Source organism: Alosa sapidissima, chromosome 14, assembly GCF_018492685.1.
Source record: "Alosa sapidissima isolate fAloSap1 chromosome 14, fAloSap1.pri, whole genome shotgun sequence".
Classification (NCBI taxonomy): domain Eukaryota; kingdom Metazoa; phylum Chordata; class Actinopteri; order Clupeiformes; family Clupeidae; genus Alosa; species Alosa sapidissima.
The window spans coordinates 21,957,025-22,101,203 of record NC_055970.1 but is presented as its reverse complement, the minus strand read 5'-3'; the positions used below and the strand labels follow the sequence as shown (position 1 = coordinate 22,101,203).

General features: G+C 41.5%; 8 protein-coding genes and 2 long non-coding RNA genes across 18 annotated transcripts in view; 7 read left to right on the top strand and 3 right to left on the bottom strand.

Annotated features, from left to right (window-relative positions):
- Window positions 1-18,405, top strand: part of LOC121681704 (lymphocyte cytosolic protein 2) — a 43,545-nt gene extending 25,140 nt beyond the window's left edge. For all 4 annotated transcript variants that reach the window (XM_042061605.1, XM_042061601.1, XM_042061602.1 and 1 more), the window contains 15 exons: window positions 338-384; window positions 552-597; window positions 764-817; window positions 1,230-1,276; window positions 1,393-1,412; window positions 2,892-3,011; window positions 4,896-5,024; window positions 5,315-5,324; window positions 5,427-5,457; window positions 8,856-8,934; window positions 9,036-9,064; window positions 9,182-9,276; window positions 14,111-14,179; window positions 15,688-15,843; window positions 17,951-18,405. In XM_042061605.1, coding sequence (XP_041917539.1) covers window positions 338-384; window positions 552-597; window positions 764-817; window positions 1,230-1,276; window positions 1,393-1,412; window positions 2,892-3,011; window positions 4,896-5,024; window positions 5,315-5,324; window positions 5,427-5,457; window positions 8,856-8,934; window positions 9,036-9,064; window positions 9,182-9,276; window positions 14,111-14,179; window positions 15,688-15,843; window positions 17,951-18,109 — 1,091 coding nt within the window. In that variant the 3' untranslated portion in view covers window positions 18,110-18,405. The remainder of the gene's footprint in view (window positions 1-337; window positions 385-551; window positions 598-763; window positions 818-1,229; window positions 1,277-1,392; window positions 1,413-2,891; window positions 3,012-4,895; window positions 5,025-5,314; window positions 5,325-5,426; window positions 5,458-8,855; window positions 8,935-9,035; window positions 9,065-9,181; window positions 9,277-14,110; window positions 14,180-15,687; window positions 15,844-17,950) is intronic.
- A 415-nt stretch (window positions 18,406-18,820) lies between these two features.
- Window positions 18,821-33,280, bottom strand: LOC121681703. Its single transcript, XM_042061600.1, has 2 exons — window positions 33,124-33,280; window positions 18,821-23,507 (listed from the first exon to the last, which is right to left on the bottom strand). Exon 2 carries the CDS (start codon window positions 23,355-23,357, stop codon window positions 19,866-19,868), a length of 3,492 nt encoding a protein of 1,163 aa, XP_041917534.1. The 5' UTR covers window positions 23,358-23,507; window positions 33,124-33,280; the 3' UTR covers window positions 18,821-19,865.
- Window positions 33,281-62,455: 29,175 nt separating this feature from the next.
- On the top strand, window positions 62,456-74,260 carry LOC121682347. Its single transcript, XR_006022529.1, has 3 exons — window positions 62,456-62,537; window positions 64,226-64,230; window positions 74,249-74,260. It is a non-coding gene; the product is annotated as an uncharacterized LOC121682347 (long non-coding RNA).
- Window positions 71,084-75,988, bottom strand: smtnl1 (smoothelin-like 1). 3 transcript variants are annotated; one of them, XM_042062456.1, is made up of 6 exons: window positions 75,782-75,988; window positions 75,051-75,351; window positions 73,254-74,149; window positions 72,687-72,801; window positions 72,446-72,597; window positions 71,084-71,696 (listed from the first exon to the last, which is right to left on the bottom strand). In XM_042062456.1, exons 2-6 carry the CDS (start codon window positions 75,141-75,143, stop codon window positions 71,378-71,380), a joined length of 1,575 nt encoding a protein of 524 aa, XP_041918390.1. In that variant the 5' UTR covers window positions 75,144-75,351; window positions 75,782-75,988; the 3' UTR covers window positions 71,084-71,377. The 3 variants fall into 3 exon arrangements, with proteins under 3 accessions (XP_041918390.1, XP_041918391.1, XP_041918389.1); XM_042062457.1 differs by having other exon boundaries at window positions 75,051-75,334; XM_042062455.1 differs by lacking the exon at window positions 75,782-75,988 and having other exon boundaries at window positions 75,051-75,417.
- Window positions 75,989-81,156: 5,168 nt separating this feature from the next.
- Window positions 81,157-103,517, bottom strand: LOC121681170. Its single transcript, XR_006022012.1, has 3 exons — window positions 103,507-103,517; window positions 94,724-94,861; window positions 81,157-81,167 (listed from the first exon to the last, which is right to left on the bottom strand). It is a non-coding gene; the product is annotated as an uncharacterized LOC121681170 (long non-coding RNA).
- LOC121681164 (solute carrier family 43 member 3-like) lies at window positions 81,256-101,134 on the top strand. 3 transcript variants are annotated; one of them, XM_042060744.1, is made up of 13 exons: window positions 81,256-81,628; window positions 84,754-85,186; window positions 85,599-85,728; window positions 89,199-89,245; window positions 90,235-90,311; window positions 90,506-90,598; window positions 92,896-93,035; window positions 93,278-93,408; window positions 94,267-94,422; window positions 98,854-98,961; window positions 99,370-99,556; window positions 99,820-99,943; window positions 100,077-101,134. In XM_042060744.1, exons 2-13 carry the CDS (start codon window positions 84,997-84,999, stop codon window positions 100,182-100,184), a joined length of 1,491 nt encoding a protein of 496 aa, XP_041916678.1. In that variant the 5' UTR covers window positions 81,256-81,628; window positions 84,754-84,996; the 3' UTR covers window positions 100,185-101,134. The 3 variants fall into 3 exon arrangements, with proteins under 3 accessions (XP_041916678.1, XP_041916676.1, XP_041916677.1); XM_042060742.1 differs by having other exon boundaries at window positions 81,256-81,642; XM_042060743.1 differs by lacking the exon at window positions 81,256-81,628 and adding an exon at window positions 81,665-84,587.
- A 3,708-nt stretch (window positions 103,518-107,225) lies between the features above and the next one.
- Window positions 107,226-110,750, top strand: gar1 (GAR1 homolog, ribonucleoprotein). Of its 2 annotated transcripts, XM_042060748.1 has the most exons (8): window positions 107,226-107,375; window positions 107,920-108,095; window positions 108,266-108,420; window positions 108,815-108,874; window positions 108,987-109,098; window positions 109,614-109,657; window positions 109,733-109,790; window positions 110,110-110,750. In XM_042060748.1, the coding sequence occupies exons 2-8, from the start codon at window positions 107,927-107,929 to the stop codon at window positions 110,121-110,123; spliced, it is 612 nt and encodes a 203-aa protein (XP_041916682.1). In that variant the 5' UTR covers window positions 107,226-107,375; window positions 107,920-107,926; the 3' UTR covers window positions 110,124-110,750. The 2 variants fall into 2 exon arrangements, with proteins under 2 accessions (XP_041916682.1, XP_041916681.1); XM_042060747.1 differs by having other exon boundaries at window positions 109,614-109,790.
- An 867-nt stretch (window positions 110,751-111,617) lies between these two features.
- LOC121681166 (alcohol dehydrogenase class-3-like) lies at window positions 111,618-120,097 on the top strand. Its single transcript, XM_042060745.1, has 9 exons — window positions 111,618-111,743; window positions 112,506-112,607; window positions 114,049-114,190; window positions 114,433-114,520; window positions 115,261-115,480; window positions 118,434-118,694; window positions 119,022-119,157; window positions 119,517-119,655; window positions 119,880-120,097. The coding sequence occupies exons 1-9, from the start codon at window positions 111,726-111,728 to the stop codon at window positions 119,902-119,904; spliced, it is 1,131 nt and encodes a 376-aa protein (XP_041916679.1). The 5' UTR covers window positions 111,618-111,725; the 3' UTR covers window positions 119,905-120,097.
- A 911-nt stretch (window positions 120,098-121,008) lies between these two features.
- Window positions 121,009-125,273, top strand: LOC121681167 (alcohol dehydrogenase class-3). Its single transcript, XM_042060746.1, has 9 exons — window positions 121,009-121,102; window positions 121,757-121,858; window positions 122,233-122,374; window positions 122,967-123,054; window positions 123,272-123,491; window positions 123,752-124,012; window positions 124,295-124,430; window positions 124,855-124,993; window positions 125,147-125,273. Exons 1-9 carry the CDS (start codon window positions 121,085-121,087, stop codon window positions 125,169-125,171), a joined length of 1,131 nt encoding a protein of 376 aa, XP_041916680.1. The 5' UTR covers window positions 121,009-121,084; the 3' UTR covers window positions 125,172-125,273.
- A 247-nt stretch (window positions 125,274-125,520) lies between these two features.
- On the top strand, window positions 125,521-134,402 carry eif4ea (eukaryotic translation initiation factor 4ea). The gene is made up of 7 exons (XM_042060749.1): window positions 125,521-125,793; window positions 127,148-127,254; window positions 127,470-127,565; window positions 128,886-128,949; window positions 131,285-131,398; window positions 131,895-132,034; window positions 133,118-134,402. The coding sequence occupies exons 1-7, from the start codon at window positions 125,776-125,778 to the stop codon at window positions 133,230-133,232; spliced, it is 654 nt and encodes a 217-aa protein (XP_041916683.1). The 5' UTR covers window positions 125,521-125,775; the 3' UTR covers window positions 133,233-134,402.
- The last annotated feature ends 9,777 nt before the right edge of the window (window positions 134,403-144,179 follow it).

Sequence of the window (144,179 nt, the reverse complement as noted above, 5' to 3'; positions counted from 1 at the left end):
ATATATATATATATATATATATATATATATATAGAGAGAGAGAGAGAGAGAGAGAGAGAGAGAGTGCTAGGAACCATATGTCTTCTATATTATTATAATATAATATATATCTAAATTATTCTCATGCTGGAACACAGAGAAAACAGCAAGTCAAAATTGAATGAAAAGAAATTGCTCCCTCTAGTGGTTGGTGTGTTGAAGGAGAGTTATACCTTTATATAAAGGTTGTTGATTGAAACATATTGACAATAGTACTGGCACAGTGACAAACCATTGACTGCTGTGTACGTGTTATGACCATGTGTGTGTCTGTGTTTTTTTTCTTTTTACTTTTAAGACAGGGGTCACCACAGACCCATCCCCAGTGTTCCATCAGGAGTGGACGTAAGTGTCTGCAATCCCTCCTCATTTCTCCTGGATAAAATAAACACTGACACACATTCTAATTTTATTAAATTATTTTCTGGCAAATATTTGTCTAGGCACTAACACTTGTCTGATTACTCAGTTCCATTTTAAATAACATTCCAACTCATTTGTGTGATCTGCAGAGCAAGTCCAACACTCCTCCAAAACCTCCGAGAAGGATCATCCCAGGTAGGATGAACAACGTGTGTCTTACCCCAGATGTGATGAGAGGCTATGCTTCATCTTCCCCTAAACACTGAAATGATGAAAACTTTGGAAAACAAAATCACCTGAAACTGTGCTCCAGCTTTTACGAGAATCTGCTCAGCGTACTCTCTGGTGTGTCCACTAACAGGGCCTGCCGTTAACAGAGACCTCAAGCCAGGCAGACAGCCTAAAACTAAGACAGGTACGCTTTGAACAAAGAAAATACTGTGTATTATGGCTTCACATCTGGAAGTTCAAAGTCATATTTCTGCTTCTCTTTCTCTCTCTCTCTCTCTCTCTGTCAAACACACACACACACACACACACAATCACGCACACACGAGAGCACACACACACACAATCACGCACACACGAGAGCACACACACACACACACACACACACACACACACACACACACACACACACACACACAGACACAGACACACATTCACAGACACACACACACACACATACACACACACACACACACACACAAACACACACAGAGACACACATTTTGTTCAGATATTTGAACAGTGTTTTTCTTTTAAAGCTCCAGTGATCAAAAGATGTGTGGTGATGTCTGAAAGCTATGTTGATTTTTTATTTACAGAAGTGTTCTCTAAAACCAATGCACCTGCACCTCTAGAGAGCCATCAGGTATAATTCAAAATGCATTTGTTTTAAATGGTCTGGAAACAACATTAGAAAAATGTTACATTTGAAAAGGTTTTAATATTGAGTTTTAAAATGGTCTCTATCTGCCTATGTTCTAGAATCTAAGAAGTCCACTGAGGTAGGTGTTACTCAGCCTGGCTGGACCTCACAATCTGACAGTAATCTTCTGGATGCCTATAGACCTTTCACACAACTTCCGTATTTATAACCGGAAATACACAATCGTCATGGAAATCTTCTTGCTTACCAGCAGACTATAATGATTTAAGGTAGTCTATATCCTCTATACTATACATACATTATGTCTAAGTGGACACGCTTACTGTAACAGTTAGCCTGATCGCTCTCTACTTACCTTGATACTTATGGACAAATTCCTCGTGGAAAAATTTGTACCCTTTATTGATTTTTTTCCTTCCTTTTAGTGGGTTTTCGTCCACGAGTCTTGTAACGTTGGCAAATGTAATATTTGGCAAATCCGTTAGCGAAGTTGTGTAGACACTCTGAACGATGTTGTCTTGCCCTGGTATGTTTTTCTGATGTGTTGACGCTTGACAGGAACTCCGCTTCCACAGTGATTACGTATTTCCGGTTATTGTGTGAAAGGTCTATACCCCACCACTGCTGAGACTCTCATTCATGCTTTCATGACCTCCAGACTTGACTACTGTAATGCCCTGTTCTTTGGTGTCTCAGCGAAGAGATTAGACAGACTACAATACATACAAAATTCCGCTACAAGAGTTCTCACCCGTACCAGGCCCTGGCAACATATCACTCCCATCCTCCATCAACTACACTGGCTCCTGGTGCAATATCGTTTTCAATTCGAAATCATTACAAAGCCCAACATAATCCTGCACCCTCCTATCTTTCAAACCTCCTGACCCCTTACCAACCAACCCGCACCTTACGCTCTTCTGATGCCCACCTCCTATCTACCCCCACTGGACATCTCCGTTCCATGGGTGACAGGGCGTTTAGCATGGCTGGCCTCAAACTCTGGAACTCCCGCACTTGCACTACCTCAAAGCACTTCACTGTCCACCTTTAAAGGCACACTATGCAAGATTTTAACCTTTATGAACCTCGCGAGAATCGTGACACATTACCTTGTCAGTAAATATAGCTCTTTGGAGATTTTTTGGAGTTTTTGTCTTTTGTTAATCCTTCACCTGCACCACAAAAGCATTTGCATTGCGTACAGGGGGGATAAGTCGCGAGAATTTTGCTATTTACAATAGTAACATATAAATACATCCCAACTCTAGAGGGAGCTCTACACTCAACAAAAATACCTAAACCTGTATAGTATACCTTTAAATCCATGCTAAAAACTCACCTTTTCACTCTTACTTTTCCTTCCTACTCATAAATGTCTCTTCTCCATCCCACTCGTTCCCTGTCTATCTATTGTTGTTTTATTTTTGTTGTCAATGTTTGTCCCCTGCTGAATCTATAGTGTATTTTACTAAGTGTACAGTCTTGATATGTGTCCCTGTATGTTGCTTTTATGTCTGTGTTACTCTTGTGTCCTTTTGTTAGGTATGCATGTATGTATGTGAGAAATTACTTCTGTTTCTTGCTGTAATTTAAGACTTCCCAAGCCTGTCCCAATGCTCCCTGTGCATGACAGAACTACTGTGGGACCCAAACTCTTAGTGCATGGGCATGGAGGCTTCCCAACAGACCCATCGACACCACCAGGATTGAAGGAGTGAGTAGGACCCTCTCTCTTATGTCCCGTTTACAGCCCAAACAGATATATGTACATGACAAAAGATTGCATGTCAGATATCAGATCTGCAAGTGCTGAATTTTAGGCAGGCAAGGCAAAGTAGTTTTATCTCTAAAGCACATTTCATACACAGGGCAGCTCAATGTGCTTTACAGTGTCAAAACATGAAAATATTTTAAAAAATAGGCTAAAAGTAGGTTAAAAGTAAATAAGAAAGCAATAAGCAGCTTTGAAACAATAAAATAGAGATACAAAGAAAGAGTGCAATAAAATACAGGATTAAAGCAATATAACTTGATTTTTGCTAAGAATCAACTCAAGAAATTTAGGCAACCGTGGCCTTCTGGTTAGCACTCTGGACTTGTAACCGGAGAGTTGCTGGTTCGAGCCCCGACCAGTGGGCCACGGCTGAAGTGCCCTTGAACAAGGCACCTAACCCCTCACTGCTCCCCGAGCGCCGCTGTTGATGCAGGCAGCTCACTGCACCGGGATTAGTGTGTGCTTCACTTGACTGTGTGCTGTGTGTGTTTCACTAGTTCACGGATTGGGATAAATGCAGAGACCAAATTTCCCTCATGGGATCAAAAGAGTATATATACTTAAGAAATTACACAATGTAGCTTTAGGATGATAAAGTGCTGACTTAGTCACAGCTTTCATGTGGTTTTCAAAATTTAAGCCATTGTCAGTTATTACGCCATGATTTCTCAAAAAATTAGTGCAGATTAATCGATTCCGTATGACCTTTGACCCCGATCCGTTCTAGTCAGTAAAAATTAGACTGTAAAATGAAGGAGAGAGAAGAAAACGTGCTGCCTGGATCACTGATTGGAACATTTACTTTTAAAAAACGGCCTGATGGTGTTGATAAAAAATAAAGTGTTGATAATAAAGTCCTCTGCAATGTCTGCAGCAAGGAATTTGCATATCACCGGAGTTCATCAACTCTATAGTCGCACATCAATGCAAAGAAATAAGTGTTGACATTGAGGGGAGTGTTAATTTATTTTCATTGTGTCCCCTAGGTTATATCTGTGGCCTGAAATGCCTTGTATGTGAAAAAAAAATCATATCATAGATTATTATGGCAATTATTTGAACAGTGAAAACAATAATAAAAGAGTTTTTGAACTTTAATGTCACTAATGCTGATTAATCAATGATTCATTTTAATTTAAATATTTAAAATACTTTCACAGCAAAAATTATATATGCGATTAATTTAGATTAATTAATCACAGAGTATGTAATTAATTAGATTAATTTTTTTAATCGATTGACAGCCCTAATATTGAGGTATAGTCACCGATGGTCACGGTGAAGCTTCTCTCCTGTAAGTATGACTTCATCCAGTTGATGACTGTGCCTGAAAAACCAACCCAGTGCTCAAGTAATAAAATGTCATGATCGACAGTATGTAAAAGCTAAACTAAGGTCCAGTAACACTAAAATTGAAGTTTAGCCTTAAACTGTATTAAAACGTATGTCATTTAAAAACTTAATAAGGGCTGTTTCTGTGCTTTGCTTTTCAATTAATTTAGAACAATAAATTACGTTTTTATTATTATAGTATAGATGTTATTATCATATGTTACAATGTTATTATGTATATTATGATGTTATATGAAAGCTTAAGTAACAAGCAAGTTGAGTTAATAATTACATCATGCTGCACCCCACAGTATGTTTAGTAATGCTATGTTTAGTCATAATTTTCTGGATGCCTGTGCAGTAATCTGCTGGATTTGATAGATTAAGGGGGTGCTCTATTGCTGATAATTCATCTTCTGCATTTACACAAAATGTATGTTTTGCTACAAAATAGAGCTCTGGCAAACTGACTGTTTCTTGCTGTAATTTAAGACTTCCCAAGTCTGTCCCAGTGCTACCTGTGCATGACAAAATTACTGCGGGGCCCAAACTCTCAATGCTTGGGCATGGAGGCCTCCCAACAGACCCCCCGACACCACACATGTCACCGGCATGGAAGGAGTGAGTACCCTCTCTCTTATATAAAATTAAGTCAAATTATTAAGTCTCTTCATACTGAAAACAGTACAAACTAGATTATTTGATCTTGATATAAGATTAATAACACTTGGTTAGATTTTCTTAGATAAGCAGTTTTTGCAGTGTATTATGATGGTATGCAGTATTTGATGTTATTGTGTATGAAAGTAACAAGCAGGAAGAGTTAATAATTCACATCCTACAGTATGTTTAGTAATGCTATTTCACTCCTGTTCTCTTTTCTTTTCAAATGCAACTTAAAATGATCAAAGACAGCAAAAGGTAATTGGCAAAAAAATAAAATAAAATAATGATATATCACGGACACACACAATTGTGGCCAAAGATCTTAGTTTTTTAGCTGTACCAATATTTAAATTTCAGATTAACACCAGAGGTTCAACTTCACCCAGAGGTAAGTACAATATCAAATTGTAGATAAAATTACCTATAAATGAACAATTTAAAGAAAATCGGAAATGTTTTCTTTCACACAATATCAAATGACAAACTTAGTGGAATCCTAGTATTGCATACACAGTCTCGCATACAGATTCAAATTGCAGAGATGCGCTCACTCGTCGTCAAAATACCAAAGAAAGACAGATGTCACTCTCATTGGTTTAATGGATGTTACGCCCAAAACACACCCAAGACAAATTAAGAAACCCTTTTGAACAATGCAACTGGCATCTGATCACTTATTATATTCACATTTATTCATTTAGCAGACACTGTTGTCCAAAATTACTTATATCAACTATAACTATAACTACAACTATAACTATCAACTAAATGACATATGTCAACTATATTACAAGGGATTACATTGTCCCCAGAGCAACTTGGGGTTAAGTGCCTTGCTTAAGGGCACAACGCTGGAAGCCAGGAATTAAACCCACAACTTTCAGGCTACTGCAAACTAGCCCAGCTCCTTAACCACTACACTACCGGCCCACTTCATCACAATAGCACATTTGAACTAGACGTGCCCCTAAATGCTAACCTGACTCTCGCCAGATGAATTTCGTTCCGCCTAGCTCCACTCATCCATCTGGGATCAATCCATTGAAGTGTTGCTTCAGAAGGCTGGGCCTAATCAAAAAATGCTTGCATATGATTGGATAAGCCACTTGTCCGTCATCTATTGACATGCTACTTCAACCACTCACATCGAAGCCAACCCGTGACGCAGATAACAGTCTCACAGTCGCTTCTACGCTATGTCACATCTATGAAACTCCCGCCCTGCATCCTGATTGGCTCTACCATAAAATCTGGTGCAGAAATCAATCAATGGAAGAGGTCCCAGATGGATGTGAGTGAAGCTAGGCGGAGCTAAGCGGAACGAAATTCATCTGGCGATGCGCCATACGCTTCACACCATGTGTTTCAGACTGTCAAAGGGCCCCAGTGTCTTTAAGGTTGGGGGAAATGAGCAACAAACCATGTCGGTAGTCAGTTTGTTTTTTACTCCTGAAAGGAATGAAAAGGAAATTTCTCTTGGTTGGTACACAAGTAGGCCTTTATTCTAGGAAAGAGTAATAACAAAGCACATGTAACATACTCCAGCACAGATCTAAAGTGCATGCCTCTCCGACTCTCCATACAAGATGCAGAGCCCTCCACAGTTATTGGTATTCCTGGTGAAGATGATTAAAAAGAGATATAACAATATTTTGGTGTTGCTCTGAGAAGAAAAAAAAAATCCTATGAAGAAATAAATATTTGTAACAAACAACAAACCACATGTGCCACAATTGTAGGCACCCACAGAAAAAAACTATACAAAATATAACTGAAACTTTTTTCATTCCTATTCAACTCCTTAAAGGTAATCAGGATGCTTGTGAATTTTCAAGCAGTAATCCATGATTTACTGTTTTATTAAGGTATGAAAATAAAGTCACACAGACATATAACAACATATGGACAGTTCATGGATAAAAACCCATGACTATCATGCTGTAGTTTCCAGCAGAGAGAATAGACCACTCAAGGATTTAATTAAGCACAATGCCCCACACATCCCTCAGCCTGTTGGAGGCTGCTGCATCACATGATTTAATTATGTCAGCACTATTGTCTGCAGAAGCAAAGGCAATGCATATCACAGTCACGTGTCTGCCTCAGGGAATCCCCCCACTCAGGGGCACTGCTAGAAAAATATATAGTATTATTGGGGGGGGGGCTCTAGTCCTCACCCACCCCCCACGCCCCCACACAGTGGCGCCCCTGCCCCCACTGACCTAACAATGTATGTCACATGATCTGTATTACAGAGCGTTCATGGAGAGAGCAAGTTGGGTGTACAGTAGCAGGTCATCCAGCAGGTCTATGATCCAAAACGTATGTTCAGACCTTGATAAAACACAACAATGTTTTACTGAATAAAAAAATCTGGATTATGCCATGGTTATCTCAATTCCGTAGTCTGAACTCCAGAGAGCTTAAGGTGGGGTGAGCTTAAGGAGAATGCACAAGAGAGGACTGAGGAATGCTCTCAAATATCTTGCTTTTTATTCCCCAATTTTATTGTTGAGATGTTATATAAGATGTAAGACCTCTTTTATTGGCTAAGGCAGGCTTTACAAAGACTTTAATACAAAGGGTGCTAATAAATGTGGCATGTGTGTTTATGGTAAAATATCTATTTCTTTATGGGTGTTTTTTTCTTCTCAGAATAAATTAGCTTCCTTGCGAGGTTGGATTTTTTCCCTCACTGTTTTCATTGTGAAACTAAGATAAAAAATGTTGTTTACTTGTATATCTATTTTCAACCCATTTTTACCAGGGGTGCCATAAGTGTGGAGTGCGCTTTACCTCCTTGGCTCTAATGCAAGAGCTCTGGTGACCATTTGTTGTTCTGTATGGTAATTTGGTTGATCTTATTCATTGCCTGGGATGGTTCTCTCTCCCCATTCCCATTCTACAATGGGTGTCACTCACAGCTCAATTTACTTTCTTACGCTGGGCGTGTGCGTGATCACTGAGCACCATTTGTAAGATGTTACTTAACACAGCAGCTGTTTACCATGCATCTCATATTCTGAGCCTGACATACTCTATTTATTTACTGTAAAATCAGAAAATCAGTCTGATGGTACAATACACTGCATTTTAACAGGGAGAATGGTGTCTGAATGAATAGAGTCTGGAGCCTCACGATTGGGAAACGTTTCCAACACTAGCATTGTGAGGGGCATAGACTTTGCGTTAACTTTTAAATCATAGCCATAGCCTGCTGCAAGTTTGCTGGTTGACTGGTGTGGCCTCAGAATAAAAGAAACCTGCATCTACTTCCTGCATCACGGATGATTTGTTACAACATTCATCCGACTGCAATTTTTGATGTTTGCAGGCATTGCTACCGTTTACTACAGCCATTTTAGATTCCAAAACTACAGCGTCATTCCCTCTTATTGCCGATTGGCCTGACCTTTTTGGAGTCTGATGGAAACGTTTGTGTGAAAAGTGAATTATGGTGTTCCAGACTAGTATCTCCCTGAGAAGAGCTCTAGGTGGATGTGGCAAGGCTAGGAAACATGACCCAGACACACTGTGTACCCCTTTTATGTAATGCCAATAATATGTGACTTTAGATATGTTAGTTTGGCTTTTTGAAAAGGTACCAACACACAAAAAAGACACCTTTCCAAACAATAGACTCTGATAGTTGAATAGAAAGCTCTGCCTCCCTGAGCCCCATGAGATCATTTGGGTGAATAGGTGTTAATCACAGATCACACCTTAGCTCTGCCCTTGCTGATTGACACCTTTCATGAACAGTCCTGGCTCTTTTCTGTCACCTAGGTCCTAATGCCAGACCACCGCTATCAGCATCCCAAAGATTGTCCTTAGATCTTGAGTCCCAGGAGCTATTTGATGCAAGGTATTGTGCAAACTATTTTGGGACTCCAAAATGCCATTTATTTTCTGTTAGAACTTCAAATGTAATACTAAAATATCATTCTAATTACAACTATTCTATAGACAGATACATCGGAAAGAGGGGATGCTAGGTAATTTATTATGTCAATCTTTAAAATAATATGAAATGTAATGTGTGTGCAATATAAATGTGTATGTACAATGCCTATAACCTTGTTTTGTGTCTGTGTGTGTGTGTGTGTGTGCAGAGCTACACTCTGTGAAGAGACATCATCATGAGTGGCCTCAAGAAAAGGGTGATTTAGATCATTCCAACTTCCATCCTCAAGAGAGGCCTGCGGAGGTATACAACTGCCAATGTTTTAAAATGTTATTAACAAAATTGCCTTTGAAAGGTACTGTAAGCAATTCTAAGTAATTTCTACCTCGCCTCACAATCAGCTAGCTGTCTATTCTGTGAATACAGTGTAAACAGCCCTGGGGAGGGGGAGGTGAAGGGAAGGGGGTGGTTACTCACTACTGTTTTATTTGATGTTTGGTTCAAATACCAACATCATAGGATTTTTAATGAGAAAAGTTTAGATAGTAAAAAAAAATCATTAACAAACATTAGGCATTCTTAAGAGATAAAGAATACAAACAAAAATGGATCTCTATATTTATTTCTGAAAAGTGGTGTGATCAGTGTTTGGAATAACACCGTTAAAGAACGGCGTTAGGTAACAACGTTATTTTTTCAGCAACGAGGTAATCTAACTAATTACTTTTCCCGTCGTTACAATGGCGTTAACGTTACTGGACGTTAAATGCGGTGCGTTACTATGCATTGATTGAATAAACTGTGTAATCCGAACGCACCCCTGGCTCACAGCTAGTGAGGAGGTGGGTTAGTAACAACGTAAGCGATTATGATTGGCTAAGGCAGTGTCATGTTTCATGGTAGCCAATCAGAGCCAGTGTTTTTGCACACGCGCCACACACACACGCAACAGCTAAAATAAAGATTCGACGAAACAGCAGAGGTCTGGAGCAATCCGATGAAAAGTTGGCATTTTCAAGGTGGAGATATAAGCACTACTTCAAATTCATTGTGGTCAAAGGCAAGAATGTGCATGTAATGTGTACATTATGTCCAGGAGCAAAGAATTTGTCGACATCCGTTGTAAGCAATTTAATGAAGCATCTCACACACGCATCTAATAGTACGGTGTCTTGTGTAATCCCACTGGATTTTCTTGTACAAATTGATTTTTTTGCATATTTTGCTAGTATAGAGTCTAAGGAACAAGATTTTTTTTGTCTTCAAATTTTCACGATCCATTTTCACACTTAAATGACATCATCATTTATATAATGCATAATTAATACTGGGACTACTATCACTTGGGGGTCAAATGTGAGAAAACACTGGTAAAGAGGTTTTTGCCTAATTTTTGGGTGCTGATTCTGAATATCATATTTACTTAGATATTTTTTTTGTTTTAAACCTGCTAATTAGCATTTGCGGCCTAAAACAGGCCTCCATAGGCAACATAGAACGGGTGAATAGGGTAAAAAAATTAACTACTTGATATTCTTATGAAACTTTACTAGTTGATTATTTATGTAGAGACAATATTTTTTTGCATTACAAGTTTTATGAAAATATATGTTTATGGATGTAATTTAATTATGCACTAATTTGCATACATTTAAATTACAAAAAAAGAAACATCTGAATATTGGATAGTTAAATTGAATGTAGTCAGGTTCAGGTTTGCCTTCAGAACTTTTTCTGGATTCAGAGCCTTAAAATAACGGCTTGTTCAAGTGCCAGTCCTAGGTTATGCTGAATTCAGTCGTCCCTTTATCTTAGAGACGGATGCAAGCCATGCAGGATTGGGGGCAGTTCTGTGACAGGAGAAGGATGGGTTACGGTGACCTAAGCCTTTGCTAGCCGGGGCTTGTGGCCAAGTGAGAGGAACATGTCAATTTATAGTGCCATGAAACTCAAACTCCTTGCAGTCAAGTGGGCAATCACAGAAAAAAAAAATGCAAGTATCTCCTGGGCAACAGGTTCAGCGTGTACACTGACAACAATCCCCTCCAATACCTGCAGTCAGTGAAACTGGGTGCTCTGGAACAGTGCTGGGTTTCTCAGCTTGCCCTCTTTGATTACAACATCAAGTATCGTCCTGGGACAGCTAATCGCATTGCCAATGCCCTTTCTAAGCTTCCCACAAGCCCCACTAACACTTTGCGATCTGTGTCACACAGCCTGGACGTCCCCCTGCTGATTGCCATAGCCAACATGTCGAGTGCACCTATCCAAGACTCTTGGATAATCTTGTATGGTAGACACCATCCCTAGTCGAACCAAAAGAGACCTGAAAGTCCTGCAAGGGACTGATCCCTGTATTCCCAGATACCTGTGGTTTTGGCGACAGGGACAGCCACCTACCCGTTAAGACAAGTAGAGTGAACCAAGGGAAGTCCAGCAGCTGATAAAGCAGTGGTCCCAGATACAGGAAGTGGATGGGACCTTGTACCGAGCGATCCAGGCTCCTCCTTCCAGGGATCCAGTGCTGCAGCTTTTACTGCCCAAGGTGTTGTGAGTCGAAGTGCTCACTACCCTACACAACAACCATGTCCATCTGTGGGTGGACACCACAGATTTGATATGCCAGAGGTGCTACTGGTCCCAGATGTGGCATGAGGTGCAAAAGTGGTGTTCTGAGTGTGAGCACTGTGCTTGCTAAAGCAAGACAACCCAAGCCAGAACTTTCTTGGGAAATCTGTTAGCCACTAAGCCTTTGTAGATAATCTCCATTGACTTTACTCTCTTGGATTGGGCTAGCACAGGACAAGAGAATGTTCTGGTAGTCACAAATGTTTTCTCAAAGTTGACCCAGGCCTTTCCCACCCCTGATCAGATAGCTTCCACCATAGCTAAGATTCTAACTTAGAGATGGTTCTATGTGTATGGCATGCCAAGAAGAACGGTCAGTGTGAACATCTCAACAGGACACTTCATGACTTGCTCAGGACTTTACCCCCTGAGAAGAAGCGTAAATGGTCCCAGTTGCTCCCTCAGCTCCTGTTCGCCTATAATACCATCGTGTACCAGTCCACACAGCACTCCCCATATGAGCTGATGTTCGGTCAGAAGCCACAGTTACCAGTCGACCACCTACTTGGAAATACTGGAGGTGACCACAGGGACAGTCATGTGGTGCAACATCAAGAGTACCTGACTTCTGTCTATGCTAGTGCTAGGAGACACTTAGAAGAGGCTGCGGCATATCCTAGGCATGGTGGTTCTGACACCGTACCCATATTACCACCTGGCACTCTAATCTTTTTCTAGTGGGCGGTGGTAGTGTAGTGGTTAAGGAGCTGGGCTAGCGTGCAGTAGCCTGAAAGTTGTTGGTTCAATTCCCGGCTTCCACTGTTATGCCCTTGAGCAAGGCACTTAGCCCCAACTTGCTCCGGGGACAATGTGATCCCTTGTAATATAGCTGACATATAGTATGTAAGTGACTTTGGTCAAGAAGTGTCTGCTAAATGTAATGTACATGTACACTCTTTTGCAAGAACCATTTTCACGGTCGCCACAAAATCCAGGATACATGGGTGTCCACCAAGTATGAAATTGTGGAGTGTCTGGATGGAATTGGAAAACACTATAAGATCAGGCCATATGGGGAAGAGGGCCCCCTTAAGACCATGCATCACTCCGAGCTTAAACCTGTTCCCATCAGTCAAGATTTATCCAGCCCACCAGCACTGGCTGCTCATGGGGGTATCGGGAGGGAGCCAGGCCTCGGTAACCCTGCAGTTGTAGACCCATTGAGGGTAGCCATAGTCCACACCAGGACTAGTGCTTAGCATTACAGTGACCAAGATGGTGTTAACTTTAGCCTTGACTAACTGTCCCAGGCTCATTTGGAGGGCGTACCAGATTAAAGAGAGCAAATGCACATGGTTTAGTGTCTGACCAATGTTTTCCCTTGAGTTATTTGTTTTTTGTATTAGTTCAGGCTGTGAGAGGGCCATCCGTGGTTTGTCTGTCTGTTTGTTTGTTTGTAACTTATATCCGTGGTTTGTCTGTACCTTATATTCTTTTGTTTGTTAATTTTGCCTACTACTACTTAACTACCCATGCCTATGACACCTAGTGGTGTACTGTGTTGCCTGTACTATTATAGATTATTTCCAAGACAAATTTCTCTTAAGGTAGACAGACCTAGAATGACATGGCAGTTCAAGGAAAGCATCAAGAAAAGCAAAGATTAAGAAACCGTTTTTGACATAAGCAACAAGGGAGGAGGTGTTTTTACACTTTTCAGACACAAAGTTTGAAAACTATGGACATTGTTTTAGAACCAACAACCTTTTTACATTATCTGCGGGTTTTCTGTGCAAAAAGTGGAATTATTGTCAAAAAATTAGAAGAAAATCACTTTTCAGACTAGATATAATCGCTTATTTTAAAACATACAGATAAAAACACTAAAGATGGATTGTGAAAATTTTAAGACAAAAAATCTTGTTCCTTAGACTCTATATTAGCAAAATATGTAAAAAAATATTTTTTTACATGAAAATCTAGCGGGAGCCTATTTTCCAAACAAAGCGTACTGTACTATAAAGCTAGTGGCCAAAAACACCGACACCTCCACCACAGATGATAGCTCGCCATCCACTAGCAAAGAAGGACTCGGAGCAAAGTCCTCCAAGAGGCAAAAGCTAGATCTTTCTGCCTCACAACAAAAACCTATGACACAGGCTGAAGTCAACCGTAGGTAGCCTTAAATTTCCCCTTGGGGATCAATAAAGCATCTATCTATCTATCTAATAAATATCGAAAGTTATGTAGCCTACAAACACCTGTCTGTTCTACTCATTTCAACTGGCTGCTCAAAACTGCTCAAAAAAATCCAAATTCTTTGACATATAGCAACTTTTTTTTTTAACAGTAACGCAAATAGTTACTTTCCCTGGTAACGAGTTACTCTTATCATAGAGTAATTCAGTTACTAACTCAGTTACTTTTTGCAACAAGTAGTGAGTAACTATAACTAATTACTTTTTTTAAAGTAACGTTCCCAACACTGGGTGTGATATTTTGTTACTTACTAATATATTATTATATTGAAGGGAAAAAAAATGTAACATTGTTGCGTGTCTCTCTTCAGATGTCAGACTGGTATGTGGGTTCCTTTACCCGAGTGGAGGCCGAACATGCTCTTCATCTGGTCAACAGGGTAAATGTTACATCCTCCTAACGGTTGCATTGTTCTGAAATCAACACACACACTGTTTCTATAAGCTCCCAGAGTAGTTTATTAACACAACGTTTCGACCAGAGGTCTTCGTCAGGTATCAAGAAGATGAGCGGGTGGGTGGAGATATATATAGACAAAGTAGTGGGTAATGCCCCATGTCAACCAATCAGTCTGTCCTATCCATTAATGCATCAGACAATTGTAAGCAAATGGCCTATATGGCCTACATCAGCCCACCAAGTGTTACAGTTGCATCAATTCAGTCCTTTGTATAGGTCATTATACATCAGACTGAAAAAGACACCCAATCCACACATTACATTAGTGTCACACATTACAAGAAAAAAGAAAAAAAGGAACATAAGAAAAAAAGTGATTTTGACTTGATATTTCCAAGTCTCCAATGTCTTGTGTACTTTTCCCTTTTTTTCTTATGTTCCTTTTTTTCTTGTAATGTGTGGCACTTGTACAGATGTGAGGGATTGGGTGTGTTTTTCAGTCTGATGTATAATGACCTATACAAAGGATTGAATTGATGAAACTGTAACATTTGGTGGGCTGATGTAGGCCATATAGCCCATTTGCTTACAATTGTCTGATGCATTAAAGCAACACCAAAGAGTTTTTTGTATCTTAAAATAATGTTTCCAAAATCGTTTCAGTGGTTCATCAACTCATAACAGGGTGAACGGCACTTTCTGCATTCGCTTCGCAGCCCTCTATCGGCTATAACCGCACTATGTAAGTTTGCCGGATCGGGTAGCGGATCTGTAGTTCAATGAAATGAAACATGAGAAACTACAAATTTGACTTGCATCTGATGTCGCAATACATCATACTTTCATAAAATCATGCAACATATTCTACCTTGTCTGTGGACATTGTTATTTGCAAAGCCGGTGCTGGATAAACAAATAGTGAGTGCGACAGAGGAAAAGTTCTTTGGTGTTGCTTTAATGGATAGGACAGACTGATTGGTGGACATGGGGCATTACCCACTACTTTGTCCATATATATCTCCACCCACCCGCTCATCTTCTTGATACCTGACGAAGACCTCTGGTCGAAACGTTGTGTTAATAAACCACTCTGGGAGCTTATAGAAACAGTGTGCGGGTATCTTTTTATTTTTCAATTGTTGGCTAAGCCTTATACCCAGCACCTGTTTAAATTTTGCAGATGTGCGTGCACTCCACTCTTTGACTGAAATCAACCCACTCACCTGTCATATACCTGTGTGCAATGTCATCAGTGTAATTAAAATGTGTTTTTATTAGCCAAGTCCAGTGTGTTCAGCTAATCAGCACTTAGAAAGCCCATATACTGTAAGCATGGGGGACCTGATTGTATAAGATTGTGAATGGTTTACACTAACTGGCTTGAAGTCTAGGAAATGATCAGGGCTGGTAGCTATGCAGGGTTGAAATGATTTAGGTCAATGTCAAAGGTTGTTTGGACACGTCACAGTCTCTGTGCTCTTTCGACAGGAGGGAGCCTTCCTGGTCCGAGACTGCTCTAAGTGCACACCCCAGGAGCCCCTGGTGCTGGCAGTGTTTTATAAGCACCGAGTGTATAACATCCAGATCCGCTACAGTGAATGCTCCAGCAAGTACACTCTGGGCACAGGACTGAGGACCAATGACGTAAGTGGGCCGAAGCTGTTGACAGTCAGGTAGTTTATTCATGGGAATTCTGATACATTTGGTCATTTGTTTTTCATTTTCAATACAAAATGAAAGTGTGTGTGTGTGTGTGTGTGTGCAGTATGTGTGTGTGTGTGTGTGTGTGTGTGTGTGTGTGTGTGTGTGTGTGTGTGTGTGCAGTATGTGTGTGTGTGTGTGTGTTTGTGCAGTATGTGTGTGTGTGTGTGTGTGTGTGTGTGTGTGCAGTATGTGTGTGTGTGTGTGTGTGTGTGTGTGTGTGTGTGTGTGTGTGTGCAGTATGTGTGTGCAGTATGTGTGTTTGTGTGTGTGTGTGTGTGTGCAGTATGTGTGTTTGTGTGTGTGTGTGTGTGTGTGTGTGCAGTATGTGTGTTTGTGTGTGTATGTGTGTGTGTGTGTGTGTGTGTGTGTGTGTGTGTGTGTGTGTGTGTGTGCTGTATGTGTGTTTGTGTGTGTGTGTGTGTGTGTGTGTGTGTGTGTGTGTGTTAGCTATGAATGCTATCCCATTCAAGCCACGGAGTTCCGAGGACCAAAATCTGTTTTTACCGTTACAGTTTTTACAACTTTTTGGGCCCACATTCACAAATCGTTTGATATACTGAGTACTCCTAGTCACAGTTTTTAACTAAACGTTTTCTCTTAAAAGCTATTCAAATATTGGCTGAGACTAACTTTTAGTAAGATAAGAAAAAGGCTCCGTTGATATGGTTGATGTCAATTCTCATGCACAAGCTTGCTTGCAGTGACCACTGTGATTGGTTGATGAGCGACAGCGACAAGCTGCAAACAGGTGCCCCACCTACTAATATGTTCACAATGTTCACACGGTAGCATTGACAAGACGAGTTAGGTGGGGATCACACTGACCAGCGGCAAGCAGAAGGTTTCCTATATAGAGATTGAGAATGTCATCATGCCATTTTCCCATTAGTGAACGCAAAGCATTTTGGGGATCCTCGGCAAACGTATCCATAATCTTGGTCACGTGTCTTAGCAATCTCTATTGTTCTCTATGGTTCGGCAGCGGAATGGTGGCAGTGCTAGGCGTAAGGCTAGCGTTGAACAAGCTGAGCGTTGAACTTATTTCAACTTTCAAACCAGTTGTGTTACTTAGGAACGAGATAGAATTTATTGGTCTGAGCGTTGCGTTATGCATGCATAAGTATAGTATAAACTGTATATATACTTTTTTGATCCCGTGAGGGAAATTTGGTCTCTGCATTTAACCCAATCGGTGAATTAGTGAAACACAAACAGCACACAGTGAACACACAGTGAGGTGAAGCACACATTAATCCTGAGTGAGGTGAAGCACACTGCTACAACGGCGGCGCTCGGGAAGCAGTGAGGGGTTAGGTGCCTTGCTCAAGGGCACTTCAGCCGCGGCCCACTGGTCAGGGCTCGAACTGGCAACCGCTTCACTGTGCAGCAGTCATAATAATAGAAGTTTCTAGAGTATGACAGACTCATGCTCATGACAGAGATGATGTCATGATAGGACAGCATTGTGTCTCTGTGAATCTCACAGACAAAAGCCAGAAGAATGCGTTCAGGATATACAGTAGGGGTTTCTTTGTTTTCAGAAACAAATACCCAAGGCCAAATGTAAATATGTATGCGTCGGTTAGTTATACATTCAAGCCACAGAGCCCCTGGGAAGAACAAAACCTGTTTTACCACAGTTTAACAACCTTGCGTGCTTTTGTTGCATGCTCCATTCAACCATGTCCTTGCTGACATGAAATGTTGTATTAGTATGGTGTTAAGACATCAAATGTCTCATCAATAATAAACCTATACAATTTAGGGGTGGGGGGAGGGCGGGCTGTCCCTCAAAGTATATTATGAATACAGCCTTGAAGCATGTAGTAAATAGACCTCCCATATGTCATTACTGATTTTTGTTTTCATTGTCATGTGATTCTTTGAACAGTATATTATTTTTTACTAAGTTACTTCACTCAAAATATTCACAACTGATTATATGCTTGTGACATTGTGTATTGTATATTATCTAGGTAGGGATTCATCGTTCACACATTGTCCTCATAGCCATGGAAATCGAACTGTTATCTTTTCATTCTTTCAGGCTTTCGATAATGTAGCTGACATCATCAAATTCCATTCTATTTTTCCGATCGCTCTGATTGATGGAAGAAACCCAAATGAAGACCAGAAAAGAACATGTGTTCTTTTGTACCCCGTCACCAGAACAGACATACTTCAGCTGCTGAGAAAGGACACATAGGAAGAGGCTCGGCAGCTTCAAATGAACACTTCACCACTGAAAAACATAATTAGTAAATAATTATCAAAGATACAGTATTGACAAATATATTGTGATATTCTCAAGATGTAAAATCCCTTTGTCATGAATTTGTTAGCTCATTTTATTTTTCTACAAAGAGTCTTCTTGTGCCTTAGGCACATTTGTATTTCTCATTACTAATTTTTTTCTGCCTTGGTTATGCAGGGAAATGAGTCTGTTGTAAATGAAGGGTGGTTTGTATCATAAAATAGTAGAATAAAAAGCTGGGGGATTTACATATTCTTATTCCAGTGAATGACATGGCAAGTAAATGTGGTTTCCGTATGAAGACACTGCTCAGTCACTGCTTTTCACGGTTCAGTTATGGCTCATAGTCGTTGCCTTTACGGGTTAGTTGGTAGGGTGTGAGGTCAGGGTAAGAATGTTGTCAGACCCAATCAGAGGCAGAGTGTAGAAACTGTTCAGTTGGGTGGGACAAGAAGTGCCCCTCCCCCACCCTACAACCCCAAAATAATTTCTCCTCAGATCTCAAAAAAGTGAAATCTCATCTAAAAGGAGTTTGCAGCCCTGGTATGAAAATTGTTATTTATGTTCTGTGGATCAAAGATTGCCTCATAATCACTGCACACGCACAGCACTATACTAAGCCATTTCTAGCAACTATTAAATTATACAATGTAGCCTAACAAATACAAAAGAACCAGTTTTATTTGCATTGTAATAAAGTACATACTGACATGGACATAAATATATAAACTAAATTTGCGGTAACTTAACACATTGTGAGTCTTGGGTGCAATACAGAGTTTCATTATTTTGGTCAAGTATTTTACAATTCAGATGAAAACTGACTCTGTAATATGAGCTCTACAGAAAATAAAAAAAAATCAATGGGAAGGTGCTACAACAAGAACACACGCAACATTCCCCAACAATAATGCTCAAAAGTTTGCGTTGTGTATCATCACCAACATTTTCATAATTGTTGTATGCTTAAAATTACACCATTCTACTCATGGTCAGTATAACAAGCAGCAAAATATACTTCTTTCACTTGTTTGTCCATCCTTCTAATACTTACACTATCCACTAACAGTCATGCAAACAGAGAGGTGAGGGCAACACATTGGCTGTCTATTTGTAAGGTATACTTTATTGTGCTCAGAGGGAAAATAGTTAAGTCAAGTCAAGTCACTTTTATTTAGTGCATTTTGTATGCAAAGGGTGGAACCCAACACACTCCAAACTATGAGTGGCCTCCGGGCTCAGGGACATCCGTGACTTACGCCACTGTTACTCTTAAGCCAAAATCGATCCACGGGAGTCAGAAAACAAATACCATCAAATGAAAACATCCAATTCAAGTAATAATAGAGCTATTCAGATTGGACAGTGAAGCAAGTTGCATTGTTTATCTGGTTCAACTTCTGCATGAGCAGACAACACTCAAATTGTGCAATCCAGAAGCAACACTACGGTGAACGTTAAGTAGAGCACAACAGAGAGATTACACATCAGACTAACACGATCATCAATACAAAATGATTTAATTGTCTCATATAAAATAACACCTTAAATTTGTCTGGCATTTGCTTTATCAAAACTTTAAAAAGACTTTGTCTGACTATGTATTTTTACATACTGTATAGAGATATGTACACCTGGCTGTAATTCACAGGTTCTTAAACCTGAAGCCAAGTGTCTCCACACCTAATGTAGGTGAAAATGGTCAGACTCATAAAATCAGCTTGTCAGAAATCCCTTCAGCCAACAGCTCAGTAACTTGGTACTGGTTACCCTGAACTTTTTTAAACTTCATTTTTAATGATGGGGACCTCACAAATTCTGGTACAATTCTGTGTGTGTCTCTGGAAAACACAATGCGCAGTGGGGCGATTCCCCTGTTGTCTACTGGTGACTGTAGGCCTCTTCCCAACCTCAGAGCCAGTGGGTGTGGATGGTTGAGGACAACCACCGGCTGGTTGGGGCCTGGGCATTTCACAGGCTGATCGTCCTTTACAGGAGTCAGACAAAGTCTTTGTGAGATCACAGTGCCACTGAACTTCCGGCGTTTAGCCGACATCTTGTCTTTATGTTGCCTCTCTTCTGGAAAAATGAATGGCTCAACATTTGCCTGAGTCGGTGGTGTTACCAGTGCCTCAAATATATCGCATGAGTCATTCTCAGACTCACATTTTTTCCTTTTCAGACGAAGCTTGAGAACTTCGTGACAGGCCTGCTGGTGGACAGAGATATTCTGCTTATTGGAGGCACAGGATAGGACTGGTCTTGCTGTAAAAGTGGCATCCTCTCTGCGCTTTTCTGATTGTATCTCAGGTTGAGGTGGTGGGAGATGCTTATTTGAAATCCTTACTAAAGACACTCTTGGAACCAGTGTGAATAGCTGTTCATAAGATTTATGTTCAAAACTACTAATCTGTGCCTCACAGTTTGTTCTTCCTCTGACTTCAGTGTCAGGTGGAGATAAACATTTTTGTGGCTGTCTATGTGGTGTGTGTGCCTCTACTGATTTGCATCCATTGAAATCCAATCTGGAATTTGAGTCTGTAGGCATACTGGGTGTGTTAGTTTGATTACTCTTCACCAACTCCTGAGTTGGTAATGCCCAGGCAGGTCTCTCAATTTGTATATTCAGTTTGTGTCTGTTATTTTCATTCTCTGGCCCGTCCATAGGCCTCTTTTTGGCTGGTGGTGTTGCATAATCCCCGTCTTGCTGAAAATATTGGCTTAATGTTTCTACAGCTGATGACTGACGTGGAACCAAGAGGTTATTAACACAATCCTCAGCAGATGTGTATGTCTCATGGTTGTTTGCACCAATACCATGTGACTGCCTTCTCTCAACTACACATGGAAACTCTTCACTCTCCGGACTATATTCCAATGAATAAACAGATAAGATTACAGGCAAGCCCCCAGCTTCCACCTCACCAATACAGTCCCTATGCTTCTCCACTGAGGTTTCAGAAACCTTGCTGTCTTTGAGAAGTCCACCAGAGGTTAAACTTTTGTTGCTAGCAACAGGCGGCTTATTATGAGAAAGTAAAGAATGTGAGGAGTAAGATTGGTCCTTCTTTCTCTCTCTGAGTGAAGCAGTTGAGAGATGAGTAGTTAGGCTTAGAGAGTTAGCCTGTGATCCGCACCCTTTATTCAACTCTTGTGACACAGGTGCACAAAAACAGTCTTGTTCTAGTGGTTCTTCTTTCACTTTAATCCTAACGTCAGTGTGTCTTTTCAAAGTGGTGGTGGGTGCACTGGATGTTTTAAATAAACTAGGTTTTGAAATAGAAGGAGTCTGACCGGAGTCCGTCTTTGAACAGGTCTCCATCTTACTCAGCCTTTTGTCCCTAGACACTACTTCCTTGAAGGTTGTGCCTGCTGCTGGAGCAGCAGCTGGTGCAGGAATCGGAGCAGCAGTTGCAGCGTTCGAGGCATTCTTATTTGAACATCCCACAGATTGCTGTGGCACGATCCTAAACTGCAACTCCTGGGTGCCGTTAATAGTTTTCACTTCGACCAACTCCACCAGGCTACCTGGGGGGATGCTGACCTCCTCTGGGTAAGATACAGTCAGAGTACGGTCATGGTGAATTGGCTGGTTCAATGGTTCCAACAGCTCGACCTGGACAGGTGATACCACCTCAGGCTTATTGTTTATAAGAGGCAGACATTTTCCCTGAAGAGCTAAGGATTGCAGGAAAGACTCTGAAGTTTTACTCCCGATCTGACATTCCATTTGTCGGTTTTGGGGATTTAGTGATTGGCCTACTGTGTTGGCAGTCCTGCTTGTTAAATGACCAAATGAACCAATTGCAGAATCTAGGGGCCTATTTGAAGTCAGAGTAATCATCTTTCCTGGCAGATTAGAAACTGCACCTAGAGTTGGTCTGGTGGTCTGATTTGATGAAACAGGTGTCATGTTTGAAGTACCTAAAAGGGCCTGACTCATACTTATAGGAATTGTGTTTGATGATGAACCAACACAAGCCTGACTTACAACACCATTACTGGACACATATGATGGTCTTGGACCAATTCCTGTTGAACGCTGTTGACTTTTCCGTAGGATGTTTGGAGGTGTTCTGCAAATTGAGTGTTTCAGTGTGTTTGAAGTATTAGGTGTACCCAAATGTAGTGGCTGTCTGGGGATAGCACTAACCCCATTTGTAGTAACACTTGTTGGTCCAAACTGGTTCAAGTTTGTGAGGACTTTGCCTGCACTGGATGCTGGAAGATTTCTGTTGGTTACATTGGGAATCACGTCCACTGATCTTTGCGGAGTTTTCCGTAGGATTATTGGAGGTATTCGGTGATCTGAGTAATTTGATGTGTTTGGAGTAGCATGTGTAGCCGTATATATGGCTTGACTAGGGATAATACTAAGCACATCTGGGGCACTACTTGTGGATTGTTTCAAGCTTGTGAGGACTTTGCCTGTATAAGATTTTGGTTGACTTCCTGCTGGAACATTGCCATTAGGGTTATTTGCTGCATTAGGAATCCTAATCGGTGTTATACTGATAATTTGGTTTGGTGCACCAGCAGAATTTAGATTTGTTGACACACACTCTGTTTTTGAAGTAACACCAACATACTGACTCTGTGGGTTGAGATATCTGTTTGATGTAACTTGCTGGCTCAACATACTGCCCAAATGGCTTGTGCTGTTCCTTTGTGGCTGACTCACTGTCAAAGGCATCCAATTTGGCACAATATCAAAAGCCTGACCAGATGCTTTAGCTGTCTGTTCAGTGACATCTATGAGAGTTGGCAGTCCTACTTTGGGGACAGATGCTATAGACACATCTCCCATTATTAGTACATTCTGTGTTCCGTCCTGAAAGGAACCAACCTTCTTCTTGGCATGTACTCGTTGGACATGCTTCACTACATAGTCTCTCCTCACTGCGCCATAGCTGCAGAAGTCACACTTGAACGGGAACTTTCCGGAGTGTTGCACGGCATGCCGCTGAGACTCCACTTTAGTATACGAGATGTGGCCACACATGTTACAGGTAAAGGTGACCCCTGCATGCTGAGCCAAGTGTCGCTCAAAGAGGTCATGGTCCTTGGTGGAAAAGCGACATTTGGAGCAGAACAACTTATGGTTGCTTGTCTGGGAAGGTCCTTGGTTTGTTATGCCAACCAGTGAAATGAGAACATTTGAATGTTGACTCGGTGGAGGCTGCATGATTTGAGCAGTCATGTATGTCCCCACGTAATCCTTGTGCCCTGAGGAGTCCGCAGCCTTGAAGTCACATATTCCAAAACAATTTTAGGTCAGGAATCTTCTGGATACCCAGTAGAATACACCAGTTGGTAGAAATGGATGGTTAAGCTTCATCCTTCAATCAATCTGAAACAAAAATAAAAATAATAGCTGAGTCTAGTGAAGGAAATATAAAATTATACACAGGCATAAGAGATACAAAGTGAGAGGCGCCATTCATATTCAGCCATAATGCCAAAGAAAAGAAAAGCAGCAAGAAATGAATCGACATCTGCTCATGGTCTCAGAACCAGAACATGATTCAGTTCATAATATTCAGTACCAGCGAAAGTTTTTAAGTAGTGTACATTCAAAAAAACATTTTAAAGGAAATAATGGCATCAGTATATTTGTTTGATCAAGAAGAATGGGTTTTAATTCACAATGACCCACTGATTGGTCGACAGCTACAAGCTGACATAGCATAATAATACATTTGGCTAAATAATTAATTAAATAATACATTTATAATAAATAAATAATTTGGCTCTTTGATTGCAATGTCAACTCTGAGTATAACAGGATAATGATGTACTTTACATCTCCAGCGGCAAAATTAGAAAAGTTAAACTAAAGAATGCCTGGTCAATTGATAGTTGGATTTTGCTATGAAGTTGTGTTTAAATGGCTCCATGGCAGCAGTACATATTTGATAAATGAAGCTAGTTCTTGCAGAGAAAAACTATAACCTTTTGAATCTCTCTTTACCAGTTGTCATGCCTCACGACATTTGGTTTATTTTGGATACTATGGTCTTTCTTTTCAGAGCACCCCATAACTCTAACCATAACTCTCACTCTAATTTCTCTTAATGCAACATAAAGGTAATTACATAGAGACACCAGTTCTAATCGACACTTTGGGACAGTTTTTTCAAATCAGATTGTAGCAACCACCTGTGTAAGGTCTCCATCAGGGCCATTTTTGAAGTAGCTACTCATGAGTAGGTAATTACTGTATGTATTGCCATGAAGCATGCAGTGATGATTGACACGTATTTATTTAAGGAACACTTTGGAATGTTTCACTCCAGGCCCAATTTTGAGAAACTTTTGTGTTTAAATGTTTTAATAGGGAGAAAAGTGATCTTAATTGGTCAAATATGCTGGAAATTGCAAAGGACCATGCAATAAAATCCTATGGGACAAACCTGACAACATATAAAAGATTTCAACTACCCTTATTTGTCAATAACTAGGATAGACCGGGCTTATTTTCAATCTGTCAACTGAAATTAAAACCCCAACCACATTGTCTTTCATATAGAATAGGAGAAGTATGGAGGCATGTGTCAAGGCCACATCATGACACATGATCAAAATAAAATTCTATGCTGACAGCCCTGGCCCCTCTGTATTTGACTGATAGAAATCAGACATATTGATCTTCTTTTGTACACGACACTGTATATATCCATCCATAATCCAAACACCCTCAGCAGTGTATGCCCCAGAAGTAATTATGTTATCAGTTAAACAAACCAACCAATAGGGTCTAGGGGTGTAACAGTACACAAAAATCACGGTTCAGCTAATTTTCGTTACAGTAAGCCTGCAAATTAGCCTGGGTTTCTCCATGCTGCCTTACACGCAATTTTATTCGCGCTGCTAGGCAGGGGGGACAACAAGACTATGACGACACACCGAAGCGGTTATGAGCTACGTACAGGCGCATTTGATAGACATTCGTAGCACCCAATAAACAGCTCTGGGCATTCGTAAACCACATCTCAAATACGAGAAAATGAATGTGTAGTTCCCAGACCCCATCTCAATGAGATGAAGTCTGGCGTTAGCCAGGCTACCTGCAAGTAATGCTCACCTAACATTCACTGACAGTGTAGCTGATGCTCAACACACATAAGCTGGAATAGTATTTTCGAAAGGTGTCAAATGTTTTTTTTTTTTGCATTAATCAAGTAAACTACGATATGGTCCAATACTTAATATGTTTTGTCAATTGAGAACCAAGCCTGTGGCAATTCAGATAAGACATGGCCCATGGGCCCTAGAGACACTGCTATTAGCAGTGTCTCTAGGAAATTGATCCTGGGGAGACCATTGTCTAAATCAGTGTGCAAGGTAGGTCGTAAAGCAAGGTCTGACCTGGTTTAAGCATTCCTTAAAATCAATATCCTGTCACAATTTGACACATTAAAAAACAAGAACCAGACAAAAACAATTAAATTCACTGAATTCACCTGTTGGTGATCATGTCTTTAATGATGTGGATAAATTGAAGATAAATTTACTTTTGATGAAATATAGTGGAAAAGGCATCCATTTAATAGAATTACCGTTTTAACACTTATAATTATATAATTATGACCGCCGCTTTTTTTTAATTTAGTAATTTTGTGACTATTCCCGGGACACTGAAAGACTGGGCTGCACGAAACTTGATGGGCATGTAGCCCCACAAGGATGGCACGAAACCACGGATTTTCGTTTTGATCCATCGCCCTCCCCTGCCGCACCGGGCCCGCCAAAAGGAGGGTAGGCCGGACACAGTTTTCTGTGAATATCTCGAGAACCGTAGGGCCTAAGATGACCAACTTTTTCTCATATTTTGGTCTCAAGGGGCCATGCCAACACATCCCATATCCACTCATTTGAGGTGTAGCTCCACCTAGTTAAAAATTAAATGGCAAAAACAATGCATTGTAATCACAGGTATCTTTGGCTGATAGGTTCAAAACTTGAAGTGTAGGATCATTGACACCCTCTGAATGCCAAGTTTTGTGGAATTCGGTTCATGGGGGGCCATATCAGCTACACACACACACACACACACACACACACAAACACATGCACGCACGCACACACACAGGCACACACACACACACTCACACAGTACACATGCATAGGCACACATAAACACACACACACATAAGGACACAGGCATACACACACAGTACACATGCATAGGCACAGACGCACACGCATAAACACACACACGCATGCGTGTCGTAGTTGTAGGAAGCTATGGGGGTCCGGGGGTCAAACACACACTATGCACACACTCATTTACATACACAAAAGTTGCAGGAGTAGGGGCTGGAGTAGGAGATGTAGACAAATTGACAAGCATGATTTATTTTTGCGGAGAGAATCTAGTTTTACTAATTGACTGTCTGTGTATGGGCAGAGCAGAATCATATAAGTCTAAATGTGATTAGAGACAGGACATTCAAACTCCTCAGAGGAATGTAGGAAAGGAAGAGTTGAGGTCCAGACAATATTGGTGGTTGTTTCCTGAAAAACTGTGCAAAAGCATATTCTGACATATTCTCCCTAATATTCTGGAAGTCACTCCAACTCTGAAAAGGGTCAGTGCCTCTACCAAAGCACCTAAATGACTACCGACCAGTGGTACTCACTGCTTTTATCATGAAAGTCTTTGAGAAGGTTGCAAAAAAACAACAACATTTTGTGCTCAACTTAGGCGCAACTTAATCCATTTCAGTTAGCTGATAGGGAGGGTGGGGGTGTTGAGGATGCCACAGGCAGTCTACTGAACATGGTTCTAAACCACATGGAAGGGGCAAATAATTTCACACGGCTACTTTTTATTGATTTTTTTTTTCAGCTTGAAATTGTATCCAACCCCAGAGTTTAGCAGATAGACTTGCCAAAGCCCACAACATCAACCCAGGGATAATTTCCTAGCTGGCTGGCTGACTGACTGTGTAGCCACCAGATCTCAAAGGGTAAAATTTAAAAAGGTGTGCTTATGCTCTTGTGTTCTTCACTAACTCCCTCTAGGGGGGTCTTTTCACCTCTCCAGTTTGTTTTATTCCTGTGAGCACTTCCGGTTTGGGACAGCTCGGTGAAAACAAATGCATGGACAACTGAAGTGAATTAAAAAACAATACATAACATTCGACAATTTAGTTGGGTCCTTTTTCTGTGCGCATTTTGTAGCAGCAGCCCGTCCCCACAAAATGATTACCGCTGCTGCAGAATTAGGGCAGGTGCAGAATATTGTCCTGGTTGCATGGTAAGTGTCCTCCGCTGACTGGAGTTCACATCATCACAATTCAACAATAAACAGCAACAGTAATCAGATCTTATTAGTTCCTGTCCACTTTCATTCCATAAACATATCGTCTTCTTAGACGTTGTAATGTTTCATAGAGTGGAGTGCACTATGAGGCTACTGCTGTGTGGTATGTTTGTCAACAATATCGCTAAAACTACCTGTACAATTTTCACAAAAGTTGATGGAAAGGTGAAGCACAGGCTAAGAAAACCCATTTGCTTTTTGAGCAGATCCGACTCAAAGAGCAATTTCAAAAGTATTTTTCATATGGTAGACTATTTTCTCACAATGATAGTGACAGTGAAACTTGATAAACTTGGCATGACAATTTTTAGCTCAGGCTCTAATTTTCATGTGCATACCTAAAATACCAGCACGACATTAACAGAGTATGGTATTTGCAGACAAAATTTGCAGACAAAATGCTGCCATGTGGGCACACAAAAATATAAATCCTTAAAAACACTAAAGAGGGAAAAAAAACTAATACAGCTACTTCCAGCAATACATTACTCAAGCCTTCCTCCCACAAACCATTATGGCAGACACTTAAGTAATCTCCGACAAAAATTACAAGAAAAATGAAGTCAATATTCAGATTTCCCTACAAGATACTCTTACTACTAAACCTGAAGAGTGAAAGTGCTTGCAATGCTTATTTTGTATTTAAGCAATAAGCCCAGAGAGGCTGTAGGTTACACTGATTTTACAACAGCTAAGGGGCGTAGGCATGTCGCGCAAGCGGCTACAACATATCTGACAACGTCGAGACGCAGCTACTCCCAACTTTTCTATCAAGTTGAGGTAGTGCAGTAATATAGAACGAACTACGGTCAAGGTGTATGTTTATGCTGCATTCCACATAAGCATCAAACGCGATTCAGCCAATCACAATCAAGGACCGGAACGATCAGCTTTAGGAAGTCTGTTAAGGAACTAGCACCCAATTGTGTTACTTCCTTCTCATCCCTCACCTTTTCCCTCTATTATCTTGCCAGTTCTCATTTTCTGAGATTTCACCAGTGTTTCCCCTACAATGTATTCATCAGCGGCGCAGCGCCGCTCCTGGAATTCAAGCGCCACTGCAAAAAAAGTTGCCTAATATAAAAAAAAAATAGACGCAAGTGAACTTCAGGAACAGCTGCCGTTCGTTCAGGTTTCATGTCAACAAATAATAGTAGGCTAACGTTGAAGGTGCAGTCAGGGATTCCACAGGAGATCACACTTGTTTGTGTTGATGTTTAAGTTTATTAGCAGAAGCAATTTTGTGGAAAAAAACGTAGCATACCTTATGTTAACCAAGGAACCAAATTAAACACGCCAGCGAGGTAGCTCGCCCCTACCTTCAGTAGCCTATTCCCAGATAAATTCCACGCATTGTTTCGTTTTTGTTTGTGATACAGGCAATGCTTTCAAGCCCTGGCTGTGTAACTAAATTCTAGCTAGCCTATTGGATACGCAAGCATTTACATCTGAGATAGTTTGTAATTCCTGTAGAGCTCACCAAAATTATAGATATGATACAAGACACTTATCTGCTATAATCCAAGATAGATTTTCTTCAAATTTTTGACCATTTATTTTACCAAATGACATGGGAAACATAATTCATTTCATCCACATATTCTTATGCACCATGCACAACAACGCTACTAAATTAGCTTAAAAACGTGATAATCAAGCCAGCATCACGGGCCGTCACGGCATTAAAGTGACAGGCACTCAATTCAACTTGCACAGCACCAATACAGTGTAATGGCATGAAAGAGAAGTCTATATAGTTTATACAGTGCTGTGCAAAAGTTAAGACACCCATGCTGAAATTGGCTAAAGGGAGGAATACAAAACATATTTTGCCTTTTGTCTTAATGCCTTAATTAAAAAAAAATAGGACATCAATTATTTTTTACTGTATCATGTATCGTAAATAAATAAATGTTATTATATATAAATGTCTTAACTTATGCACAGCACTGTATATTCTAAATAGTAATAGTTTGTACAGTGGCCTACAGTGTACAGTTGCTAATACTAATTATTACTAGTGGCTAATACTAATAATGTAAATGAAAAAGGTGAAAGAAAAACATGAATAATCCTGTTCCAAGTACTGCAATAATCATGCTTTGTAAATGCTTGTGCTGATGGTTATGTCATAATTTGTAACTCAATTTTCTTTACTTTCTTTCACAAAATCCACCAGAAGTCACCATTTAAGGAGTCATTTTTTCTCTCTCTTTTTTTTTTTTGGGGGGGGGGTCTTCCTACGATCAACAGCACCGCTGCTGGAAAAAAATTCTAGGGGAAACACTGTTCACAGAACAAGCCTTCTAAAATAGAATTACTAGAAAAAGTCCTATGCCCATGACATCTATGGTTTAAACATGTGAACTTTTTGAAGACTCATGCTGACACCTTGCCTTGTACCTGTTTTTCAACATACGATCAATCTCTGTATCCGACTTCCTATTTTTCCCTCCAGCTGGGAAACTGCTCAAATTACAAGCACTTTTAAATTAGATGATGCCATATTTTCTTTGGAATTACAGGCCCTTTGCAGTCATCCTCCATAACCAGCATGACCTTCTCCGTCCATCTTCCCATCAGTCACCCTCTTCCCATCAGTCACCATCTTGATGTTAGATTTGACCCCCATCTCACCTTTGAAACCCATATCAAACACCTCTGTATGATTTCTTTCCATCATCTTCATGCCAAGCTCTGTCCAACTCTCACCTTCTCTGATGGCGAAAAGCTGGTCCATGCCTTTGTCTCCTTCAGACTGCACTACTGCAATGCACTGGATTGCAACTGCATGGATGCACTCACTCCACTGGCTTTCTGTATCCGCTAGGATAGAACATCCCTTCTCACACCACCCCACCTTAAAGAGCTCCTCACCCAACTACACTCAACACGATCCCTCCGTTAACACAAACCACCTCCACAGTTCCAAGACCAAACTAAGAACAATGGGTGATTGAGCCTTCTGTTCTGCCAGTCCTCGTCTGAAGAATGCCCTCCTAGACACTAAGGTGGGGGGGCAAACTTTGAAATTTGGCCGACGGGCAACCTCCCAAACAAATAACTGTTTTATATCATTCAACTGATAATAATGACAAAGTAATTTTATATTAATTTCTCAAGAAATACTGCTAATTTGCTCTTGTTTATAAATGGTGCACTGTCACTTTAAGGGCATTGTGTCTACACGTTCTCATTATGATCTTTTGCTAGCTCCATTCAAATATAGCCTATGGCTAGTGCTGTGCCTATGGTTGTGCCCTCTCACAGTTTATAAATGGTCAGTAGTGGGAACTACTGTTGCCTTCATGATTTCCTTTTAAATGTATCTTACATTAAAAAGGAGATATCAATTATCTGGGTCAAGCCAGCTGGGTCTATCCACGTCAATTCAACCAGGGCCCACACACTTAGGTCTCAAAAAAATCTGAAAAAATGACCAGGTGTTCCTATGTTACCCAGGGTACACACTGTAAAATTACTTTTATGTAAGATCAATACTTTCCAAGATACAGCCAGTTTTACGGGGGGGAGAGGGTGTCGATTTTGTTTGGCCTTTTTTTGTCAAAGTTCACAAGGCCATAGCGCAAAACCTTGCATGTTGGTACATAAATAGGAATAGTATGTAGTACAATAGTCACGTTTGGTCTGGATGATCCTGCATGGTCATAGCTGTCCCTCAAAGCTGATCAAAATTGTATTGGAGTTTTTGGCTGGGCTCTGTTTAGGCCTTCAGAAGACATATTTGTACTCAACATAGGCTCTTAATTTATTTTCCTTATTGAGATAAGTAGAAACACTCTCACAAAAAGCAATGAATAAAAAAAAATCCCTTCAGGGTCTGAACAGCAGACCTCACAAGTCTGAAAAATAATTTTGGTTCTCATTTTCAGAGTACACCACTTTGACTTGTGTTATGCAAATCTTTCCTTTTTATTTTCCACACTGAACATGGGCAAAATGCACTATTGAGATCAATATGTTTTGTATAGAGTTACCACAGGTTATTCTATACAACCACAGGTGGCACTGTGGTAACTCTATATATATGACCCAGCTGGAACCTGGCCCTCTCTCTGTTCCTCTCATGCATGCTCAGATACGTTCCCAACTAAATGGAGTAGCATAACGTTCAAATCAGATCTGCTGCGAGAGGACCCAAAAAGCATCATCCTTATGTAACATGCTGTTTTAAAAGGTATACTATGCAGGTTTAGGTATTTTTGTTGCCGTTTTTGGAGCCTGGGCTGTCCACAGACAGTTATAAAAACTTTTATACAGTTATAAAAATAACTGTAAATATTGTTCTATTGTATTTAAAGTTGATTTTTCAAGAAAAATCACTACTCACTACTATCTTGCTTCATGTTCCTTCATTTGTCAAAAATGTTTTTTTTTAACCTGACATACGCACTAACGTTCGTTTTCAAAACTGTGCAACTCACTGAGTGGTTAGTGGTGTTCGTTGATGTTCCAAAACAAGTAGCGTAGCGAAATACAGTTTCATGTGTGTGTTTTTACTGCATGTGTGTGTTTTTACACTCACAACAATGGTTCTGTGTTATTCTTGAGGGGCCTCTCAACAAAGGTCACATCACTGGAGCTGTTTTTTTTATTTAGGCTACTATTGCTGCAAGGAGGGCCTTTCTGTCGTGGGATCGCTGGAATTATATGAATGATATTGTTTTCAGCCCAACAGTAAAAGCATGCTATGTCTTGCATGTGTCTGTGACATGCCTACAAATGTGCTGTTATTAAGTGTCGTTATCTCGAGGTTAATCTTAAACATTTGGAGATCACAAGAAAACAGGACCTAAACTGTTAGAGCTTCCATACAAAGGTTATACCTAGCCCACATTTCGTTATGGTTATTCAATTAGGCGACCCTACAGTAGGCCTGTCATCACAACCTGAAACTCTCAGGAACAATTTAGGCTATGTCCATCCATCCTGATTTCAGGCTGTCATCCGTTATTACACATGAACACGAAAAACACGATTCTTGTGGGAAGCAAGCCTTAGGGCTTATTATCATTTCAAACCAACCTTGGTGATGCAGCCACAGCTTTACATCAAAGCCCTTTCCTCGTGCCTACACTCTCTCAAAAGCCCAGGTGTGAAGACCATTTGCCGTCCAACTTTCCATTCCATTCTTCACGCACACGGACTGAGGTAGCCACGATGCCTAGATTTCTTTGTCATCGTATAGCCTCATATGTACGTGGTTTCCCACTGCTAAACGTCTACTTTCCACAGAGACACCAACGTTAAACCGTTATCCCTACACATTTTCCTGCTTTGAGACAGGAATGCCAGCATCCAGGCTGCTCTGTCTTTAAGCGATTACATACCATCGCTACGGTTTTCAGTGGTCAACACTGCACAAAAGACACCGATAACTAGCAGGAAAAACACACAAGTATTCTCTTAATGGACTGAAATGCGATTTTTTGTGGCAATTCGAGTTAGGCGGCTTAGCTTACAATTTGGAAAATAAATAAATAAATAAAAAAAATAATGACCATAGTCTACACCGTGCAAATTTGCACCACCCCCATCATCCGACTACTGCTTGAGCCGCCATCATGGTTTCTAAACATGAGATGAAAACGATCGTTTGTTCATCATCAAAACTCACCGTTCTTTTGCAGCTCTTCAGACAAGTGAATTTACACGTTTCCTCATATTCTGGACGGAACGAATTGCAATCCACGTTCGTACTTAAGCATGCAACTGTGAATCAAGGTGTGGTTGTTTTGCGGGCATTGTGGGTGCTTTGCGTAAGCGTATACGGAGCGCCTGATTGGCTGTCGACACATTGTAGCAGTAGAGCTCTACAGTGTACCCAACTTCGAATGTCCTTATTTAACCCCTTTTTTGCCGGTTTGATAGAAGAACTACGTTGGTCAGCCATTTCTGCAGATTTCTGCACGTTTGATAATGACAAATAGTGGTTAAATATTAAGTGTATACTATATTCATCTGAAGTAGGCTACCCACCCTTACAGAAATTTGTGGCATGGTCATATTTTCACATTCAAATTTGGTTTCTGGCAAACAGTTGCGGTTAGCTTTTGGCAATGTTGCAGCAAATTTGCAGCAATTTCATATCCAAATTGGGTTTATTACCAGAGGTTCACTGGAAGTTTGCCATCATTAGCTAAGAGTGGTGGCAAATCTCTAGCGAACACATTTGCCACTAGTGAAAAACTCATTCTTGCGGCCAACTCTAGCGGCCAACATTGGCAAACTTCTGGCAATATTTTCTAGTGAACTCATTTGATTCCCACAAATCACCCTCCAGTTTGCTAAACCTCCAGTTTGCTCAAACCTTTTATTTTTGTAAAGGCAACTAAGGGTCAGTAAAAAATCTGACCCTTATTTTTGAGGTTGGGAAATAGACCCCTTCAATATTTGTAAACATCCAGAGCCTAGGCTGGGGGCTGCTCCCAGCATGGGGTCAGAAAATGGCGCAGCTAATAGACTGGCATGTTTAGCTGTCAAGGTATGCACTGTTATTTTCATCCCAGGAACGCGAACCGTACCTTATTAAATTAGTCTTAGCTAATGGCAATTCTCTGCATGATCCTGAGCTGATAACAGAATGGATGACTAGTCTAGTAAACAACCAACTAAAATGTTTCCCTCCACTATTTCCACTTAATTTTGCATAAAGTTGTCCCTGTATGATTCTAGCGACACATCATATAAACACAGAAATGTAGACACTGCTATGATTAATTTTTTCAACCATGTTTCTGTACGTTGTTTTGGCAGTAACCACACTACCGGAAAATTAGGTTTTGTTTAGGCTACGTAATGATGGACCTCCCCTGCGTATTGCTCTGCTATTGGATACTTCCCTCACGATGGACGGATTCACAGCTCTCATCGCACCGCATACCCAGAATCCTATGCGGGTGCGCAATTCGATTCTCATAGAAATGAATAGGGATACTGCGTTGCGGAGTTCGCATCGCATGCTAGTGGATCACCGGCGTTAATCTCAATTGACCTGTCGCTAAGCCCCGCCCCCAGTGTTACCGTGTGAAAACTCGGACAAACAAACCAAACTTGATTAGAAATACATTGTGGACAATGGCAGCTGACAGTATATGAAAGCAGGCTTTGAGGACGTTTTGGTCGATAAAAGGATTTACTTTCCTCCAGAAGCTATCAAAAGGGACTTAATTATGCTATGGATGGGTGTATTCAAAACTTTAGAATACATACAAGGTGACAAGCAGTTGTGGAGAGTAGCCGTGCAAATCCCACTGACGTTAATGCTAGCTAGCTAGCTAGTGGAAGATTGATACTAAGATATGTTAGGTTACGTTAATATTTGATGTAGTAAGAATATAGTAGTTGGTTAATGAGCATTTTCATCTTGGGATTTAACAGGGAACCTGTGCCCACGTTGTTGGCTTAGTTGCCTACATTACGTCGAGCTGTTGCAAACGCGAGAGACGTCCTGTAGGCTACTTTTGATGAAAATATACCCCGTTTTCTAGCCTCTCGGGGTACCGGCTATCAGTATTACACGTCCCCAATGCAAAACGTTTGACCATGGTTATCCGTCGGTTTTTTTTTGAGTTAATAAACTCCATAAATAACCATTAATTTGTCATTTTATGCCTGCCCCCTGTTGTTTCCTATGGAGTTGTCCGAGCTGATGTCCGAGTCCCGTTGAGGCTGGACTGTCATTGGCTCATCAGCGTCCCCCCCCCCCCCCCCCCCGATAGCAAGAGGCTGGCTCCATTGCCAGCTGGCGGTCTGCTGGCATTTTGCTCATCGGTTCTCTGGCGGTCCGTTGGCGGGTTGCAGACAAATTGCCGAAATTTTGCCGCTATTGGTCTAAAATCTTTTTTTTTTATTTGTTCAGTCCATTTTATTAACTTTTCTAAATATTCATGACAAGTTAAATTTAAAGAGATGGTGGTCCAACGGCGGACCACAAGTGGCACGCCACCGGCGACATGCCACCAGCGGTCCGCTATCTGCCAATCTGATTTTGCTATCGCTTCCAGATGCAGATGTGACTCAGCGGAAGTATCCAATCGCGCCTCAAAAATGTAGTCAGATTGTAGTTCCGAGTGAACATAGGGGAATTTGAGGAATGGCGTCAAGTGAGAGACTCTGAAGACTGCAAAACGGACGCCGAATTGGCTTTGTTGCTGTTGAAATTGTAAGTAGCCTACCCTTGGTTGAACTTCGTCTTTGTAATGTGATTTGATAGTCTCTTGTGTTTGCTCGACCGTTTTATTGTGAACCCTGTATGTGTTTAGCTTGGTTTCTTGATGGCTAGCTCGCTAGCTAGTGGGGGTTTAGCGTAGCAGTCACTTGCTACCGAAGCTGCAGGGGGAGCTGTGTACTAGTGAAAAATGCGAGCCTAAATCAGGCGAAAACCCAGAAACAGCGAAGGAATAACCAGACCTGCATAGTGCTTCTTTAACAAATGAACAGGAAACAGTGATTAAGCATCTGTTGAAAAGAAGGATGTTTTGACGGTTCTCCCTACAAGATTCGCGGTAGGCTATTTTGGTGCTCTGATTGGTTAGGTCCATCCAGTTGTGTGCAGAGGCAGTGGCTCTGTTCAAAACGGTAAAATCTGCTGCCTTTTAAGATATCTAACTGGGGAGCGAGGCAACGGGGACGGACCATTGGTCCGACATCCCATTAGTCCGAAAATGACCCATTGAGGAGAGATACCATAAGTCCGACATACCATTAGTCCGACGATACACAGTAGAGATGCATGGATACACAGATGCATGGATGACTTGTAACTGGCTGAGGATAAACCATGTGTAGTGGCGAAAGTTGGCACACTGGCACAGACTCTCCACCACTGAACACCGTAACTGGCACCGCACCTCCGACACTCTGCTCCGTCGTCTCGCCAGTCGAGGCAGCAGACTCCAGCTCCATCGTAGCCGGACCACGCTGCGCAATCAGGCTACAGCTACCGACGTTGGCGTCCCTCCTCTGCTGCCTCATCGCATAGCGGTCCTCCGCTGCTCCCGGCCGCTCCACTCCGCCACAGTTGCGCCAAGGCCTAGACCTTCTATCTGGCTCGTGCCATCAGATTTCTCACAACAAACTTTTTTTCCCTTTATTTTTCTAAAGAGCGCTGGCGAACAGGCCAACAAGAACAGGCGCCCGCACAGCATGGTGCCTCCCACACGCACCCAAAGGCTTAGAGTTCCGTTTTTCAGAGGGCCCTTCTGTCTGAGCTGCCCAACCGTCGTGCCTCACACGGCTCCGCCAACCGTCCATCCTCAAGGCACCACCTCCTTGCCGCTCCACCTCTGCTCTGCAGACAGGGCCACCGCCAAGGCCGCTCTCCCGGTCGCGTGAAGCCCTTCTCCGCCGTGTCCACTGCATCGAGATCCTCTTCAGGCTAGCACTCCTCCCGTGGCCAGGCCCAGGCGACGGCTGGTCTCCTCCCGCGGCTTCTACTGAAGGCCTCTGTAAATTCAATCAGATTCATACACCATACATCCTGATGTGTTGATATTGAGGCAATGATTTCATGCAAAGGCTTGGGCTTCAGGGCCCCCTGACCCTGGGCCCGGTAGGCCCGTGCAGTAATCCATCCCTGGCGGTGAGGCCTCCCACTCCCGGCTCCTCCAGCACTGAAGACACTGTCTCCTACAGAACGCAACTTACTCCTCCATGGAAAACGTGCCCATCTACAGGTGCTGCTTTGGAAAGCACCCTTGATTCAAGTCCTGTTGCTCCTCCTGATTTGTTAGATGTTATCAGCTGTAACTGCAAAGCTGGGTTAAAACTGTGTATACATGTATCTGGAAAGTGCAGCTGTGCAGCTGCAGGCCTGGCCTGTACTAATTATTGTTTCTGCAAAGGCAGTGGTGATGTTACATGTTGCAATATATATATACACAGCTAAAAGAGCAGAAGGACAGGGATGAAGAGTCTGGAGAAGATGGCGACAGGACAACGGATGAGGACAGGAGTAGTAGAGGCTAGTTCTTCCCTTTTTTACTCAATTGTGAGTCACAGCAGAGGGCCAGTGAATAGCTATTTCCAAAATTATTGTGGAATTGAGAAATAACTTGAAATTATTCCTGAACACTGAACAGTTTTATCCTCCAAAAATCTGTCTAAATCGCACCCAAAAAATCAGCAAAATCAGCTTAATGAGAGTAAGAACGTGACCAAACCATGTTTAAATAGTGATTTTGAGTCTTGAAAATGTCAGATATGGGCTCAGCATCTCCAGTAACCCCTAAAAACATACTAACATTGTCCATTTTGGCCAAGCAGCTCCTATAATATGATCAATATAGGCAATTATGCTAATTTATGCTAATTAGCTTAATTACACAAATTGTCCAACATATGCAAATTAGCATCCGGCAGTTTCTGCATGCTGGGGACCCATACTATATATTTCTATCATAAAACTTTGGTGTACTCAACATTTCCGGGTTCACCTTTCTGTCAACTAGACTATTAGGGTGAATGTAGGCTAAATCTAGGCTAAATCTAAATCTACAAGCTGGCCCACATTATCCAGGGAAGGGTATTTTGGGTAGGGGAACGTTCACTATGGGTTAATGTTTCAGTTAGTAGGCCTATAGCTTGACATTAGTGAGGACATTAAACTCTGTGTGATCGATTTTGTTTAATTACCAATTATGAGCTTTAATTAACTAATGAATAAATCCAGACTGCTGTCTATTTCCTAAAAACTCCATCTGTCATTGTTTTTGTTAGACTGACGTGACGCTCTGTGTGAATAACATTATGTTTTACATGAATTTATTAACAAAGACAGGGTAGTGGGTGCGTGTGTGGCAGTTACACGGTTAACCCAGGTTCGCATCCCGTGAGATGCGAAAATTCAGCCGTGGATGTGTTTTTTTTTTTTTGCAAACGAACATCGAAGCTAACGTGTTTCGGTGTAAAAAAAACTTTCCTACGACAAAACCCATCACAAATGAGCGCATTCCAAATAACGTAAGAGGAGGAGACACGCACAATATGCCCCCTACGCATTCACTCACACACAGAGGAGCATAGAGAACAGCTCAACACTGACAAGTAGCGTCAATATTTTGGTCATTAATGACCAGGGCTCCGAACCGGTTCAAGGAACGAAAACGAAAACCGAAAACGAACGGAATTTTACGGAATTTTACGAGGAGCAGAAACGGAAACGAAAACAAAATGGTCTTCAACTGTTCTGGAACAGAAACGTTATTCTGAAATCCACAAAACCGGTTAATAACGTTTTTTTTTCGTTCTCTATATATTTTATAAAATTTCACAAAAGCATATCCTATGTCAGGGAGACTATTTCCGGTTGTGCGAAAAACAAGCCCGCATATACACTACAATGTGAGCTAACAAGCCGCTATGTAGCCAACTAGGCCTACCTATCCGTCTGCCACTTCGGATCTTAGGCCAGCTCGTAGCGTAGGCTACTGAAACTTATTTGGAAATTGTTTGTAGCCTATGCGTAATAGTCTATTTTGCCTGTCCACGCCTTGTCGTTTTAAAGTCGGGATTTGAAATGTTTGCGCAATTATAGCCTATTCTATGTAGAAGAGTTAAACGGGGAATTTGAGATAGGCCTTGTCAGCAACAGACAGGTTGGAAATTATAGCACAAGCCTTTGAAGAAATCCATATGGATAAAACCAGGTAAGGAGTTTAGCACGTATCCAGAAATATTTTTGATAAGAAATTATTTATAGGCATAGGTTAGGCTTACAGTAAGTCTGTAGGCTATGGGATGGATAGCCCATCTGAATGTTTTTGGATGCCGCCTGTGATTTATTATTTTTGGGCATAGCTACGGTATAGGCTAAATCAAGGGGAAATAATGAGTACGTCTATTCTAAGGTAAAGTTCACAAAAATAGACTTGATAGGCCCGCCAAACACTGCCGGAACTTTAAGAACGAACGATATTTTGCGTTCCGAACCGGTTCAGGACCGATATGTTGGTGGCGGAACACATGCAAGAACGAAAACGTTAAACATAGGCCTACCTGAACCGTTCGGAACGGAACGTTTGAAAAATAATTTCGTTTTCAAGCCCTGTTAATGACTTAGCACAAGCCTCCACGCATCTCTACATGTGTATCGTCGGACTAATGGGATGTCGGACAAATGGGCTTCTTTTTTTCGGACTAATGGTATGTCCGACTTATGGTATCTCTCCTCAAATGGGTCATTTTCAGACTAATGGGATGTCGGACCAATGATACGGAACCCGAGGCAACAAGTGTGCCCACCAAGCTGGTCATTGGTAACTCCAAAATTCCATTTCCATACAATGCCCTAGCCGGGCCACGCCCATCTAGATCTCCTTTCAAGGAGATAGTAGTCTGGGACATTATAATTCACTAACATTTCTATTAGACCCCAAAAAGGGTCGTCCAATCAGCAATGAGAGGGGATGATATACACCCATGCCATTTATCGGGTCAGTTGTGCTTTGTTGGGGAATGCTGAGTGTGTGAAACATTCTTGCAACATACTTCTTCACATTCTTCACATAGGAAATCTGGTGCATCATGTGATGAACAGACGTAATTGTGCACTAAACAAAGCAGGAAGTTACTGATGGAATGGTGGCAGCTGGAAGAACCAAAGGCACATTTCCAGTAGGAATCTGAAGTGCTTTCTCCCCGTGTAATGATTTGGTTTAATACATTTGCATTTATTCATTTAGCAGACACTTTTCATCCAAAGTGACTTACACATGACAACTATATTACAAGGGATTACATTGTCCCCAGAGCAACTTGGGGTTAAGTGTCTTGCTCAAGTGCACAATAGAGTAGGCCTACCGAACCCATGACGTAGCGTTGTAAGGCAGCAATTTCACTGGATCTAAATAAATCAATCTAACCATAGCATTCACCTAAAAATATATGTTTACAACGTTTCCAAGACGTTAGTATATTTTTTTACACAGTAAGAATCACAAACTACAACATATATTCATACAGAGTTTATTTTAGCATGGGTTTCCTCCGTAAAAGAGACCTGCATGTAACTTCATAGCATGCGGTTAAAATCCTTAAATTCACGGAAGTGTCTTGGCTTTATTTTTGAGGCAAAAAACGTCAACAGTCGCCAGTCTTTTAATAAGACCTGAAATAGTCACTGGAATTTTGTTTCTTTCTATTACACCTGCCAGGGAATACGTGTTATGTGGCTAAGCTGTTGCCTAGCAGGTAAAACAAGTTTAAATTAAAAAATTATACATCTTACTGAGCAACTGTCAAGACCAAACTCAATATCAGAGGAACAAAACAAAACAAAACAATGCAACCATCTAATTCAGGATTATTCTTTAATGCGTCTATTCTATTCAGATAAGACAAAGCCCTCTTTATGGCTGGAGGCATTGCACAATCTCCCTCTTGCTGCAAATATTGATTTTACATTTGTTACTGAAGACAGACATGGAACCAAAATGTTATCCACACAGTCCTCAACCGATGTGCAAACCTCATAGTTGTTTGCACTGATATCACCTGATCATTCTCTGCTAGAGGTGAAACTATATCCAAGTGAGTAAACACATAAGAGTGCAGGCAGGCCCTCAGGTTTTATGTCATCATTCACATCATCGTTCACGTCCTTTTAGGCAAGTCCCCGCCCCACTCTGCGGCCATCTTGAAACACGCTTTGGGCAGTTATTGGGTATCAGCCATTTTACACACTGCGGGTGTGCAAGGCTTCACGACACCAAGCTGTGAGATCACAACACATGATTGGCAGTTGGCACAATGTATTCACAACATACTACATGATTGGCACAATGTATTCACATGTTGACTTTTAGTGGTGGAAGGGAAGGGAAGGGAAGATACCTGCCATATTGACATTACGAAGTAACCCCATACATTTCTATGGAAGATTCGTTGAGTGCTGTGTCTCCTCATTAGAAAGTCTCTGTTCACATGCTCGGTTTGTTGCATTACCAAGTGAACCATCTGCTGAAGCCAGACGGATTACATTCCCTGGAATAGAAACTGCACCTGGAGTTGGGGAGATGGTCTGATTTACTGAAGTCACGTTTAAAGAACCTACAATGGCCTGACCCCCAGGATTAGGAATTGATTAGCCTCTCCTATTGATGTCCATAGGATGTTCGGAGGTACCCTGGAAATCTGAGGTGTTTGGGAAACTGAATGCTTCAGTGTGTTGATGTATTAGGTATAGCGAAATGCATGGCTAGACTGGGACAAATACTAATCACATCTGCAACAATACTTGTGTATGGCTGTAATGTTTAGAGCAGTGTTTCTCAAAGTGTGGTCCGGGGACCACTGGTGGTCCGCAAGCTATCCCAAGTGGTCCGTGAGCAGACGTGGTCAAATATAATATAGATGAGTTGTTTGCAATATTAAACCAACTTGTATGTAAATATAAACAGTTCTGCAACACTGTCTATGTAAGATATGCCAGTTTAAATCATAGGAGTCCTCTGACACAATAAGCAAAGTGCAAAGACAATAAGCAAGGTAGTTCAGTGAGTAGGCCTATTGTGTAGGCTTATATACTGTTGAAGTAGGTCTAATTTTTTTTTTTTAGGTGGTCCGTGCGTTTCTTTTTTATTGGTTAAGTGGTCCTTCATCTGAAAAGGTTTGAGAAACACTGGTTTAGAGGACTTTGCCTACGACTTCCTGCTGGATTTCTGGTAGCCTGACTGACAGAGTGATTGCTGTATGGAAATCGCAATTGGTATAGAACTAATTCACTGACATGGTGTGTGAGCAGAATATAGATTTGTTGTTTGTTTGTAACAGTGACTTCCCAGATAGCAAGGGGCTGGCAGACCACTGTTGGTCCACTGGGGGCATAGCTGGCGGTCCGCTGGTATTTTGCTCATCGGTTCTCTGGCGGTCCGCTGGCGGGTTGCAGACAAATTGCCCAATATTTTGCCACTCTTGGTCATTTTTGCCAATCTTTTTTCATTTGTTCAGTTATACTCCATATATAGGAACGTCAGATATTACCAAGTCACGTATGTCCAACCTCTTCATGTATGTGTCACTTAAAGGAGAATTCCGGTGTGAAATTGACCTTAGCTGCACTGAAAGATGTTGCCGAGTACATACATGTGTCCAATAGGCACCTTCGGTCACCCCCTAGTATTCCGAATTGCGCCGATTTTCGCCGAACTTGCATAAGGTTTTCAGCTAGCTGTGGGGGCATAGCGTAGCCTATGCAGCTAAATCGCTATTTTTACACCATTAAACATGTTCCAAGTAACTCCACACTGCATTGGTAGACTTCTGAGGGTCCTGACATTTAAAACGAGATACTGAGAACTTTGGAAGTGCACAGGAAGTTTATTAAAAAAGACGTTTATACAAGCAGTACCTTCAGAGAATCTCTCCGCTAGCCGCCATCTTGTAATGAAGTCGCGATCAGTCGACTGCCGAGCACGAACGAACAGGAAAGACAGGGGAACAGATTGCAAAAGTAATAACAAAATTACAAAATTACTAATTACAAAAGTAAATAGGAAATATATAGTTACTGTCTACATGAGCATGAGTAGAAAGTATCAACGAAGCTCAAAAGGTTTTACATCAGTGATGGGAATCTTGCAATGTTGTTGACGGAAGACATACTGCACACGTGAAGGAAACAGCTGATCAGTTACGTGATTATTTACATTACTTGTGGACTGGACTTGGAAGTTTGCAAATCTTGAGAAGATGGCAGAATACGAAGAACACACAGAGTTATACGAGGAATTTGAAATCATCGGATCTGCAAAATACGGTGGTGCTTATGTGGGGGTTGTGTCCCTATGTTTACTGACATGCCCCCCATAGAGCCTGACTATGGAGGAGAAATAGATGATCGAGAGAGAGGTGTATCTGAGCGCACAGAAAACAATCGGTGGTGCTTATGTGGGGGTTGTGTCCCTATGTTTACTGACATGGCACACATGGAGAGTGTCTGTTGCCAGGAAATGAACCTGGGACATCTCATCCAAAATAACAGATATATCACGTCCAATCCTACATGCCAAATGCTGTCATTAGAGCGAGACGTTGGAGGTCGCAATGCGGTCGCTGAGGGACATCCGAGCCGAAACACTGGAACGCCCAATAAACTGCAGTTAACCAACTAACACACTCTTGATAGGTTGTGCGGAGGGGGTAGGATAGGGGACTACACTGATCACCTGAGACTACACACATTTTTACACCCATACTCGTTCTGCAATGTATTATCTTGTTCTGCAATGTATTATCATGGTAGAAGCTGCGATACAGTACTAGCATAGCATAACATAACAAGCACATACTGTATATAGCATAGCATGAACCCTAAAATATATGGTTGATACAAGCGGCACATCCGTGCATTTATTTACTTAAAGTGAACAGCTTGTTATTTTATGTCAGCTTACATAAACAAATAAAAACTCAGACGCCTAGCCTAGTCTCCATAAACAACGTCTACCCACAAAACCATGCCTGTCACAATCACAGACCTACAGTAGGCTACTACAGAGCCTACACAAGTCAGACGTAGGCTAGCGTACCCACAACAGGTTCTCACCAGGTTCGCAAGTCTCTGCAAATAGTTTCCACTACTTCTTCTTGAGTGAAACAAATGCAATCATCGATACTACTCAATCACAAAAAGAAACCTCTTACTCACACATGAGAAGTTCGCTCCCCCGAGTTTATTCACCAATTCATCAACGATGCAACTGCATTTTCAGGTCGCAGTAATCCACAAGTTGTGCAAGAACATCCAAATCATTATTGCAACTGAAGTTAAATCTCATTAAGTACTGTCTCTGGTAGGCCTACAGGCTACATTACAGCGGCCCTTGTTCTTGTACAAACACAAAAACAAACATCAACAGAATTTGCGTAGGCATATTGAAATAAAGTGAACGTCCGCTAATAGATAAAACATCCACGAACAAACGCTAACCATTCGGATGACGTAGCGCCTGCATTTTTAAAACATGGCCGCGCCCTAGTGGCGAAAGTCGTTATTGACATGTCATTTTCCAGTGAATACTTGAATTTCGGATTTAATGAAAATCCATGTATCTTCAAAAATGAAAAAGCAACCAAAAAATGGTCACAGTTCTCACTGCTTCATTTCCACTTTAAGCCTTTCTTGTCCAATGTGTTGATATAAGGCGAGGCACCACAGGTGAATAGGGTAAAAAAAATAACTAGCAGATATCACTATGAAACTTCCCCAGTTGATTACTTACATTAATTTGGAAAAAAATGTATTACGAGTTATCTGTAATATAAAGTTTAAATATGCAAATTAAGCATAATCCAATTAAATATGTGCTGATTTGCATAAACTAAAAAAAACTAAATCGGAACATTGGATGAAGCCAGGTTCAAAATTACTTTTTCATTGTGTTGACATACTAGATGAAAAGTCTTTACACAGGGAATTTTAGATATCTCTTTTATTTATTCCGTAAATCAGAAAGTACTGCCAATAGCCTTAAAAAATAAATTCTGTCCATGTTTTTAGGAATAAAATGTCATATAAAAAGGCTAGGAATAATATATCAACAAACCCCTCTGTAGAAGCCTTCTAAATATAGTTAGGTATAAGACTGGAAAGTTTGGTGTATGTAGGTGCTTCTGAAGGTGCAGATTTCATTCTCAGAGTGGGAGAGGAAACTAATCCATGGGTGCTACATGCTAGCATCTCTCACTAGCACGTTTCTTAGGTGTGGATGGAGGTTTACCAGAGACTTTCTGGAGTCACAGCACTCAAAAAATCCTCCATAGAAATGCATGGGGTTAGTTTGTAACGCCAATATGGCAGTTGTCTACACATATCCCGCCCCTTCCGCGGCAAAAAAGTCAACATTGTGCCAATCATGTGGTGTGTTGTGAATACATCGTGCCAATCATGTGTTGTGATCTCACTGCTGGAGCAAGGTTGGTGTTGTGAAGTCTTGCGCACGCCGAAATAGATGCCTGTTAAGTGCCCAAAAAGCGCTACAATATGGCTGCTGAGTGGAAGCACTTGCCTAAACTGCCCTCTATTAGCGGACAGGGTGTCTGTTCTACTGTTCTAATATGTATAAAATATACATTTATTTTTATTCTTTATTGCAGTAGTAGTCTATGCTCAGAGCCTAAACTCGTCATTCAAAAAGACAATATTCATTTTTAAGTATTAAAGTATTTGGAGCCTGAAACAAAGGAATACTTCAGTTGGAAATTCAACTGCCATTTGAAGAAAGATTCATTGATTTGTTACTGAGCCCATCCAGTCTACCAGAAAATGTCAAACTTGCACTAAACTACATTTTGGAGATGATCAGATGTGGCTGCAAGAGTGAAAATCCTTGAATCCTTGACTTGCTTTAACAGATGCAGTTGCCAGGTTAATGGTTGCACAATGTTCTCTGCATGTTTTAGGGTAGGATGAGCCAGAACTGGACAATTATCAGAACTAAGGAAAAGTGCACATATTCAGAATTATTACAGGCAATATCTGAAATTATAAATTCATTATTTGACATAGAAAAGGGTTATATTTTCCCAATTTGAATGCATGAAGTATTGTCTGAATAACTATCACACTGCAAACTGTATTTTAGTACATTCTATTTGAGTTGATTATTTGCTTTTCCTATTTTGTTTTCTTCATGATTTCGGCACATAGGGCTTTAATGGTTATAGGATATTGCCCAAGGGATATCACTGGGCTCCCTCCTAAATATTAAAGAGCCACCCCAAGTCAACAAGTCTAAGCAAAAATGAATAAATAAATAACCCACAAAACCAGGTCTGACCCCATGGCTCCCGGATTGGCATTATCTGAAATATAGAAATTCATTAATTCACGTAGTAAAGGGTTAAATTGACCAAATTTGAATGTACTGTCTGACAAACTATCACACAGAACACTGTATTTTAGTACATTTTATTTGAGTTGATTTGCATTTAATATGAGTAGGCCTACTCATCTTGAAATTAGAGGTGTATCCAATTTTTTCATGATTTTGGCACATTGGGCTTTTTCATATTTAAACATTAAATTACAGAAAACTTGTAATCCAAATTTCCTGTGTAAAATAATTTTCATCTAATATGTAAACACAATGAAAAAGTTATTTTGAACCCGGCTTCATCTAATGTTCAGATTTTTTTCTTTTTAAACTTTATGCAAATCAGCACATATTTAATTAGATTATGCCTAATTTGCATATTCAAACATTACATTTCAGATAACTTGTAATACATTTTTTTTCCCATATTAAGTAATCAACTGGGGAAGTTTCATAGTGATATCTGCTAGTTAATGTTTTTGCCCTATTCACCTGTAGTGTCTCACCTTGTATTCAATAAATTGAACAAGAAAGGGTTAATATACAAAATTGCCCAAGGGATATCACTGGGCACCCTCCTAAATCTTAAAGAGATACCCCTAGTCTACAAGATTCTGCAAAAAAAAAAAACTTTAACCGACAAAACCAGGTCTGACTCCATGGCTGCCGGACTATACCACCAGCGGTCCGCTATCTGCCAATCTGATTTTGCTAGCTGGGTAATCTATTTTAAGGGAAATCTATTTTAAGGCAATGGCAACTTGCATACATGAAGTAACAGTGACTTCCTGGTCGGGAAATCTGATTTATGGCAATGCCAACTTGCAGACACGAAGTAACAGTGACTTCCTGGTCAGGTAAGCTGTTTTGAGGCAATGCCAACTTGCAAACATTGCCACACATAGAGACATTGTCCTTGTAACTTAAGCTGAACCTTCCAGTGTGGTGCAAGGAACTCAGCTGGAAACTCTAATTTGGTCTGTGACATGTGGCCACAAATTTCGCAAGTTATGTTTTAGCCAGTCTTGTGCAAGTTCCCATGTCTTCCACAAACGCCTTGAACAGTCTGCTTGCTTGGTGTCACATTCCAAAAAAGTATGTTAGGCCAGGAATCTTCTAGAAATCCAAGTGGAAATATATAATAAGAGTTATCTTTCAATCAATCTGAAATGAAAGGGAAAAAATAAATAAAGGTTTTGTTTATATGATTTTGTTGTTGTATTTCAGTGTATATCATGCAATCCTCCCACCTCCTCCATCACCATCCAGTGTTATATTTTTATATCTGGTATCTACCCTAGCAACATCTGTTGTTTTACCTAAACTGTGTGAAGCTTTGCAGGACAAATGGGCTGCTGTGTGCTTAAAGTGTAATTCCTTTTTCACCATGACAACAAGTCGAACACCCTCTCGAGAGCTAGATTGCATTGATCGAAGGAGTACCGACTCCGAGTTTGACCGGCTTTAGCACTTACATCCCAAATGGCTAACAGTGCGAGTACTAAGGGCCAATCGCTATTTTTTAACCACTAATATTGCTCAAAATAGCACCACACTTCTGCAGTATTATGAATAGGGTCCTTACACATAAAACAAAGCATCAAGAACTTAGTAAGTGTACCGGGAGCGTATTAAAAAAGACCTTGTGAACATTTTGATACACAATTACACCATCCATGCTTGTGTTTATTATAACCTTATTAAAATCAAGCTGAAGCATATATAATTTCTATTATCTTTTGTTGCTTTGGGGTTGCAGATTACACACCCCTACATGATGTCACATGAATTGTCATGTGACTTTAACCATTCTTCCACAGCAAGCCTAGGAACAAAACACAGTTACAGTTCAGTACAGTTCAATTACACTACTCAGGCTAGAAATAAGATGCTGTTTCTTTATGTTGTCTCAGATCACATGATGTCCCTGATGACCTTTATTCACCCTAAATTTCCATAGAGATACACAAACTGCACAATGCAAATGTCCTGCATGTACTGTAACTGTATAATAAGGAGTGGCTGGTTTACGGGCATTGTGGATGCATGGTTGGTTTCAATGAATCTTGATATTGTTTAAACCAAGGGGGAAGGGTCTGGAGTAGGGGTGGGCGATATATATTGTCTGCGATAATATCGTGATTGTTGATTTAACGATGTGCAAATTTACATTATCGAGTATTTAAATTACTTATGGGGAAAAAACATTCAAAATCACGCTTTGAAACCCCATACATTCACTAAATACAGGTGTATGCGAGAGAAGCCCCTGGTTGCAGCAGAGCAAGTGTCACATGATCGCTAGTGGGTCCACCTTGTCACACGCAGGCCTATGTTTATTTTGTGTAGCGAGACCAAGATGTAGGCTACTTGGGATTTTGTGCAGAGCTCTGTTCACATAGGATTGATGAGACAGTCACATTTTTTCCTATGGTATTATATGGAGAGAAAACATTAGCCTTTGAGTATTTTAATAGTCAGTTGTAAACAAAGAACTCTTCTCATGTAACCCTTTTCTTTTGTAAATGGACTGAAGTTCGCTCTAAATATCTACGTGTATCGATTATGCTAACCGTTAGCATCTCTATGGGATTTCTCATATACATTAGCCATAAGTTAACGCATTAGTTTTTATTCTGTAACTTGGAATGCTAGCCTACATAATTTCTCTTAAACAAAACATCGAAGGAAATAACTGAGATGTACTCTGTTGGTCTGCGTAGTTTTACAGTGAATCCTAAATAAAGGTTTTTGAAAGGAACTTCAGTTTCAGACTTTCTCTTGGGAAACTGTTCATCTTCTCTAATGTAGCTGGCTAGACATGTCATTGTCACACACACAAGTGGGGGCAAAATTGGAAATGTGTCATAGACTGACAATGCATTGGTTGATTTGGTTAAAAAGTCACAGGCTAGGTTATTGGTTATTATTCTATTGATGCTATTCATAAATAATGACCTGTAAAGTAACTCAGACTTTTTTTTTTTTTTAAAGGATATCGACTAATTATCGTTATCGTCAAAATCACAAAAAATATCGAGATATTAATTTTTGTCCATATCGCCCATCCCTAGTCTGGAGGGCTGCGGTGTTCAGATGGTGCAAAAAATATATTTGTAATTAGAAATTTGGCAAAAAGACAGAAATCTAAAAAAAAAACATGCGGGACGCCAAGGCACTCTTCTTAGGAATAAAACCGCTTTAATAAATATGCTACTTCATAATGGAACTTGTTAAAATGGCAACATGTTTTGGCCACCAAAGGGCTTGATATTGTGTCAGGTGTCTAAAATCAGCATCCTTTCCCTATTCCTCATTTGTTGTGCTGCAGCCTACCGCATCTTCTCTCCTTCTGGACAGGAAATCTGAAGGAGCAGACTGTTCAAAGCCACCACTAGTGAATAACAGGAAACCACAAGAGTTTGTCACATATTAAGCAAGATGTCTGTTTACCACAGGCTAAATGCAGATTATAGAATTTGATTATAGAATTTATGTTTACCAAAAACAGATCCACACACATGAATTGCAAGAAAAACTTGAAGAAATCTTTGTTGAATATGATGAAAAGTGTAATTTATTGTAATCAATGACTGTACCTTTAAATGATTTCTACTTATAATCAGTAAAGGGTGAAGTGTCCCATATGTAACCACTGTTGTTGTTGTTTGTTTGTTTGTTTGTGTAAACTGGACGTAAATTGTGATGACCAACGGTATCTCTCAGCAACCTGGGAATCTTAAACTTGGACTATTTCCTTGACTAGTTTAACTTAATGGTAAATAACAATTATAATGACCAAAATGATCACGTTGATCGGTATTTGGTTATTAAAATGTGCTGAAAATGTTTCTAACCAATGATGGACAGAACCAGGGGCGTTTCTAGACTTTCAGGACAACCTCGGCTTAGCCCGGCTGGACCGGATGTAAATGTAAAGATTTTTTATATATATACAATACATAAAAAGTGTTATTATAGTAGACAACAGACTACATTAGACTGCCCAAATTATTTATTATTGAATTACGAGGTACATACACATTTAAGTGTGAGGTTGCATGTACAGTAATGTATCATTAAGCAAATGTTCTCCACCTCCTTCTGTTGATCTCCCTTCTCTCCATCATCTAACTGCTCTTTTGTTGTTTGATCTATGACAGAGATCTATCAGAAAGACAGTAAAATGTTTGATGTTAAAATGGAATTGCACATACAGAGAGAGAGAGAGAGAGAAAACAGCTACCCTCTACAAAATCATGGAATCAGATCAGTGTGTGGCAAACCAACAAAAACATACTATACTACATTGCAGGATACAAAGAACTTTTGAGATTGCAATGTTCAGCTCTAATTACAAATGCTTTGCTTATGCATAGGGCATTTGCATACATTTCAGTGGACATTTAAGGGTCAGTGACAGATAAGGGTTGGTAAGATGAGAAAATTAAAAATATGTTTAAACCTTTAAAACAAAACATGCCTGAGGTTTGCTAAAGTGTATACTTTGTATTTCTGTTGTATTCATATTATTTGATATGACGTATATGCTATTTTTTAACAAAAGATAGAACACCCTGTTAAATTGTCAAATGGTGTAACCACAAAAATGACAAATATCTAATATTTCACACCTCCTAGAGATCATGCAATTGCTCTCATGAAATTATTTGTTTATTTTGTAATATCCTATGAGAATATGTTTTATTATATTTATTTCTAAATTTAAATTATATGGGTTTTTCATTGTACTGAGCAAGACCATATGCTGTAAACATCTTGTTTTCTTTCTATTCTTTGACCATTTGAGTAAAAATGGTTTAAACAACCATTATTACAGTAGAGTATTAAATCATTATCCATGTTATTTTATTTTGTACATTATTAGTATTTAAGACAAAATACTGGTTACACCAATTGACATAAATCGGTTACACCAATTGAGCATAAAACGTTTATAGCAATAGGACAAGAAATTGACACAGAAAATAGGCATCAAGGTAAACTGAATTGGATATTTTGATATGTATTCATGTCATTCATCATATTCCATATCATCATTTCATAACATCAATGAAGAAACTTGTGTTCTATTTGATTTCAATTCAGTTCTCATACAATTTCAGTCTATACCCATTATTTTCAAAGAGAGTGAGATAAAGGGCCCTATTTTCGCGATGCAAAACCTGGCGCAAAGAGTAGGCCTATTATTATTCTGACGCAAAGTTTTTTCATATCTTACACTTCACTTTAATTAAATAATGCGCCCAGGGGTGTGGCAATTACCGACATAAGGTGTGGTCTGGCACATGATCTAAAAATCGCTATCTTATACCGTCTAAAAAGCATTATGCCACTGACCAAGAAAAGCCTGCTGGTCTATAGCGAAAGGTGCATATGAAACACAGCTGAAGACGCACTGTCACGAGATGTAAGCAGCAATTCCTCAGCAATTCCTCTGCAAAACCACCCCAAATGTGGACTGGACAAACCCCTAAATGTATTTACGTTATTTGCTAGTGACCATGCATACCTGCTCACTCAGCGCTCACGGCGCCCCCACTCCCTTTTCTATGTCAAAATTCTATGATAGAATCTTGTTAGTCCTCTAAAATGTTATTTAACATTGAGGAAACGCAGAAATGATTCAGAAACGTACAACAGTAGCTATAGAATATACCAAATATATTATTATGATAATTATTATTTTTTACCATCGCTTTGGCGCCCCTATGCGCCGCATATAGCGCATTTTGCGTCACTGTGTGTTCACTGTGTGCTGAGTGTGTTTCACTAATTCACGCGGGATCAAAAGAGTATATATAGCCTACTTATACTTACTTATACATAGCCTACTTATGTTCAACAACGGGGGAAAGCATTTAGCCCTTCTGGCTAAATGTAGTTATTTAGAGCTGAGTGTAATAAATCTCTCTCTCTCAAAACGAGCACTGAAATGTGTCGTGCCAATTAACCTGACCAGATGCCTTGCAGTTGCCTAATGCTTGCTTAGCCTACTAGCAGGGCTCAAAATTGCACCAGACAAAATTGGTAAATATTGAAGATTTCAGATAGAAAATAGGGATTATCTATTGAATGGTGGGTGAATTTCGTCACTTCATTTGTCAGTGAAGATATTCAAGATAGTGAATGGTAGATATTCACATTTCAAAAAGTTAATTTTGACTACTGCTAGTGTTTACTAATGATAGCTTGCTAGCCAGCTAGCGATCATTTAGTTTGTCTGGTAACATGAATAACATGAACATGAAACGTGTGCCTCCAAGCACAGACGTCACACTTTAAATCATACCTGTTGCTTTTCACCATCTTAACAAGAGGTAACAACACTAATAGCTGGCCTTTATGGAGTCGGTCGGACAGGACTAAGCTTATATTTCAGTTTGCAAACATGAATTCTTACCCTTGCCTTTGGTTTGAAAAAGCCAAACAGTTTCAATTGTTTTTTGCTGGCCATGTCTGCTTTCTCAACGTACTGCAACCTATGACGCTGAACCACCCAGTGAGATGACAGCAGTAGTTGAGAGCACAGATCCACTGATCTCAGACCAGACCGCGAAGCGAAGCGACCCTCTGCCGCTCTCCACCCACCCCCAGCCCAGATCAACCCCGCCACGCCACGCCCGTTCTGCTTCTCCTTGTCAGAGTTTAGTGTTCGGGATTCCTTGTTCTAACAGGCTACGAGGAATAGAATGCACAACGAAATAAAAAAGTTAAATAAAAAAAAATTGCCTACCCGGGCTGAAGCCCCGGTAAATTTGGCTGGCGACGCCCCTGCCTGAACCCCCGGTAAAATTGGCTGGCGATGCCCCTGTTTGATAGGACAGATGTAGGTTGCTAGTGACAAAATGTATAAGTAAGTATAAGTAGGCTATATATACTCTTTTGATCCCGTGAGGGAAATTTTGGTCTCTGCATTTATCCCAATCCGTGAATTAGTGAAACACACTCAGCACACAGTGAACACACAGTGGCGCAAAATGCGCTATATGCGGCGCATAGGGGCGCAGCACCATGGGGGCGCCAAAGCGATGGTAAAAAATAATAATTATCATAATAATATATTTGGTATATTCTATAGCTACTGTTGTACGTTTCTGAATCATTTCTGCATTTCCTCAATGTTGAATAACATTTTAGAGGACTAACAGGCTAGAGTAGGCGCCCTATCTCATAAGATTCTATCATAGAATTTTGACATAGAAAAGGGAGTAGGGGCGCCGTGAGCGCTGAGTGAGCAGGTAGCCTACGAGTAACACGAGTTTTCGTCTATGGAAAAAGATGGATAAAGCATAAAAGCTGTCGGGGCCTAAAAATAGAAAAAGAAAGGGAAACTGAGATGTCATGTCAAGGGATGTGACAGTAGTTAAATAAGTGGATGGTGAAAAGCAACAGGTATGATTTAAAGTGTGACGTCTGTGCTTGGAGGCACACGTTTCATGTTCATGTTATTCATGTTACCAGACAAACTAGCGTTTGCTAAGCATATGCCGATTGAAACATAGCCTATTCCGTTCAGATAGCTAGGTGGCTACCATGCTCATACTGCACTTTTAATGGCAAACTGCAAACAGAAATGTCACACTAGCAACAACTCATTACATGTTTCCATTTCCTAACAATGAAGACTCCTTGTAATAACTTAAAGGGGTGGTTCAGGATTTTGGACATAGGATCTCATTTCCAAGTAAGCAAGTGTGATATTTATCAGTGGAGACCGTTTTCAACACGTTTCATCCAGTCGTTCTAATTGCAGAGTTCGCAGGTGCTAGGCTAGCGCAAGTCAACGGTATGTGCTAGCCTGCCACTAAAAACAGTCTTACCTACTCCAAAGGACACTCGATTCCAGACAATCGATGTAAATGTCTGTGTTGATAGAATAGTGTAAGAAATACAACTACCCTCGCATCGCGTTGCAATAGTTATACTTTGTTCCCTGAAGTTGGTAGTAGTCATTTTGCATCTCAGCGGCGGACTGATATTACCAAGGCTACTACTAGGTATCCCCATTGGAGTGCGCTTTACTGTTTACTTTTTGGCGCAGTACTACTAACTGGAGCAAGTATAATTCCGCCGCTGCTAAGACACTAGTCCCTCAAAATGTAATGCGATCGTTGAAATACAAGGATAGAATAATGTTAGAAATAAAACTATCAATACAGACATTTACATCGATAGTCTGGCGTTATAATTTATTTGCCTTGGGTGTACTTTGGAGTGGGTAAGACTGTTTTTAGTGGCAGGCTAGCACATACCGTTGACTTGCGCTAGCCTAGCACCTGCGAACTCTGCAATTAGAACGACTGGATGAAACGTGTTGAAAACGGTCTCCACTGATAAATATCACACTTGCTTACTTGGAAATGAGGTCCTATGTCCAAAATCCTGAACCACCCCTTTTAATATTGTGCTGTCAATGTGGCGCAAACAAAGGCTAGAGTTGGATCAGTCTTATCTTTTGTGAGCAACAGCTGGCAAAAGGACGTTATGAAAACCGTTTAGACTCTCTTAAAGTGACTGCAACATTTAACAATACTTCAAGTTCAAATTGGCAGAATTTCTTAAAAAATAATAATATGTAATACATTATTGGACTTTTGTTTAACTTTAGTTGTTTGTGTTTTTTTGTTGTTGGGGGGGGGGGGGGCGCCAATTTGTTGTTGCATACCCCTCAAAAAATGGGTAGCTGCGCCCCTGTGAACACACAGTGAGGAGAAGCACACACTAATCCCGACGCAGTGACCTGCCTGCTACAGCGGCGCTCGGGGAGCAGTGAGGGGTTAGGTGCCTTCCTCAAGGGCACTTCAGCCGTTCCTACTGGTCAGGGTTCGAACCGGCAACCCTCCGGTTACAAGTCCGTTTTGTGAAGCCATCTGTCCCTTGATGTGCAACATTCTAAATAAAACTCTGTTCCGGATTTTTCTTACCATTACCTGTCTGGGCTTGACCCCAGAGCATACCATCAGTTAATCAGTTATCCAGTTAGTCTGTCTCCCTCAGATAAGCCTCACACATTTGTCTTCCTTTGCATTCCTGCCTCAGCTCCTTTCTTCAGGTTTCTCCTTTCCCCTTTCTCATCAATAAACTGTTCTCTTTAAATGGAGTTCATGGATGAGTGGTGCATTTTCATACCAAAGCCCTTAAATGTTGTCCCAGTCTACCTGAGACATGTTGTCTCAAATTACCACACCATGCAATTTGGACCAGCAAGAAAATCTCATCATTTTACAAAATGATCCTTTCAAAACAGTATAGTTGTTTTGATACACATTTACACCATCCACGATTGTGTTTATTATAACCTTATATTAAAATCAAGCTGAAGCATATGTCATTTCTCTTATCTTTTGTTGTTTTGGGATCAACTTCCTTTCTGAAGTAGATCACCCCCCTTACATGCGACACATGAATTATGTCATGTGACTTTAGCCATACTTCCACAGCAAGTCTAAGAACCAAAAACAGTTACAGTTCAGTTACACTACTCATGCTAGAGATAAGATGCTGTTTCTTTATATTGTCTCAGATTACCCGATGTCCCTGATGACCTGAATTCACCCTAAATTTCCATAGAGATGTGCAAAATGCAAATGTCTTGTATGTAACTGTATATAAAGGAGTGGCTGGTTTGCGGGCATTGTGGATGCATGGTTGGTTTCAATGAATCTTGATATTGTGTCATTTCTTTGCTCCTCATGTCTTGTGCTGCAGCCTCTCGGGCATCTTCTCTCTTTCTGGACAGAAAGTCTGAAGGTGCAGACTGTTCAGGCACGAGTGAAAAACAGGAAACAGGAAATGTTTCAAAACTATAAGGGATTTTTTTTTTAACTAGGGATGGGGAGATAAGATACAGAGTGTAAACTTATCAATTAAGGAGTCAGATATCTAACTAGCAAGTTAGTAAATTGGCTTTGTTATCCTGTAGCATGATGTAATTTTCATGAGATTACTACCTATTTACTGAACAAGAGTGCGTTTCCCGTACAACTACGGAGGTTAGCTTTTTACTAACGTGTTACGATGCATCGCTCAACTAACCAACATGTACATAGTACTTTGTAAGTTTGGACCATGATGGTTTCCAAACTTCAGTAGTCTGGACTAAGGTAGCCTGGCCATTGGCCATCCCCTTGGTACGCTTCGCTTCTACAAGGGTCTGGGATCTCAGTTACTGACGAACGTTTGCAAGCTGCAAGCTGGACTCTGTAGAAGTTTGAAACAATTGGATCTGGTTTCACCCAATCGCTAACGTTTGGCCGTGACGTATGTTATGCGCCAGCTCGATCGTGAAGTAAGCTACACTACAACGCTCACCAGAAATTGCGTGCGCTGTATACAACAACCATTCCCCACCAGAGCGAACAAGATGGATGTAAATGACCGATGCCAGCTTTGCAATACAAATTTAAGAGTTAGTGAAAGAATAGCAAATAGCAGATTACTATTCGACCGTAAGGTTGAAGATAACATATTGTAACACCGATGAGAAGTTAGGAGGCTGATATATCGTTCCAAAACTCCGGTAATTTATTTCCTATAGATGTACAGGCTAGTACACGGGCAACAGGAGGTGTCCACTACAAAACAGCAAACTGATCGCTGATAAATCACGGTCTCAATCACTCGTCATTCACACTCATCGGCCAACAACGCAACCCAACGCAACACAACTCACTCGCACGTAATCCACTTCTACTCTGACTAAACTTACTAGACGTCTTAGAACCCCCTATTCTATTCCCTCCCCTTATGAATCGCTAACCTATCTGAACCCCTAAATATTCCCTCCCGGACACCTCCCCCCAATCAAAACACATCAGAACTCATTGACACATTCTATGACACAGGAGGGAGAGGGAGACACAAACACTCTCGTGCACACACACACACACGCATACGCCGGGAAAACAGAAGACACAGGGGAACACAGGGGAAAGCACAACACGGGAGCAAATAGCCTCGGCGCTACAATGTCATCACAATTGTCAAAACTAGATGTGATCATTGAAAACACGGCGCTTCGTTCATACCCGGTCTGCCGCACATGCTGTAATTTAATATCGAGGCTACTGCGCGATAAAAATCAAACTGTTCCCAAATTCTGTAGGGAGTAGGGCCACGACATCTTTGCCCGAAATAAAATGTGTTAAAAACTCCTTTTGTTCAGACTTCAATTCCTGAATATTTGGAAGCGTAGCCAGCACAGACTGAATTGCTTCATTAACTTCGAATTTGACGTCGTCTCCCAATGGCCGGAATCCCAGACAGAGTCGTGGAGGGAGATGAAAATCGAGCGGAAGTACGTAGGAAGGCAAGGCCAGGCTAGGACTAAGGTGGTTAATGACGTTTAGTATAGTATAAATACTCTTTTGATCCCGTGAGGGAAAATTGGTCTCTGCATTTAACCCAATCCTTGAATTAGTGAAACACAGCACACAGTGAGGTGAAGCACACACTAATCCCAGCGCAGTGAGCTGCCTGCAACCACAGCAGCACTCGGGGAGCAGTGAGGGGTTAGGTGCCTTGCTCAAGGGCACTTCAGCCGTGGCCCACTGGTCGGGGCTCGAACCGGCAACTCTCCAGTTACAAGTCCAGAGTGCTAACCAGTGGGCCACGGCTGCCCATAGTAGCATGTGAACGGGCACACCTGCACATAACAGAGACTAATGATGGACTACCATAGTTTAATCCGTAAATTATATGTTTTTCTTTATTCAGGGTCATCAAGTTAATTCATTTGGTTCATATGCTGACCTTGTAAATTAATGACTGCTTTGAATTAACGTTTAACACGTGTCATTTAAATGTACTGGTGTAACAGTATATTGTTATTTACCCCCTATTCACTCATACACGGGTTTCCTGCTTACCAACTAAACTGCATGCGCAGCCGTGGGGCAGAAGGCGCTTGGTGGCTGTCCACTACGTTATAAACTTAACCTAGTCGGCTGCTGTAAGCTACAATCGGAATTTTTTGTATACCCCTGTTGTCTCAATGATAATAACATCTCATTTCAGGCTATATTTCAGAGTTTGCCGTTCATTTGCATTATTAATATAACATCGTATTTTGTCATTTTTGGCGAAGACAGGCATTCTGTTAGGGATATTGAACATAATGAACATTCTCTAACCATCGTGATTTCGAATTGGTGCAGTTTTCAGCACAAAAACTCATTTTATTCTTTTCATGGAGAGCACTGCTCTATGCTGTTTTATGGTGCTTTCTGCCTCTTAGTTGCGCACACATGTTTTCGTGACGTTGCATAGAAATCCATGTACAAGGATACAAGGATACAAGGATACAAGGAAGTTTATTGTCACATGCATATAGTTACTGGAAGTAAGAAATGCAGTGAAATTATGTCTGGTGTCAGCCTATTTGTGCATTAATGGGGTGCAGTAGAAGAGGGGTTTAGTAGATTAAGTGGCAAGGGCTGCATAAAAAAGGTGGGGGAGGATTGGGATTGGGTGGGGGGCACCAACAAGGAGCACCCAAGAGCAACAGGGGCAAGGAAAAACTCCCTTACCAAGGAAGAAACCTTGGGCAGATCCAAGGCTCAAGGGGCTAACCCAACTGCCAGGGGTCTTGGTGTGTGTGTTGGGGGGATGACAGGGGAGATGGGATAGTGTGCTGTGTATGTGGGGAGAGGGCAGTGTGCAATATGTGTGTTGGAGAAGCTTCCTCATGAGACAATGTGCTGTGTATTGGGGGGGGGGGGGGGGGCAGTGTGCTGTAAGTATGTTGGGGATGTGTGTTGGAGAAGCTTCCTGATGAAATAATGTGCTGTGTATGTAGGGGGGGGGGCAGGGACTTAATATTGCAAGCAGAGTACTGTATGTAATGTATGTGAGTGATGACAGTGAAGATGTGTGTGTGGGCGGGAGGGGAGTGGAGCAGTGACTGTGTGTGTGTGTGTGTAGTGTGCGTGTGGGTAGGTGGGGGCAGTGTGCTGTAAGTATGTAGAGGATGTGTGTTGGAGAAGATCCTGAAGACAATGTGCTGTGTATGTGGGGGGGGGGGGGGGGGGGCAGTGTGCAGCAAGTATGTAGAGGAGGCTTACTGTAGCAAGCAGTGTGCTGTATGTATGTGAAGTGATGACAGTGATGATGTAAGTGTGTGTGTGTTGGGGGGGGGGGGGGGTGGGGGGGGCAGGGACTTACTATTGCAAGCAGAGTACTGTATGTAATGTATGTGAGTGATGACAGTGAAGATGTGTGGGCGGGAGGGGAGTGGAGCAGTGACTGTGTGTGTGTGTGTGTAGTGTGTGTGTGGGTAGGTGGGGGCAGTGTGCTGTAAGTATGTAGAGGATGTGTGTTGGAGAAGATCCTGAAGACAATGTGCTGTGTATGTGGGGGGGGGGGGGCAGTGTGCAGCAAGTATGTAGAGGAGGCTTACTGTAGCAAGCAGTGTGCTGTATGTATGTGAAGTGATGACAGTGATGATGTAAGTGTGTGTGTTGGGGTGGGGGGTGGGGGGTGGGGGGGGGGGCAGAAAGGCTAGGCAATCAAGGACATGGGTAGATGGAGGAGAAATCAAAAATAATAAATAAAAAGTGTGCAAAATTTGGAGAAAGTCAGATGTGTGTGTGTGTGTGTGTGTGTGTGTGTGTGTGTGTGTGTGTGTGTGTGTGTGTGTGTGTTTGACGTGTGATGAAATAAGAAAATAAATAAAAGGTCTGTAGCATAGGGAGAGGGATGTAAAAGTGCTAAAAGTCTTGTAGGTGTGTGTGGGTGTGTGTGTGGGTGTGGGGGGGGTCATGAGTGCTGAGGAGTGAATGAGTGCAAAGTCAGTATAGTGTGAGTTCAGAGTTGGGAAATGTTTGAGAGTGCTGAGGAGTGAATGTGTGCAAAGTCAGTATAGTGTGAGTTCAGAGTTCGGATGGCCTGGGGATAAAAACTTCTCCTGAGTCTCTCAGTTCTGGCTTTGTGACTACATAGGCGTCTTCTTGATTTCAGTGGTAGGAATAATCCATTGTTAGGATGAGAAGAGTCCTTCAGAATCTTTTGGGCTCTTAGGAGTACTCTTCTGGAATAGATATCTTGTAGAGCAGGGAGTTGAGTTCTTATAGTACGTTCAGCTGAGCGCACTACTCTCTGCAGAGTACTACAATCTCTAACTGTGGAGTTCCCATACCAGGTGATGATGCTACCAGTTAGAACACTCTCAACCGCTGAAGTGTAGAAGGCCTTCATGATGGATGTAGAAACTTTGAATTTCCTTAGCTGACGAAGGAAGTAGAGTCGTTGTCTGGACTTCTTCAGAACATATTGAGTGTTAACAGTCCATGTTAAGTCTTCAGTAATGTGGACACCAAGGTATTTAAAACTTGTGACTCTCTCTACAGGTTGCCCGCTGATCATTAGTGGGGTGTAACTGTAGTTCTGCTGCTGCCTTCTGTAATCCACTACCATTTCCTTGGTTTTATTGATATTCAGTGTCAAGCTGTTAGATTGACACCACTGTGCCACCTCATCAACCTGATCCAAGTAGAACTGTTCATTGTTGTTACTAATCAGGCCCAAGATCACTGTGTCATCTGCAAACTTGATGATGGAGGTATGACTACTGTTGGCTTTGCAGTCATGTGTGTAGATGTTGTACAGCAGTGGACTCAAAACACAGCCTTGGGGAGCACCAGTGCTGATGGTTAATGAGTCAGATGTCAGACCCCCCACTCTAACCACTTGTGAACGGTTGGTGAGGAAGTCAAATATCCAGTGACACAGGGTGGTGTTCAGTCCTAAGGCCTTCATCTTTGTGACCAAGGTGAGAGGTACTATCGTGTTGAATGCTGAACTAAAGTCAATGAACAGCATCCTCACATAATTCCCATTCCCCTCCTCCAGGTGAGTTAAGGTGGTGTGCATGAGGTTTGAGATGGCATCCTCTGTTGACCTGTTGGCTCTGTAAGCAAATTGGAGGGGGTCGAAGGAGGCAGGGAGGGATGAGCAGATAATGTTTTTCACAAGCTTCTCAAAACACTTCATCACTGCAGACGTCAGAGCTACTGGGCGGTAGTCATTCAGACATGATGGACTTTTGTTTTTCGGTACTGGAACAATAACAGACTGCTTGAGGCAAGTAGGAACTGTCTCTTGAGCCAATGATGTGTTAAAGATGAACACAGGAGCTAACTGAGCAGCGCAGGATTTCAAAACCCTGTTAGAAATTCCATCCGGTCCAGTAGCTTTTCTACAATTTACCCTCCTAAAGGCATTGCTCACATCGACCTCAGAGACACAGAAAGGTGCATCCTCATTTGCTTCACATGCTGCAGCTAGTCCAATATAGTCTGTGTTTTTCATGTCAAAGCACATGTATACACGCCGTCAACTCTGTAGTGCGTTAAGGCCGGCTGATGTCAGCCACCGGTGCACAGCAATTAACAGTCACCTGTCCAAGAGTTTGAATCTGGGTTGAGGTTTTAACAACAATATTCACATCGTTGTTTACCTAAGTTTATCTTTTGTGCAGATCATATTATCATAATCAGAATCAGCCTTCTTGGCCTGGTTTTGCGTAAACTAACAAGGAATCCCCCCACTCCATGAAAATCAAAGGCTACATATTCTCAACTGACTGGTCAAAAAGTGCACACCTTATTATTATCTGCAGGTGTGTGACTTTGACTTACATGCACGTGGCTGCAAATTGACTTTTAACTTATGTATTTTCTGCCTTAGGCATTTTGACAGGGGAGGCCATTGCAAATCTTGGGGTGGCACGCCAAAATGGGAGAGGTAAATTAATAGTAATATATCACATATAATATATTAGGGCCACATAAGAAGAGTTTGGCTCCAAAACGCTATATTCTTTTTTTTTTTCGGATTTTGTTTTCGGATCTGGGTAATTGGGTAATTGTTATTTACTCAATCAAAACAACACAACTTTTATTTATATTACCTGAAAAACACAATTAAATAACATGACTTATTAATGTTTACAAAAATGGATTTATAGCGTTTTGGAAAAGAGCTCTTCATATGCTAGGCTATATCATTTTCAAGACAGTGTAGCCTACCCATACCTGGGAAAGTATGATGTGATCATGATTGCATATATCTTAGGTCAGCCTTTATATTAGGGAAAAATACTTAAAAATATCTATTCAAAAGCACAGTTGATCTGTGCATGCCATGACCAACTTTCGATTCTTTGATTTGGAAAGCAAGTTTATTATTTTGGGCTGTTATTAGAATAGGCCTTTATTAGAATTTTAGCTCAAAGTTGGATAACATGTAGAATTGTGCTGCAATTTCAAAACCGGATTACTCGCGATCCGCTTACTGTACAGAGTGATGCTTCATATCCCCGTGTTCGGTAAGGTCTGCAGTTTATTTTGATATATATGTTTTGACCAATGTGTTTGTGAGATATACCACCGAGAGTAATGGGTGTGGAGATAGACGAAGTGCTGTGTGCACAATTGAAATATGATTAAATGCCATGTATATCCAATGTTAATTTTCTCGAGAACCATTTATCACAACACCTATAGCCGCTAATATCATGGGAAAGCTCAGGTTGTGCTCTTTCAAGTGATATCTGTGTGATTTATGTGTGATAAGTACTCCGTGAGCAATTCAACAGATAATAATGGGTGTGAATTTGGACACATTTTGCGTCCGTCAGCCACATAGCCAGGGGTGGCCAGAGTTTATGTTGAGGTGGCCGCGGCCACCCCTTGGTGGCGCCCCTGGCTGTGTGGGATCTTAATCACTCTCATTCCCATCAAAGGCCACAGCAAATGGTGTCAAGCCCCCACATCCATTGTTTAACTGGACGTGGTGCTGTGTGATGGGATGATATCCTGTTAAGGAACCCAACTAGAAAACCCTCTGGGTGTGGAATTCTGGCTCCATGGTACCCATGGTAGCATTTTCTGTTCGCATTTGCCCTCTGTGTTACAGGTTTCAGTTCAAGTTCAGATAGCAGCAGTGCCACCGGTCAACCTCTCAGATTCTGGGAGCTCCCGCTGGGACCGCCAGGATGCAATGCACGCCAGCACTTTCATTCAGGCTACAGAGTCTTAGCCGCTGACCATACCTGTAGATTTCCCCTGGTCCTGTCTCTGTTGCAGAGCCTGGCTTACTGACCAGTCTGCTACTGTAGTTTCCCCTGGTCTTAGTCTGACCTACTATCTAGGCTGTTGGCCACCCCCTTTATCCTGTCGCAGGCATTGGAGCCATGGCTGGTGTAACTGCCGTAAAGGTAGGGATGACCAACTGTTTGTTGTTGGTCCATCGTCGAGACGACGATGCAAAAGTTGGGGGTAGATTGTAGCAGGATTGGTCTCCACCCCCTCTCGCTCTCAATTGTTGACTAGCTCTGGACCTTGCTAATTACCAGGCAGCACCTGCCACATTATATCTAGGCCGAGCAAGGCTTTTAAAGCAGTGACACTTCTACAGCCAAACTGGTTTGAAGCTTCAAAGCTTTTGACACTCCACATTGCCATCTGGTGGTCAATAAAAAATCATACACAATCAGCATCATCCAGATGTTTTGTATGGCCACATCATTTCAAGACACCTAGCAGTATTCACCCCTTGCAAGTGACGTCACGTTTTGTTCGCGCCACAGCAAAATAGCCTAGTGGACGGCAAGAACACGAATCAAATCAATGGGTTGTAATGGGACATATCGCACAGCTAGGAGATTATAGTGAGATTTAACCGTAGTAATGCCCTTCCATGACTGTTGGCTTATTGTTTGGAATACAACAACATCCCATGTTCTTGCATAGATATACTTTGGTTTGTTTTCTTTGTGTTTCGGGAGTATTTCAACCACAATTGCATGCTTATCTCCTCAGTGTATGAAGCACAGCAGCGGTTGCTATAGCAACCATAGACTCTGAACAGGACGGCAGATAGGCAAAGTCTTTGGCAAGATCTGAATGTAGCTGCTAAACAGATAATACCGTTCAAGTTTTTTTTTAAATTTCCTATTTCTTTAAATTCTTTAACTTAAGACATGTAAGAAGTAAGTTTATTCGCTGGGCAACGTACAAACTGACGAGTTACATTAGCCCTACCACTATGAGCTACGATAAACGTTAGCTAGAATAGCTAGCTTCTAAGTGTGGCAGCTAGTTATTATGACCGCCGCGCAGCGAAGCGGCGGTCATATAGGTTTAGTCAGATTTTTTTTTTTTTTTTCTTCGCATGCCCAAATTTCCGTCAATGATTCCCGGGACACTGAAAGACCGGGGTACACGAAACTTGGTGGACATGTAACCCCACATGGATAGCATGGAACCATCGTTTTTCGTTTTGATCTGTAGCCCCCCCGCTGAATTGGACTCCCCGAAAGGAGGGTAGGGCAGACACAGTTTTCTGTGAATATCTCGAAAACCGTAGGGTTTAGGAGGACCATTTTTTTTTTGTATGTTGATCTCAAGGGGCCATGTCAACCCATTCCATAACCACTCATTTCATGTATAGCGCCACCTAGTTAAACACAAAAAAGTAAAAATGAGGTGGTGTAATTGAAGGTATCTGTGACCTAACATAGTCAAAACTGCACGAAATTGGAAGTGTAGGATCATTATGACACCCTCTGTATGCACGCCAAGTTTTGTGGAATTCCGTTCATGGGGGGCCACACAATAAATTAATTTATGTTACTATACACCAACTGGCCTGTAGGTGGCCGGAGACAGTTTTCTGTGAATATCTCGAGAACCGTAGGGCCTAGGAGGTCCACCTTTTTTTTGTATGTTGGTCTTAAGGGGGCATGTCAACCCATCCCATTATCACTTATTTCATGTATAGCGCCACCTAGTTAAAAATTAAAAAGCAAAAAATTAGGTGTTTTCATCTCAATATCTCTGGCTGACAAGGTCAAAACTGCACGAAATTAAAAGTGTAGGATCATTATGGCACCCTCTGAATGCATGCCAAGTTTTGTGTACTTTCGTTCATGGGGGGCCTTACAATAAAATAATTTATGTGTACATTTAGTGACGTACACCAACAAGGATTCCCGGGACACTGAAAGACCGGGGTACACAAAACTTGGTGGGCATGTAACCCCATATGGATAGCATGGAACCATCGTTTTTTCGTTTTGATCTGCAGCCCCCCCGCTGGACTGGACCCTATGGCTGGGTGCCTATGGACTAGGCTGGGTGAACCCAGCCTGATCTGCCCGCTATTTATTTTTTGATTTATTAAAAGATTGAGCTTGGTCTGATGAAAGCCAGACTAGCCATGGACCTCAGTTACACAATGCAAGGGAACATGAATCAGCCTATATTTGCACGAACAATAACGGACAAAAGCTCTTCAACTTTGGCCCGTTAAAATGTGTATGAACAGTCTAGCGACGCATTTCATCAAGGCCCATTTGGACATGTCAGTTATTTGCACCACTGGTTAGATGTAAAACAGCATTTCGTTTCAGACTACTGTTACTTAATTTGTGCATTAACAATAACGTTTCAGACTACTGTTACTTAAAGGAGAATTCCGGTGTGATATTGACCTAAAGTGTATTGAAACATGATACCGAGTGTGAACGTATGTCTCATAGCCCATCTCGACTTGTCCCCTGCACTCCAAAATCTGGCGCTAGTTAGCCGATGCTACCAACAACTTTTTCAGTAGTGGTGCTTCGGCATCGGGCTAGCCATGCAAATAAATCACTGTTTTACACCCATTTACGAGGCTCAATGTATCTCCACACTTCATTGGTAGACTTCCTAGGGCCCTGACATTTAAAACGAGACATTGAGAACTTTGAAAAAGCACTGGTAGTTTACTTACAAGACGATTTATACAGACAGTATCTTCACGAAGTTTAACGTTTGCAGCCATCTTGAATTTAGTCACGATAAGTCGAGCAACGAGTAAGAATGAACAGGTATGATAAGGGATCAGATTCCAAAAATAATTCAGTGGAAATGCATGGATTCCAGTTTCTTCCAGTAGCAGCAACTGGAATCCATGCATTTCCACTGAATTATTTTTGGAATCTGATCCCTTATCATAGCTGTTCATTCTTACTCGTTGCTCGACTTATCGTGACTAAATTCAAGATGGCTGCAAACGCTAAACTTCGTGAAGATACTGTCTGTATAAATCGTCTTGTAAGTAAACTACCAGTGCTTTTTCAAAGTTCTCAATGTCTCGTTTTAAATGTCAGGGCCCTCGGAAGTCTACCAATGAAGTGTGGAGATACATTGAGCCTCGTAAATGGGTGTAAAACAGTGATTTATTTGCATGGCTAGCCCGATGCCGAAGCACCACTATTGAAAAAGATGTTGGTAGCATCGGCTAACTAGCGCCAGATTTTGGAGTGCAGGGGACAAGCCGAGATGGGCTATGAGACATACGTTCACACTCGGTATCATGTTTCGATACACTTTAGGTCAATATCACACCGGAATTCTCCTTTAATTTGTGCATTGACAATAAAGTATTACATGAACTAAAGATGACTAAAATCTTATGTAGAAGAAGAAATATTCACAAAAAATCCATCCATCCAAAAATGACCTTTGTTTTTGATAGCTGTTGAAAACGGCATGGAACTGACAGAGATGTTTTTGTTTATAAATACATAAAAAATAAATAAATAAATAAATAACATTATGCTGATACCTTTTGCTTTTCCCAAATACAATGTAGCCTACAGGTGTAAGTGACCTTTCATCAATCCAGTTGCAATGGATGAACTGTGATGACCTGCCCTACTTGTGATTGTTTAGAGATTTTAAAGGTTTTATAACAATGCTACATCTTCTTTGGCTATTCTACAATCTATTCACCTTTTCAGCACAAGTAGGCTACTTTCTGTGCAGCCGCACACACACACTCAGGCATGCCAAACAAGCATACACAAAAGTTTCAAGAGTGGGGGATGGAGTAAAAGATGGAGACAAATTGAAGTGTGATTTATTTTCGCGGAATGGATGTACAGGACTGAGCGGCGGTCATATTTTGTACCGCTATGCGGTACATCTAGTTATTTAATGTTCTGATATGACATTCTTAACGTTTTGACTATGTTACAACTGATAAAAGCAAGACAAATAAAGTAACCAAATCGCTTTGCAATATTTTAGTCCAGAAATACTTATGGGTGTTCATTTACCATAATGTTAATTACAGTAGCCTAACGTAACGTTATCTCCCCTTGCTGTTACCACCAGTTTTAATAACTTTACATTTGCGATCATGACCCATTTCATCTAACAACACCACTGGCATCTTCTTTGACTATCAGACCCCAAACAGCAATACATTGAACTACAAAGATGCTATAGTAATGGTGTTCAGTTCATCATAATCGTTATGACATAATGTAATTTGCCGTCCGTCTCCCATCTTTTTGCCGTCCAGCATGGAGCCGTCACGTGACTTAAGTCACGTGTCTGCAAGGGGTGAATATTACATTATGTGTCATTTTATTGACATCAAGTTTGTTGAGGTTTCATTGCACTGTTTGCTTGGCTATTCTTCATTTCTAATATTATTCAATTAGGCCTGCACTATGGATAAAAATAGTGATAAAGTAAAGCACATGAATGAAAGTGTTTGTGTTCCTGACTACACAACATTATAGACATGCATTGTTTGGAAACACAAAATACTCAAATACACATGTTTTTATGCCATATTTTTATTTAAGAATATAATTTGCTCTGCTGTGCTTGGGCTTAACCGGCTCCTTTTTTTACTGATCACATCCTCAGCTTTGGAAAATATGCATTCACATGGAACAGATGTGCCAGTAAGAGCCAGATATTTACTGGCCAGGGCATTAAGGTGTGGATACACAGCTTATGGGCTTGCCAGTATTTTAGGGTCCTCTGTTCGAAGGAAATAAGCATCATTTAGATACCTCTTTACGTCTATAGTGGTGTTTACATTGCAGCTCTGGGTCTCACTGACCCAGCTGTCCAAGAGTTTCCTGAAGAAGCTGGATTCTGCCCTCCCTGAGAGGTTGATGGCTCTGCTTGTGATGTAGACTGACTGGTTGACCGAATTATTGTAGTACATTCACCCGTCAACAGCCGTTCAGGTTCATGGGCATTGTCCTAATTGCTAAACCCAAGGGTCTTGAGTATAAGTAAAGTATACTCTTTTGATCCTGAAGCGGGGGTCCAGCAACGTTGCTAGAGTTAATATACGGATTGACTCCACATTCTGACATCGTCTGATGGTGTACTGCTGCAGAGCCATCCCTAAGGATACAGCTGCTGGGTTGGTTGCCAGGCCTGTTTTTTCAGCCACATTGTGCTGAATAATCCTGATTATTGGAATAACCTTCGAAGCAGACACCCTCTTCTCCTCAGTGAGTTCTGTTGTGGCATGTTTAAAGGGTGCCAGCACTTCCAGGCTTTGCGAGATGACCTCAAAGTCAACATTTAAAAGTGGCATGATGTCACTAGACTGACCAAGGCAGCACCAACAGGCTCTCAGAGGTTGAGGAGTCTTTGCAGCATGTCATGGGTGCTATTCCATCTGGTTTCAACTTCCTGCACAAGCGTCAGGGGCTGCCTACCCATCCTTTACTGTGCAAGGATAAGTTTATCGTTGGCCTTTGCACTACTTCTAAAATAAGTTACCACTCTCCTTGCTCTGGTTCAAAATTCTGTCAATGCCTCATGTTCTTCAACTGCCTTTTTGACAATGAGGTTAAGAGTATGGGCAAAGCATGGTAGATGGCGTAGCAGCTTTTCAGTGGCTGCTACCATGTTGGCCGCGTTGTCGGTCACAATTGTAGTCACCATTCCAGTGAGGCCCCAGTCAGTAATGAGATGGGACAAAGCCTCTGTGATGTTGTTAGCGGTGTGAGCTTTAGGAAATTTTACCACTCCCAGGCCCAGCACTGATCCCAGATTTGTGTTGGCATCTGTGTAGTGGCAGGTGACTCCCAGATATGAGTCCATCGTCAGAGAAGTCCACATGTCTGCAGTGAGACAGACAGGCAGCAGGGACGTTGTGTAATTGTGCCACTGCCTTTTCTTTCTCCACTGCATACTTCTCACTAATCATTGCCTTTAGTGATTTCCTGGATGGCAGAGTGTAGGTCGGATCCAGCTTCTTCACTAAAGCTCTGAAACCCTCATTTTCCACAATAGAGAAAGGCTGGAGATCTTTAACTATCATATTGAGGAGGGCGTCATCAAGCTCTTTCTTCCATCCTAAAGATACACAATACAAGCAGTGTTTAACCAAGTGAGCTAAAGTAACATGTCAGCTTTTCATAAATTAAGTTCCCACTCAATTCACACTGTGTGTACTCACAGTGCATGTTCACGGTGTAGGCCTACTATACAAAATATGTGGCCTACACCCCATGGAGTTCAGATAGGTAGACTATAATAGGCAATAGCCTAATGTTCAGTCCTAAATGCAAAAAAAAACTTTTTTCAGAACGGTAACTATTTTTTTGTCTTTTATTAAGGGTGTTTAACTTATTTTGAGTAATTATCATGATTAATAACTTTAACTGAATAATTTGGATAAAGAAATGTTACCTTCAGTTGGTACCGACCGGGCCTCTGAAGTTGGAGTATCGTCTGCCAAGGTTAGTGGGTGTTTTGCACGTAGATGGCGAAGCATTGAAGATGTGTTGTTGGAATAAGACTTGGATCACATATACCTCATACTACTTTTGTGGGACACTCCAGACTGAAATGTTTCCACACCTGAGAACGGGGTCTCTTGCATGAATTTTCCACAATTAATTGTGTTAAAAAGTCATGGAGCCTCATGATAGTCAGAATAAATAACAATATTTTTGAGAGAAAAGAATTGTCAATCGAACATGTGGGGTCCGCCTCCAAACATGCTGGGTTACGTGTAGAAGTATACAGTATATGAGACATACCATGTGTTCAACTGAAAGGTAAAAATGTTCTTTGTCCTTTTTGTATTTAAAATTAGCAGTGAAGTTTAGAGAAGTGTTCCTGTTTATGGAAGTGATTAGTGCAATCTCACTCATCACACAAAATGCCCTTTGTTACCTACAGAATCTCAATAAATATTGGTCAACCCCTCCCTGTAGAATGACATGAGCAGAGCTTTAGGGTGGACTCTTGTCATTGCCACAATAGCATAAGTGTGGTCTTAGGACATTTGTATTTTTGTGGACACGGTGCATCACAGACTTACTGGGTTTCATTATGTAATACAATATTTTGTCCCCAATATTCTGTCCCTGACAACTAGGTGGCGACAAACTGTTCCCCATAAATTATAGAGGCCCCTGGCCCGTATGAGGCCGCATAGGTGCCCTCTCATAAATTGACATGACGTCAGCAGCATTCCCATCTTCCTCATGCAAGTGCTTCTTTCCAGACATGAGAACCAGTGAGTCAAACAGAGGGTCTCACTCCACAGAAGTGAAATCCCCTCTCAATGTCTGACACATTGGTGTAAGTGCAATATCAGCTCATTTTTCAGATCAGCAGAGCTGCCCATGTCACTGGAAAATTTTGTTAAAGGTGTTTGTTAGAGGTGAGATATTCACTTTATTTAATGTACTTCATCCATCATCTTCTGTTAGCTGGGCTCCCTACAGAGACCGGATTTTTTTAACAGTGTATTTATGGAATGGGCATCGTGAGGAGATGATGCTGAATGTGAGAAGAAAATGTTATGGGCTTGAAATTGAGTAAAATCTCTGACAGCACCTTTAATAGGCTGAGATATGTAAAGATAATATGTCAATATTATTATTATTATTATTGAATATGACTGATGTGTCTTAGACATACATTAATAAATGTTTCATTTATTACACATTTTGTTTTCACAATTCCAAACACACTTATATAAATAAATGATAAGATAAGTAAAAAGGTAACTTTACAAACATATAAGCAACAGCCACTTTAAGTGATTAGTTCATAGTAAACTGTGAAACCAAACAGCACAGTGCAGGAGCAACGTTAAGACTATCAATGTCTCCATTAACTACCAATCTTAATCTTCTCTCACTCTCTCTTTCTCACTTTTCCTTTCTTTGTAGCCTCTCATTTTTTGTTATCATTCCCCTAACTCTTAGAACTCTTAAGCCTCACTTTCTAACTCCACTTTGCCATCATTTTCTTTCAGTCCATCAGCTTTCTCTTGTGCTTCCTCCTCCTCCTCCTCCCCACCGGCGGCCATCTGGTCCTCAGCTTCCCCCTTGTTCTTCACGTCTTCTGCTGACTCCTCAGCGTCTGCCTTCTTTTTCTCCTCCTCCTCCTCCTCTTTCCTCTTCTTCTCTATTTTGGAGAGGTGGTGACATAGGGATTGCACGTAGGTGAAAACACACATGGGGTCAGGGTTATTCCCCATCAGCATCATATCAGATACATCCAACAGGGGGCAGCAGTCTGCAAGTGACCTGGGATAGGTGGGAAGGGAAAGGAAGAGAGGACAATGAAATGAAGGTTTGCGTTAACATGCAGGTATTACATTTAAACATGGGGCTGTTATGGATGTACCCAAGTTAGTCTTAGACACTCTACCAAGGCATCCTTCTTGGATGGGGCCAAATTAGATTTAAAATTTTTAAAAAGAATGAATACAGGCACTGTATGTTCCAAAAAGAACACAGGTGAGTCAAACACAGACAGCCACTTTAAGTTATTAGTTCATAGTCATGAAATTGGTGAGGTCATTGGTGACCTCAGGATAACAGGGACGGTGGGACACTTTTTTTATGCATTGTCCAAAACATTGTATCTGTTACTGGGGTGGGGGTAGGGGTCATTGTTAAACCACAACCAAAACATGACCACTGGCAACAATGACTTATACATCTGGGCGACATTATATCTCAATCGGCAGTTATCACCGATACATTAGCACAAAGCTGTGAGACATCGGGGGTCCACTGAGCTCAGTGAGGGAAAGGCTTTGGCCCCCACTGACACAACTGGAGAACATGAATCCTTACTGGGTCATAAGCTTAGAAGATAGTGGTCCATACCAGTCTGTGTGTTGATACTAAACCTGCAAAATAGGGTCTTGATGTATTTGATACCAGGTTTTCTGTTGATCACTATGATGAAGTGTGTCCCACTCTCTCTCTCTCTCTCTCTCTCTCTCTCTCTCTCTCTATCTCTCTCTCTCACACACACACACACATACTCTGCTGTGCTGAAGGCCAGTGTGAAGTTCTTCTCTCTCTCGTTGGCGTTTAGCGAGGAAAAGTCAAACGCGTCAGGGAAGAAGCGATGGATGAGGGCACAGAACGCCAGACCATTACACCAAGACGAGGAGAAGTTCTCAATTGTCACACTCTATTGGTTGGAGAGAGAAAGGAAGTAGGTCACTTATCCAATCAGCATGGTTTAAGACCTAAACTTCACCGAGACCTGCATCTGCTCACCTCATAGTGTTGAGTTTTGCTGCGACACCATTGGAGGATTTTCTGTTTGATCGATCCTCCATTGGCCACACCTACTGACACACGCTGTACCTTGAAGTTTCGCTGAGCAGGAGGTCTAAGTTGGAAGGAAGTTACAGATATTGAACACAGACTATTAGTCATTGAACCATGTCTAAACACACACACAAACACAACACACATACATACACAACATATACACATACACAACCAATAAAATAACACAATCAGTTTAAACTCCAACTCAAAAACTTTGCCGTCAATCATACAATATACAGTTTAAACACATAAGCCAACATCATCCAGTTGATTTGATGACACTCCCTGATTACATTGTAAGATCGTGTAGAAAGTTTGTAAAAATTGACTTGCTTAGAGATAATTTGTCTACATGCAACAGTGTGTACTACTTAATGTTTTGTGTTCAGTCACGGCTGAATTATGTTTGTGCACAAATTCATATTTGAGCTACACCTACACCTATTTGATTTGTATTGTGATATATATTGCAATTGATGATGATGGTGATGAGTGATGAGGTTTACTTACTGGCCTTGTTCAAACTTGGCCATGGCATCTCTGCGTGTGGATGGGCGTGCTGATGGTCTAGGACGTGGCATGGACACTGGGACTGTGGGTCTCTTTCTCTCCGTTTCATTACCTCTCCCTTTCTCTTTCCCCACTGCCTCCTTCTCTTTCCCCACTGCCTCCTTCTCCTTCGCCTGCTTTGGTTCATTCTTTGACTTCCCTGCTGGTTTCTTGTCATCTTTTCCCTTCTGCTTTTCTGAAGGCTTTGCCTCTTTTTTAGATTTGGCATCCTTCTTCTTTTTGTCTGTTTCTTTCCCCTTAGGAAGGCTTTCCTCTTTTTCACTCACATTTGCTCCATTCTTCACCTTGTCAACCCTGGCCTCCCTTTCATCTGATTTACTGTTTGGGCTCTCTGTTTTGTCTTCTCCCTCTCCCTCCTTTGCTACATCTGTGTCTGCCTTTACATCTCCACCACTCTCTATTTCAGTCTCTTTCTCCTTCCCCCCATCTTTCTTCTCCCCCCCATCTTTCTTCTCCTCAGTCTTGTCCTCAGTCTTGTCCTCAGTCTTCTCCTCAGTCTTGTCCTCAGTCTTGTCCTCAGTCTTGTCCTCAGTCTTGTCCTCAGTCTTGTCCTCAGTCTTCTCCTCAGTCTTGTCCTCAGTCTTGTCCTCAGTCTTCTCCTCAGTCTTGTCCTCAGTCTTGTCCTTTACTTCCTCTACCTCTGTGCTCTGTTCTATGTTGTTATTTTCAGGGGCTCCTCCCCCATTCTTGGTTCCCTCTTCATCATTGGCCACTGTTTCATGAGGCTCCTCCTCTCCATTCTCCTCATTGGTTGCTTTCCCCTGGTCTGTGTTCCCATTCTCATCAGTGAGGTTGTCTATGATGGTGTCCTTCACCGTGTCCTCTGCCCTTGAGTCCTGTGGAAAAGACGAGACGAAATGAGATGATACTGCGGGGCAAGAGTTCATTTTCCTTTGACTGATAGCAAGATTTATATTGAGCTTGGGAGATGGGAGTCCTGCCCAAAGAATTCTCTTAAAATTTTAGCAAGGGAACAAGCTGGCTTAAAAGATGAAAGGAAACCTCTTTGCCCCTACTAAAACCTCTGCCCTGACACTGTGTGACATTTAAGTGGTGTTGGAAAAGGTGACGTGGAGAGCTAAATCCAATACATCTCCTCAGTCCAGGAGAGAGCATCCCTCTTTCCCCCACAGATCTTCTGGTTTATGGCTTCGCGACATGGGTCAAGGACTCGAGCCTAACAATAGAGATCTCACCTCCCATAAAACTACATCACACCACTGTTCCGTGGGCCTGTCTAGCCATCATGAGCTTCACCGGGAATGAGGACAGCGCAAACATTTGCAGCACTAATTCATAACCGGCAACTGAAACATGCCATGCACGAGACCTGAGATCAGGCAAAGTTGTTATAATTGTAAATATAAATGGTTAATAACATATTAGTTATGTACCATGTTATGTTCCTGTATAAATTGTACGAATAAGATTACAGTATGTGGGACAAACAGATAAGTACAGCATACATATATATATATATATATGTGTACCGTGTGTCCATGAACAAGTATGGTTTGTATTCATGACGCATGTTGTGGCTTGTGTGAGAACAGCCATTATATCTAAAGAACTGAACATTATTCAACCTCTCTTGGAAGAGAACACTCAAAATCCCAGCATGCATATTTATCTTATGAACAACCATGCAGTAGCCTCCTATTAGCAAACTGATATATGACCACTGGCACAAACTTGCTGTTATATGAACCCTACTCAGGCATCAGTGATGTCACTTACCATATTATTGTTCACCTCCGGAAGGTTCCCAGGTGAGACGCTCTCAGAGTCCTCCTTGTCTCTTGACTGCTCCACACAAACTGAACCATCCATTGATAATAATCCAAAGAAGTCAAGTCAAGAAGTTAAAAGAGATACTGTCTCCTTCCTCCTGCCTCACACTTGGTTTTTCTTCTGTCTTGCTTCTCTCTTTCAGCCTTGTAGTCCACACTCTGTAGTCCTCTTTATCCCAGTCAATTGCTCTCTCTCTCTCTCTCTTTCTGTCTCTCTGTCTTTCCTCTGACCTTTTGAAGAACACAGACTCCAGAAATAGACAGAGTAGTTCTGGCTCAATCAAACCCCACAACAGCTGCCACCAGTAGAAACCAAGTGATACCAGCATTACACACACACTCACGCATGCACGCACACACACACACACACGCACACACGCACACACACACACACACACACACACACAGCATAATTGCTTTATAGGGGTAACCGCTGAATGGGAAGCACGTCATTAATGAAGTCATACAACCACAGCTCAGTAAAACTGAATGCCATTTTAACCATTTTAACTCTATCTCTTTTTATCTCTTTATCTTTCTCTCTCCCATATTTCAGCATTCATCGACACAGAAACACAATAAAGATCATGCAGCCACACACACATACACACACACACACACACACACACAGAAAAAGAGAGAGAGAGAGAGTTCAATTAGTGTGTTCTTGTCACTTACCTTTGTAAATCTGTAAAGGTGCAGAGCCCGTTTCTTTGCGTCTGTGTGTTTGCCTGAGCGTGTATGTGTTTGTGTGTGTGTGTGAGAACCAGTGTCAACCCTAATCCTGCGTTCTATGTGTGCATACACACTGATCGCTTTCTCCCAACTGTGTGACTGGAGGCCGTTTGTCTTAGCACCTCTGTTTCACCCCCTCTCTCTATCCAACCTCCTCTTCTGTCCTGTCCTCTCCCCTCTCTCTTTATGTCTTTTCTATCCGCTATGGGATTTAATGAACTCTGACCACTGTCAGTGGCCAGTATTTAGCTTGTGGTTTTGTGTATATGTGCACGATACACGTGTGTGTGAGGGGTGTGTGTCTATGTGTGTGTGTGTGTCTGTGTGTGTGTGTGTATGTAACTATGTGTGGATGTGTGTGTGTGTGTGGGGGGGGGGCAGTATGTGTCTGTGTATGTGTGTGTATGTAACTATGTGTGGATGTGTGTGTGTGTGTGTGTGTGTGTGTGTGTGTGTGTGTGTGTACACTCTCTCCCTGAGATTGGTCCTGCTGCTTGTCTTTGTCTTTCCCCTCCTCATATCTCAGTGTCCTCTGTCCCCTCTGTTTGGTGTGGCGCATCTTCTCCCTCAACACAAAACAGATGCTTTTAAAAATAAACTGCTATCTCGCTACTCCCCCTGTCATTATCTTTCACACACTCCCTCCTCCCTGTCTTTAACAGCTCCTCTCGCTCCTCTGGGTCGCAGGATGTGTTGCCACCTCCACGTGTCTAGGGTGGTTGTTCTTGTGTTTGAGCTCTGTGTGCAGCAGCTCTAAGAGGGTGGAAGAAACTGACAAATAATCCACCAGTTCTCTTCTCAAATATGTTTTTATCTGACCAACAATTCTCTCTCTCTCTCTCTCTCTCTCTCTCTCTCTCTCTCGTTTGCGCACGCTCTCTCTCTCTTTCTCTCTCTCTCTATCATGGATGTGAGTCAGACCTAATCTATCCCCACATTCCTGGCCAACAGACCCCAGTCTACTTCTCCACATAACCAATGACCTAAAATGATGTCTGTATATTCATTTTCACATGAGAAACGAGGTACACTAATGATGATGGCCAGCTACTGTAAAAACAGAACAGCAAGACATTGAACATAATGTGGATGTGGGTAACATGTCATAAGAAAGGACAAATCGAAATGAAATCTCTTCTTCATTAATTTTATCCAATAAATAATTTAGCTTAGAATTTAGTTTAACATCAATATTAGTCTGGGTGAACCCAAACGAATCTCATAGACAATTTAAATTTGTTCTGCAGGTCCGTCTGGAAAGGAGCCCACTGATACCCATTTCCGAAAATGCTTCCATTTTAACTGCTTCCACAGGCATAACGAGAGGTAAAATTAAAGTTATATTTGTGCATTAAAATCTTACCCAATCGTTTCAGAAGTGCAGCAAACATATTTTTCCTGTAAACAAGGGTTTTAAATGCAATTGTTGACTCAATTCCAAAGCAAATACTAATTCCTGGGTTTTTTGCTGATTCAGAATGGGATGTCAATGGGCTCCGTTCCAGACCAACCTGCAGAACAAATAAAACTTTACCAATAGGTTTGTCTGGACTCACCCAGGCTTCATCATACGAGAGTTTTACCATTTTCTTATATTTCTTCTCATGAGAAATAGCCTACCTCTCATCTCAGCCCAAATTACTCTTTTGTTTTCTTCTCAACTTATTTGTATTGCTCCATATTTCTTCTAAGGTGAGATCTCAACAAGAGATCATCTATTTCTTGTTAGACAAAGAAATGCATTGCTTTCTTCGTCTCATCTCTTTCTCATATAAATCATCTCATGATGTACTTACTGTGAATAATATAGAACTTATACTGTAATGCGGTAAAGAATATGGAAAGAACCATGTTGAGAACTTCAGACCTGTCTGTTCACTATACTGCATGTAGTAATGCCAAGCAGACAGCAGAGGGAGCACTCTGCATATGCAGCAGACCAGCTGATATAGTCATAAAATTAGAACCTGTTTTGAGGTTTTTGTTTTTTCTGAGCGCAAATGCCACCTCAGATTGACACAGATTTTAATCTGATTCATTTGAATACCCATCGAAGTGATCAGTTTTCCAATCCAGTCCTGAATCAAAATGTAATCAAAATTGGGTCTGCTTGAACTTATGAATAAAAAAAAACATGATGTCAATCAATTTTGATGTACCCTCTTTAATGTTGTGATGTTAATAGGAAGGGCTGAGATCAAGCAATACACATTGTCACAAAGACCTGAAACAAAATGGCCTACTTGGCTACTACAACTACTCCTTACTGCTATGATGATCTCTATTACTACTGTTGTCATAGGCCTACTGTTATCATTACTATTAGGTCTATAGCCTGAATAATTAGAAAGTATGAATATATATAATTTGTTGGCCAGAACAGAAAAACAAAGTTTAAATATGACAAGCCTTGAGTTTTGTTTGGCCAGGGGCGGGGCCAGAGGGGTGGCTCCGGGTGGCACAGGCCACCCTTGAGATTCAATTGGCCACCCCAGGTGCCACCCCCAAATCTTAGTCTACGATTGGCCATTAACATGGTCTAAGGCAGGACCTTTCATGATACACTTGTAAGTGGCAAACACGCTTGCCTTTATTGGCCTACAGGCTACTGCTTGTGCTAACACGCAAAGATATCTATTTACCTATTGCATCTGCCAGTGCCTATTTAACTAATCACACACTTAAGTCGTCGACATTTGATAGGTCATTAAGTGTTAACTGTAGGCTAGGCCTGAAAACTTTTCATTTATGGTTCATCAAACTTAGGCCTACTCACTAAACACTCGTCGCATCTAGGTGTAACGGATGCCAGCTAGCTTAGCTGTGCTTGTGGAACGTTGGTAAACCTCACTCCCCGACGCCTCAAGAGTGCTGCTGGCATGCGAGCCACTAGCCTGGGCTATTGGCTCAATTGTTAGAGCGCTCGCCTCCCGATCCGAGGTGCTGCTGTTTGCGGGTTCGAGTCCGGGCGTGTGCAGGGCTGAATCGCGCAGGTTCAACACAACACAGGTTACATAGGCTACAGGTAGCTATATTCTGATGGCATGTATGACCATTCAACCAGTCAAGCATTTGTTGTAAAATATTAAAATTATGGGAAGTTTACATAGCTTAGGCTAAACTGTATACAGTTGTGTACGTTCTTTCGTCCCCCATGCCTGTTTTATTCGTCCCGATCAGGAGGGATAAATGAAACATTGCGCACCTTCCACTTTTGCTTAAATAATTCCTGAACGCAGGGCTGGACTGGCCATCTGGCATACTTTTTTCTTTTTTTGGCCGAGCCGGTCTTTATAAAGTTCATTTTCCATAGTAGCGCGTGACAACAAAATCCTATGCCAGCGTTCTGTTCCCAGAGCTTTCTCTGTCTATCATCTGCAGCGTTTCTCAAATTATGAGCCTCCTCGACAAGTAGATTGCTGGTCTACGGAGCCATGAATTTAAATTACGCCCCACTTCTGTCTGTTAATTTGCGGCACAATTGAATGATATTATAAAACCGCGAACCGCGATCAGGAAATACTCCTTAACTCGCAACTTTTTGTAGGCCTAAATATCGTGCCTATGGCAATGTCCGCTTAAAAAAAAAACCATGTATTTCACTTGTCTCGCTGGATTGAACGCAGATTTGGGCTGTTGCGCAAATACTGTAGATGAATGAGGGAGGGAGATTCTGTTAACAAAAAGTTTTGCCAAACATTTTCTCCATTATTATCGTAAAATATGTCTCTATGCAGGGCAGGGATGGTTCTAACCTAGGCTAGTACTACTATATTTGGGTGGGCTGGTAGACATTTTGGGTGGGCAACAGAGCAAAGCTGTCAAATTGGATCAAAAATAACATAAACACAAAACAAACAAAAATTAATCAGTACTACCTAGCTTGAGTTGCTGCAGCCAACAGCCAGGGATATACATGTCTGATACATGTATTTAAAATACAAATTTGTATTTTATTTAGTTTATTTAGAAAGAAAATGGCATCATATTTTGTATCAAAATACTTTATAGGTGTGTAGTTTAAAAATACTGCCAAATACTTTTGGTAAAACCAATAACCTACTTTTGGTGATGTGATTATAAAAGTGCAAAACAATGAATGCAGCACTGGTGCTGACAAGCATAAGTAACATGTAGGTTGCTCACACACACATACACTCCCTCATACCAACCTCAAGTTTCTTGAGAACTTTAGTCATCCAATTAAAACACATGGAATTTACCGGTTATGTGGTTGCCCTGCAATAAGTTGCCCCATGTGCAACGTGAACAATGTTTGCTCACATACACAATACACTCCTTCATACCAACCTCAAGTTTTGAGAACTTTAAAGTTCTCAAGAAACTGATCATTAATCATCCACTCGGAAGACATGGAACCGGTTATGTGGTTGCCCTGCAACAAGTTACCCCACGTGAAAATTCCCATACTTGTTGTGATCATAATATTGAGATTTAGGAAGATGAAATTGCTCACATACACAATAGACTCCTTCATACCACCCACAAGTTTCTTGAGAACTTTAAAGAAAATGAACAAATATACAAAAAAGCAGGTCAAATTATTTTAACAGCTACAAAAATAGATGCGCATAGATATAAGTTATTGTGGGGGAAAAGGTCTTGGATGAGTATATGTGTATATCTTCTTTTAATAGAATAGAGTAAAATGGATTATATTTTAATGTCCCCATGAAGGAATTTGTTTTAGCACAGCATAGCCCAGGAACAGACAACTTAGATAATTAACTTTAATATGTTTGTATTATTTTATTCAAATACAAAGACATTTTATGTGAGAGTATAAGGTATTTGTGTTTTTGTTTTCTTTCAATTTATGAGTATGGTGTTTGTGTCTGGTTTCCCTAATGTATTTGTGCTAATTTCACATCTTGAGCCTGTTTCTGTTAATCTGCATGTTTTACCTCATGCCACCCTTGAATTAATCAGTGCCTCACCAGTGCCACCCTTGTTAAAAATGTCTGGAATCGCCACTGTGTTTGGCAAGATTGTTTTATGTTAATGTCTAATGTGACACTTGTGATCCTGTTGGTTTACGCCTACTTTACACCCTCCTCACTTAGGAAATTAAATCTCACTCTAACCAGTTGAGCCACCACATATCTACAGTCAGTTCCACTGCAGTTGTGTGGTGTAGAGACTATTCTCAGCCTACTCATCAACACATTTCAGGGGTGTATGAAAGCATAGTCTTTGCTGATCAACCAATACTGACACGATCAACAATAAAACATGTTAAAAGAAGAATGAAGTTATGTGCACTGAACAAACGTTGGTGATTTAGGCTACTGTAAACCATCTGAACCACCTATTTATACCAGTGTAATACATGAATGTAGGTCTACTAATCTTAGAAATTGAATACTGTTGTGCTGCTGAGACGCATGAACTGGTGGTTGACAAAGGTAGGACTATGACCATTTTCATGAATTTGATGACTTCCACCACAGGGTCTTCAGTAGCCGAATTTACGCATGCCTCAGTGGAGCACACTGGTCATCACTTATACTGTGGATAGGTTAGCAGGATGAGAGTCAAATACGTGCTATAAATGCACGGTCTGTACTTGCACAGTTTATTTTCTATTTGTATGTCAACATGGCGATCCTCCAACCAAGACCGCCTTGTTCTGGCACTGTACCATAACGCCTCGGACGTAAAAAAAAAAACGTGGATTCAGCAGCAGCAGAGGCAACCGATTTCACCCGGATAGGGATGCAGACGACGTAGCAACAGAAAAAGACAGCGGAGCCGTCCGATAGCTGAGCGGTGAGGAGAATCGGGTGGGTTCACTGGAATGCTTTGCTCTGACACTTCACCGAGAATAGTCACACTTCACACATCCAAAATGCTAACAGCGGATGAGGGACACAATGTAATTAGTAGCCTAAGCTAATGATGTTGACTTAATTCTGGAAAAACACGGATACCCCTAACAATGTCCATGGGCGGAACGACGGAAAGCACACAGATAACAGGACGTCTACAGTTCTTATTTTTATTGGAACAGAGTAAAGCCAGCCCTAGTACTATATTTAGTCATAACTGTCTAACATTGAATGCACAGTTTCCTCCCGTGGAGAAATTGCGAAAGGACCATGACCGTAAGCTTACTTGTCCAACCACCACTGTTGATTTCAACTCTGACTCTTTTCTGCAGCCTTTTGCCACTGTATAGGGCAGCCCTATTTAAGCAGGCCTAAATGTTTATAATGGATTTTGCAAGTGCATATTAATGATCACCAGGGAAACTGCATGCATGCATGCCCGATTTTGTAATTTCGCGTTGCTAGATGGCATTTTTTTTGCATATTTGCAGACAACGAGGAAAGTCTCAAATGCAACTGTGATTAAATAAATAAGGAAACTAAATGCGTATTGCGCGCGGAACGGTTTTAATTAATACCTTATCCCCTGCAGTCCTTAAACATGTGAACTAGAGTGGCAATCAATCCCCAGAGTTAGATCACAATACTGTTTATACTATGCTGTATATATTAGGCCTGTAAAATCTCCATATCCCTCAAGAGTAGATGGATCATTATTGTTCACTGACAACCACTTTAAATAAGCAGGTTACTGGGTGAATGCAGTATTTGAAGATGCTCATATGCATATTTTTGCTGTTTAAGTCTGTCTTCATGCTTCCAGGATACTGTACGTCATTGTTTGTCACATTGTGTGTGTGTGTGTGTGTACGTTTGTGTTTAAGAAGTCTTATGATCCTGAGTGTGAAAATGCCATTTTGAGCCTCTTATACCATGTGCAGTTGCATCATTGGTCATGGGATCACACCGGAGAAGCCCTGCATAGGAGGAAGTCAAGAGATGAGCCTTACGCGCACGCACACACACACACACACACACACACACACACACACACACACACACACATAAGCACACAGCCATAACCACAATCAGGGTATGCATGCACTACACACACACACACACACACACACACACACACACACACACACACATGCAAACTTGCCAAATGTTTTGGAGACAGTAATAATAACCTGTACCTGTACTACCAAAGTGAGCTCGAGGGCATGACCTCGTCATGCTTCATGTGCTTTAGTGGCAGATAATGACCTCAGAGCATATACGATATCTTTAGACATTGTCTCATGACAGCCTTATATTATGAACAGGTTCCTGGAATTTCGCATAAAGGGGAAATGACCAGACAGACAATGTTTTTCCTTAGATAGATACATAACAATGTTGGTCAGTTTACCAATTTCTACTGGGTGTCTCGTTTTTCGTTATAGCGGATGCTCATGCAGGTGTTATGGCTTTAGGAAGGTTTTTGTTTTAATTTTTTAATGCATTCCATTCAAAAACATTGTTCAGTGTATGCATGCCATGGCTCACACAAGCACCTTTTTTTGTAAATGTTTGTGCGATGGCACACTGGTAAAAAAACAAAACAAATTGGGGGATGAGGAGTGCACTCAGATTTATTTATGGAGGTTTATTTATGTCTTTATTTGTCTATTATTCAGCTTATGGCATTTCACAACATCACTTATATCAAGTGGACACACAGTAGGCAATTACACAGCTGTATGTGAATCAGCATGCTTCCTAGGTTGTTTTTATGCATTATCCTTCAACAAATACCAATATAAATACACATTTTATACAGTCTATGGCAACTACTGACACAACTGTAATTTGAATGTTGTAGAATAAGCATTCTAAAGAATATCCAACCCCATCTAACTTAAACATTCTTGCATCGATGAGGAACATTATTTTATTTTCTATGGCTTTGGTGTATGTGCTTACCAGTTCATGTTCAGGGCCGCTGCTCTGGACTAAGGATCTTGGGATTCATGCTGTCATGACCATTATTATTTGTGCATGTTAAACACATATCAGTAAACACACAGAGATGGACACCTGAGTCAATGTAATGAAATCCAGAAATCAATTCTGTAACATATTCCTGTTCTGCGATATGAGTGTACAATGAGGGGAAGTACATACACAGACAAAGTTAAAAGTGAGAAGTCAAACAAAATCAAAAGCTTGTGAATTAATTTATGAGGCAAGTTTTTAGAACATGTAAATCTATGGAAATTTCTTTCTGGTGTCCCCCAGTTCAGCTTGATATCCAATAGTCGCAACAGAGTGCATGCTGCTTGGTGTGTGGTGTGTGATTTTTGTGTGTGTGTGTGTGTGTGTGTGTGTGTGTGTGTGTGTCTATGTCTGTGTGTTATGTTAGGTCAGGTACTTGTGAAACATGCTATGCGAGTGTGGAAAAAATGTTTGGAGTAACAACAGATACATTCTTCCCTTTGCACTTGCAAAACAGATGAGTGTTTTCTCTACTATGAGGTGAGAGAGTAAACGGGTGGTGGCAGAGAGAGAGAGAGAGAGAGAGAGAGCAGATAGAGAGGGAGCAGGCAGAGATAGAGAGTGAGAGAGGGAGCATGCAGAAAGAGGGAGCAGAGAGAGTGAGAGAGAAAGAGAGCTGAATGGAAGGGAACTATATAAGGATGAAGACAAGGAGTATCTAGTGAGTCAGTGAGAGGGAGCGAGTGTGTGTGAGCACGCTGCAGGGCATCCTACAGAGCGTGAGAGTGAAAAAAGAAAGCTAGAGACTTTCAACAAAGTAAGGGACAGAAAGAGAAAGTGGGAAAAGAAGAACAGCGTGGAGCTCAAGACAAAATAGAACACAACAGAGAGCAAAGACATCTCCATGCAGAGGAACAGGATCAGTGAGTTCCATATCACTCATCTAAATCTTCTCCTCCATCTCTCTCTCTCTGTATCTCTCCTCTCTCTCTCTGTTTTCTCCACCTCCTTCATTCTGTTCATCTCTATAGGATATTATAGTTTCCAATCTCATGTACCTTTCTCTTCTTTTGATTTCTCTTCTTCCAGGAGAACAGCAGAGGCCATCTAGAAACTACTACAGCTACAGTGTTTTTGAGTGCCTCGGTGTGAGTGTGTGTGACTGTGCAGTTGGCCAAAGTGTGCTGTAAGTGCTCTGTGTTTCTCTGTAACAGAGAGGTTGCTTGCCAGTGGATGTGTGCATTGTAGTGTGTCTGCTTGTGAACCTCAGGGCCTGTTTGTGAGTGTGTGTGTGTGGGTGTGTGAGTGTGTGTGTGTGTGTGTTTGATAACGATGCTTGTCTGCTGTGGCGGTGGGCTCCGTGTCCGGTCCTGGCTGACCTTTGTGACAGGCCTGTTTGAGTGTCTGTGTTTCGCCGGCGCTGTGTTCGGCTGGGCTTCGCTGGTCTTCGTGCTCAAAGGTGATGGCTACTTCAGCCAACTATGCGTCAACACCACCTCCAGCAATGGCACATACACCATGGGTCAGTATTACGCTAGTTTGTGTGAGTGTGTGTGTGTGTGTCCATGTACAGGGATTTAGTGAGGCTAAACACAGCTTACCCACCTCTGAAATTTCAGAAACTGGTATTGTTATAAACATTGGACAATAACCTTCACCATCATCAAACATGTTTTGAATGTCTTTTTAAAAAATCTGATACCACATGGCGCAGTCCACCTTACCGTGATCACAGAATTCATTGTTTACCCACCTCTTATTTTACCACTACACCCCTGTCCATGTGTGTGTGTGTGTGTGTGTGTGTGGGGGGGGGGGATTAATGCTATTACATGGCTGTATATATTATATTAATTTCAATAGTGTAGACTACACTGCATATGTAGAATGGAGGTGCCCATTATGAATGATGGATGATGTACTGTATGTTGCAGACTGCAGTGAGCAGGATGAGAAGCTCTCCCTCATCTTTACCATTGCGTCCTTCATGAACAACTTCCTCACACTGCCCAATGGCTTCCTTTTTGACCGCTTTGGCACCATGGTTACCCGTCTTCTTGGAATGTGAGTAAGATTCTGTGAGAGAATGTGAGTAAGATTCCGTGAGAGAATGTGTGTGTGTGTGTGTGTGTGTGTGTGTGTGTGTGTGTGTGTGTGTGTGTGTGTGTGTGTGTGTGTGAGTGTCTGTCTACACAGATGTGATGATGCTGCAAGAGTTCTGGGTGTTGAGAAAGTTGAGTGACATTCCCCTCCACATTGGTCTGAGTCTCACTCAGTGCAGACTCCCTGTTCTGGTTCTCTCTCTGTCTTTCCTCCCATGACTGCCACACACAGATGCCTGATAAGTCTTTTCAAAGCAGGCAAAGGGTTTTTATTGCCCTTTGCATATTAGAATCGCCAAAACCAGTTTGGCAGTTCCTTCATCGTGCCATAAGTGTCATGCTACGTAGACTAAAAGATATAAGCATACCGGTACTCAGTGTTAGATAAGCCAGTCAATTCATGTTGATGCACATCATGTGTGCCGCCTGGTCATTGACCCATGACCTTGCTTTTTGCACTTTGCTGAACCAGTTGAACTAGATAAACCTCTGATTTTTGGCCTGAAGCTCTCTGTGTACAATTTTTTTTTTTACATTGAAGAATGACAGGAATTAAGTGGGAGAGAGAGATGGGGTGGGATCAGGAATCGACCACAGGTCGGATTCGATCCCGGGTCCCAATGGGTACTTGGACCCGTACCGTACTGTACATGGTATGGACACTTGGACCCGTACATGGTGTGGACACTTGGACCCGTACATGGTATGGACACTTGGACTCGAGCGTTGCCTGTTGTTACGCCCCCCCCCCCCCCCTGTGTGCTTAACAGTGCTGACCAACCTAGTAGCAGTTCTGACGACAACAGTTTCAATTCAGCAATGAATGACACAACCATGTCCTAAACTGACCCCATGTTAGCACCTCGCTGAACTAGTTTTTTGCTCATTCTCTGTGTACAGTGCATAGGTTCTGATGGCAACTTTTTTCAATTCAGCATTGACAACCATAGATTAGATAGAAAGAAATAAGACAGGAAGTCATTGAGAGTGTTGGAGAGAGATATTACTGTAATTAGTGAGCCAAACTGAGTTAGAGCAGAACTATCAAAGAGCACATTGTTTGTGCTTCTGTCCATCTGTGTTTTGGTACTCTCTCTCTCTACCACCCAATTCGCACGTTATCTTTAACTTTTCCTCTTGCATGTGTGTCTGTTGCGCTGACAGTGTTGTGTAGTGTTTCTCAAAGAGTGGTCTGCAGGCCACTGGTGGTTTGCCAGCTATCCCTAGTGGTCTGCGAGCAGATGTGGTCAAATATCATTTTTCAGATCAGTATTTCTTAAACTGCCTATGTGTGACACCAAAGCCATGTTGTCGTTGACATGATGAGTCGTTTGCAATGTTCACATGATGAGTCGTTTGCAATGTCCAACTCATACGTAAATCCAGATTCTGTGTTAACAAGGGCAGTTCCTCAAAACCCAAGGCTAGGCATTAGCAATGGCCCCACTTCTACCCCTCCTCTCTTCTCCCCTCTATTCCCCTGCCCTTCTCCTTTTGTAAAGCGACCTTGGGTTACTTGAAAGGCGCTATATAAAACCAAGTTATTATTATTATTATTATCACCACATGCTGAAGTTAAACATTAACGCTTAACAGGGAACCACATGCTATTTAGGAAATATTTTTTGTCAGGCCACAACAGGTCTGTATGTTTGTTTGTTTGTGTGTGTGTGTGTGTGTGTGTGTGTGTGTGTGTGTGTGTGCACGTGTGTGTGTGTGTGTGTGTGTGTGTGTGTGTGTGTGTGTGTGTACAGATGTGTATGTGTGTGCTTGTACCATCACTGTGTGAGAAATGGAAATGACTTCTACTCTCATATTGGTGTTGCGGCCTTATATGTTCTGGGTGGGGTGCATAACATGTTGCTCTAGGATGTGGAGGTGCTATTGGCCTGGATCCCATAGAGTTTGTTTTGTTTTAGAAATAATCCCTCTGGTAGCGGGAGAGTTTACATTAGTAGCTGCAATATCAAATAAATCTCACAGCAGGATTGTTATTGTTTTGGATATGTTGCACATGTTGGAAGGGAGTCAGCATCCTCACACATACGTTCAGTCATACACACACACACACACACACACACACACACACACACACACACACACACACACACACAATGCTGGAGAATAACAGAACGTCTGTCAGGGAATCCCCAGTGAATTTCAAGAGCAGTAGTTTTCTCTTACTCACTGTCACATGTGATTACCCCCTGAAGAGTTGTCCAAACCAAAGAGGTCACTATGTGTGTGTGTGTGTGTGTGTGTGTGTGTGTGTGTGTGTGTGTGTGTGTGTGTGTGTGTGTGTGTGTGTGTGTGTGTGTGTGTGTGTGTGTGTGTGTGTGTGTGACTGAGCGTATGTGTGAGGATGCTGACTCTGATCCAACATATGCACCAAAACAATAACAATCCTGCTGTGAGATTTATTTGATTTATTTGTTTGGCCATGCTGTGTATAGTTGGTGCACTAGTCCAGGAATGATGAGTGTTGTCACTTCATCAGTGGTCATTGTTATCCTGTCCATCTAAATGACATCATTTTTCCTCATCATTTGCCAGACATAGAGAGTGCATTATTAGGGCACACAAGGGTTATTAGAGTGGACGTAATGAGAAGCAATATCCACTGTTAAGGGAAACTTATTGGTTGAAACACCCTCTCTCTCTCTCTCTCTCTCTCTCTCTTGCTTCCTCTGATATATGTACAGTATTTCTTTCTCTCTCTTTCTCAATCTCTCACTCTCTCTCTGTCTCTCTCTCCCTCTCTCTCTCTCTGCTCATCCTTTGCTCCCTTCTACCCATTCCAGCTGTTCTATGTTGCAGCTACCCTAGAGGAGGAAATGCCTGTGTGCCTATTCCTGTGCATGCTTACATAAACAGACAGTGACATAATAGAGAGGCAGGAAAATGGGGAAACCAGGGAACCAGAATTGGGGACACAGAGCGCGGGAGGGAAGTAAGAAAGTAAGAAGAAGAGAGTGAAGAGAAACCAGAGAGAGGAGAGGAGTTGTGATAGGAGGGAATGAGAGGGATGGTCCTGGCAGTGCAAACATACAGGCCATTAAAGAGTGCAAGCCTAGACACCACTTTGAGTTTCCCAAGAAACAGAGTGACATTTGGAAGGAAAGGAATGTGTGTGTGTGTGTGTGTGTGTGTGTGTGTGCCTCTGAATGTGTGTTTATGCAAGATTTAGGACTAATACTTTCCAGAGTTGACTCTGGCGAGTGAAAATCTTTGGCTTAAGTGTCTGTGATCCAGAGCAACAAACTGAGGCTGTTTTCTCTGAGGGGTGGAGGAAATGAAAGGGTGGAGTAGTAACGATGGTGGGGCAGGCGAAGGAGTGTGAAACAAGGTCACGTCCCACATTCTGTGGTTTGTTTCCACCAAATCTGATGCCACAGTTTCTAACCGTTTTTTCCCCCCTCTATTTTTCACTAGATCCATATACACCACGGGGACCATGCTGATAGCCTTCTCAAACGCTGGTAAAGAATTCTGCTCTACTCCTTGGGATTCTACCTCAGAAGGGAATTCTGTTCCCTTTGTGTTTTTGGTCCTTTCTTTTGAGTTCCACCAACCGTTCCATTCTATTGATGTATCCCCCCCGCTTAGGCACAGCAGGCAGCCGGTCTGGACTGCTTTTGAGTCTGTGTGTGTGTGTGTGTGTGTGTGTGTGTGTGTGTGTGTGTGTGTGTGTGTGTGTGTGTGTGTGTGAGAGTTTGAACTTAAACAAAGATAACGCCCCTGGGCCTCTCCTCCTGGGCCCCTTCTGAAGCTCCACTCTGACCCGTTCGTGTAGGAGGTAGCACAGGGCGGAGAGACATGCGGAATAAATAATCATGGTTTATTTGCTTAGTCAAAAATACAGTGTAAGAAATTGACCTTAGCTCAGTAGTTAGTGTGTACATGGAGAGGGTGCAGGTGATGTGTTACTCCATGGAAATGTGGCATCCTCATTCAGTGCCCACACATAGGTATAACTAGGGAATGTTACGCCTTGAATTAAACTGGCCATCACAAATCATCACAAGCCCTTTTCCACAAGCCCTGTCTGTGTTTTCGTTTATTCATTCCACAGGAAACAGACATAGTGCCTCTTCCTTCCTCTTTTCCTACATGTTTTAGATGTTAACATTAAAGCCAATCACATGCTGTTAGCTGGTCAATATTATCACTGTTTTATTGTTTCCAAACAAGCACACACACACACACACACACACAATTCCTTTATACACAAACAGAATGAATACTTTAAACAGTTTACCTGGCTCACGGTGACAGGAAAGGCAAAAGCTTCACCCTCTCCTTTGTTTTACACAAACAGCACTGTTCAGTAACTGTGTGTTATTATTTATATCAATAATGTAGCACATGATTATGCTTTAATGTGGTTATGAATGAATAAGCAATGTTTTATAAATGTGACCCTGTGTGTTTTATAAATGTGACCTGTCTGTCTTTCTGTCTCACATAGCTGTGTCCATCGTGCTGTTCCCTGCTCTCTCTTGCATTGCGGTCGGAGGAATTCTCTTTCTGGTGACAAACATGCAGGTAAAATATAAACCTAATGACCACATATGTACATGCAGGTAAAGTATAAACTTAATGACCACATATGTACATGCAGGTAAAGTATAAACCTAATGACACCACATATGTGCCAGTGTATGTACCCACCCAGAATATGCTCACCATACTTTTCTATTTTTCTCTCTCTCTATCTCTCTCTCACCCTCCATGACCAGGTTGGAAACCTGTTTGGTTCACGGCGCTCCACTATAATCACCCTCTACAATGGTGCATTTGATTCTTCCTCAGCCATCTTCCTCATCATCAAGGTAAGGTCCACTTCTCTCATTGAGATAGAACAGTAGGCCTGATGGAGGTTGCAGTGGTAGGGAATCAAGAGAGTGAAGGATCTTGTAACAGTGAGTATGTTTCCAGCACACCATATTCCGATTAAGGACCATATTCTGGTTATGAGAATATTCAGAATAAGATGTTTCCATGTGAAGCAGAAACAAAATATTCCCGTTTACATGTTTATCAGCTGAATAAAGTGGCGACGTGCAGTAGAAGTAATGTCTGCGTCATGACGTCTCAACGGCCTCTGTCCTTGAATTTCATTCATGACCACAAAATAAGTGAATTTGGCCAGATTAGAGCCGCTATTGTTTTGCATTTTAACCTTGTAATAGGCCGCTTTGATTGAGGGGTTTTCATTGATTCTTCATCTGTCAGCAGTGCACATGCTGTGTCTTGGAGCATTATGATACTTTCACTCATCGATTAATTCCATTTTGACATTTAAACTTTCGGGCTGTATTTTGCACTTTGGCGCATGGTGTAAAACTCGTTTTTCACCCGCGCAAAGTTTAATTCGGTATTTTGCACGTTTATTTTTTAAACAATGCACCCAGGGGTGTGGCAATTAACAACCTAGGGAGGGGCCTGGCGCATTGTCTAAAAATCGCTATTGTACACCTGGTCAGAAGTCTATGGCGAGTTGTTTATATGTTATTTTAAGAGCGCGTTGTCAACAGTCATATTGGCAGGTGCACGCACCATCCTTCTATCATTCATTAACGCACACCAGCGCACGTCCATGCAAAACATTAGAAATTGCACGATTACAATCGGAAACATAATTAGAATAAAGATATTACGAAATACTGTACATCTCATGATGAGTAGTTATTCACCATCATTTGCAAATTGGTAATGACGGTTAAAAGTGATTAGGGGAGAGGCGAGAGACACGTATGGAGCACAGCTGAAGACGCACTGTCACGAGATATAAGCAACTCCTCTGCAGGTTAAATGTTGTTTTGTTCAGTCATTTGAGCAATATTTGGGTAAGTGTTGCTTTTTCAGCCTATGTTTTCGATGGTAACCCATTGTCAGTCAATAGTGAAAGTATTTGCATATAACTGTCTTGTCGTTGACTGACACCTTGGTGAAGTTAGTTTCACTTTGCCAATGAGTTCAAATACTGTAATAGATGAGTGCAAATGCGTGAAGGCTATGCTAGGTTTTAGTAAAGCATGGTTTAGTGGAATGACTATTCCATACGGTCTCGCAAACAGCCTCCTTCAAATGCGCCGTTGAATGCCAAAATACCGATGCATTTATTTGACATATCGCGCTTTGCGCCGTTAAAGGGAATGACAGATGTCATTCTCATTGGTTTAAATGATGTTACGCCCCAAACACACCCATATGACTGATTAAAAAACCTAGGAACACCTTGTTGCGCCATGTGCTCCACGTTTGATAACGAAACCCCTCCCAATGTGGACTGGACATCCTACTAAATTTGAATAAGCTTTTGACGAGCGATGGTGCGCTTTAGAATGTCATGATAGGGCCCTTCAGGTTGTAATACATAAATTGACCTCGTCTTCACTTAAGAAGTGCGAACTTTCGCTATATTTTTCGCTATGTTGGCAAAGTGTCAGGACATCAAAGCAAGCTACCAAAATTCTTTGCACGAACATGCACAGATGGAATTTTATATTTCGAAAGGGGCATTTTCTGACTAATTTCTGTCTTTCTGTCTTTCCATGCCACAATATTCCGGTTAAAAGATGCATATGCTAGGAGTGTTATTCTGGTTTTTAGTATTCCGAATATGACCTTATTCGGGTTATGGCATCGGGAATAACGTGTTAACATGACTCATGCAGTATCGGAATATTGTCATTATTCCGAATAAAACCGGAATATGGTGTGCATGGAAACGTAGCCATTGTTGTTCTGATTAGGAAACGATAACATGTAATAAACATTCTGATGATATTATTGAGGTGGATAGTTTAGAGAACAGTGATGGTGCAGTGATGATGATGACGATGATGATGATGATGATAGATGATAGATTTAGAGATGAAGATGGTGATAACAATGATGAGGATGACAATAATGCTAAAGAAAAGGGTGTTGGTGACTATGAGTATAAATAATGAATATGCAGATCAAATGGTGTGTGTGTTTGCTGTAGTTGCTGATGCTGATGAAATGGTGTGTGTGTGTGTGTTTGCTGTAGTTGCTGATGCTGATGAAATGGTGTGTGTGTGTGTGTTTGCTGTAGTTGCTGATGCTGATGAAATGGTGTGTGTGTGTGTGTTTGCTGTAGTTGCTGCATGAGAGCGGCGTCTCCCTACAGGCCTCCTTCCTCTTCCTGTCCTCGTGCAGCGTGATCCACGTGCTGCGCACCTTCCTACTCATGCCCCGGAAACACATCCCCTACCCACTACCTGAGGACTACACTTATGGGTACACACACACACACACACACACACACACACACACACACACACACACACACACATAAACATACACGTCCCCTACCCACTACCTGAGGACTACACTTATGGGTACACACACACACACACACACACACACACACACACACACACACACACACACACACACACAAACACACACACACAAACACACACACACACATTCTCCCACACACCCTTTTGAGGAACCCTGAGTCCCTGTTTCTCCTGCAGAATTAGCTGTGGCCAGAAGAGAAGCTATAGCATAGAGGACAAATCAGCCAATGGAGGAAACATTCAGAGCCCTGCTGTTACCGAGGAAACCAATCTTAAAGAGGGCTCGCCATCCTCCCAAAGCAAGCCAGGTGAGTGTGTGTTTGTGTGTGTGTGTGTGTGTGTGCATGATTGCTTGTGTCCTAAATCATTTAGCAGATGTACTGGCAGTCCTTGAGATGTAAATAGAATTGTGACACAGAACAAGTGTTTCTAAAGAACCCGTGTTGAAATATGCCATGAAGTGACTATACCATGCTGACTGCCAGAGAAGTGCTATTCTGAAAGTTTGAGGAAGGACAGGAAGAGGAAATGAAAGCAAATTTGACGCATATATCTCTCTCTGATGCCATCCATGGGTTCCCTATGGGCCCCATGACTTTCGCCTCCTTGTCCGCAAATGACATCTATATGTTTGTATGTGATCTCATTCTCCCTCACAGTCTGTACCATACTACACTACACCATACTATATTTTACTACACCATACTATACTACACTATACTATATAATACTACACCATAGTATATTATACTATACCATACAATACTACTGACATACAATGCCATATCATACTGTACTGTAGTGTTTCAAGTAGAAATTTGAGGTGAGATCCTTTTCACGCAATCAATCAACTATAGACCTCAGCTACAGTGTAGCTGGTTTGCTAGTGTCATTGCACAACTGTAGTAATTTCCTGTGTATTAGCCGCATTGTGTTTAAACCACAGGACAGTGTTTTAGGCAAGTTAAAAAACATATTAATACCATACTGTCCCTGTGTATTAACCTCATAACTGAGGAAAGTTTGCAAAATCAATGTATAAACCGCTGCTAATAGTTGGGAAATTACGGTAAAGTAGATGCTGTTCTCACTCTCTAATAGTTGGGAAATTACGGTAAAGTAGATGCTGTTCTCTCTCCCTCCCTAACACCCCCTCTGTGGTATAGTGTGTGTGCCAGATAAGAGTTTCCGGAGCTGTGCGCTGTCCTGGTTCTTCCTGTGGCACTTGCTTTGGCTGTCTGTCATGCAGCTGAGGCACTACCTCTTCATCGGCACCCTCAACCCCATGCTGAATCGTCTCACCGCAGGGGAACCAGCTCTGGGTACTTACACACACACACACACACACACACACACACACACACCACACACACACACACACATACACACATAAAACATGGATACACACACACACACACACACACACACACACACACACACACATACACACACACGTATACACATACACACATAAAACATGGACACACACACACACAAAGTCTCTCATGTATACTGTTTTATGGTTTACATTACACGAGTACACATGTGCACAAAAACACACATTGACACATGTTACAGTTGTGCTTAGGCACAATTTTGAAAACAGGGCCTGTTTTTTCAAACATGTCTGAACCTGCGGTTCCTCTCGTACTGAGCAGGATTACCATTGCAACAACACATCATCAGTAGGGTAAAACTAACCTGTCTCACGATGGTCTAAGCCCAGCTCACGTTCCCTATTAGTGGGTGAACAATCCAATGCTTGGTGACACAATTAACACAATACTACACCCAATTAGCAGAATCCCTTAACTCTTTTGCAAAATGAAACACTTCAGCCAAAACTATACAATTATTTATCAAAACTCTATTTTGTTGTCATATCTCAAACACATCCATCATATGATCTGATTATGTTTGAATCAACACACTAATGTACTCAGTGCAAAACACATTTGACTTTTTTCCAGAAATATTGTTCAAGTAGGATTAGATAATAATTTAGAGTACAAAGTATACTGACCAAACACTACACATAAGGCAAGACCTGTACATTGAGGACTTTTTTCTCTCCGCAATGTGAGGTACACTACCTTTTTTCTTCGACTGCTTACACACAGAATTTTTTTATACAATCTTTACAGTAAACATGTCACTATAATCCCATTGCCCCATATAATACCATAACCCCATACAAAACCTGCAAAACCATGCACTAAATCTCAGCCTTTAACACAGTTTTCAATTTCATAAAAATACATTTTGCGAAGTGTCTCTTCCTCCTCTTCCTCTCTGTGCTACATTGCCTTTAATTTCTGTTGTTCACAAGGGCTCATCTGTTGACCAGTGTTTAGGACCGATTGTTGAGTTTACAGTTACAGTAGCTAAAACTTGTTTTCTGTGCCTCCGGAAAAGCCTTAGGAATTAGTCCGGCAGCCATGGAGTCAGACCTGGTTTTGTCGGTTAAAGTTTTTTTTTTTTGCAGAATCTTGTAGACTAGGAGTATCTCTTTAAGATTTAGGAGGGTGCCCAGTGATATCCCTTGGGCAATTTTGTATAATAACCCTTTCTTGTTCAATGTATTGAATACAAGGTGAGACACTACAGGTGAATTGGGCAAAAAGATTAACCAGCAGGTATCACTATGAAACTTCCCCAGTTGATTACTTACATTAATATGGTATAAAAGTTATCTGAAATGTAATGTTTGAATATGCAAATTAGGCATAATCTAATTAAATATGTGCTGATTTGCATAAAGTTTAAAAAGAAAAAATCTCAACATTAGAAGAAGCCGGGTTCAAAATTACTTTTTCATTGTGTTTACATATTAGATGAAACGTTTTCTGTAATTTAATGTTTAAATATGAAAAAGCCCAATGTGCCAAAATCATGAAAAAATTGGATATACCTCTAATTTCAAGATGAGTAGGCCTACTCATATTAAATGCAAATCAACAAAAATAAAATGTACTAAAAAACAGTGTTCTGTGTGATAGTTTGTCAGACAGTACATTCACAGTACATAATTTAACCCTTTACTAAGTGAATTAATGAATTTCTATATTTCAGATAATGCCAATCCGGGAGCCATGGGGTCAGACCTGGTTTTGTGGGTTATTTATTTATTCATTTTTGCTTAGACTTGTTGACTTGGGGTGGCTCTTTAATATTTAGGAGGGAGCCCAGTGATATTAACCTGACTCTCGCCAGATTAATTTTGTTCCGCTTAGCTCCGCCTAGCTTCACTCACATCCATCTGGGACCTCTTCCATTGAGAGTGATTTCAGCACAAGATTGTATGGTTGAGCCAATCAGGACGCAGGGCGGGAGTTTCATAGATGTGACATAGCGTAGAAGCGACTGTGAGACTGTTCGTCAGCGTCACGGGTTGGCTTCGATGTGAGTGGTTGAAGTAGCACATCAATAGATGACGGACAAGTGGCTTATTCAATCATATGCAAGCATTTTTTGATTAGGCCCAGCCTTCTGAAACACCATTCCAATGGATCGGTTCCAGATGGATGAGTGGAGCTAGGCGGAACGAAATTCATCTGGCAAGAGTCAGGTTACAGTGATATCCCTTGGACAGTATCCTATATTAACTATTAAAGCCCTATGTGCCGAAATCATGAAGAAAACAAAATAGGAAAAGCAAACAATCAACTCAAATAGAATGTACTAAAATACAGTTTGCAGTGTGATAGTTATTCAGACAATACTTCATGCATTCAAATTGGGAAAATATAACCCTTTTCTATGTCAAATAATGAATTTATATTTCAGATATTGCCTGTAATAATTCTGAATATGTGCACGTTTCCTCTAGTATTAGTTCTGATAATTGTCCAGTTCTGGCTCATCCTACCCTAAAACATGCAGAGAACATTGTGCAACCATGAACCTGGCAACTGCATCTGTTAAAGCAAGTCAAGGATTCAAGGATTTTCACTCTTGCAGCCACATCTGATCATCTCCAAAATGTAGTTTGGTGCAAGTTTGACATTTTCTGGTAGACTGGATGGGCTCAGTAACAAATCAATGAATCTTTCTTCAAATGGCAGTTGAATTTCCAACTGAAGTATTCCTTTGTTTCAGGCTCCAAATACTTTAATACTTAAAAATGAATATTCTCTTTTTAAATGACGAGTTTAGGCTCTGAGCATAGACTACTACTGCAATAAAGAATAAAAATAAATGTATATTTTATACATATTAGAACAGTAGAACAGACACCCTGTCTGCTAATAGAGGGCAGTTTAGGCAAGTCCTTCCACTCAACTGCCATATTGGTGTTACAAACTAACCCCATGCATTTCTATGGAGGATTTTTTGAGTGCTGTGACTCCTCATTAGAAAGTCTCTGGTAAACCTCCATCCACACCTAAGAGACGTGCTAGTGAGAGATGCTAGCATGTAGCACCCATGGATTAGTTTCCTCTCCCACTCTGAGAATAAAATCTGCACTTCAGAAGCACCTACATACACCAAACTTTCCAGTCTTATACCTAACTATATTTAGATGGCTTCTACAGAGGGGTTTGTTGATATATTATTCCTAGCCTTTTTATATGACATTCCTAAAAACATGGACAAAATTGATAAGGCTATTGGCAGTACTTTCTGATTTACGGAATAAATAAAAGAGATATCTAAAATTCCCTGTGTAAAGACTTTTCATCTAGTATGTCAACACAATGAAAAAGTAATTTTGATCCAATGTCAAAATTGTTAATGTTTTGATCCAATTTTTACCCTATTCACCTGTGGTGCCTCGCCTTATATTTAACACATTGGACAAGAAGGGCTTAATATCGAGAATTGCCGAAGGGATATCACTGGGCACCCTCTCTAATCTTATTGAGTTACCCCTTGACAACAAGAAACAGCAAAAAAAAACTTTAACCGACAAAACCAGGTTCACCTAAATTATGGCATTTGGCTGCCGGACTAAATGCACATGTTTGTTTCTGCAGTTGAAAGAGTCTATAGGCCTATGATACATGCCCAACTGCCCACCCCCCCCCCAAAAAAAACAACAACAACAAAAGAATGGATGGTGTTCAGTAAAGTAATGAGTGTTTACACATGTGAAGAGAGAGAGAGAAAGCACTGGTGAATAAGTGTGGCATTTTGATGGGTTGTGTTTGAATAACGCCTTCAAGTTACTTCCTGATAGATTTTTGTGTGTTAGGTGTTTTGCAAATTGTTTTGCAAATTGTCTTTTAAGAAATTGAACACTGTGTCAAACACTGAGAATTAGTGTATGGTTTTTCCAGATTTGATCTAGGGTGTTTGAAAGACATGTTTAGAAAATTGTGTGACAAGCAAAGATTTAGTGTGTAAACAGTTGGTTGATAGGTGTGATAAAAAATTGGTTCATAGGTGTGTATTTTTGGAAGGTAGTACCTTGACATTGCAAAGAGGAGACATTATCTGAGATTTCTGTGTCTAAAGTACCAGAGACATGTGTTTAGAGTTTTGTAAATCAATGTGTGTACTATTTTGTAAAAACTGTGATGCTGATAATGTGTTTATAGTTGTGAAAATCTGGGCTGATGTTTTGCTACTTGAGTGTAAGGTTTTGCTAACTGTGGAATACTTTTGATTTTAGTGTTTACGCAATCGTAAAAAACTGTAAATCGTTCAAATTAATTAAACACACATGTTGAAATTTAAGTATAATGAAATTTATATGTATGTGTGTGTGTGTGTGTGTGTGTGTGTGTGTGTGTGTGCATGATCTCCCTCAGTGAGCACCTACACGAATGCGTTTGCCATCACTCAGCTGTGTGGAGTGCTGTGTGCTCCCTGGAATGGACTCCTCATGGACCGACACAAGGGACGCACCAGAAAGCCAGGTCAGACCAGCTGTCCCTCCCCCCCACACACACACACACACACACACTCAACTGCACACACACTCCTCACACTCTCACACACACTCAATTGCACACACACTCCTCACACTCTCACTTACACACAGCAACACTCAACTGCACACACACACTCCTTACACTCTCACTCACACACAGAAACACTCCCCAGACTCTCACTCACATACAGACTCACTCCTTTGGGTCTGTATGTATATGCGCCTGTATGACCCTGCTCAGACAGTCACTTAGAAGTTAATGTTAAATTGTATCTGTACTTTGGCTTTGTTAAACACCTTGTGTAGCAACACTGCATAAATGGCGCTATATAAATGAATATGTATTTGTGTGTATGTGTGCGTGCATGCGTGCGTGCATGTGTGTGTGGCACAGGTGAGAGCGAGCGTGAGGCGGACCTGCGGGCAGCCATCTTGTCGCTGGCCCTGACGGCCCTGCAGTGCCTGCTATTCTCTGTGTGTGCGGCCACTCCGCTGCTGCCCCTGCAGTATCTCACCTTCATCCTGCAAGTGCTCAACAGGTCCTTCCTCTACGGGGGAAACGCAGCCTTCATTAGCGTGGCGTGAGTACACACACACACACACACACACACACACACACACACACACTCAAACAACATGGCATATTCACATTTTGTTTTTTCTGTGTCATCTGTCTCCACATACAGTCACCTTTGACTCAACTTAGACATATCTTCATTCAGTCATTATTCATTTACAAGTCTCTGTGTGTGTGTGTGTGTGTGTGTGTGTGTGTGTGTGTGTGTGCATTTGCTTCTGTATGTGTGTGTGTGTGTGTGTGTGTGTGTGTGTTGTGTGTGTGCAGGTTCCCAGCAGCTCATTTTGGGAAGCTGTATGGTCTGGTGATGGCCCTATCTGCAGTGGTGTCCCTGTTGCAGTACCCGTGTTTCGCCCTCATCAAGGGCCCCCTGGGAGGAGACCCGCTCTATGTGAGTTAATAAATGACTGTATTATACTGTCAACCTGTTATTATGCTGATTATACATCTGTTTTGACCATGTTTTTTCACTGTGTGTGTGTGTGTGTGTGTGTGTGTGTGTGTGTGTGTGTGTGTGTCTGTAGGTGAACATTGCACTGACCTTATTGACCTTACTGGCCTTCATCCACCCTGCCTATGTCTACCACCACTGTCGTCGCCAGGCAACGCAGAGGGGCAAAACTACAGACTAGCTCTACCAGTTCACAGACAGAAGGGACCAACTTACACTTTAACCTACGTGTTATATGTTTTAGTTCAGTATTTTTTATGTAATTTGCCTTTTAACACATATGTGGGTTCAAATGCATAACACTAGCTTTAGCTTTTTTACATTAAAGACATCCATTCCAATTAAGGAACTTGAATCTATTTAAGGAAATGAATAGGGAGTTAGGTTAATGAACTGAAAATTGTATCTGAAACTCCAGAGGTGGGAGGAAGTACTTTACGAGTAGGAGCTATCTCACCCTTTGCCAAAGGCCACACAAGACGTGTGAATTTACATAATGATTTTATTAGGAGATCATATTTTGTTCCCGAGAAGTCATCTTGCATTGCATCTGTGCTTGTGCTGTATTTCCATATAATGTTTAATGCCATTCCTTTCTGGTGGAAAGACACACAACACTGGCTCAGAAGTGAGCAGGTTTTAGAATGTGGTGTCACACCTGCCTTATCCCTCCGACCCCAGACCTCCGCAAGAGAGCAGCTGTTCCACGTCACACACATAAGCAGTCACACACGCACATAACCCCCCCACCACCACCACCACACACACACACACACACACACACACACACACACACACACACACACACACACACACACACACACACACACACACATACATACATCATGCATACATACAGACAGACAAATACACACATACAAACACAGAGATAGAGAGTCACACAGTCAGACAGTTACTGTCTAGGTCATGCTGCCCTCTCTTGACCAAACCAGATTGTTGTGTCAAGTGGGCAAACATGTTTATCTCATTTGTCTCTTAGCAAACTCAGAGCTCGTCAGTGATGTCATGTCAGTGTTAAAAAGAGTATTAGTCAGTGCCAGTATTATGATTTTGTACTGCTTTTTATACTAAAGGGAATCACATGCAATAAATGAAACCATGTGAAATGTAGATTTTTGCCTCCTTTTTTTATTCCAGTCTTATCTGTTAACTTGTGATTATGTGTGTGTGTGTGTGTGTGTGTGTGTGGGGGGGGGGGGGGGGGGGGGGGCACATATGACAACATATGGTGGTCTTAAATAAACCCTAACTTTCTTTCCTTGCAGTTTTTTTCAAATCATGTGCTGTTTGTAGCCTGAAGATTCCAGACCCAAATCTGAAAGATTAAGGGTCTGGCCACCAATAATGTAATGGCCCAACTCGAGGGGCGACACCAAGCATGCATTTGAAAATCTCACTGCACGCATTTGGATAACACTATACGCAGTGGCGATTCTAGACATTTTTAACAAGGGTGGCACTAGTGAGGCACTGATTAATTCAAGGGTGGCATGAGGCAAAACATCCAGATAAACAGAAACAGGCTCAAGATGTGAAATTAGCACAAATACATTAGGGAAACCAGATGCAAACACCATACTCATAAATTGAAGGACAAAAAAACACAAATACCTTACTCACATAAAATTTCTTTGTACTTGAATAAAATGTAACACAAACATATTAAAGTTAAATATTAAAGTTGTCTGTCACTGGGCTATGCTGTGCTAAAACAAATTCCATCATGGGGACATTACAATATAATCCATTTTATATTTGATGATTAAAGTTCTCAAGAAACTTTAGGCTGGTATCAGGGCCGCTGCTGGCCATTTGGGTGCCCTAAGCAGAAAAAATAAAGTAGTAGTTTGATGCTGTTTAATTACATAATACTGAGCCTTTTTATTTATTTTAGTGTGGCAGCAATACGTTTCCATATTTTACCTTATTTATAAATGGTGCACTGTCACTTTATTACTGGTTATGTAGACTCACATTGAGTCTACATAACAATCTTTTGCCAGCTCCATTCACATAGACTGTGGCTAATCCACAAACTCTAGCATTGTTTGTGCCACATTTATAGCACAATATTAACAATGATATGCATAATATCAAGTTGGTATAAACAGCCTCCATTGCTTTGGAAATGGAAGCAATGACATGATGCTAGCTAGACATTTTCTGTTTACATCTAAAAGTGAATTGGGTGTGCCTGTGACATCCAATCGTTGGTCTGGCACACCTGAAATATTTTCTGCTTTCACGGCTATGCTTGTCTGTTCTTGACATTCTAACCTGCTGTAGTGTCAACAAAAACCAACCATAATAGCTTATCATAACAAGCAAAACCACATAACCCGTTCCATGTCTTCCAATTGGATGATTAAAGTTCTCAAGAAACTTTAGCCTGGTATCAGGGCCACTGCTGGCCATTTGGGTGCCCTAAGCAGAAAAAATAAAGTAGTAGTTTGATGCTGTTTAATTACATAATACTGAGCCTTTTTATTTATTTTAGTGTGGCAGCAATACGTTTCCATATTTTACCTTATTTATAAATGGTGCACTGTCACTTTATTACTGGTTATGTAGACTCACATTGAGTCTACATAACAATCTTTTGCAAGCTCCATTCACATATAGACTGTAGCTAATCCACAAACTCTAGCATTGTTTGTGCCACATTTATAGCACAATATTAACAATGATATGCATAATATCCAGTTGGTATAAACAGCCTCCATTGCTTTGGAAATGGAATCATGTAATTACATGATGCTAGCTAGACATTTTCTGTTTGCATCTAAAAGTGAATTGGGTGTGCCTGTGACATCCAATCGTTGGTCTGGCACACCTGAAATATTTTCTGCTTTCACAGCTATGCTTGTCTGTTATTGACATTCTAACCTGCTGTAGTGTCAACAAAAACCAACCATAATAGCTTATTATAATGAGCAAAACATTTTTGCACAATAAAAAACACAATAGCTTACGTTGGACACTCATTAGGCTACATGCATGGTTGAGTTTGTTCACTCTGTGAAGACACCCATTAGGTCTTCAATGCACCCACTACAGTTAAATAGCTTACTGTCTTTTGAAAGATAGTTGGCAGAAAGTCTGGAAAGACTGGAAAGAGTGAAAGTAAGTCATGGTGCAGCCTGAAAGTGAATTATTCTTGCGAGTAGGCCTAGCCTAGGCATATCCTATTTTCACGTGCAGTTTTTGATTGTCATTACGCGATCACGTTAATTTTTAAAGCACAATAGGCACAATTTATATTTTCATGTAATTTGCATCCCAACTGTCATGTCTCTCCTCACTTTCAGTCGGTTCTCACAGGCACACCTTAATTATAATCTCTGGCTATAACGATAACGTTCAAATTAAATGGAGTATCATAACAATAACGTTCAAATTAGATCTGCTGCATAGTGGAGATTGAAAGGACCCAAAAAGTATCATCCTTGCATGTGCTGTTGCTGCATTTTGACATTGTAAACGTTCGGAAGAGTGAAAACAAAAGCAGTTACAGTTAACACTTAATGACCTAGCAAATGTCGGCGACTTAAGTGTGTGATTAGATAAATGGGCACTGGCAGATGCAATAGGTAAATAGATATCTTTGCATGTTAGCACAAGCAGTAGCCTGTAGGCCAATAAAGGCAAGTGTGTTTGCCACTTACATTTCTATTGTCTGACACTTCAAACTGCCATGTTAATGGCCAATCGTAGACTAGGCACCTGGGGTGGCCAATCGAATCTCAAGGGTGGCCTGTGCCACCCGGAGCCACCGCCCCTGACTATACGACCAATGTTTACTGACTGATTCATGCTCGACGCAATTGGATAACACGAATGTCATCTGTTTAGCTCACCTCTGGCCCGCCTATATCAAATACACAGATGTGATTGGTTCCCTGCGATGCAAGGGGCAAAAGTAACGTGCATCATTACTCATTGCCAAAGTCTCTCACTGAGCAAATTGATATTGTGCTCCCGCGAGAACTCTGGATTCCCAGGATACGCTGTTTGGAAACATAGTATTAAAGTAACACCAAAGAGTTTTTTGTACCTTAAAATAATGTTTCCAAAATTGTTTCCGTGGTTCATCAACTCGTAACAGGGTGAACGGCACTTCTGCATTCGCTTCGCGGCACTCTATCGGCTATAACTGCACTATGTAAGTTTGCCAGATCGGGTAGCAGGCTTGTAGTTCGATGGAATGAGACATAAGAAACTACACATTTGACTTGCATGATGTCGCAATACTTAATACTTTCATAAAATCATGCAACATATTCTACCTTGTCTATGGACATCTTTATTTGCAAAGCCGTTGCTGAATAAACAAATGGCGTGCGTGCAACAGAGGAAAAGTTATTTGGTGTTGCTTTAAACAATGTGTGACTAGGGTACCACTTGGTGTGAATTACCACCTGATGTATGTAGTGGATTACAAGGCATCTGTAGTAAAATGTGTTTTTTGAATGAAACTGAACATACATTTCAAGAAACACAATGTATAGGCTAAAGGTAAGCAGAATTGACTTACAACATCTTTAGGTGAAGTTTTGGACGTGGCAACCGGCAAGAGGCTTCTGCACAATGGCGCCCCACAGTGGTAAACTGGATTTCAGGCTTAGACCTACCCATACAGAAAAATCCAGGGGAATATTCGCATACATGCAGCTACATCCAGTTTATATTTGAGTAGATGGCTACAATATATTTAATAAATATAGTGCAAGAATATAAGTATATGTGGAACTCAACATATATTTGGATATTTTGCATGAAAATCTATGCTGAATATAAGTATTATATGCAGAAAATATAAGAAAGTGGCCAATATTGAATATTTACTCATATTTTGAAATATATTGATAAATACATTGAAATGTATTTATTTAACATAGATGTTCTTATACTGGAATATGTTCAAGCTGCATATATGTGGATATGTTATTTTTCTGTATGGGTAAATGTTAGCAGACAGACACATTATTAAGTTATTATTAACATCTTACTTGAGTTATTATAACCAAATGTCCATTTGATTAGTCTATCTGAATGAAATTGGTAGACCTGATTAAGTAGGCTATAAAAAATGAATTCAATATCTTTATTGTCATTGTACATGTACAAAAACAAATGTTTGATATAGCCTACAATCTGCAAAAAAATGCAATAAAAATATAAATAAATAAAAAAAATAAAAGGGGCCTCTAAAATAAATAAAGTAAATGATAAATAATAATAAACTAAGGCTCTAAAAGGGAAAATCTAAAACATGAATACAAAAAAATAATTGATTACTGCTCCGCTTCAACCCTTTGATAACACCACACACACAGTAAGCCTATACCATAGGGCCTATACATTCCACATTCTGCTGGCTCATCCACTTTAATGTGACTTTCTTCATCAGAATAATCTACTAGACCCTATGCAGTCTGGTTTCAAGAGTGGTCATTCTACTGAAACTGGTCTTCTGTCTGTGACTGAAGCATTGAGAGTAGCTAAGTCCTCTGCTCAGTCATCAGTATTAATTCTACTAGATTTATCTGCAGCCTTTGATACTGTTAACCATGACATTCTCCTATCTATACTATCTGAACTGGGAATTTCTAGAAAAGCTCTTGACTGGTTTGAATCTGAGTCTCATGACCTCACCACAGGTGTGCCTCAGGGATCAGTATTAGGACCCTTGCTTTTCTCTATTTACACCACTTCCTTAGGTGATACCATTCGCTCCCATGGATTTGACTATCACTGTTATGCAGACGACACTCAACTTTACCTGTCTTTCCCACCTGATGACTCTAGTGTTTCCCACCGGATTTCTGCATGCCTTAAGGATATTTCAGCCTGGATGAAAGATCGGCACCTTCAGCTTAATCTCTCAAAAACAGTTTTTTGTTTTTGGTGTTTCCAGCTAAAACAGCTATTCGCCAACAGATTAACATCCAGCTTGACTCAACTTCACTGACCCCAACTAGATCGGCACGAAACTTGGGCGTTGTAATTGATGACCGACTTAACTTCTCTGAGCATATAGCTTCTATTGCAAAATCATGTCGGTTTATGCTTTACAACATTAGGAAGATCAGACCTTATCTGACACAAGATTCCACACAACTTCTTGTTCAGACCATGGTCATCTCTAAGCTGGACTATTGTAATTCACTATTAGCTGGCTTACCCGCTTGTGTAACAAGATCATTACAGCTGATTCAAAATGCTGGAGCACGCCTGGTCTTCAATCAGCCAAAGAGGACACATGTAACTCCTCTCCTTACTCTCCATTGGCTCCCTATAGTAGCCAGAATTAAATTTAAATCTCTCACTTTGGCCTATAGGACACTAACTAGATCTGCTCCTAGTTATTTTAATTCAATAATCAAGCCTTACATCCCCAACCGCCCACAACCGCCAGAACCGTCTTCTGGTGAGCGTATGTTGTGTCGACCAGTCATGAAAACTCTGTCTAATTCCAGACTCTTTTCTTCAGTGGTTTTATGTTGGTGGAATGAACTGCCCAGTGCTCTCCGTTCCTGTGGTAGTTTTGGGTCGTTTAAGAGGGGTCTAAAGACATTCCTATTCAACATATACTTAGTTGTTTAAGCGCTTATGTGTTATGGTTTATATAATGTTGTTTTATTTTAATTGGGCTGTTAATTAATTTGACATTATTGTTTATTATCGATATTCTCCTTAATGTAGTCTTAGCATGTCATTGTTTTTATATTATTGATTGAATTGACATTATTGTTTTATTATTGCCTTTCTCCTTTTTTACATTGCTTTTTATTAGGCTATTGCTTGAATTGATATTATTGTGTACTACAACTATTCTCCTTACTATATTTGACCTACATTTTAATCTGTTCCCTGTTCAATTTTAAATATTATTATGTTGTTTTGTATTTATGTGTCGCTTTGGACAAAGGTGTCTGCTAAATCCATAACCATAACCATAACCAACATCCATGTGAAATCATAGCAGCAAGTTGTGTGGTTATGGTAGGGTAGAGAAACTGTTTTTTTTTATGTCTGATAGTAACTGTAAGCTACCCACCACGATAAGGTACACACACACACACACACACACACACACACACACACACACACCACTAAAGTGGGCAGGCCTAAAGTTACCATGAAAGGTACTGGTACAGCCTACTGTGGTACAGGCAAAGGCTGTATTTGCAGCAAAACGTAAATTGAGTTGGGCTTTTACGACACACATTGCTTTGCGGCAGATACACACATGTGCAGTAACTTGCTCTCGGTAACACCGCATGCCCCTAGAGTTTGTTGTAGAGCGAACAATTGAAGTGTCTGCAAAACGCTCCGATCAAATTTAAAGGTATTTGTTTATGTTTGTTTTAAAGATTAAGCATGTTGTATCAGCCGCGTTGAAGTATTATTGTTCAAATGAGAACTTAGCTATCGTTTGTTGCAGTGTAGCTAGCTGGCTAACCTAGTGTCATCATGGGGGACACATGCCACGATGTGTCTTCAAATGAAAATTATATTGCACTTTATATCGTACTTTCATTAGTGTATTAGTGTGTGTGTGTGTAGGTGGCATTAGCGTTAAACAATATGAAAGCCTCGTGTGACATGTTATTGTAAACTTAAGCGTCATCCTGATGTTTGCAACTTCTCTGGCGCAGCTAACGTTTAGCTGCTACTAGCTAAAACAGCTACGTTACCTAGTCGGATTCATTGACTGAAGTTATGCTAGTCTACAATTATACAGTATAATCTTTGTGTTGCATGTTTGGTAACGTTACTGAACTGGCGTTAGGTGTTAACCTAGTTCAGGACCTAGCAACTTCAAATTTGTGTAACGTTAATTGTTAAACAAATGTATTTCCAAGTAGTTATGAATTCATTTTCATTTCCAGTCTCAGGATGTCTTTTCGAGGGGGTGGTGGACGAGGTGGTCGAGGTGGTGGTGGAGGATTTAACCGGGGCGGAAGAGGAGGATTCGGTGGCGGACGAGGAGGATTCGGTGGCCGAGGAGGGGGAAGAGGCGGCTTCAACAGACAGCAAGATTATGGTCCCCCTGAATACGTTGTCGGTAAGATGTGCTGCGGACTGCAATGAGACCAGCTTTGCTTGTTCCTTTGCCTAATGGGTCACCTGTACGGATTGTATTACACGCCATTTAATGAGCTGTGAAATGTGGTAAAGCTTATTGCTTTGGAAATTGGGCCTTGGACTAAATCTTGTTATTGGTTGTCTTTACAGGTCTAGGAGAGTTTGTGCATCCTTGTGAGGATGATATTGTGTGTAAATGCACAACAGAAGAAAGCAAAGTGCCTTACTTCAACGCCCCAGTCTATCTGGAAAACAAAGAGCAAATTGGAAAAGTGGATGAAATATTTGGAAATCTGCGGGACTTTGTATCCTTGTCACTTCAAAGAAGGCTGTACTGTTAATTTGTTGGGAGTACATTTTCTGTATTGTTTCCAGTGTTTTACCAATACGTATTAAAGGATACATTTGGCGAGTTTTCACATAGATCTCTGTTTCTTGAGGTCACCGAGTACTGTTGGTATGGAAAAAAAAGGTACATGCCCAAACTCTGTGGGCATGTACATGGGAGCTCACGGACATGCCCCTGGAGTAAAGAGCTGTAGCTGCCTGGCTGCGGTAGCGGCAACTCAAGCTAGGGTTTTTTTGTACCAACAATACTCGGTGACCTCGAGAAACGGAGATCTATGTGAAAACTCCCCGGATTTCTCCTTCAAGTTACTAGTGCAGGATTAATAGCAATTTACCTTAACTTGGTTGCAGTATTTTTCTGTCAAACTATCAGAAAACATGAAGGCATCATCATTTAAGAAACTACAGAAGGTTAGTTGGTCTATTCAGCACATTTCTGAGCAATATCTGGTGACCCTGCCAAAATCTGTCACCAATGCAGGCCATGTGGAGATTAATGTTTTTACCCTGTTTCCTCCCTCAGTTCTACATAGACCCTGCAAAGCTTTTGCCCCTACAGAGGTTTCTCCCGCGACCCCCAGGAGAGAAGGGTCCCCCGAGGGGAGGTAGAGGTGGCAGAGGAGGTGGCCGTGGAGGTGAGATCACTTCTCCTACACTGTTAATAATCACTTGCACTGTAGGGTATAAGTGTGTGTGTGTGTGTGTGTGTATATATATATATATATATATATATATATATATATACTCTTTTGATCCCTTGGGGGAAATTTGGTCTCTGCATTTATCCCAATCCGTGAATTAGTGAAACACACTCAGCACACAGTCAACACACAGTCAACACACACTATTCCCGGCGCAGTGAGCTGCCTGCAACAACAGCGGCGCTCGGGGAGCAGTGAGGGGTTAGGTGCCTTGCTCAAGGGCACTTCAGCCATGCCTACTGGTCGGGGTTCGAACCGGCAACCCTCCGGTTACAAGTCCGAAGCGCTAACCTGCAGGCCACGGCTGCCCCCTAGCTAGGGTAGCTGTTGTTGGGGCCCTTACATGAAAGCTGATTGTGACTGTTTAATTTGAAGTTAACTTGGAATGGGATTTGTTAATTGAACATTCAAAAATATAACCAAATAATGCATGTTGTGTGTTGCTGCAGGTGGCTTCCGTGGAGGACGGGGTGGAGGACGTGGTGGTGGAGGAGGATTCAGAGGAGGCAGCGGTGGAGGCTTCCGAGGAGGCAGTGGTGGTGGTTTCAGAGGAGGCAGTGGGGGAGGTTTCAGAGGAGGCAGCGGGGGAGGTTTCAGAGGAAGAGGAGGTGGCGGTGGATTCAGAGGTCAGTGAAATTCACCATGGGAAATCTCAATGGACTAGATAGATGGATAATGGATAGATCTGAATCAGTGTTGTGTTTTATGTATTTATTTGGTTAACGTTGTATTTGTATTTAGTTTTGTTAGTTGTGAATCATTTTGTATTTAGTTTTGTGGATTGTGAATGATTGTTGAGGAACGTAGCTCATTCTGCTATATTTCTAATACACATATACCGTGTTTCGTATGTTCTTCATTCATATGGCTGTTGTAAACTGTATTCAGAGAATGATCCTTTTAAATGGAGAAATCACTGACTGCTGTCCGTTTCCATTGATACAGGAGGGAGATCATGATGACTCAACAGACGCAGACTTGATCGGCCAGCACCACTGGAAGGGTACCAGGGGAGATGGAGCAAAGAGGCTGTTGAGCTTCCTCTCTGTCGGACTTGTTTTTAAACGAGGCAGCGGCCCTCTACCTTTTGGACCATTGGCCTGCAATGCTATTTTTTATTATTATTCATAATTTTTTGTGCTGTTTAATGTGTCCATTCCTTTTTTCCCCCCTTATCATCTTCCAGTTATCAATCTGTGATTGTAGTCCCTGGTCAATGATGCATTTTCTTTGGAAACCCCACAGGCAAGAGTGAGGCTTAAGCTATCATCTAGTGAAGGAATGTCTCATTGTTAGAAGATCCATTTTGATATACAGTGACACAAACATAGTCCATAAAATGACAGAAACATAAAATAATGTCAGACTTGGAAGCGTTGTAAACGAAATCTCAATTAAACATATGGTTTGGAAGGGTTTGTATGTTTCAAACGCTGGTAACATCCAGTCAGTGAATCCACTGTGTGCCTGTAGTTGATATCAAAGGGCACTGAATATTTTTGTACAGGTTTGATGTTCTGCCAGTGCCACTCACAACTCAAATTAATAAAAAAGTAGCTGGTAACCAGCTGCTATTCAAAAAAGTACTTGTGCCTGCTGGATTCATCAGATGTGCTTTCACTGAGATGCTGTTTTAACTGGAAATATAAATCTTTCACTGTCTTTAACCTGTGGGTTCTCTGTCTCAGCACCTCAATATGATCATTGTGCTTACGTGTTGCCGTTATACCTGAATACCCAATAACGAACGCCATTATGCATTCCCAATAAGCTGTTCTTGAACCACCACTTGAATGCTGGTTCTCTTTATGTACTATTGGTGTTTTATGCATCATGCATATTATGGTTATGACATGAGTAAACATCATATTAACATTAGAATTAAACTATTGAAGTCATATGGCCTAAATTAGCAATTAACAAAGCTAAAATTATCAATAGACTATAGAATTAATAATAATAACAACCACCCTTTGTTGCGAACATACTCCCTACTGATCCGTCAAGCTGGTGGTCCCTGTTAGTTACACAGAATATCTCACACTTGTGTACACACACACACACATACTTGTTTCTAAAGGCTGGTCCTCACAAGCAGCTGAAAATTGTTCCATAGTGTTGAAACTGTTGACTGTAAGGTGCATTGAGACAACCGAGACAATTTTACTGCCACAAAAAAATGGTGTTGACGTCAGAAAGTGTGTTGCTTTAGATTATTTAAAGCAAGAATTCCAATGATTATTTCAGTAGGTGGGAAAACACAGCGCGGAAAGTTTTGCGTTCTTTTTATTGGCAAGGTCCCCCTGTTTGCTATCATTCGAAGGTCGTGTTCAGTTATATTAGATGTTTGAATGCGCTTAACAATCGCGGTTTTGTGTGATTGGTTCAAATAGAGCTGATCAGTCAAGTCTGCAGTTGCCACAATCAGCGTATCAGAAAATAACATGGATTGAACTCTACTGTGAACAGGAATCAGCGTTTTGATTGGCTCGGGTAAAAGTCTCAACTACCTCCCACATTCGGTTTCTCTCTTGCTCCCTTTCACTGGAGAAAGAAAGATCATGGATACAGCTGGGAAAGTAAGAACCTTTTTTTTGTGGTTGTGAATAACCTCAACGAATTAATTATATATTCAATATCAGTGGGATATTCATTTTGCGAAAAGTAACGAAGGAACAGATAGTTTTCTTCAAGTTGCAACGTGCAAAGAGCTATACTATGCATGAAAGTACTGTATAAACGAGTAGTGTTTCAGCCGAGAAAGTTGCACAGTTTCTGCGTGGTACAAAGAATCATTGTGTGCTTGCCAATAGACCAGCTGAATTATTTCGACCAGTGCATGCTCCTTTATGTTATGTAACACCGAGCAGAAAACCAGTTAGCGGCTTTGTTATTCGCTCGTTTCTTTATGTAGCGCTGTAGGATGGCATGCTAGCGTCGGAAGGATGTGTTGCTTGAAGCATAGTTCGCGTGATTTTACTACTTAAAAATACTGGGTTGTGCATTAATTGTACCCTTCTTTGCATGTTAGCTAGGTTTTACAACGATAAAACACGGTGACATTCTACCCCGAATATTGTTAGATCTGCTGCTACCTTAGCATCACGTGCAAGCACAAAATTGGTTAATGCAGTCTTCACATCATATGTTAACTTTTCATCTTCAGTGTATGGTATTCTAAGTCAAAGTCTAATACCATACCATTAACAATGTGACAACTGATTTCACCTAACATTATAAGTTCACTAAATATGGGAAGGATGCATCCAGATTGTGTGTTGATGGTCAGTCATATTACAGAGTAAGGTGCAGAGATAGAACTACATCTGTGCCTCCACCAGGTCATCAAATGCAAGGCTGCAGTGGCCTGGGAGGCTGGGAAGCCTCTGTCCATTGAGGAGGTGGAGGTGGCCCCACCCAAAGCCCACGAAGTCCGAGTGAAGGTGACGTCTCCTCTTTCACTTTTCTCTATTCTTTCTTTTATCTCTGGGTGTAATTGCCTTTTTACAAACAAGTTACTTCTCTCAATCAGTGGGTACCTACAATACAGCTGAACATCAGAGAAGGCCAAGGAGGCATTATATTTTGAAGATATCTGGTCATTTCACCACTGCTGTGTTCTGATGGGAAACTGTTGCATGATGGGATATTGTAACAGCTGGATGCACTGTGGCAGAATGCATGCTCTGCTGTCTCCTGTGAGATTTAAGACAGCCAGCTGCTTGCAGGCCTCTAGTACAACGGAGTATTAGGGCCACATTTTACCATGGCGAGATTAAACTTGACATGTTAACTTTAAAGTCGCCATTTCAACATTGTCATGTCAAAGTTGAAATATCATATTACTTTAATCTCAACATGCCGACATTAAACTCGAAATACAGTTTAAACATAGCCTACAGTTAAGCTATCTAGCCTACACTAACACATAATATGTGACTTGAATAATAGGCCTACTTCAAATAGTTGTTATTTCAGATAGATTGCTAGATTGCAGATATTCAGATAGATTGTCTGTTAATTGCCGTCATCGTGAAGCGCTGTATCTCGTGGTTATGGAAATACCATGCACTATGCCATTTATATAGCTAGAATAATACATGTTTCCAATGATATAATGTTTCTATAGTACAAAGTGTTATTTCACTCTGTTTTACGTGGGTAAGGCCACCGCACATCCAAATAACTGCCCTTCATGACCCACAGCCGTCACTCTCCATAGGTTAACATGGCAAAACTCATTTTTCTAAAACTGCTTTTCCATGTCTCACCTGCAATAAATATAGGAGACTATAAACACATATATGTGTGCATTTACTTAGAATACATGGGGTTGCCTGGTTGGGAGGACAGCTTCATTCGTCCCTCCATAGACATTCAGCAATAGGCTGTTTTGCATCCATTACAAACAAACATGCAATGTGTAAGTCTGGGATTGGGGAGAGCACTTAGTAGGCTATGCCTAGTCTAGTGCATAAGCATGAAGTTGAACCTTTAGATGAAAAACACTCTTTAATAATAGGCCTACAATAAATAAATAAGCCGCTAATGACGTTTACTTTTGACCATTGCATTTATCGCCTGTAACTCTGTGATAAAAGGACCTAACAGGTAAGTATTTGGCTGAGCAACGGAGGATAATATGTTCTATGTTTTGTCCACATGATGTAGGCCTATGTCTAATCATTGTTGCACTCGAAGAAAACTGGAATGTTTCATTCGTCCTAATTTTCAATCGTCCCGAGCGGTCGTTCTCTCTCCAAACTAACTTTATTCTCAAAATGTTGAGTTTAATGTCGACAGGCATGGCCACATGTGTAAGGTAGGTCATTCTAACAGATGTTTCGACTTGTCCATAAATTGAGTGGCCTGCTGTCATTGCAGATCCATTCCACTGCGGTGTGCCACACTGATGCCTACACCCTGAGTGGAGCGGACCCTGAGGGCCTCTTCCCCGTCATCCTGGGCCACGAGGGTGCCGGCACGGTGGAGAGCGTCGGAGAGGGTGTCACCAAGTTCAAACCAGGTCAGACAGTTCACACTTCTCTGGTGATGTCCTAGACCTGCTTACTGAGTGTGGATATTGTGTTTTTTTCCTTTCTAATATCTGAAGTGCAATTTATGATGACATTTGAAAAAATAATTTGTGTAAAAAAGACCATGATTTAAAGCTACATTTCCAGTTATTATTCTTGAATTTACTGTAATGCTGGGCTGAACCAGATATGTGCAACAGTATATTTAACCGCTTGTGTTTTTTAAAATTAGGGGATGTGGTCATTCCTCTGTACGTGCCTCAGTGTGGAGAGTGCAAATTCTGTAAAAATCCCAAGACTAACCTGTGTCAGAAGATCAGGTAATTAGACCCTGTAATCTTATCATATGCACACCTTTAATCAACCACAAAATGAAACAGATTCTTTCCATACCAACCAGTTACATGGCAGGTCAATCTCAGTTACGTCATGGTTGTGTCCATTATGGAAAAACAAGATGTGGGGAGAATATGTGAAATGTTTAACCCACATGTGACCCTGGCGTGGTGCCTGCTTTGGCTTACTGAATTTGTACTAGAATTCCTGCATATCACAGAATCAGCCATTAATCTTTTTTTTTCTACTTGTAAAGTTGAAAACTGACCAAACATATACTTTTATTTATTTATTTATTTATTTATATATATATATATATATTTGGCCTTTTTATGCCTTTTAATGACAGGACAGTAGAGAATGACAGGAAGCGAGCGGGATAGATAGTGGGGGGTGGGATCCGGAAAGGACCACAGGGCGGGAATCGAACCCGAGTCGCCGGTGTACGGTGCAGGTGCCCCAGCCAGTCGCGCCACGGCCAGGGCCAAACATATACTTTTAATAGGTCAGAATATAATTTAGAAATTTTGGCAGCATTATAATTTAGCAGTTTAATTCATAGTTTAGCAGCATTTGATGGAACTGAATCAACATTTCAACATAAGTTCAGGCCGTGTGTTAGCAGGCATTTTAGTCCAATTGCTACCTGAGCAACTTGTTGTTTTCAGATGATCTGTATTGATCCAAGTGCAAGTGATCAGATTATTCCTCTGTCCTCTTTCAGAATCACCCAGGGCCAGGGGCTGATGCCAGATAAGACCTCCCGCTTCACCTGCAAGGGAAAGCAGTTGTTCCACTTCATGGGGACCAGCACTTTCTCTGAGTACACAGTGGTGGCGGATATCTCTCTGGCCAAGGTGGATGAGAAAGCGCCGATGGATAAAGTGTGCCTGCTGGGCTGTGGCATCTCCACTGGGTATGGCGCTGTGCTGAATACTGCCAAGGTAATGCTGCCAGATATGGGAATTACAAGAGGTTTTCATTGTGCAGACATGGATTACTTGCTTGCCTCATTACATGCTTTATAACTAGCTAATGTCTCTACATGCTGTCTGTATTACAGAGCCAGTGGTTTAGCCACCTCAGCTACCCCTCTGTTTACTTTACCACAGGCAATGTTTTTATCCCAAACAGAATGCTGATTGGATCAGTTAAAGCCTGGGTTGGAATGTTGTCAATGATCAAATCAAGTGAAATTAGTGCAGCAACCACAGAGCACACATTCTCCTTCGCTTGATCGCATAGTATCATGCATCAAGTAGATTTTGCTTCACCTTGTTTAACTGAACCTAGTTTTTATCAGTTAGCTGCTGTTTGGATTTTGGGTGGCAGAGACAACCATTCTGCTTGAAAACGGAATCAGTGTGTCAGTGTGTTGTCAATCAATTAGCATGTTTCCATCCAACTCATGCGAATTAGTGATGCGAATCCATGGTAATGCGCATACATAAAATGCGCATTAGTCAGCGTTTCCAACACCTATTGATTCTAAGTATTTTGGGACACTTTGCCTATGTTGAGTGAAATGGACGCCCTCCTCTCTCTGCGGTCGGAATAGCCTAGGCCCTAGGCCTAATTCGTTCCTTCATTTTGAAAATATTTTGTTTAATATCGATTAGAAGGAGAAGGCGGAGAATGTTGCGCAATCGGGTGTTGGCAGCTTCCCATCGCCGGAGACCGCCATACACTTGGGAACGACCAAGGTCTCGGCAGTTTTTTTTGTCAAATTTGGCACTTGCTTAGGAGGTGAAACAGTGGCTGGCCTCTTGTGACTGGCGTTTTCGTTGCACTGGCAAAGAAAGCAAAGTCTGAGGTGTGGAAAAGTTTTGATCATGTGCATAATGAGAATAATGAGCCAGTGGTTATGTAAAATCCAAAGGATGCAACATTCTGTAGAACGACAGGGAATTCGTCGCTGATAAGGCATGTTGATCAAAGCTGTCTCTGCCCATCAGGATCACATCGTTTGTTAGGCTACAGCAACAAAATCAAACCCTGCAAAGGTGAAACAAATGGTTATGGAGAAGAAGTGTGTCAGCTTTCGCTGTAAAGACATTAGGCCTTTTAATATTGTAAATGGCGAGGGGTTTGAAAAGCTGGCGCAAGTACTAATTAATGTCGGGGCTGCGTATGGGAGGGTTCCCGCAAACTTCAGAATGCTGAGAGGACTTGGGCTATTTTATTTCTTTGTTCCAACTTCCAAGTGGCCTAGGCTACGTTAGTCATGAATAAATTATGTCAAATGTTACTCATTCTTGACAAAAGGCAAAAGAGCTGCGTGCGTGCGGACATTTGAATAATGTCGGGCTGTAAACGGGTTCGGGCTTTTAAAAAGCTGTCAGTCTCGGGCTCGGGCTGATTTCTGTGGGGCTCGGGTCTTGTCGGGCCTAAATTTTAAGGCCGCCAGAGTTTGAAGAATTATGACGAATGATAGACCTGGCTGTTGCCCCGAGTACTCGTTGTCGGATGCCTATCCCAACAAACAAGCCATCACATCTATCTATCCATAAATTGCAGGAACGTCTGTCTGTCTGTCTGCGTGTTGTTGGTCTGTTCGATTTCAAACTTGGCAGGTGTCTTGCTACTGGCATGAGTAGTGTCTTGCTACTGGCATGAGTAAGTGCAGTGCATAGTTTGACATTGTTTGGATAAGAAAAGCTAAATATATCGGTAAAAGAAGCACACGTTGGCTTTCTCCGCTCTACCATAGCCACCCTCTCACACAGCACTGCGCGCAGGACCAGAGAGAGGATAAGCGGAGATTTGGCAACACTAAATCACGTTTAAAATGCAAGATGTTTGATTATCATCTCTGACCTCAACAATAAAGACTTCCTGTATGTTTGCTTGCATAAAATGATTACGCGGACAACACGCCAACAAACACGGGTATGTAGTGGCTATTCGAAATTACATGAAAAGTATGTGCAATAAACTGACTCTTTGAATAGCCCAGGCTACATTGGACATGAGACTTTGAATAAACAAACTACATTTCCGACTGCAAGGTCCCAAATTGAAACAAGCTAATGGTCCCGAATTTAACGTTTCAGAAGACGTGCCACACGGCTAGACAACAAGTGGCAGACAGAGCAACGTCACTTATGCTACCAAACACTGCTTTTGAGTCACATCGTTGCAAATGTCAAACGATCACAAAATGGCTTGTCTTCACTATCAGGAAAGTTATGCAATAAGCTAGGCCTATAGCCTTAACTCAAAACATTTGTTATGCCATTCTGATCTGTAGAAATCACATGCAGTCATGCCTAAATTCTGCTTACTGCACATTCATGATAGGCTAATATATTATGATATTCAGAATACATTATTGAATGCTTAGCTGGAATGATGTTTTTCCCTATCATCCTATTGTTAAAGCAGGCATACCTGCGGGCATGTAATCGGGCTACAGGTTTTCTACAGGAATGGCATGTTTGAACGGGCACTGCACTAGTTGTATAAACTTGCGATGTGTGCCGATCGAGTTGTTGGCGAAAACTTTAGCGTCAGCAAAACAGCTGTGCACCGATGTGTGTATTCAGTTTGTTTAATTCTACGCAAACAAGCAAGAGAACACATCAAGTTGCCTGATGTTATAGGGAAGCGCCAGAGATTGCTGAGATTCTCTGAAGGTTACATCACACCATTTCTATCAACTTTATTCGCATTATACCTTATGCGCATCGAGAGTTAATCCACCCCCCTCTAGCGAATCAAATATAGATGCGCATTAGGATTTTTGATGCGCATTGCACGTGTTTCCAACCGGGATTTCTTATTCGAATAGATTAAATGCGCATTAGGAAGTTGGATGGAAACACGCTAAATGTGTTGTAATTTTTGTTGCCTTGAAATAGTTTTTCAATTATATGCTATGCTTTGCCAAACCTGTAGGTGGAGGCAGGTTCCACCTGTGCCATCTTCGGACTGGGAGCCGTGGGACTGGCTGTGGTCATGGGCTGCAAGTCAGTCGGAGCCACCAGGATCATCGGTGTTGACATCAACCCTGAGAAGTTCGAGGTGGCCAAGCAGTTTGGGGTGACTGAGTGTGTGAACCCCAAAGATCACAGCAAACCCATCCAGGAAGTGCTGGTTGAGATGACTGACGGAGGAGTGGACTACTCTTTTGAGTGCATCGGGAATGTTGGGATCATGGTCAGTATTTCAGATGCTTTTGCAATCGGTACATGGGGTACACTTGTTTAGTTCACTCGCACTGTGTTTCTTCAAGGGGAAAACGGCTTAAAATATGTTTCTGTTTCTTGGTCAGTTCTAAAGAAATTGCTTGGATTTTAAATCCACATAATCATACCATCTTCAACAGGTTAATCAACATATCAACATATAAGAAGTATTTTGGCCTCTGTATGCATTCAATACATTCGTAATTAGTTTTTTCATAAACACACAGTTTTCAGCCCATGCAGGTATAGCTGTTGACCAGTACTGATTTACTCTGACTGGTCTGTGCTGTGGTTTCAGAGGTCAGCCTTGGAGGCCTGTCACAAGGGCTGGGGCACGAGCGTCATCATCGGAGTGGCAGGAGCTGGGCAGGAGATCGCCACCAGACCTTTCCAGTTGGTCACTGGGCGCACCTGGAAGGGAACCGCCTTCGGAGGTTAGGGTTTAGAGCAACGATGGACTAGTTTCCTCCCATCAGCATTCATCAGCCACAGGAAATAAGACACTGGTCTTGCCCTTCGTCATACTGTGATTTAGCCTGACATGTAGAAGATTACACATGAATGCCATACATTGGGAATTACTTTAAAACCACAGTCAAATCAGTGGCCAAGCCAAAATATTCACTCTTGTGTTATCACAATGACCCCATGTGTCCTGTATCCCTATGAGCATAATTGTAGTCACTTTAGGAAATTATTTTTTAAAGGACAGAAAAATTAACTTTTCATGACTGTTGAACATGAGGCTGTGTGTGGCGTTCAGAGTAAAACGGTCAGTCCTCTGCACCTTTAGGATGGAAGAGTGTGGAGAGTGTGCCCAAGCTGGTGAATGAGTACATGAGCAAGAAGCTGAAGGTGGATGAGTTTATCACCCACACGCTACCCTTCCCCCAGATCAACGAGGCCTTTGATCTCATGCACCAAGGAAAGAGGTAGTTTCCCCAAATCTACCAAGCAAGTTGATTATGCCTGTTTGCTTTTATAATAGCACGTCATCTTTTGTGTCCTCAAGGATGGTTAGGTGTTGATAATTGATGTTGGATGTGGTTAGGTCTTAGTAATTTCTAACTTAATGGAGCTGCACATCAGAAAAAATAGTAGAAAATTGGTATTGGTTTTAAGCTAATGCTGTGACTTTTTGTTATATTTGTTTCAGCCTCCGTGCAGTCCTGAACCTCTGAGGAGCCAGTGGACAGGAAGTGGTCTCATCACATGGCACTTACCCAGTGTGCACTTAAGATGTTGTCCTTCTGGCGACCATCATGGCTTTTTTTGTTTGTTTGTTTGTTTGTTTGTTTGTTTGTTTGTTTAATGTTTACATCAAGGCACACCTGTTACAATCACAACTGATTAAATTTGACTAAAAAATGCAAATGTTTTTGTCTTGTCATTTCTTCCCATTGCACAGCTGGTTACCTTTGTTACAGAAAAGAGCATGTCACAGCGAAAAACCACAAGCCTAAGGTCATGGCTTTGTCAATATCAGTATTGCTCTCGTGGAATTAAGGTTTTTCCACCTTTGAAATGTATGGTGGAAATTTAAAGGAGGAATACTTCTGAAATTGCACGGATGGAAAAACAACTGTTCTGTTTATCCAGCCAGTTCTTTACTGTTATGAGTAATATAATTAAGATTCATGCTGTTTGATACACTTCTCATAAGCATGTTAAAATAGTGAACATTAATAGTCCAATTAGCAGCACTGTTATACAATTATAGGCTTTTCTATGATTTTACAACTAGATACTGGCATACCACAATGCTAATATATCAGTATGCTTCCATGTCATCAATATTAAATGCATTTTAAGAAGGGAAGCAATGTAGTTCATAACTTGTTCATTAAGATGAACAAGCAGAGTTTTTCCAGTTGTGATGACTGCAGCGGGAAGGCTTTGTTTGTATAAGAGGCAATGAAACACTTCATAGTACCACCCACTTCTGTGGTTGCCACATTTGCCAAAAATCCCCTTTAACAGTTAAGATTTCCTGTATGTTTTCTTTTTTTGTGTGTGTCAAATCATTTCCTTATCATAAATTGTGAATCACTCCAGCTCAAAACTTGTTTGGAAATAGTATTGGAAAAGTATTCAGTTATGTTTTAGATGGCGTGACCACTGTTTACACAAAATGCCTGAGAGTTGTTTTTACAATACATGACCAAAGGGGATAAAAAATGGAAGAACTTTTCAGGATTTTCTCCAAACTTGGCAACATATCCCACATCCACAAACACCAGGCAATGAGTAATTATTAACCTTAAACACAGTGAACTTGACCTTCTGCACTCGCTACAGGATGTAGCTGCTTTCCCTCCAACAAGCTTGCACTCTAACAAGACCTCTGAACACGGCTACATAATGGCAACTGCAGGAAAAGTAAGAAACCTTTTCTTCACTCTGCACTTTATTTTAACTTTGGATCATGTTTATAGGCAAATGCATGAGATGGAACGTCTAATGACTGGTAGCTGTGTGGCATTGGTAGTAAAAATAATGAGACTATATAGAAGGATTCCAGACTCAAGATATTGCATATTATTTTCCTATCCCCATTGCATAGTCTTTGCATATTGTCCTATCCCCATATTATCCTAATGAGTATACTGTGTTGTATCCTGATATTTTTACCCCTTTACATTATTTACAATACGGCATGTGGTGGTCACAGTCAACAAGAATAAGGACAATTTGATCAAACAAACTAGGGACTCATTATGTTCAGTTGGGAGTGGTTGTGTTAAGTGTACAGGTTGCTGCTTGCTCAGCAAGTGGAAATGTTCGTTTATGGTAGTGAACCTTTTTGTGAGCAAAGTTCACTTTTTGCTGTAGAACACTGACATGGTTGTATTAGCTTCTTGGTTTTGTTTTATTATCACTGATAATAGGGTATTCTTTTGCCCAACCATGGGCTACAAATTACACTTATCTCTGACTGGTATGCAATAAACAAAAACTCTCTGAAGTTGCATCTACCTGAGATTTGAATTGATTGAATTTACTGCAGCTAATTGCATGATGGCTTGTTTCAAGGTGATCAAATGCAAGGCAGCAGTGGCCTGGGAGGCTGGGAAGCCTCTGTCCATTGAGGAGGTGGAGGTGGCCCCACCCAGAGCCCATGAAGTCCGAGTGAAGGTGAGAATGGCCAGAATGTGGCTGATTGCCAAATTACTGATCTCTGATGTTATATAATATACAGTACTGCAGTGCAATGCAGTTAGTCAAGCACAGATCAATAGTTTGCTTTTTTAGGTATCAGACACTATTATGCAAAACGATTAATCATGAATATGGATTTCTAACCATAACATAGCGGAATGCCTGTATGTTTAATACGGATACAGATAAATGGAAAGGCAATTGTTTATATATTTCATATAAAGACCAATATTGTATAAAGTTTTATTTTCACTTAGATTCTGCGTCAAGACAACTAATATGTTTACAGACATAGTCCTTTCCTCAACAAGCATTTCTTTATATTCAGTAGTGGCCTGATGTCATTGCAGATCCATTCCACTGCGGTGTGCCACACTGATGCCTACACCCTGAGTGGAGCGGACCCTGAGGGCCTCTTCCCCGTCATCCTGGGCCACGAGGGTGCAGGCACGGTGGAGAGCATCGGAGAAGGTGTCACCAAGTTCAAACCAGGTCTACCCAAACAAATTAAACTATATATGATTACTGATTGGGGAAATATTATCACGACATATCATTTTATTTACAAATGATAAACTGGGAATTGAAAACAGTTGATTTAAAATAATAAAAAACAAGTTTTTTTTAAGACTTTGAACTGAATATAACATACAGTATATAACATATATGTTTCACTTAAGTGATATTATATGTAACACAATAAATAGTTAAATAATAAATAGCATAGTAGAGTATACATTGTGGATAGCTGAATCTCATCTACTGGCAATCACCTCAGGGTACTGTAGAATTCTGATGTATTCCAGATGTATCTCACTTGTATAGGTGGTGCAACCACACACACACAAAGGGCTTAGTCTCACTAATAGCCAGACTGACACCATGGAAGGCCATGTGTATGTGTAACGTAAACAGCAATGCAGCTGTACTAGTTTACAGGTCAAGGCACCAAAGCTAGCTTGGCAGGACATTGGCAGGTGGATATTCATGGTTTGATGTATTATAGAGGTTGTTATTGTGTGTGGGGGGTTCTGTAACAAAAACAAGAACAGAAATGGTAAAGAGATACATTTTCTCTACCTAGGCGACATGGTCATACCTCTGTATGTGCCACAGTGTGGAGAGTGCAAGTTCTGTAAAAACCCCAAGACGAATCTGTGTCAGAAGATCAGGTTGGTCTGTCTTTCTAAAATTCAAGATGCATTCCTCGTATTCAAGCAATTATTATTTTTTGTCTCTGATATGTAACATTACAAAGCAGTACAATGTTTGAAACATTTATTTTTAAAAAAAAATAATAACAACATTCCTGTCATTGTTATAGGATGACCTAGAGAATACTGACACTGTATGTCTTCCTACAACCACAACCACACTTCCCCTTCACAGAATCACCCAGGGCCAGGGGCTGATGCCTGATAAGACCTCCCGCTTCACCTGCAAGGGAAAGCAGTTGTTCCACTTCATGGGGACCAGCACTTTCTCTGAGTACACCGTGGTGGCGGATATCTCTCTGGCCAAAGTGGATGAGAAAGCGCCGATGGATAAAGTGTGCCTGCTGGGCTGTGGCATCTCCACTGGCTACGGAGCAGCGCTGAACACAGCTGGGGTGAGAAACATACAGAAGGAGGACACAATGGTCAATACACGCTTGTGTATTGCCTTTCTTCCTCTAGCTGTTTTCTATTCTTTATCATTCATGTTATACAGATTTACTGCTTATTGGTATTTTGTAAAGCTCCTTTTTTAACACTACTGTTCATTCCAGTGTTTTTAAGAAACTCAGACATTGTTGTTAATAGAAGAATGCCCAATAACTGTGAGGAGTACCAGAAGATAACTCCCCATTCTCTCGTCTTCTCCTTAAAGGTAGAACCCGGATCCACGTGTGCCGTGTTCGGTCTTGGAGCAGTGGGGCTCGCTGCCATAATGGGCTGCAAAGTAGCTGGAGCATCAAGAATCATCGCCATTGATCTAAATCCGTCCAAATTTGAAAGTGCCAAGAGCTTTGGAGCCACTGAGTGTGTGAACCCCAAAGATCACAGCAAACCCATCCAGGAAGTGCTGGTGGAGATGACTGACGGAGGAGTGGACTACTCCTTTGAATGCATCGGGAACGTTGGAGTTATGGTCAGTATTTCAGAACATTGGAGCTATGGTAAGCTCCTCCTTTCAGTCGACAGAGAAATGGCTTTTAGTTATTCACCTCACAGATGAGTTTATCATAAAGTGATATTAGTGGCGGCAGGACAGATTTGATCCATAAGAAGTCAAATGAATTGTGAGTTTTTTTCTTTTCTTTAAGCAAAGGAGGGCCTCTCACCGTATTACCTTTCCTTATCTGATATTCCTGTGTTATTAAGGTTTGTTTGCAATTTAATCAAGATGTGTAATGTGTTTTGGTGTTGGCAGAGGGCTGCACTGGAGGCCTGTCATAAGGGCTGGGGCACCAGTGTGATCCTCGGGGTGGCGGGTGCAGGACAGGAGATCTCCACCAGACCTTTCCAGCTCGTCACAGGGCGCACCTGGAAGGGCTCTGCCTTTGGAGGTGAACACCTGCGTTTGTGCATTAAATAGGCTATAGGGTTTCAGGGTGAACAAAAAAGTGAGAGCAAGTGGCAAACACATCAACCTAAAACAACACTAATATGTTGACAATAAAGCAGGTTACATATAGGCTAAGCATGCCTAATGATCCATTAGACATCACTTACAGGCACAGGCATAGGCACTGGTGATATTTATGTGAAGCATCTTATGACACTACTTGTATTGTGGGATGCCTGTGAGGATCTATGAGTACTCTCCAGACCATACTGAAATCTTTTAGGGATGCTGCTGTTGGATACACATAAAATTCAGATTCTTGCAATATAATTTTTCACTTTCCTTTAAAATAAGCATGCAACTTAAACACACAACTTAAAATCACAACTTGCATTATGCTTCTGTGTACTGTGGTTTCCACTTAGGCTGGAAGAGTGTGGAGAGTGTCCCTAGGCTGGTGAATGACTACATGACCAAAAAGTTGAAGGTGGATGAGTTTATCACCCACACACTGCCCTTTGCTGAAATCAATGAGGCTTTTGATCTCATGCACCATGGAAAGAGGTAAAATTGTACTTGTTATTAATATTTTTATATTAATTAATTTAATATTAATTTATTATATAAATAATATATGTTGCTGTTGAGTCCTCACAGTAATTGTTACAGCCTAACATTTTTGTCATGATCGTGACACTGTCTTTTGTTCTTCATCAGTCTACGTGCTGTCCTGCAATTTTGATGACACTGACTGCTGACACCATTTAGCCTAGGATACTTGTTGTTTGTAGCATGTTGGCTGATTGTATAAAATGACTAATAAAGAAAAACATGTTTGATTTGTCATTGTGGAATCTGCACCTACCTAAAAGCTACTGTGTAGGCCTACTAATTGTCCAAATGATCTGAATCAGCTAAATTCTTAGTGTAAATACTGGGTTTAGAAAGAGATTAGATATTTTATTGAGAAAGAAAAAAGAAAGAAAAATTTTATGAAAAAAGATTGAACAAATTGCAACAGAAGAAAACTTAACTGATTTTGTATCCTCAATATGTCCTGAGTAAGGGCTTCTGTTGCAATTTGTTTACCCCTATTTTGGCTTAAAATGACTGGACTAATTTAGTCAGCCCTTTTTTTGAGTCCGTGGCAGATAGGCTCTGGCCCGTGGGCCACACTTGCGCTACTAGCGGTTGGTCTCGCAAATTGGAGAGAAAAAGTACAATCGACTTTCACTGCCAAAGTTGGGTTTGTTACGTTGAAAGGCACAGTCCAATCCAAGACCCCTCATCCAATCAGCTTTTATTTTCACGCCACAGTAGGCTACTTGCACGCAGATTTCTAGAAGATGGCGACTGCGGAACCGGTGAGTAAATGTCTTACCTTGGAAAATTTTAGAAGATTATTTAGAAATCTCGTGTGGTTTTCTGTTATAACATGTGGTGAATGACCACAACCATCAATATATCCCCGCTAGATAGTTGTGGAAAACAGGAATGGCTTGAATGTGAATACTTTCTTGGAAGGCGTAATTCAGCTCTTCGTTGGTTTGGACTATGGGCAGTCATCATTCGTAGTAACGTTATGGAAAGCTGACAGTAATGTTAGCTAGTGTAGCAAGAGTAGTTTTGGGTCAGGTCTAGAAAATAATTTCAGTGGAAGAGTTGTTCATCTGAGCCTAGCCTGGTATGTATTTGGCTATTCATGTCAACATTTTAATTCATGTTTTAGAATTCAGGATAACAGTTTGTTAAGTAACGTAACGCCTACTAGCTAGCTAGCGTGCGTGCTAGTCTGTTCCTTATGTATGTCAACAAATGTGTCATGTTGTCAGTGATAGCTAGCTATTGCGTTAACTAAGTTTGGTAGTTCGATTGAATATTTTTGTTTTGGAGTTACAATAGCTAACTTATGTTATCGATAGTAAGTTTAACTCACGGTTGGCTCAAAGCAGGTCAACGCGGCATAATTTGAAACGTACAGTTTTGCAAATCTATTTCTGTTCCTGTAAATTAACGTTAAGTTACTGGTAACATTGACGTTCTTTCCTCAATTAGACAACGTTAACATTAAATGTTATCCGATTAGTTTAACCTAACATGTAAGTGTCTTTAGGGTAAGTTACCTTTCAATTTGACATACACTAATGTAAACGACCACATTTTTGATTGACACATTTGGTGAAGCGTCACTGCACATTATGGACTAGGCATGGGCACACATTGTTCAATATTGTAATTTAAGGACACTCAACCTAGATACATTCACTGGTTTATCCTTTTGTAAGACACCGACATCACACGAAAACGCCGTGAAACTAGCATCGTTTTATTAAACAGTCGATCATTAAGGTAATTCAGACTGCTCTTGGAGTCTTGATGCAGCAGGCATGGCATAACGTTAGCAAAAACTGCTCAGGGTTTGTGCACCAAATGGTAACAGCTACTAGTTACTCCTACCCACTAGTTGTATCACTCCGTCTGAGATTTTATGCCGTGGGAACAGGTTGCACAGTATTGCCTGCCTCTGTTAGTGGGGCAGATTCATGAAATCGAATGCTAGCACAGAAGATCACACTGCCCATGTGTTATGTCAGATCAGATGAGTCTGATATGTGTACAATATCTCTTATGCAAATAGACATGCTCACTGCATGAGAGAGACGCACATTATTTACTCATGGGGGAAGTACACTTTAACTAGCATGATCCTTTTCACAGGAACCCATTTCCAATCCTTCAAATTCTGAGGAAGAGAAAAGTGAAGCTACTGGACAAGAAGTTGTTCTGAGTCCTGAAGATTACATCAAGCATCCCCTACAGAACAAGTAATGTACCTCTCCTTCACCCTAATATCTCATTTGAATGTAGCAAAACTCAGTACACAAGTCTCTCTCTCTCTCTCTCCTTCTCTTCTCTTCTCTTCTCTTCTCTTCTCTTATCTCTCTCTCTCTCATCCTCAAGACAATGTTTTGTTTACCCTTGAGTGTTTTTGAGTAAATTTAGTACGTCACTTGATATAAGTGTTTTATTTCCCCAACAGATGGGCTCTTTGGTTCTTCAAAAATGACAAAAGCAAAACTTGGCAAGCCAACCTGCGTCTCATCTCAAAGTTTGACACAGTGGAAGATTTCTGGGCGTAAGTTTAGGTCTTGTGACGTGTCTAAACTGCAAGCTCTTATTTACATAATTTTCATTAAGGTTTCCCCAGGGTACTACCATATCCATCACCTCCTGTTTTGAAATGTAAATGTGTTCAGACCCTTACACAAGCTCAGTGAATTAACCTCTTAGTCCTATTTTCCACGCCAGTGTTTACGAATGTGTGGGCCGCCAAGACATTGTAGGTGGACCGTGAGAGGTAGCCTAAATTCCTTTATTAAAGCAGCACTAAAGAAGATTTGCGCTCGGGTTCCCCCTACAGTTGATAAGCACAATAATAAACTATATGCGTCTTTTGCAACAAATTATGAACATAACTCTGATATAATATGGGGGGGGGGGGGGTTGTTATGTGCCATCAAAATGATTTTGGAAACGTTTAAAGAGTTTAAAATCAGTGCTGCCGCTACCACCACGCGCATCATGCACTATGTGTAGTGCACCAAGGGACACAGGGGCAAAATGTAGACCCTAATAAATAGGAGTAACTGCAAACTGTTTTTCACTCTTCCTCAAGAACATTTACAATGTCAAAAAGCACTAATCATTTTACATGCAAGGATGATACTTTTTCAGTCCTCTCAATCTCCACCATGCAGCAGATCTAACTCGAACTTGTTACTTACTGCACTTAATTGGGCATCTTGAGCACACACGAGTGAGATAGAGAATGAGTGGCAGGTTCCAGCTGACTTGTCATTATTAATATCTCCTTTTGTAATATATCATAAAGGGACCAAAGGCGAGGCTACAGGAGGTTGCGGAGTTATCCAGTTCCCATTACTGTCCATTCATAAGCTTAGGGTGTTGAGAGTGCTCTTTAACAGGCTGCACTCACTGTAAATGTTGTTAGGTGGGCTGCAGAAGATTTGAAATTGGGCCTTAGCAGCTTTAAGTTGGGAACCTCTGTTCCACACGATTTGCACTTGGTTCAGTCTGCAATGTTGCCAGGTCTGATTGCTGCCATTCTAGTCGTGTTGGTTGTTCCACCATGTGTGCTGCAGCGTGTGTCAGAAGTATGTCTCTCCGCTCTGCTTATGGTTCTATTAGACAACTTCCCACTATGCCATATTTTCACTTGATGGCCTTGTAAACTATAATGTGCCTTAAATGTTTTCCCTCAGGTGTTTGCGGTTTCTTCTGTGCAACTGTATCCATGGTAACACATGTAGTTCAACTGTGCGTCTTTCATTTCGGCTGTGTCTGAGGGACATTACAATAAGCTGATTAACACTTGCTTTCTGAGTCACTGGCAGTGGCATTGGACTGACAGCTCTGCCCTTGTGTCTCTTTTCAGCCTTTATAATCACATTCAGCTGTCAAGCAACCTGATGTCCGGCTGCGACTACTCCCTCTTTAAGGTAAGAGTGATTACGTGGGCAATGAACGTTTTCCGCAGAACAGAAACATAACGTGCCAGAGTAGAGTGGATTGGACAATCCAGTGGCCAGCAGGGTTTGAGCCTGTGTCACACAGGCAAGGGGGAGTATGTTATCTCATGGTAATCTTGGTGACATGTGTTGGCCTAAATTAAATCAGTCCATGACCATTGAATAAGGTGGAATTGTGTAAAAACGACAGGATTCAATGGTACACACAGCAGGTGTTATCTAATATTGTCACATTCAGCATCAGGCACACAGAAGACATGTGTGGTCATGTTCTATTTCTGTAGTTTTCCCCCGCCCTCTTAAGACCTAATTTGTTTTCTCACTTAACCTTGTATTGCGACAAAATTACCAAAATGTCTTTTGTTTCTGCCTGCCCATGGATTTTCTGTTTGTGTGTATCTGTTTTTGGGGCATACCACATGCAAGACTTTTAAAGCCCAACTGAAGGTCAGGTTTTAGGTTTCTGACCTAGCCAGAGGTCAATGCAACCCCTGCTAAGTAAGCAAGGCAACGCTGATGTCATGTGGAACATGTCACAGTTTAAACCAATCAGCTGTCAATTAAAGGCAGACATTTTTGCTATAGGCTAATAATAAACTAACATGCTTATCTTGCACCATATGAACCCTGGCTGTATGGCATTGTTGCCGTAGTAACAACATGTGAGGTTAGTGATGTGACCGTTTTTAGGACTGAAAAAGGTTTCTAAGCAACTGCACGGTCACAGTGCCAAGCCGCTTTTGAGAATCCAGCTGGCACACTCTGTCATAAAGGAGGTCGTCATAAAGGCAGCAAGCCTCTGCTCTCAGGAAAAGAAAAAAACAAAAACCTATTTCTTTATAGTCTCCCAATTATTTATTGTATGCCTCTTTTGAAAAATGGCTTTTGTGTTTAAAGAATGTTTATGATGATAAAGGATTATTGCCTAATATGAGTTGGGGGGGCGGGGGCGCTAGGCATCACTGCCTGTTTTTGTTTGTTGTGCATGTATATATTTCCATATTTTCCACATCTGAAAACAGTTTTATTACTCACACACTGAGTAAAGGAGTAGTCTTTATGGACACAGCGAGGGCTCTGTGTGGACACACGGGGAAGGGTAGCACTGCTCCAGGAAAAGACTGGAAGACAAAATGCACCATTGACATCAATATGTTTTGTATAGAGCTACTACAGGTTACTCTATACAACCACAGGTGGCAGTGTGGTGACTATATAAAACATATTGATGTCAATGGGGCATTTTGCTCATGTTCAGGGTGGAAAATAAAAAAGAAAGATTTGCATAAGACAAGTCAAATTGGTGTTTTCAAAAAGAAGGGATCATTGAGAATAAGGAAAAACATATTTAAAAAATATTTGTTTATTCCCACAAGGTGTTTGGGTGCTCTGAAAATGATAACCAAAATGATTTTTCAGACTTGTGAGATCTGCTGTTCAGACCCTGAAGGGATTTATTTTCTGTTCATTACTTTTTGTGAGAGTGTTTCTACTTATCTCAGTAAGGAAAATAAATCAAGAGCCTATGTTGAGTACAAATATGTCTTCTGAAGGCTTAAACAGAGCCCAGCCAAAAACTCCAATAAAATTTGTATCAACTTTGAGGGACAGCTATGACCATGCAGGATTATCCAGACCAAACGTGACGATTTTGCTACACACTATTCCTATTTATGTACCAGCATGCAACATTTGAGCCTCCTACATGGTTTAGTTCTTGCGCTGTGGGCTTGTGAACTTTGACAAAAAAAAGAGGCTGGACAAAATCGACACCCCCCTCCCCCTGTAAAACTGGCTGTATCTTGGAAAGTATTGATCTTACATAAGAGTAATTTTACAGTGTGTCTCCTGGGTACACCTGGTAATTTTTTCAGAATTTTTTGAGGCCTAAGTGCGTGGGCCCTGGTTGAACTGACGTGGAATGACCCTGGAGGATGTTCAGCAGACTATAATGAAAGTGCTTCTAGACCCTTTCAACAATAAAAACAAAAACAATGCTTGAACATTCTATTTGGGCCCCAATCTACTTCCTCTGCATTAAGATAACATATGGAATGTTAAAAAGGAAGTCTTGTGGGGCCAACTATGATGCTGATAATGGAACTCTCTTGAAAGGGTCTCTAGGCAAGTCTGTTCTCTTAGCCACTGCCTCTGGGCAGTTCTGAGCAAGATCAGGTCTAAAGCAGTGGAGACTGAGAGACCTGTGCCTCCACTTCTTGTGGTCAAAATTGCATTCAGAAGACGTATGTAGAATCAAAGCTGTGACCTGAGCCTGAGGTCACCTGACCTTTGACCCTGCGTGCAGGATGGCATTGAGCCCATGTGGGAGGACGAGAGAAACAAGCGTGGTGGCCGCTGGCTCATCACTCTGTCCAAACAGCAGCGACGCCAAGACCTGGACCGCTTCTGGCTGGAGACGGTGAGCGGTGACGCACACTCATGCACACACACACACACACACACACACACACACACACACACACACACACACACACACACACACACACACAGATGCCTACTCTTCACCCTCATGTATGACACATGAGTCTAATACGAATGCAACATACTCATTTTGGAACGCAGTCAGTATTGGTTTAACCTACATATGCACACCACACACACACACACACTCCTTTCACTCACATGTGACTATAAGGGGGCATGAATGGGTTCTTTATATTTACATACCTTCAACCTCCTCTCTTTTTCTCTCACTTCTTTTATCCATTCACTCACTCACACGCTCACACTCACACACTTGGAGTGGAACACAGGCTGGTGCAGTACAAGGCTCATGGCAGTATCTGAGGTCTTGGTGAAACTGAAATGATAAGCATTGAACTGGAAGATAGTTGTCTAAGACCAGACAGGGATGTTCATGGCTGACTTCGTTTGCTCTGTGTGTCCCTCATCAGCTCCTGTGCCTGGTCGGCGAGGCCTTTGATGACCACAGCGATGATGTATGTGGAGCAGTGGTCAATATCAGAACAAAAGGAGACAAGATTGCGATCTGGACGACAGACTATGAGAATAAAGAAGCAGTGACACACATAGGGTAAGTTCAGTCTGATGAGGACAGAGGGTCTGGTTCATCAGACCATTGTTGACCACAGATGTAAAAAAAAAAAGATATCTTAACATCCTGCATAATGTTGCTGGTGGTTGTTGTGTTTCCCCTAAAACTTTAGCATTCCTAAAATCTGTCTTAAAAAAAAAATATATATATCTGACCATGTAGCCTACATACCCAATCATGGTGTAGCCCGAAGCCTGATCTAAAACACATAAGAAAATGTGACTCCTTTTCAGTACAACATGTAGTCCCATACAGTGAGTTAAGTCTAGTGGGCAAGTCTACTAAGTAAGGGATAATGGACGACACGGTGGTCTGTTCACAGAAGTTAATGCACGGTCGAGGTTGTAAAACGGCCCCGACGCGAAGCGGAGTGCATTAATTTCTGTGAACTGACCACCGTGGAGTCCATTATCCCGCTTATTCCACTGTTGCCACTTGCGTTGTGTTCAATTTCCTGTTACAATTTAAACGTTTTAATCGCTAAAACTGTCTTGTTTGTAGAACTAGTTTCTTCCGACACATATCAACTAATTTCTCAACTTGCAGGACAAACTGCCGTTACTAGTTCTAAATGGATGTTTGCTACAGCCAAAGGCCAGTCGTTAGTTTTATCTCTCCCGTTGTCAGACGGGCGTATCCCAAGATTCTGATGAACTTTAGTTTTGAAACATCGCTATTTTACTTAGCCTGCTGTCATCCATCTAGCTAAAAGCCACCTCCGTCATATGCTACAATGTTGCCATTTTCTGAACGTCTGCATTTTACAGCTTGGATGCAACGTGACCGTTCATTTAAACTTCACAACGAGTTCGGCGAATTAATATACAAGTGTGATACGGCCAACAAAATGGATCTACTTCATAGGTGTGCAAATAACATACGGTTAATGGTCGTTCTAAATTACATAGGCCAATGGGAAATTCAACCAAGCAGTGGAATAAAGCATGTTAAAATGTTGATATATACACCGGTGATATATACACAGGTTTTTGCAGTGCTTGTTTGGATGATTAGTATCTCTGTGATGGTCAGTGACCTTTCCCTCCATGTTTCCCCCCTCAGGAGTGTATATAAGGAGAGGCTGGGGGTCCCTGCCAAAGTCATCATTGGGTACCAGTCCCACGCAGACACAGCCACCAAGAGCGGCTCCACCACCAAAAACAAGTTTGTCGTCTGAGGAGCATCTGTCCTGCCATGCCATGCCATGCCAGGGCCTTTTGGGTTCTGATCTTGAAGCATTTTTCACTTTCAATTGAATAGATCATTCGTGCCTGTGTGCCTGTGTGCATGTGTGTGTGTGTGCGCGCGTGTGTGTACTTGTGCGTATACTCGTGTGTGAACACAGACAGAAAATGTGTGTGTGTGTGTGTGTGTGTGTGTGTGTCTCAGTTACATTGCCATAGTGTTTAAACAGAAACAGTGACTTTGTATGCCCTGAGCATAAACCAAAGGTTAACAAAGGGTGAGACTAGATGAAATAGGCAGCGACAATAATAATATTAATAATGAGAAATAATGTCACACCACACTTATCAGCATTACATTTGGACAAAATAAATAGATGTATTTGAGAGAATTAAGATGAGAACAAAAGTCTGAAGCAGGACAAGGAAAGGGTAGTAGCTATGGCGACTGTTGTATGTATGAACGGCTGTCTGAATGCTCTTAGAACCTAATGTGCATAGTCCTGAATGCACTACAGGGAAACTTTCCACCCCCACATCTGTTTTTTACAGTATGAGAGCGTATGATTCAAACGGCAGGCCAAACTGTACAGTATCACAACAACATCAGCGTTGTTGACAATGTATGTCATAAGTAAACAGAGTATGGTGCTCTTTCCTCTCTAGTATGAACATAATCATGCTTCAGTATTGTGCTTTGTTGGGGGCCTTTACTCTTAACGAGTGTGCGTTTGACTTTGAATTAAGCCTTTAAGTTATTTTCTTTTTCTTGGCTGCTGGGACTATGGCTGACTTTCTCCTTGGTTTTATTTTCTTATTTTAGATTAGTTAAGATGCAGTGGTCCCTGCATTTTTTTTACTTGCCTGCAGGGTCATTTCAAGCTCTCAGCATTTCAGTTCATGAGTCATTTTGACTCTCTAAACCTGTACATTTTGTGTAATATGTTTGTTTGTTTTGTTTTGTTTTTATTTTTGTTGTATCTCTGTTGGGTTTAGTTTGTTGTTTACATTCCCAGCTGTGTGTGTGTGTGTGTGTGTGTGTGTGTGTGTGTGTGGAAGCCTATTGGGTTGGAACCCGGGGGCGTGGAGACTGAACACCCCCTCGGCCCAGCTCCTGTTGACATGTACAAAACTTTGAATGTAAATAAATTTGTACAGTGGTAGTTATTTGTGTGTGTATATTTTTTTCCTGACACACTCCATCTTCCGGCCCAACTCTCATTCTATACTAGTCTTTGCATCTTTGACCCACTGTTGTTTACAGTGTTTGTGGGGACCTTTATGACTGCAGATATGAAGTTGATGATGGATTGTAATGGATTTTCCTGGGCACTAGGGGCAGCATCTGGTTATATGTAAGATTCTCACGAACTCCAAGCTGTTGCCCATGCTCTCATAATGCCAAGCGCCATTGGAACTGAATGGTCCAACATACCCATACCCAACTTATAGACTATTCTTGTTTTATAACATGTTTGTAAAGATCAAATCAAAACACCATTTATGCCACTGATACCAAAAGGCTGAGGTATACACGGAAAGTGTACGTTGGCTTGCAAAACAATTAAACCCCTTGAAAGTCACCACCATTTTCTGGTTTACAATGATACTTGCTCACCCTGCCCACAAAATTTGAGGTCGGGAAATTCACATCAGGCTAGATAGATACTTGCACATATTTTCCCAAATACCTTTGTAAGGAACTGTACACTTAAACCTATGTTGTAGTATATCAGGCCTACACTGAAGCCTGTCACATGTAGTAAGGTGGAATGGTTACGTATCTGCGGAAATCAAAAATGGGCAAAAAAGGGTTTGAATGCTTTTATTTGTTTTGTTTCAATTATTTCATTCATTCAATTATTTTTTTTAGTTTTCATTATTGATTTTTGCAGACAGATAAATAAATGAAAATGGTGAAGACTTTTTAAGGTCGTTGAATCTTTTGTAAGGAACTGTACACCTAAACAGTCTTTTCAACCTTATTTAATGTAAAACAATGTTTTAGTGTTTTATATGAAAACAAAAGGCTTACATCTTAGAATTCAGAGAGGCTATGTAATATTTAATATGTATACTTCCATAGAACTCCTTTAATCTCTAAGAAACCATTAAACTGAGCCAAGCTTGCAAGGATCAATATTTTTCTTTTTCATGCTTCTCCAAAATGAAACCAGAGTTTGAGCCTCTGATCAATGAACATTTCCACCCAAAAGGGAGCAAGAACGCTGCACTGACAATGCTTTGATAGTCAACATGGGTCCAACATAGACTACAATTACTATTAAATTCTGTTTGATTACCCTCATTGATTTGGACTAAAAACTATAATCCCCATGACTGAGACTGATCACTGGGGCCTGCTCACCACACGCGTTTTAGTAGATTTTCATACTGCAATTTCAAAAAATACTATGGATACTCCAAAAAATACATTTGTATTGATTAGATCATGACCGCTTTGACCGACACTATAGAGTTTATTCTTATACCTTTCAATGATGGTTCCTCAACTGTTCGATGTAATGTAAAGCTTCCGTGCAGTAGCCTACTGAAATTGTGTGGATAGCACATACTTTCACACCTAATCCTTGAGCATAATCCTCATCAGAAAATCTCCCTGGATGATGGCTTCATTACCAGAAACAGGCCTGGATTTCCTCCACTAGAGGGCAGCATAACTCCAGGTCTGGCAGCGTCAGAGCTCTGTGCACCGTGCACTGCTTTTGCGTTGACTCAGTTCCCCCTCTAGCTTTTGGACTCTGATCCGGCAGACTCCATAGGAATTACACTGGGGAGGCAGATATCTGTAAATAGCAGCTGTGTCTTTCTCCTTCCTGTGCCCCCACCCCCCCTCCTCTCCTCTTTCCCTACAATGCCTCTGGCAACTGTCAACTTTCAGGTGTACGATACTCAAGTGGCACCAAGAGAGAGGAGCGACTCTGTGAAGCTTTTCTACCAATGTTGTTGTTGCTCTTTTTCTTTTCTGTCTGACACTCTCGGCGAGCTTCACTCTTGTCTCTCTGGTCCTCTTCCCCCCTCTCTCTCTCTTTCTCCTTCTCTCTGGTGAACACATTGTGCTGTAATCTCAATTCAGCTTGTCCTGAAGAGGATGATATATTATTGTTCTCTCTCTCTCTCTCTCCTAGGGCCCAATTACGGGTTTGTCCAGTGCTGTTGTATTGGTGCACACACAGGTTTTCCAGGTGTACTTTTGCGTAAAGGGGAGTACATGCGTGGAGCCAGTAACATTTGATCTTCCACTTTGATCTCGCCCCATTGTAGTCATGTGCCTGAAAGATGAAAGAGAGAGCTATTTCATCTGAGGAATAAAGGTCGCCAATCATAGACGGAATAAATGAGTAGTATATGAGAGAGGGGGAACGGATGGCTCCTTTACATCCAAATCCCATAGAACTGTTTTTCAACTTATTCTCCTCTTCCCCATTTCCCTTTTTCAATCTGTCTACCTTTCCCTCTTTTTATTTTTCTCCTTTTTGCTCCTACTTCTCTCTCTCTCTCTTTCTCTTGCACATGAAGAATAAATTTACCTGACACATTTTCACTGCGGTAAGTGTGTCTGTGTGGCACTCAAAGAAGTGAGAAAGAGAGAGAGAGAGAGAGAGAGAGAGAGAGACAGAGACCGAGGGGGAGAGCGAATGAAAGAACGAACAAATCAGTTGAGACAAATCCCCAGCAATTAAGCGGTGGCATGATGATGAGTGCTTCGTCCTTTTCTGTGGAGGAAAATGCTACAAGGGAAAGAGAGAGAAGGAGAGAGAGAGAGAGAGACAGTGGTCCCCTCCATTCCTCTCGCCCTCTCTCCCCTCCACCTTCTCTCGCTGTATGAAACCCACTTCATTTCCCCCTGAAGCCTCGCTCATCACCCATCCCTCGCCTCCACTACCTGCACTAGAGCTTCTTGACCCAGTTTTCTGGCCTTGGCCGTGCCGTCCGAAACTCGCGGGTGACTGCTTAACCAAGCCACACTCCCAGCACCACCACCCCCTCCCACCTCACCCCCCAGCTGACACTGAGCGGCCAATTGTAAAATGCGTCATTGGCGCAGCTGAAAGCATCTTTTGTGCAGGTGGAGGGGAGTGTGTGGGTGGGTGGAGGGGGAGTGAGTCAGAAAGGGTTGGGAGGGAAGGAGGGAGGGAGGAAGGAAGTGAAGGAGGTGGAGAAGGAGGATGAGACCGGAAAATGAATAAGGCGGAGAATGGGATGAGAGAAATGCTTTCGATGCCCGGCCACGGCAGGCTTAAGCTCTTCAGCTCCTTGGTCCAGCTCTCACCTGTCACCCGCTGACAACCGTGACCACACACACACACACAAACTGTTACACACACACACACAGAGATGAACTGACACACACACATATACGCACACATAAACTGACACACACACACACACACACACACACACACACACATAAACTGACACATGCACACAGAAAGGCACACACTGACACACATACATATAAAAACAAGTCACACACACTCAAATTGACATCCAGTGGAACAAACAAACAGACACTGACACGCAACAGTTCTCACACACACACACACACACACATACTCACACGTGCGCTGGATGGAAATGTTCTGACTCTGAGCCAAGACACTGCAGGGTTCTCATATCCAATCCTCTCTCTACAGTGAGCTGTCTTCAATTGCACCAACCCCATGTAGTTTAAGTGTAGGAGTCTAGCTGCCATTATAATGTTGTGCTTATAAGGGTGTAGCCAAGTCCCAAAGACAGGCAGGCGTAATGGGGGTAGTAGCCTCTGGCCTTAATGTCTGTCCTTAATCACACTCACATTCTTCATATCAGAAAGACTGTCTCTTGGGTTATCAGAATCGGCTCTGAAAAGAAGATGTTTGGCACCAGTGTTCAGTGTTCATCCAGTTTTCTGTGAGTTTTCCAGTGTCTTCGTTATCAAAGGAGCCTAGGTCGTTCTGGTCAGTAGAGACTAATGGGGTGGAGAGCGTACTCGCCCTGGTCATCGTATTTGTGTTTGTTGTGTAATTACTTTGCATAAAACAATCCAAACTGTCCTGAATGCCACCAGAACCCCCTTCCCTGTCAGAACACAGAGCAACACAACCCCCCCCACCCCCCGTCTTCCCCCTAATTTTGATCGATGGTGACCGTGACATCTCCTCCATTACAACTGAAGCCCCATCGCAAATAATGGGTTCTGCTCCGGGAGGTTTCAGCCCAGCCCTCCGTCCCAAGCTGGGGGGTTTACCCCCCCCCCCCCCCCCCCGGTGGCCAGAGAGCATGGGATTTAATTGCGTGTCTTCCATTGTGGCTTATTGATTTCCAGGGCCTGTAATTCCCGATTGTGACAATGGTCAGTGAGATTAGGGATGAAAGTGGCCACCTGGTCTTTTAGCAGGGTAATGGGGGGAGAGAGAGCGTGTTAATTGTCCGGGACGGCTGAAAGTAAATTAATTATTGATCGCTTTTCTGCACTTCTCTGCTGTACTTACATACCCTTACAAATCCCTTTATCTTCCCTGGGCGTAAGTACATTTCCTCTTTCCCCATAATTATGCAGGGGCTGCTGCGTGTGGCTAAACAACTCATTAGACCCCTAAAAGTGGTTTGTGTTGGGAGCCTGTGTGTGTGTTGTGCGATTCTCATAGAGTGAGTGAGGAGCGGGAAGGAGGGAGGGAGGGAGAGATCTTGTATGTCAATGTGTGTGTTTGAGAGAGAGAGAGAGAGAGAATTTGTGTCTGTATTTTTAAGGAGTGAGCGAGAGAGTTTTGTGTGTACTGTGCATGTGTGTGAATGTGTATCTGTATATTTCTCTGTGGATTGTGTGTGTGCGTGTGTGGGTCTATGTCTGCAGCACACTTGTGTGGATTGTCTGTGCTAGTTACAGCGCAGGATTTTGTATGCAAGGACGGTATCTTTCTCTTCGGCTGTTCTCTCTCTCTCTCTCTCTCCCTCTCTCTCCCTCTCTCGCTCCCCGTCTCTTTCACCAACATGGAGGTGCACAGCAGAGGCCAGGAGCTACTCCCTCTACATTGCACAATTGTCTGCCAAGAGAAAGACAGAGAGAGAGAGAGGGAGAGAGAAAGAAAGAGAGAGAAAGCAAGCAAGCAAAGAAAGCGGTGGATGAATATAATCAGCTGAGGAGGCAGACGGCAGCGTCTTTAACGGATGGGTCTGAATACAAAAGGGAGCGCAGGGCTTGAGTAGCCCCGCATCATTATTCTCCTATTGATTTCTCTCTCCCTCTCTCTTTCTCTCTCACACACACACACACACACACACACACACACACACACACTGCTGCCTCCAGAGAGATGCCTCACGTTTGAAATGAACAATAAACAAAAATACGGCATGATATAACACTGTGTTTATTCAGCATCGTCAAACCCTTGCAGCGCTTATATTAGAGCTGTCACTTAAATTGGTATGTGTGGGGGGGGGGGGGGGCGCATCTGTTTGTGTATGCCTGTGCCTACATTTGTAGATGTCTTTATGTGCCTTTATACTTGTGTGTGTATGTGTGTGTGTGTGTGCGTGCGTGCGTGTGTGCGTGTGTATGTGTGTGTGTGTGTGTATGTGTGTGGGTGTGTGTGTGTGTGCCTGTCTGCATGTTCTGCATGCATGAGGCATGTGCCTGGTTTACCTGTGTACCTGAACATGTGGTGACTCCACAGGGGTTAGCTTTACATCACTTATATCAGTTGTGTGCATTCTGATTAAGGTCATGAAATCTTATTTTTGTATCAACAATGTCAGACCATTTCAGATTTCCCACCAAGGAAATGTGCAGAGATGCCTTAACCTATTTTTGTACCTTCTTAGCTGTTTTCACTAGTATCAAGCATAATTGGCATGAATAAGAGCTCTATACTCTTTAAGTTTTAGTAAGTCCCCCAGCTCCCATCAGTGTGGAATTGCCAGGGGGTGAAATAGACTTTTCGAATCTGAGGAACTGAGTCTTCATATCAAACATGACAACTAAGGAGACCAAAAGAGAGGATACTGGTGTGTGTGTGTGTGTGTGTGTGTGGCTGGGGCTGAGGAACAGTTGGTTGCCCCACAGCAGAGGGTACAGAGCAGGGTGGGGAGGTGTGGAGTTAATTTACATGTCCACAACCACATAACTGTTATTGAACTAAAGGGATTGCATGCTGTGAGATTCTTTTAGTCAATAAATGAGGTGCATTCATGCAATTTTAAGATGGTAGGCTATTCTCTTTATTTGTTTATTTTTATTCTGTTGTTGAGGACCAACATTTTAATGGAAAGGAATAAAAATATCTGAAGATAATGGCTGAGGTATTTATTGTTTCAGGCATGTTGAGAGTTTCTTTTAGTTAAAGGGATATTCCACTATTTGGGGAATTACACTCATTTTCCACCTCCCCTTGAGCTAAACAATTGATTTTTACCCTTCTCCAGTTCATCCAGCCGTTCTCTGAGTCTGGCGATACCACTTTTAACTCCAGCCTAGCATAAATCATTGAATCGGATTAGACCAGTAGCTTCTCGCCTGCTAGCATCACGTTTAAAAGTGACTAAGGTTTTCGGTAATTTTCCTATTTAAAACTTGTCTCCTCTCAAGTTAGAAAGTGTAATAAGACCAATGGAAAATGAAATGTGGCAATTTTCTAGGCTGATTTGACATGGAACTATACTTTCATTCCTGCGTAATAATCAAGGAACACCATGGACGCAGCAGCAATGATATCATGCAGCAGCTGAAAAAATAGTCCCCTTAGGCTCACTTCCAGCAACAAGGTTGAGCTGCAGCAGACAAATTGGTTAGTGGCTGTTTTCCCCCTCTGTTTTTACCCCTTGATGGTCATATATGTATATGACTGACATAAGTAAGTTACTTTGGATGAAAAGTGTCTGGTAAATGAATGAATGTAAATGTAAATGTTTTGCAAGGATCGTGCAGTCTATTGCCCCGACAGGACTCCGGTAGGTTCCATGTGTACACCCCTATGCTATTCCTAACCCAGACAGGACTCCGGAAGGTTCCATGCGTACACCCCTATGCTATTCCTAACCCAGACAGGACTCCGGAAAGGTTCCATGTGTACACCCCTATGCTATTCCTAACCCAGACAGCACTCCGGAAGATTCCATGCACACCCCTATGCTATTCCTAACCTAGGAAGACGGGAGGTGTGAAGGGAGGCGGTGGGATGATGCCTACTGCTAGAGCAGGTGAGCTGGGTGTAAATTACACAATACATGAGTCTGTCGCTATAGGCTTAGTATGTGGGAATTAAAAGAAGCACCTATTCAATCCAGCCCAGTCGCTTTGGTGTAAGCCATCTTACAATGGCAAATAAAGGGAAATCTAAAATCATGGCCATGTGCCTAAACCAGTGAATGGTGACAATGGAAAGCAAAAGGAAACTCCTAGAATTTTGTATTCCCAGAATTCCCAGCTGGTCACCACTTAGGTTCCAAAAAGAGTATGTGCTGTGAATAATTAATAACCAATAACAATGGCTTCTTGATCAGATACCTTTGACCTCCACGAAGTGTTGCAGTGTAGTTTCACGCCATCCCCTCTCTGAGCTGAGAGACTGGTGCCCAAAGATTCTAGAACAGAGCTCTGTTCTTTGCTCTGTTCTCAGAGCTCTGTTCTAGAATCTTTGCTGATGCCTTCCATCTGCATGTGTTTTTGTGGACTGATGACAGAAAATCTCATCTCAGATCAGACACCATAACAGTGTAATACACGGTCATTTGTCTCTGCTGTGTGTGGAGATGCAGCCTCCCTGATTCCATTTCCCCCCCCCCCACACACACACACATAAACACACACACACACACCACCACTAAGCCTCTACGCTGCCCTACTCACCATGCAGATTACAGAGATTGCACTCTCAGATGGCACCTATACATATAAATGGCGGTGTCATTATGGCAATGCTGGTGTTTTCTATGTTCATTCCGCATTTTCCCCATCACCCATCAATACCGTGTGCTCAGCTGAGTGTGTGTGCATGAGTGCTGTTTGTGCATGTGTGTGTGTGTGTGGGTGAGTGAGTGTGAGAGAGTGTGTGTGTGTGTGTGTGTGTGTGTGTGTGTGTGTGCACGAGCACTCAAACAAGCGTGTGTAGTGCATAGGTGTGTGTGTGTATGTGTGTGTACGCCTGTGTGTGTGTGTGTGTGTGCTGTTAGACCTCCCATCTTCAGTGAAATCGGCACATAAAAAACACTCACTCCTACTGTCATTACTGCTCTGTTACAACACAGCCTTCCCACAGTTTCAAAAAGACTGGAGATTCGCCAGCTCAGTCCTGGGCTCTGACTTAACGCTGTGTCACTTCAGCAGTAGGAGCTACAGAAGGGCCTGCCACCAGCTATTTGGCAAGCCAGCCAAGACCTAATCTCATTCTCAGCTCTTTTCCTTCATTATCTAAGAATGTTACGTCTTGTTTTGGACATTTTACGCTATACTCTCAGTTCCCACCTTTAGATTTGAGAGGAGGCTGTGTGTGTGTGTGTGTGTGTGTGTTGTGTGTGTGTCTGTTTGCCTGCAAAGTTTGCCGGTGTGTTCATAGCTTTGGTGTGTGTGTGTGTGTGTGTCAGTGCATGTGTGTGTTTGAATCTCTGCCTTTCCATTACATGTCACATCAATCATTCAGAAGTCACCGACTTTTGGCCAAATACAGCTCCTTTCCATATTTAATGAGTGCCTTCATCTCCAAATACCAGGCTCAAACACTGCTTGGTAGGCTTGCACACTCTGTACTCATGGACCTCACTGAAGGCATGTGTCTGAGCGTTTGAGTGTGTGTGTGTGTGTGGTGGGGGGACAGTTCTCTGGGACAGCTCTCCTGAAGTCAGTGTGATTTGTCACAAAAACAAGTATAGCAGCATGCATAACTCCATACAACTCCATACTTGACCAGACATAAATAATGTATTTAGTATTTTTAGTACTTTATTCCCATATGCATTTATATCTTCTGTGCTATCGGCCTATGCTCCTGTGCTTTGATTGTATTGCTGTGGAGTGGGAAGTGCACGGTCATCTATATAGAAGGCATGAGTGGCCGACTGCTGCTTTGTACAGAAGATTACATGGAAGAGAGACTAGAGACGAGATGATTAGTGAAGCTGACGATTCGAGAGGAGGATGAATACTGCCTGTCAGGATTGTTGAAGGTCGTAGGAGATTGAATGCATTGCCAAGGGCTACCAGCTCCAGGGCCTGCTTTGTGTGGGGCATACCATCCTATGTGCATGTATGCGAGTGTGTGTGTGTGTGTGTGTGTGTGTATGTGTGAGTGTGTGGGTGTCTGTGCACGTGTATATTTCTATGTGTAGGCCATACTGTATAATGTAGATGTCAGTTTGTATAAACTTACAGTTGTTGTATAATGTTATATGTTATGTTATCATTATTATTCATGATAAATATTTAATTTATATTTTCATAATGTGCTGGATGCATATTGTGATGATGTATACTGAAGTAATTGATTTATTCTGATTTTGTTAAGTAACTAGTTTGCCTGAGCAATGTTGAGACACACGCTGCGTCCTCATCTTCACACAGATGACTAGTATAGAATACAGTACACACACAGTATGACAGACAGTGTGTTGGCAGCCGTGGCCTACTGGTTAGTGCTTCGGACTTGTAACCGGAGGGTTGCCGGTTCGAACCCCGACCAGTAGGCACGGCTGAAGTGCCCTTGAGCAAGGCACCTAACCCCTCACTGCCGCCGCTGTAGCAGGCAGCTCACTGCACCAGGATTAGTGTGTGCTTCACCTCACTGTGTGTTCACTGTGTGCTGAGTGGGTTTCACTAATTCACGGATTGGGATAAATGCAGAGACCAAATTTCCCTCACGGGATCAAAAGAGTATATATACTTACTTACTTATACTTGCTTATACTGCTCTGTTAGAATGGAACCCATGTCTCCATAGGCAGGT

Bases quoted from the DNA above. Each gene is read 5' to 3' on its own strand.
- LOC121681703 (XM_042061600.1), bottom strand. From the start codon at position 23,357: ATGACTGCTCAAATCATGCAGCCTCCACCGAGTCAACATTCAAATGTT.
- smtnl1 (XM_042062456.1), bottom strand. From the start codon at position 75,143: ATGGATGGTTCAGTTTGTGTGGAGCAGTCAAGAGACAAGGAGGACTCT. The intron at 74,150-75,050 runs GTAAGTGACATC...TCTTTTCCACAG, and splicing joins CGGAGGTGAACAATAATATG to GACTCAAGGGCAGAGGACAC. The intron at 72,802-73,253 runs GTAAGTAAACCT...CTTCCAACTTAG, and splicing joins GCCAAGTTTGAACAAGGCCA to ACCTCCTGCTCAGCGAAACT.
- LOC121681164 (XM_042060744.1), top strand. From the start codon at position 84,997: ATGCTTGTCTGCTGTGGCGGTGGGCTCCGTGTCCGGTCCTGGCTGACC. The intron at 85,729-89,198 runs GTGAGTAAGATT...ATTTTTCACTAG, and splicing joins GTTACCCGTCTTCTTGGAAT to ATCCATATACACCACGGGGA. The intron at 99,944-100,076 runs GTGAGTTAATAA...GTGTGTCTGTAG, and splicing joins TGGGAGGAGACCCGCTCTAT to GTGAACATTGCACTGACCTT.
- gar1 (XM_042060747.1), top strand. From the start codon at position 107,927: ATGTCTTTTCGAGGGGGTGGTGGACGAGGTGGTCGAGGTGGTGGTGGA. The intron at 108,096-108,265 runs GTAAGATGTGCT...TTGTCTTTACAG, and splicing joins TCCCCCTGAATACGTTGTCG to GTCTAGGAGAGTTTGTGCAT. The intron at 109,099-109,613 runs GTGAGATCACTT...GTGTTGCTGCAG, and splicing joins CAGAGGAGGTGGCCGTGGAG to GTGGCTTCCGTGGAGGACGG.
- LOC121681166 (XM_042060745.1), top strand. The intron at 112,608-114,048 runs GTGACGTCTCCT...CTGTCATTGCAG, and splicing joins CCCACGAAGTCCGAGTGAAG to ATCCATTCCACTGCGGTGTG. The intron at 114,191-114,432 runs GTCAGACAGTTC...TTTTAAAATTAG, and splicing joins TGTCACCAAGTTCAAACCAG to GGGATGTGGTCATTCCTCTG.
- LOC121681167 (XM_042060746.1), top strand. The intron at 121,859-122,232 runs GTGAGAATGGCC...ATGTCATTGCAG, and splicing joins CCCATGAAGTCCGAGTGAAG to ATCCATTCCACTGCGGTGTG. The intron at 124,431-124,854 runs GTGAACACCTGC...GTTTCCACTTAG, and splicing joins GAAGGGCTCTGCCTTTGGAG to GCTGGAAGAGTGTGGAGAGT.
- eif4ea (XM_042060749.1), top strand. The intron at 131,399-131,894 runs GTGAGCGGTGAC...GTCCCTCATCAG, and splicing joins ACCGCTTCTGGCTGGAGACG to CTCCTGTGCCTGGTCGGCGA. The intron at 132,035-133,117 runs GTAAGTTCAGTC...TTCCCCCCTCAG, and splicing joins GAAGCAGTGACACACATAGG to GAGTGTATATAAGGAGAGGC.